This window comes from Simochromis diagramma, unplaced genomic scaffold (genome assembly GCF_900408965.1).
Source record: "Simochromis diagramma unplaced genomic scaffold, fSimDia1.1 OVJJ01000746.1, whole genome shotgun sequence".
Taxonomy (NCBI): domain Eukaryota; kingdom Metazoa; phylum Chordata; class Actinopteri; order Cichliformes; family Cichlidae; genus Simochromis; species Simochromis diagramma.
In genome coordinates, this window is record NW_024386757.1 from 124,451 (window position 1) to 268,082 (window position 143,632).

Below are 143,632 nucleotides of genomic sequence, written 5' to 3' on the forward strand. Positions count from 1 at the left end.
CATATATTTAAATGATCCAAAGTAAAGTGCTTGTGAGTACAATGATGTTTATGACTGGACGTCTTTATTGCTGCAGATGGCAAAACTGCAGCTGATCTGAATCACTGAACGAAAGCCTTCATCTTCACCTATAAACAGCGCATTGACCACCACTAATGCTAGAAAGGAGTCTGATTAAACAGGTGTGAATTCAGGCAAGCAGGCGGACCCGCACCACCTCTTTCTCATAGCCAGCCTATTCACATCCACCTCCCTCTATACCCTCCCCCTCCTCACAGCAGCCCTTTCAGCTCCACACCACATTTCTGTTCATCCTTCACCAGCCACCGAACATCACTTTGTTCCTCCTCCGGGACCAGATAACGAATATCAGGCTTTCTATAAACCTGTAAGTCCATGTTCTTGTTGTTATGGCTGTTTTCTGAAGCGGCGTCGTGTTCGCATCAGAAATGGATGCTCCGAGTTAAAACGGCAGCTAAAGGAAACCATTTTCAGTGAATAGGAAGTTCCACTAGTGTCTGCGCAATCTTTGCAGCATCGTTAAAATTGGGGCGATTTCACGCTTGTTTTGCACAGCTTTAAAACACTGTTTAATATTAGCTTTTTAAAAATGATATAAAAAAATTATTTCAATTGGAGAGGCCCACTCAGGAAGCTAGAGCCGTGATGCAACGCGAATGTCGTCGTCCTTCCCTTTATATGCGTTCCACCACATCCGTGTCGACTTATCGTTATCTACAAGTAATCGTTTTTCCCGCTGTGCGCGTGACTTTGAAATAGTTTTCTCTGCGTGAAAGCGAACGGCAGGACTCGGGCCTGGACTCTTACGTAACTAAATTACAATGCAAGACCCTTGAGGCATAGCACAAACTGGAAAAACGAACTCGGGGCGTGTTGAAGACGTGATGTTTGGTCATGTACGTGGCTGACGGCTGGATTGTGCAATGGTAATTTTTAAGAGGGTAGGAAAAGACGTGCTGTTCAGCAGCTACATCCTGTATAAGTGTGCACAGAAGGTGATCCTTTATGGAGACAAAGCACCCCTCCCCCACGGCCTGTTCACAAATTTCTTTGACCTTGGTATAGCCGAGAGGTTGGAGCTTGTTGGTAGGCTAAATATGACACAAGGTGACCTCGCTGGCTTTGTTCTTACCACTGACTGGCAGCTAAGGTCAGTGGCTTCCAAACACAGGCCCTGTGAACTTCAGAGATCTCTTTTTGGATCCTCTCCTAGCAGTTTTCGTTCAAATCATGTGCTGTATAACTGTATCTACAGTTCACACAGTCATTTTATTATATTAGTCATTTTGTTGCACTGAAATGTTACACTGTTAATACATCAGATTTGGCAGTTTCTGCAGATTGGACATAATATTTTGGTAAGGTCTGGTTTATTTTATTTTTGTCTTTGACTTTTTTGACCTTGATGTGTGAGCCACCATATTTACAGCTGCACAGGTCAGGACTAAGGCCTCAGCCCCAAAATACAACTAACTGTCATTTAACTGTTATTTTGAAAGAATAATTTCCTGTTCTTATTGAGCCTCACTGGCTGTTAAAGTAAGCAGTGTAGTATTTGCAAAAAGGAAATACTTTTATGGCTTTCAGCTGAAGATAACAGATAAGATAAACCTATATTAGTTCCACATGTGGGGATTTTTTTTTTGGTCATGGCACAGAAGGTACAATTTATCCCTGAAAGAATAGAATAACATACTTTGTTATATTGGGAAATTGCACTCGGTACTATTGCACATCAGGCAGACATGGCGAAAGTTATCATTGTGTGTGTGTGTGTGTGTGTGTGTGTCTGCACGTACGTGTGTGGTCATCTGGAGAGACCATGTTGTAGAGTCTGACAGCACTTGGAAGGAAAGACCTGCAAAATTTCTCCGAAACCATTTCTGTCATCAACTACATTTTTATTTCCGAGTCTCCTGATATTTTTTTGTCTTTTCAGGCAGAAACTTGTGCTCTAATGTGAAAATGAAAGAAAAGAGAACGGAAATGTAGCAGATTGAACTCCATCACAGTCATGCTGTTTCCTCAAAGCTGTCTCTGACCTCAACACTCCAAAACCCAAATACTTACTTCTTTTGTGTTTATGGTGTTTTTTTTGTTTGTTTGTTTGTTTTTGATCAAACATATTAGCCAAAGTCAACCTTGAGTGTGGTAGTGTTTAATCATTTTAACTTAATAATGATTAACTAATGAAATGAACAGCTTGTGTCCAAAACTCACTTTGTTTGACTTTTTGATGGTGTTTATAAAACCAACCATTGGACCCAATGTAGGTCATTTCACAGTAGACCCTCTGCAGGTTACTGAGACATTTCAGCCCCAAATCATATTTACATATGTTATTATGGCTTGTAAGTGTTTCATACCGATTTAGATGGGTTTTTTTAAGTTTACAACTCGTACCAAACAAACATAACAAAAAAATCTTCTTTTTGTATATACAATAGAATTTTTGTTCTCACTTGTAGAAAATGGCTAATATTTGCATAGAAATGGTCTTACCCAGTTTAAAAATTACAGTCATTATAATTATTATGATAGAATACACAAAAGACAAGATTATTTTGTTTTAACCTCCAGTGAATCAGTCATTCTGAGACTGGCTCCTTCTTACTGCCTGCAGTCTGAATAGGGCCACACCCCTGTTTATAAGGAAACATTTTACCTGTAGGTGAAGTGGAGAGAGCAGTATCAGTGTTGAAAGAATAAACCCTACACCAGTTGGCAAAAGAACAGGAGAAAGTCTGACTGAAGAAACTGAAACCGTAGTGTCTGAGGAGAAAGCCAGAACCTTCCAAACTGTTTCCACTGGTGTTTGTGGTTTAAAACAGTGTGAGAACAAGGAGCACCTGGGGCCCTGTACCAGGAAGCATGGTCAACAATCACAGTTTAAAATAAAACTCTGAGGTGTTCCCAAACAGCTGATCACAGGTGGTTCAGTCAACTCTGTTTAGCACATGCATAAAAGGGGCTTCAGCACCTCTGTGCCTAAGGACCCACCCTCCGTTCATTGTGTAGCTGGTTCCTTTGGTTGTTGTTATGAATGTGCCAGAGTGTTTATGTGGCTTAACTAGTTTTTCAGGGTTTTTCCTACAAGGACAGTTTGACTGATAAAATATAAGAACCCTCACCCAGTAATAGGCCCAGAATGTTTAAAGAGGACTGGGAGGAAGTAAACTGGAAATGGGACAGTTTTAGCTCAGGTGAACATTTGAGCAAACTCACAAACCTGAGCTTTTGTAGTCTTTCTGGAAGTTTTTGGCTGAGTTTTGGAATTAAGACTGGAGCTAACTGGAATAGGAGCACTTGTTTTTTTTTGTTTTTTTTCCCTCTTCTGGTGCTTAAAACAGTTTAGAACTTTTCACAGATAGTTTTGGTCAGTAATATTTGCAGTTAATATTGTGCTTTTCTAGTCACACTTACCACTTAGAGAACGTTAGGATACGTAAGTCACATTCATGGAGTTTTTTATTCTGTATGCATCAAATTTTTTTTTTTTTCCTGCACATGCCCAATTTAGAGTGAGCATTTAACCCAAAGTTCATGTGGTTTGAGCCAGGAGCCTTCTGTGCCATCTACTCTACCACCGTGCTGGCCCATCTTCAGCATCAGCAGCAGTCAACACAATCTGTTTTAATTTTTTTTCCCTTTGTTTTATTTTGTCATTTGACAAGTTGACTGAATTTCCTGTTTCTCTCTGTCTCCCTGCAGGTGCAATCATGTCCTCAGTGCTCCAAAAGCTTATCAGCCCTCAGGCCGGCAGCGCTGCTGAGCCTCCCAGGAACAAGGTGACGGTGGTCGGGGTGGGCCAAGTGGGCATGGCCTGTGCTGTCAGCATCCTGCTGCGGGTAAGACAAACTCCGACTTCAGCCAGTGTGTGAAGGAAAACGTAAAGCTGTGATGAAATTTAATTATAAAATGACCTCCTGTTTCCACCATTTGATCTAAAGAAGTGAGCACTCCCTGGGAGGCTGCTGTGTCTAGAAAAAGAGATGAGTTGTCACCACCAAAACATTGTTTCTCATTGGTTAAACCTGAGATGTGGTAACACAAAGTACCGTTCAGTGTGTCTCGTCTGTGCAGACCCATGCTCTACTGTCATGTCTTTGAAGTTTGGAGTCAGTTTCTCTGACAGTCTTAACTCATCCTCTGTGATTTATGGAAATTCTGGTCGTTTGACAGTTTTTCACTGATTTTTCAGACGTCATGATTTTTATTTTCACCAAACTGGTGAAGAAACTTCCACAAACTCACTGCTGTCTAATTAAAAAACTTCTAGAACCAGCCATATTTCTATAATAAGCAGAAATCTGTGTCTCATTTATGATCAGTCCCATCTGAGAGTTTCATGTTTAGTGCGAAACTATATATATGTTCTCATAGCAACAATCCAGTCACATTTGCTTCATATTGCATGTTAAAAAGCCCACAGGAAACCTGAACAGATCTCCTATAAGGACACATCCTCATACACCTCTCTGCATTGAATCATTAGTTATTATTAATCTCTGGCTCTGTTCCACAGTATGTCTTTTGTTCTGTCTTCCTCCCCTCACCACAACCGGTCGCGGCAGACGGCCGCCCCTCTCTGAGCCTGGTTCTGCCAGAGGTTTCTTCCTGCTAAAAGGGAGTTTTTCCTTTCCTCTGTTGCCAACGTGCTTCCTCATAGGGGGTCAAATGTTTGTTGAGGTTTCTCTGTATTATTGTAGTGTCTTTACCTTGCAATGCTCTAGCCTGGAGGTAACTGTTGTTGTGAGTTGGCACTATACAAATAAAATGGAATAGAATTAACAAATTGACAACAGTTTTGTTTTGTTTTTTTTTGTTTTTTTTTCCCATCTTTGGAGTCTTGGGGAGCTGCAGAGTCTCCTGGAATATGGCGGAGATGTGGAGAAATGTGTGGAAATAAAGTAGTGAATTTTCTCCTGTGGTCAGGACCTGTGTGATGAGCTGGCTCTGGTCGATGTGATGGAGGACCGTCTTAAAGGAGAGATGATGGACCTCCAGCACGGCAGCCTTTTCCTTAAAACCTCCAAGATAACGGCAGACAAAGGTCAGGAGCTGGAGCTGCACTGACCCCCATGCTACAGAAAGATGTCTGAATACATGCCTGAGCAGATCATGTGTTACTCTTTCCTTCCTCCTTCAGACTACGCAGTGACAGCCAACTCTCGCCTAGTCGTGTTGACTGCTGGTGTTCGCCAGCAGGAGGGAGAGAGCCGCCTCAACCTGGTGCAGAGGAATGTTAATGTCTTCAAGTCCATCGTCCCTCAGATTACCAAGTACAGCCCCAACTGCACAATCATTGTGGTCTCCAACCCTGGTAAGTGCAAGAGTTTCATAAAGACCCTTAGGAATACTATTTATTTATATTCATTTGGTTTTCGGCATTGTGTGTTTGTGTTTAAATGCAGTTGATGTGCTGACATATGTGACCTGGAAGCTGAGCGGTCTGCCGAAGCACCGTGTCATTGGCAGCGGCACCAATCTGGATTCAGCCCGCTTCCGTTACCTGATGGCTGAGCGACTCGGCATCCACGCCAGCTCTTTCAACGGCTGGGTGTTGGGTGAGCACGGAGACACCAGCGGTGAGTCCACACCCGAATTAGCTTCTGTCTAATAACAGCATTATAAAATCATATCTGCATGTAAAATCTCCATGAATTCCTGCTTCAGTGCCCGTGTGGAGCGGAGCAAATGTGGCCGGAGTCAACCTGCAGAAGCTGAACCCTGATATCGGCACTGATGCTGATAAGGAGCAGTGGAAGGCCACACACAAGGCAGTGGTGGACAGGTTGTACTTTGAACTCTATACCTTTTTTTTAATTTTATTTTTCTCAGATATTTGTATTAAGTTTTCTGCATCCATTTTTGCAAAAGACAAATTAAACAATATGCCGTTTTCTTTTTGAAGAACATAAAACAATATGAAACATACACTCCCACCTCATAATTATAGGAGTACCAGTGGGTGTACAAAAAGAAAAAAGAAAGGATCCAATCTAATAATACGAATAGTAAACCCTGGAGTACAAAATAGCAGTTCCTGAGTGTACAAGAGAGATGTGGAGAGTTTCAGAACCCACACACAGACACAGAAAAAACAAAACAAACCAACCAAAAAAAACCAAAAACATAATGAGTGGTCAGCTTAGTTGTAGAGATAAGTCAGATCTGTAAGAGAAAAGAAATATGTATAAAGTAGGTAAATAAATACCATCATAAAGCGCAGGCACAATAGAGTCCGTATAGTTAAACATAAGATAAAATAAAATAGAATAAAGTCTGAGCTGGCTAATTGGAGCGTTGCGGGACCGCAAAGTCTGAACATGGTCAAAAAAGGGTTGACAGATCTTAAGAAATTTGGCCATAGACCCACGCAGGGTGAATTTAATCTTTTCGAGTTTGCTAAAATGCAAAGAATCTCTGATCCAGATTTCCCAGGATGGGGGAGAAGGGGACTTCCAACATAACAATATTCTGCGTCTTGCCAATAAGGTGAGAAATGCTACCAGATCCGCCTGGGGCGTCGGCAAGACAACTGTATCAGGAAGAACCCCAAACAAAGCAGTTAAGGGCACAGGTTGGAGGGTTAGCTGGATGATCTTTGATAAAATATTAATCCAGTATTGTTTGAGGGATGGACATGACCAAAACACATGTATTAGAGAGGCTGGTGTTTGATGACAATGGTCGCAATCAGGGCTAAGGTTGGGGTATATTTGAGCTAGTTTGGCTTTAGTCCAGTGTACGTGGTGCAAAATCTTACATTGAATCAACCCGTGTTTGGCACATAATGAGGAGCCATGGACCCGGTACAGAATTTTATCCCAAAAGTCATCCTGAATCACACACCCAAAATCCTGCTCCCATGCCATTTTAATAGCCGAGGTTGAGGAGTTGCCAAAGGAACATATTCTCCCATACAGACAAGAGATCAGGCCCTGTGATGAAGGGGGAGGCGATAGAAGGTTATCAAAGTCATGACAAGGAGGTCTAGATGGGAACTGGGAAGATTTCTCTTTAACAAAACTCCGGATTTGTAAGTAGCGAAAAAAGCGACTTTTTGGAAGGCCAAATTTCAATGAGAGCTGTTCAAAGGAGGCAAGTGTATTCTGGATATACAGATCAGAAAAAGACCTGATACCCAAGGAGGCCCACAAATAAAAAGCACCAACTAACGAAGGCTGAAAAGAGGGATTTTTTTTTTTTTAAAATGGGTGACTGAAGGGGGAAAAAAAGGTCAACTTAAAATAACGACGAAATTGATACCATATTTTCAAGGTAACTTTGACAATAGAGTTATTATAAAAAACTGCACTCGGAGGCTGCTTTTGGGCATAAATCAGGGCTGGCACAAGAAGAAATCTCCAAGCTCAGCCACGCCGGGCATTATTCATGCCCTCCCCCTGTAGCCAGTACCTGAGAATACGAATATTACATGCCCAATAATAGAACATAAGGTTTGGTAAAGCCATCCCCCCCCATCTTTTTCGGTCTTTGAAGATATGTCTTGCATATTCTAGGGTTTTTGTTTTGTTTTGTTTTTTTTGTTCCAAATGAACCCAGAGAGAAACTTGTCTAATTTAACAAAAAAGGAAATTGGGATAAATACAGGACACACTGAAAAAGAAAAGAAAATCTTGGGAGGATGTTCATTTTAATTGTATTTATGCACCCTGCTACAAATACCTTTTATTTTAAAGTCAAACTTTTTCAAACATAATCCTACTACCTAATGCAAATATGTGTGTGCCATCAGTATATAAGTAAATGAAATCCTCTTCAGCATTCAGTAATCGGTAATTATCTGCATCACAAGCATACCATCAGAAAAATGCTGCTGGGACACTTAAACTGACCGCTAGAAGTTAAAACAGAAAATGGTAAAGGAAGGCGCATGGTGATCTGCACAATCAAACTAACAGATGTTCTGTTTTCGAAGCCAGTATCCTTCTGTAATTAAATATGTGTGTCATTCTGGGAATGTCTGCAGTTATTCAAGGCCACAAGTAATTACAGTTATACAGAAGGTGGCTCCAGTGGGAATAGAACCTCTAACCTCAGTCGTTGTATTTAGTTAGTTTCAGAGCTGAAGCAAATGTAAGTGTGCAAGGACTCGCTTCAAGGTGTGGGTTCTGTTAATAATTGTGCATTTAAGACCAGAGAGATGTTATCAAATCATACATGACGCTGCTACTGTTTATCAGAAGCAGCAACTGTTACTGTGTACTATAATGTGATTTATTACAACAGGCAAAGAATGTCATTCATTCGAAGTACTTTTTTTATATGCATCCAGCATCATATCGCTTCAAAAAATAAACATAAACAATATAAAAAATAAACATATTTTCGACTTGCTATAAGAAGATCGAAGGCTTTATACATGTTGCTCAGAATGATTTACAATCCTGTAACTTTTTTCCCATAATAAAAGCCTTCCTCTCAGTGTGCCTGGGTAAACTAATCGAGCTTCCTGTAACACATTTAATATCTAATTGCAGACAGATGCTAATAATGGTGTTTTGTATCTCAGTGCCTATGAGGTGATCAGGCTGAAGGGATACACCAACTGGGCCATCGGCCTGAGCGTTGCTGACCTCACCGAGAGCATTGTGAAGAATCTGAGCCGTGTCCATCCCGTCTCCACCATGGTCAAGGTCAGACACACACACAGACTCTGTCTCGTACAATTGGGGTATATTGTCTTACTTTGGCATGCAGCGTGCATCAAACCACCAGCCTTCTGACCTGCTCTGCCTCTTGAGCCACCGTCACCCCATGAAAACCATTTTTCACGTGGCGGCTGTTACACAGAACAGCACTTTGGCTCTTTAGGCCAAAGCTACATTTGCTGTAAATCACGAGTTAATTCTGTAGTTAATTCTCAACATTAGTCATATGATTTATGAATCCCCTTTGGGGTTTTGAATTAGAAAGGGCATCTGGTGTGTCTCTTCATTTTGTGTTTGTCTTTTCCAGGACATGTACGGTATCGCTGAGGAGGTCTTCCTGTCCCTGCCCTGCATTCTGAACAGCAACGGTGTGAACAGTGTGGTCAACATGACCCTCACTGATGGCGAGGTTGCCCAGCTGAAGAAGAGCGCTGACACACTGTGGGGGATCCAGAAAGACCTCAAGGACCTGTGAACACACCACGTATCATTCCCATGATGCAGTGAGGCCTGTCCTCGCACATGCAGTCCTTTCATAATCTTTCCCATTCTTCTAGCTTTGTTGCCTTATTTTGAAGAACAGTACCAGTGTTTTTAAGACTGTCAGGGAACTTTTCAGTTTTACATCATGTTTCTGCTCACTCCATGCCAATCACCAGATTATTTGTAGGTCTAAAAAAACACTGGTATGCTTTTTTTAAAAAAGGGCACATTTGCTTTCAGTCGTGCGCTAGGCCTAAGTTACTGTCGCGGTGATTGTGTTAGCACATCTATGCTCACCTTTGTTCCTGTACTGTCTTTGGATCCAGAGTGTCAGCCAACATATGCACTTAGAAGTCCACACAAAACCCCCAAGAAAAACACACAAAGTGTCACTGACTGCTTCAACTGCATTTTCACGTGTTGTTTTAATTTAGAGCAGGGAGTCACTGAGCAAAATAATCAACAAAGCCAAAGGACAGCCTTCCTCTGAAGTTGCTTCTTTGAAGCAGACAAATCATCACATACTTGGGTCTAGATGGGAAATCTTTCTTTCTCTGTGCTGTCAAAGCGGGGTGCAGTAGCAGTGGAAGCATGTGGGTATCCAGCTAGGACTGATTTATGGATACGAGGTGTGATTTTTCTGGCCTTGTGTTGTAAACAGCAGTGTGTGACTTAATAAAACTACACCTCCTGAATGTGTGTCTTTGATGTTTGTTCATGTTAATGTTACAGCCTGTAGCAAAATAATGAATCTGTTCTATCATCTGGTGGAAAAGTACAAATAACTTTTGATTGTGTTTGATGTAAAAGAAAAAATGCAATAATTTAGAAGTCATTTGAAGGCTTTCTTGGCAAAATGTGATGGAGACAACATGTCAAAGTTAAAAGTGAAATAATTTTCATTTTCTGAAATATTCATTCTAAATCTTGTGTCAAAGCACATTTCAAAAAAGTTGGCAGGGAAGCAGTTTTGTATTACCTGTTCATTTAGCTCCAAGGAGAGACAAAAAGTTTACTATGAACAAAGTTCAACACAGCCAGCTTTCTTTGTCTTAGCTGGCTCAGGGGGGAAAAAATCCCTAAATCTCCTTTTGGAGATGACGGACATCATAACCACTTTCTCTGTTAACCATGGCTCTCTGCTTTAGACTGTGTGCGCTGACTTAAAAAGAGGGGTTTCATAGGTCGTGATTTTTCTGCACTGCAGAGATATTATCAGACGATCTGCAAAGAAAATACAGCAAAACAATACTGTGACAAGTATGAGACAAATGCTGCAGAAACGGGTTCATCTGATGATTTGTCAAACGGGGGGAAAAGAAACATCTTAATTCAAGCTAATTTTTTGTAATTACTGTGTAATTCTCAGTGTTGCTGTTTAGTTAATGCGATTGCTTGTGCATCTATTTTTGGTGTGTGTTCTGTTTTATTAGCTGCAGTTCCAGCAGAGTAAGATATTTGATATGTGTTCCTTCTTCAAAATAGTTTATCATTTGGAATGATAACCTAAAAATAATACTGCAATATCTCAAATCGAGCTGATCAACATGTAGATCTATAAAATTTTAGGCATTCCATTTACCAGTTTATCTGTACTGATAAAACTTTACTTTAAAGACTTGGAAAGGTAGCCTAAATTTGTTGAGTTAAATCTGAAATATTTAGTATGACTAAAAGTTTCAGTGTGTTTAAAATTGTACTACCACACATACACAGTACATTTGCACAATAAATGAAACTAGCACCACTGAATGAACAAGAACTACACATGGGTGTGCCATGGGTTCTCCAGTTTCACCCACTGTGGCTGACTTGTACATGGAGGAAATGAAAAAGAGGGCCATGTTATCCTACCCTGGAACACAACCACACCATCTGTGAATTGTTGTACATCCTGAGATTTGATTTTCACCCAGGTGTCATCCACATACCTGAACCAATGACTTTATGGGGATGTGTTTTTATAGTTATTAAGTAGGTTTTAAGCACAGGTAGAGAATCCCTTTAACAATGTGTTTTATTTACATTGTTAAATAGTGTAAGGATAACTCTTGTGAATCAAAAAAAGGAAATAAGCTGTAATAACAATAACCAGTATTCTGCCAAAAAATGGCCTCATGTTCTGTAGTGCTATAGTGGACAATTACAACATTGCAAAATGTTATTATTGTTATTAGTAAGAGGAAATAATTAATAAAAACAAACTACCACTGGAGCCAAGAGAAACTAAACTAAAACTGCTCAAACATAAAAAAAACTAAACTGAAACAATTAAACTCCCTCTGGAAACTAAATGGAACCAAACTGAATGAATTTGTTTTTAAAAAAGGAACTAAAAATAAAAAGTAACTTGAAACTAGAAAACTAGAAGAACTCAAACTGTCAATTATTGACTTGAAATGCAATAAAGAAAAAACAAGTACAACAAGTATATAACCATGGAACAAATGACAAGAGGGTTACCTCAATGTCAACTTTTTTTTTTTTTTTTTTTTTTTAAAGGTATTATTTAATATTGGTACCTTTCCATGTTTGTTATTGTTCTTAGCGTCTTGGAGCGACTGTGATCACCTAATTTGCTCTGGTATAAATAAAATATTCTGATTCTGATTCCCAATAGACGCTAAATGGACATACCTAAAACCGGAGTTATAGAGAATCTCAAGGGTCAAAGATAGATGTTTTCAAAGGTTATTTCTACATATGTCCCGGTAATAAGAATATATTGAATAGAGTCACAGAAGCGCTTTGATCTGGATTGATTCAGCATTTTTATTTTATTTTTTTACAATTCTACTAAACACATTTGACTATTTTCCCTGTTATTTAGTTTGCAGTGCCCTCTTGTGACTGCAGTCAATTAAATCACTTCATTACTACTAAGGATCTCCTCGTATAACTCATCAGATTATTAAGACGAGACACAGGACAAGACATGCTCTCTAAAAGTATTTTATTTACATAGTTCTCCTCTCCATTGTAGCATCTGAAAATAATTTTACATTAAAGATAGGTGCAAAAGTTTTAATCAGGGAAACCTTTTTTTCTGGAAATAAAGAGTTTTAAGAATACTGCTGTCACCGTTTGACTTTCCACCACAAATAACATAATATCACAGTTCATGTCCTCTGTTTCAGGTGGGCACCTCCAGTTCTCGCAAGAACAGAGAAAAGGGTGAAACCTTTTTCGTTCTGGCTCTTTTAACAGCTCTTCTGTAAATGTAGCCGTTGTAGCGTTTTCCAAAGCGAAGGCTGAGAGGGTTGTAGTTGAAATTACTTCTGCGATCATTGCAAAGGAGCTGCCTCTGGTCCTCGTTCTCTCTCAGGGAAAAGCAGAGGCTCGGATCCTCTGCCAGGAAGTCGCCTGCTGTTCTCCTGAATGCAGAGGACACTGCTCCTGAAGGCAAACCCCAGACACATCAGTCCACAACTGGAAATACACAAACACAGCAGAGTACGTGCAGCTGCAACCTGCTACACAATCTATTGAATCAGTCATCACCACTCTGCATTTTAGGAGAAACACACACACACAGTGTTTGATGAGGTAACTCATGTATTTTTTTTTCTTTTTTAGATTATTTTAGTTTGACATGTACTTTTGTTTTTAAAAAGAGGATTTTATGACCATGAAATATCTATGTGTCAATTATCTTTATACCAAATTATGGGTTTATTGTTTGTTTGTTTTTTAGCTTCATATCAAAATTAAGACAGTCAATTACAACATCATAATTTTCACTTAAAACATTAAAGCAGCTACAGGAGTTAAAAAAGCCTTCATGGTTGATGCAAATATTTCATATGGATACCCTGTCTGTTACTGATTATGTCCAAATCCTCTGCTAATCCATGAATCATAAGGAAAATACAGTCCTAATGATAGTAAGACTGTATATTGCTTTCATAATGATGAGAGAACAGAAGGCTCAGCGCTTCATCCTACAGCTACAGTTACTCAAACTTTTCTGCCCCACTTCAAAAGATAGAAACAGTTCAGATCTCACAATTTTTAATATCAGCATTTTGAACAAGCCTCAACATTTTCCTTTAAGTCTATTTTGTCTGCAAAAGTCAGATTCATTTGATTTAGTTTTACTCCACATTGTTCTGGTCATCGGTGCAGTGGGGCCTGCAACACTGTTTGAGAAGAACTGTATTACAACAAGATAGTGTGCCAAAGTATTACGAGAAGGAAACAGGCACAAACTGCAGACATAAACCCCATCAAGCTGCTTTGGCATGAAGTAGACAGAAAACTGAATGCAAGACAACCTAAAAGTGCAGCAGATTAGTAGGAACAAAAAGTATATACATTAGAATCCGTATACCTATAGCAGGCTCAGCTTCTGAATGATTCAAACATTTTGATTCAATTTAGGGCTGAGAATTTCATGATTTTTTGCACCCCTCTAGCCTGTATTCTGAGACGTGAAACTACAATTTTTCAAACCCTTTATTTTTAGTGTAAATTCCAAATTCACAAAGCCTATAAAAACCTAACTGGCTGCAACTCTTGAGGCGACACGTTTCCTGTCTGTACTAATAGTGCTAAATGAATAGCATAATGCTGTAATAAATAACAAATAAAAAAATATTAGACTTCAGTAGCCACCTGTTGCATGTGTTCTCTGTGCAGGGTCGACTCCTGGCAGAGCTGCTCCCACACTCCGTCCATCCTGGATAGCAATGAGAGCGCAAACCACAGCCAAAGCCAGTAGTCTCATCTTTCAGCACCAGATCCAAAAATTGTTTGTCTACTCAGCCTTCCCTCCATTCAAACCTGTTTTATGTCTCCACCAGGTGACCGCCTGCGCCGCTTGGCTGCCAGCCAATCACAGTGCGTGCAACTCTGTCCTGTAAATTGTAGAGCTGATTGATGCTGCTTAAGTCATTTATCAGCGCTTCTACGAAATGCTGAGAACATGATTCAGTACAAAACACTATGCTGCACAAAAAAACCCCAAACACTTAAATGAAAAAAAAGCGATGGAGCTGTGGAGTAATGTTGCAGTGTAGTTTTTAATTCCATCTGCAGTCAATCAAAAAGCTGGAGCGGCAATGTGTTTCATTCTTCGTTTTTCACCCGGAACAACTAGTACAGTGCAAAAGTCTTTAGACACCCATCATTTCTTTATATTTTGCTTCAAGCGACTCTTTTGTAATTTTTTTAAAAGTGATCTTGATCACTAGCAGCTTCGTGAAGGGGTTTCAAAGTGTGTATTTGCTACTTTGCTACTCATGTTTTTGTCCAGCTCTTGTATGTCATCCTTCTTTCTTTCTTTTATTTTTTGTTAAACACTTAACAGGGACCCGAGTCATTTAAACATAAAAAAACACACATAACTGTATGGATGACTGTAGAAAACAGGGACGACCTAACAGCTCCCCCAAAATGAAGCCAAAACATCTCTATCGCCCCCTGGTGTCTGGCTGCAGGATAGGTCACTCACCCCCCCCCCCCCCCAAGTCGGAGGGCCTGGGTTTGAGGTAAAACCTTCCATGCATACTCCTAGAAGTACTGACTTTATCATCACCCACCTACTTTCTTTTAAATAAATAAATAAATATTTTTTTTTCATTATTTATAATACCAGAAAAGAGAGGGGGACCCTCCCCCCAATAAATTAATAATAATAATAATAATAATAATAATAATAATAAAAAATAAACAATAAATAAAATAAAATGGCTGGCCTGGGAACGCCTTGGTGTTCTCCCCGGATAAGCTGGAGGAGGTGGCTAGGGAGAGGGAGGTCTGGGCCTCTTTGCTTAGGCTGCTGCCCCCGCGACCCGGCCTCGGATAAAGCGGATGAAGATGGATGGATGGATGGATGGATAAAATAAAATGTATGAGGGACATTTGCAACATTCGGGTCAGAAAAAGCGCACGTAACATCATCAAGGACCACACACACCCACAGCACACACTGTTCACACTCCTGTCATCTGCCTGCTACAGGTGTGTGAAAGCAAGGACAATCCACAGGCTATCAGGCTACTGAATCACTGACTTACGCTTGAACTGTGATTATCTTTGACCTGTTAAATTGCAATTTTTTACATCTATATCCAACATAACACAACTTCATACAGTCTAAACATTTTAATATAGCACATTCTGTATATATTACCACTGTGACAGTGTTGCAACTACTGGCACTTTAGATTCTGACTACACCCACACATAAGCTACATAAGCACTTGTTTTACTTTATTTATTATTTTCTATGCTCAGACTTAAACTTATTCTTTATTTTAGTTAGTTGTTATTTAGTTGTGTGAAGGGAACCTGCAACGTAAGAATTTCATTGCTCTGCATAACCACTTGTGTTTTGTGGTGTATATGACAATAATCTTCTTGAATCTTGACAGTAAATAACATCTGAACTAGATCATTTTGAACACGAACAAAACATCTGAAAATGAGCTGTGAACTATGAAGTAGAAACGTGAACTATGAGCTGTGAAAACCAAAGGGGCTGTAAATCGTCATAGCAGGAGCTAGAGAGACAACTCAGGGAGAGGATTGTGGCTCAGGTGAGGGTCAGTGGCGCTGGAACACACAGAGATAAATGTAAGGGATGGCAGCGATTGGTCAGGTAAGAAGAGTAAGTAACCTGGAAGTGTCTTACAGATTTTGTAGGTGGAGGCTGGCGTGAGGGGAAGGCAGTCGAAGTGATCCAGGTGTCCAGAATCCGAGTGTCCAGAGGGAGTGTTTATCGTGAATCCTTTGAGAAGGAGCAGGGAGGAAGGCAGGCGGGTAAATGGATATCTAACAGAGCTTGGGCTGTGATCATGATTACTGAGCAGACAAGCGTTCAGAAGTGGTGAGTAATGTTGAGAGTGAAAAGATGTACCAGACGATTCCTGAAAACCACAGAAAAACACCAGGGAAGCATACACCAAATACGATGATGCACAGGAATAACTTGTTGGTCTGGCGAAGACTTATTGAATTGATCCCTGGGGGAAATTATGTTGGTTACAGTGCTCCAGTCCAAACAGTAACAAAAACAGACAATACAAGAAGTAAGAAATAGCACAATATATACAATATATACATACATATAACTCACTTACTAATAAATATCTGAATAAGAACGAAGAACATGTGTTAAAAGGGTGTTGCTATAGCAGGATGTGTTTGAGTGTGTGTTGATAGCGCCGGTCTTATATGCAGGCAGCCCCAAATTGCCAACAGGCGCAGATCATGATTGGAATGAGGAAGCTGCGCCCAGAGGTGGGAACTCCAGCTCTGCGGAAAAACACACAGCCACTCACACGGACCATGACAGTAACATGTTTAATACCTAATTATCACATCAAAAATTGTATATACACTCCACACCAGTTGGTGGCGGTAGTGCACCATGCATCAGATTTATATTTTTACTGAAATGAGACCAGGTAAAAGTTTCCGCAACATTTACTTAGTCAATATAAAGTCATGAGTTGTCACTGAACCTCAGTTCTATGCAATCAACTACAGTGTGTGCAACAGAATTCAATTTTCAATTCAGTTTTGCTTATATAGCCTCAAGGTGCTCTATATTGTAGGGTAAAGACCTATAATAATATTGAGAAAAACAATCAGATGAACCCCTATGAACAAGCACTTTGGCAACAGTGGGAAGGAAAAACTCAATTTTAACAGGAAGAAACCTCCAGCAGAACAAGGCTCGGGGAGGGACAGCCAGAAGAGAGCCAGAGATGAATAATAACTAATGATTAAATGCAGAGGTGAGTGAAAAGGAAACAGTAACTGCATCATGGGAAGCCCCTAGCAGCCTAGGCCTATTACAGCTTAACTAACAGAGTATTCAGGGTTACCTGATCCAGTCCCAACTGTGTGCTTTGTCACAGTTTATTTTTTTTCCATAAAGAGGCGCCTAAAAGCCGAAGGCTCTGCCTGTCTTTGTACATGAAAGAGGAAACAAGTTGCACAGAGGTGTGTAAGACTGCAGCTCTGCTTCATGGTCCCAACTCTGGATAGTTACATATTGGGTGGAAATGAAAGCACTCCATTCAAAGTGGGATGGATGCTGCCTCACCTAACAACACCAGACTTTTCCCAGAAAGTTTCCAAGTTATCTGTAAAGCATTTAGCTTTTTGCAGTGCAGTGATTAGCAGTTTCCCTCATAAGAAGAATATTCCACGCTCTAATCAAACCCTAGGGGTCCTAGCAGTCCTAGCCTGTTTGGTGCTAGGACCGCTTGTTGTAGGGCTGCCAACGTTAACGCGTTAATGCCGTCATCAAGATTAAAAATTTTAACCCAATCAAACCATCTGCAGCACAGAATGGACAAAACTTTGGACAAAGTGCCCGAAATGCATTGACAGAGACATTTCAGGGATTTTGAGTCATTCTGCGCTCCAAATGGATTAATTGCGTTGAAATTTTTAATAGCATTAATCGTGATGACGGCGTTTACATTGAAAGCCCTAGTTTGTTGGTTTGTTTTTATTTTGTTTTATTTTGCAAGCTGGTCATTAGATGCCGCTCCAGCCGGCCCGCCCCTCTCCTCCTGTAAGCAGCAGGCGCACCTTGCAAATAGAGGGGCGAGCAACTTTTTTTTTTTTTTTTTTTGCAGATGCCATGATGCTGCCCTGGGCAACCGCCCATGTTGCCCATATCAAAAACTGCTGCTGCCTAGGGGTATGTTCTCACCAGGAAATCCGCATAGCTGTATGGTTAAATGTGGCTGGTAGACTAAAGCACTTTGACTGGTCACAAAGATGAAAAAAGAGCTACATAAATCAGTCAGCCAGTGTAAGAGCTCATTGAGGCCTGCAAAGAGTCTCAGTTAGATACAAATTATTTTGCAAATTTTGATTTTTGCTTTTATTGGTTTTAGAAATTCAGATTACAAAATTATTCCTTAGTACAAACTATTACAAAAATAGTCTTAATTAGATAAAAGTAGTTGGGGTGAGTTTTTTTTGGTAAGGTTTAAGGAGAGAAGTGTCAGATTGGCACAAGCTGCTGCACCTTTGCTAATCAACTCTGCCTTGTTAAACAGCAGCAGGGTGGTTCCTCATGGAGCACATGTGCATGCTAGCTAATATAGTTGACTCAGGAGTGAACAGCTTCCGCTGATATAATATCTGACTTTTCTGGAGTTTGACACTACTAAGGGGCGAAAACAGGCCTTATTCTGTTTTTTGCGTAAGCAAGGAAATTTCCCTGTAGATGTTCAGTAGTTTGTAGAATCCTTATTTGGTTGTATTGAGTGGAATGTAAAGGTGTTTTTTAGTATCTGCTCTAAAAACAACACTTTTAAGCTAACATGGAGTCAGCCTAAAGCGGATTGATCACTTTAGGCCTTCACTCCTCAGAGAGATAAATAAATAAATAGTAAGACTGAGCACACAGCTGCAGTTTGTTTTTATCACACACAACCCCAAAACCAAACCTTTCACCCTGACATGATTATGGAAGGTAGGCGGGGTGGAAGTGCTTTGCCCTCGTGACGTTTTTTTTTTTTTTTTTTTTTAATAAGTCTCATCTTTGCCTTCGGAGAGGAAAGCTCTTTCTGGCCTCTAGCCACAACAGGTTCGAAGGTCCTACATTCAGATTAAGCGGAGCTTCTTCCCAACAGTGACGTTTGTTGGACCCCCAGAAACTGTAAGATGCCTCTGTCCCGTTCGCTTTCCATGACATCCCTGACCGGGGTGCTGCCGGCCTGGGAGGAGGACGAGCTGCCTGTGGAGGACCTGCTGCTCTTCGAAGTATCCTGGGAGGTCACCAACAAAGGTCAGTTTCATCAGAACTGTATTACTTATGTTTCCATTTTCTACAGTAAAACACTGGATGTATCATTGTAGTATTTATTTCATTTGAATCAGTTAGCTCATATTAATGTGTTTGAGTCAATATATTTCAGTGTGCGTGTGTATATATTTGTTTGTTTTTTGTTTTGTTTTGTTTTTTTAATGACTCTTGTGGCTAGAAAAACAATATACAGAATGTATAAATATCTATGAATCAAAGGAATTAAAAAAATCTTCTGAAACCATAATGAACAGTAACAAATGTGTATCTTTAAAGTATCAGTATTTCAGTTTAAACATCACTTTAATTTGTATCTCTAATACATGCCATGTGACAATTTCCTGTTTAAAAAAAAAACCCCTCTGTCTGTTAATATTAGTAATATTTTATGAAAGAGTCACTCTTTGCCCCTTGAAGAGCAAATATTGCACTGAGTGTGCTCCCTCTGAAGAGTTAAACATTAAGCTGATGCTCATGTAGTGTCCTAAACACAAAAAAGATAAAATGACTGAATAGTGAATTGGTTTGCATGTGGACAGCAGGTGTCGTGTTACAGTACTAATTGTGGCTTTTGCCTCGAATCGCTGAGAACATTTTATGCATAGTGAAGATTTCTGCTGCCTGTTTATTCACTCTTACTGGCAGTTTGGATTGAAGTTGGATATGGAAACTGCAACTTTTTTTTTTTTTTTTTTTTTTTAAAGATGTGACAATAGCACATTGTTTTATGTTGTGTTTAATTACCTTTAATTTCAAATTAATGAATCTAAAAATGTAAATATTAATTTGAACATTAAGGTTCAGAGGTTATCAGGCACTCTGCTGTTTTCTCTGGCTTTACTGTTTATATGATCCCTGCTCTCTGATGCAGCTCAGACGTCATTCTCCACTGAATGTTTTGGTGATAATATCAGTATTTGTCTTTATGCTGCCTAGTGAGACTGAAAAACATTACCACATGTGCTTTGACCCCTGCAAACCAGAAATTTTGTGTCTGCTACAAATGGCACCAGTGCAATATCAGCTCCTGGTCAAAATGGGTTTGTATAAAAGATCTGTTAAAGCAATTGATGGCCCCTGACTATTTTCAGTGATTTAGTGTTTGACTAAATGACTGAACAGCTGATGATAATGTATGTAGGTATGTTTTGTCTCTTTCTTTCCATTTTTGTGGATTTTTAAATGACAATCTGGATTATGTCTCAGCACATAATAAGAGGTTATTTAACAAAAGTAAAGCAAAAACACTGTATAGAAAAACTAGGAACATCTTTCCTACTTCCATAGGAATTAGGAGACTGAAAAGCAGCCAGTTGCTGCTACTAAATGCATTTGATTAACTGATCTGGAAATGTGAACAGCTATAGAAGTAGCAGTAGTTTAATTATCATTCAGGTGTCTGTTCACCTAATGCCAATGAAGATGGAAATCAAAATTATGAGGAAGCAATTTTTGTTGCCCATCAGTCTGTAACCGGTTATAAGGCTGCTTCTTGAGCAATTTGAAATCAGTTATTCTGCAGAGAGGGCATTAGCAAGTCAGAAAGCACTCGAAACAGTTTTCAGTCTTTCAGTTGACATTCCAGCAAATTCACCCCAATGATACTCAGAAACTTAACCCTCTGGGGTTTAATTGGCCATTTTTTCAATACTTTTGATTTTACCTTGTATATTTCACATTTTAAAACTGTTTACCTTGCCTTGTTTAAAATAATTCTTGTCAGCACTCCTTGTTTGATTTGGGTTTTTTTTTAATTTTCATTTTGACGTACTGTATTACTTCTAAAATCAACACACAAATAATATGTTAGGAAAAGTTACACTTCTCTCTTTTTTTTTCTTCTTTTAACTGCAAAAACTACAAACATGTTTAACAAATCATTTTCATAACTTGAAAAGCAAACGAAATTGTAAATGTAAAAGAAATTATGCACAAGTTTTGCAAATAAAGTTATTTGGAACTACTTTCCTAAAAATGTAGCAAGGCCTCAGGCGTTTTTATATAACCATTTAAAACTATTTACAGAATAATCAGGTGTTCTGCATCAAATAGTTAAAGTTCAAAATAAATAACTGGATTAAGAATTAACGTAAAAATGGCGTTGACTCCGACAGCTCGCTTTTTACGTCACGTAGCTGCGCAATGAACGCAGTTTTTGTGGGTGGCAGAAAAAAGCGGCGTTCAAAGACCGGGAAAACTGCCTTTTTTTCCGCCACTCAGAAGGGGCGTTGAAGGCGCCCCCCACCCCACCCCCTTTTTTCTGACTAATTAAACGGCGATCTTTAACGCCATTTCTTAACCAGGCGGGTTAGGAAAAGTGGCAAATTGTAGCACTATTGGCTTGCAACAGTTAAAAGTTTTTACCCTTTTTTCTTTCAAACACTGACAGTCTTTTTTTTCTTTTTTCTTTTTCTTTTTCCCCCTCCACAGATTACTGTAGTAATGTGTTAGGAGTCTGTGAACATACAGACTGGTTCCTATTGGACTTTTTACAAGAATTTTTAAAAGTCAAGTCAAAAGTTTGAAACCTTTTGCAGTGACTTCAGGTCTTTTCACTTGCCCTGTGTGTCACTATAGTTGGGGGAATCTACACAGTCATCCAGACCAAGGCTAAGATCACTGTGGATGAATGGGGAGACAACTACTACATGATGGGGCCGTACTTCGAGCACAACTTCAAGACTCAGGTGGAGAGCTGTGAGCCACCAAATCCTGCCATCAGGAAGGCCATGGATGCCCTCATCCACAACGGCTGCCAGGTGAGGGATGGGAGAGGAAAGATTATCTGTGTACCAGTTGACACACCAAAACCTACTGAGTTGACAGGCATACAATTTGCTTAACCATAAAGGGGACTAGTGGGTCTGGGGGTTCTCACCCATGAAATTAGTTATTCATCATTGTGAAATGATGAATATCGCTGTCATACAGTTTGGGCTTCCCTGGATGTACGCTGTGTATGATGGGAATGATGTGATTGCATTGTGATTGCTGGATGAGGATGGTCACTGAATGGTATTTACGCAGGAGGCTCAGATGCCAAATGCGTGTTTGACCACTAGAGGGTGCACATATGCTGATGAGGCAGTTGCAGATCAGACTGTCAGAATACATTTCTTAAGGAAATAACAATTAGCATGACTTTAGTAAAAAGCTATACTAAAGCTGCAAGGCTCCTTGGAGATGTTTAAAATGATCCCTAAGTTATATTGTCTAACTTTAAGAGCAGATAGAAAATGTGTTTGTAAGAACACAACTTGGCTGTATATTGCTGTCATGCAAAAAAACAACACAATATAGTGATCACTTTATACTTCAAATGCATGCATCCAAAATTTCTCTTAGCAAAGTGGATATAACCAGAATCTTCATACCGCCTACGCCCTAAGTAGGGTTAGGGTTAGGCTAACCTCAGGCTAAAACTGTTGCCATGAAACTGAATGCATATCCTGGGATAGAAGCACAGAGGCACTTAAATCTGAAAGTGTCCCTAATAAAGCTGAACTTGTTTTTAATGCAGGTTCATTTTGGTCGCTGGCTGATTGAGGGCAGCCCCTACGTAATCCTGTTTGACATAGGCTCAGCAGCCTGGAACCTGGACCGCTGGAAAGGGGACCTTTGGGACACCTGCAACATTGGTCTGCCCTTCCATGACCGAGAAGCCAATGACTCGCTCATTTTGGGCTCCCTTATTGCATGGTTCTTCAAAGAGGTGCATTATAAGTGAACCTAATTGTCTTGTTAGCTCCTATGCTGAGTTTTGGATTTATGAAAATAAATAAATCTCAATATGCATCACTGAGATGGTTGGCATAAGTAAACATGGCAGCTTTCTTTTGTGTTTTTAGTTGACAGACCACCTTGGAGACAAACCTAATGTCATCAGTCACTTCCATGAATGGCAGGCAGGTCCTGGACTTATTCTCTCTCGCTCACGCAAAATTCCCATGGCGACAGTATTCACAACACATGCCACCCTGCTGGGAAGATACCTTTGTGCTGGGAACACTGACTTTTACAACAACCTGGACAAGGTGAGAGAACAAGAGAACTGCCTTACAGCAAACAGACACATAGTAACACTGTTTGTAGTTGGCCTATAACTGTCATGGACACCAAGCCATTCCCTTCTTATGACTCTAGTTAATAATACAGGCAGGAAAATTTGTCAATGTTTTATTGTGAATCAGAGCTTGATCTTTACGGCTGATATGTTGCCTACAATGTGCATATTAGATTAATTATAAATCAATTTCAGATAGTTGAATTGGGTAGTACTTAAATCCTTTTGACCCTAATAGAAGGGGAAAAACATCAGTGTTTGTAAACATAGGGGCACTACAGTAGGCATGTTATTTATATTATCAAATCACAATAGTAATCGCTTTTATTTCATATTGCACGGCCTTTACACTACAATATGAAATGCAAAAAGTGAGCGAAGAAGAGAAGCCCACAGCATGCTGAGGCCTATTGCAGTGTACCTATGAAAACAGAACAAAAAGCAAAGTTCTTAAGAGTCTGTCTCCTGACACCCCACGTCCATCACAAAATACGCGTGCAACTCACACTCGCGCCTCTCTGCCTACAATGACCAGCCATAAGATTTATGCTCATATTTAAAGGTTTAGCTCTTTTAGGACTACTTAGAGCATCATTAGTAATGTTGAGCTACATTTGGAGATGTCAATGCAATGTTTGTAATTGGCCACACAAGCTAAAGGTCAATGTGGAGCTAAAGGTTACTCCTTGACCGAATGGATAATTGACAGATGATTCTTAGGACCATCACTTATTCTGTCGATGGAATCTTGTTAACTGAGAGTCAGAAAATGCAGCCAATGTGGTAAAACAAAGCAGGATCATTTCCAGACTTACAAACTGTAAATGAACTTTAAAAGAGATTTTTTTATTCATTTAATTGAATAAATGAAATGCAATATTTTATTATGCTCTTGTTTATGCTCAACTATGCCTGAAATTGATAATTATACATGCTGTTATAACCAAAACGTTTTGTGGTCCCACGAGGGTAGTCGAGATCTTGCTTTGTAGGATTAATGAGGATGCGGTGAACTAAACTGGTGCAGTCTCATCCTCATTTTCCCAGTATGTTTCATGACAAACTCTCATACTCGGACACTCGTGTCCTCTCTTGCTCATTTAAACATGTATGCACGCTCGCATCCACACACAGCATAACTCTATATTTGTTTGTGTACCTCCCTCTGTTTTGTCTTTTAGGTGTTGTATCGTTAGTGTACTTTGTTACAGAGGAAGCACGTCTGTTTGCATCTATCTCTCCCTCTTTCTTTTTTTTTTTTTTTTTTTTTTTTTTTTTTTTTGTCCCTTCTATTCTTCCACTTCTCCTGTCTTTTGCCTAGTCTTCACCCTCTGTCCACCCCAGTATTATATCCACAAACGATAATATGAATAATATTTTCTTTTTTTAAATAATTGCAACAAAAACATTCCCATGAGGAAAGTAGACCCTCTGTAGGCTCCTCTTGTTACAGCAAATATATTTGGTAAAAAAAGGCATTCAGAAAAATATTCTGCTGCTCTGGGCAGGTTTAAAAAAATGCTTGATAATTAAACATGTTTCGTCCCCTAAAGTAAAATGAATGTTTTTGTTTTTTTTCTGTTTTTAAAAATTGTGTGTGGCAGTTTAACATTGACAAGGAGGCTGGTGAGAGGCAGATCTACCACCGATACTGCTTAGAGAGAGCAGCAGTTCACTGTGCTCACGTCTTCACGACAGTCTCTCAGATCACTGCTGTGGAGGCCAACCACATGCTGCACAGGAAACCAGGTGGAAATTTTTCACTATACTATCTCCACAAGAACGTAGTTTTACGTTGTCTATTGGTTTTCTGACGATCCATGCAACACAGTCATGCAAGAAATGTTTTTACAAATCACACTACAGTCCTGTAGATAAATGCATATCATGATTGACTCATTTGTAGCGATAACTAGCAACAGTAACTTGAAGTAATCAGTTTCTGTATGATGTTCACACAGTCACACAATTTGAAAAATTGGATAATTCATCACATCTGGGGGGGGGGGGGCTCTGAACTTGGAACACAACTGTATTCCAGGGATTGATGGCAAAAATACCTTCAAGTTTGAAATAAAATTTTGAAGCTAAACACAAAGTAATTTTGATACCACTGTCAACGGAAAATGAATAAAACCATCTTTTCCTTTGTTGGTACAGATGTGGTCACCCCAAATGGGCTGAATGTGAAGAAGTTCTCAGCCATGCACGAGTTTCAAAACCTGCACTCCACCAACAAGGCCCAAATCCAGGAGTTTATCAGGGGACACTTCTATGGGTTTGTTGCTTTATTAAAAAGTAGTCCTGGCAGCTCTCGAAGTTTGTTGTACTTCATAAAATGAATCGACAATTTCATTTTATTAATCTTTATTATCTTGGTAGTCACCTGGACTTCAACTTGGATAAAACCCTCATCTTCTTCATTGCTGGGCGCTATGAGTTCTCAAACAAGGGAGCAGATATTTTCCTTGAATCACTGTCCAGACTGAACTATCTGCTGCGGGTGAGGCCGTGTTTGTTTTGTGCCTTTTTGGTAGTGTTGTGTTGTACACATCTAATGGAAACCCATCGTCACCGTCTCTGCAGGTCCACCGAAACGATGTGACGGTCGTAGTTTTCTTCATCATGCCAGCGAAAACTAACAACTTCAATGTGGAGTCACTGAAGGGGCAGGCAGTACGTAAACAGCTTTGGTACGTCCTGCTTTGCTGATTACTTGTAGCAATTAAATAATTCTGTACAGTACATCCATTTTTTTTCATTATATACTCTAAATGTGATGAACAATACCCGGGGGGGGGAATCTGGAAATCTGTTGGGATTTTTCTCCCTCACTGATCACTTGGGGAGCTGCAGTTTTTGGCAAAATTGTAAATCCCAGAGGTTGTAGTGCATCTGCCTCCCAATTTAGAAGAAGGCTATAAAGAACGGCACATGAATGAAATCTGAAATGGAGCCTGGGAATTGCAGGGCCTTCTAAGTTGTCTCTGCTGTGTTGTTGTTGCCATGCAAAAGCAGAGGCTGTATGTCAACAGGTAATAAGGAAGAAAGTGCACTAATAAATGAGACAAAGGAGTGTTGTTAGGAGAATTTATTTTTAGGCGCTACTGATGCTCAAGTTCCCTGAACTTCTCGTGTAGCTGTTCGCCACCTGTTTGTGGTGATCACCTGCACAACATTTATTGCTTCAAGCTTGGGCTTATCGACCTTTCTGGGCAGCCACGACACATCAGACAAATCCAATCTTCACTTGTAAATAGCAGACAGTTTGAGACAGCCTGGTATTGATCTGATTTGAAACACAAACCTGATTTAACTGCAGCCTGAACAAAGTGTTTACCTCCATTAGGAAGCTGTACTGAAAGACTCGTCATTATCCAACATTGATTTAAAAAATGTGTACTTCCTCATGAGTGGTTGCCAAGGTGGGCATGGTTCAGCAAAAATGCAACTTAGGAACTTTACTCCTTCCCTGCTTTAACTCTTAAACGGGTCATTCTTACTATTCGGTGCCATTTGAGTCCTAATGACATAATATGGTATATTTAGTGTAAAACTTGTCTAATGCTTATTTCTAAACCATTTTCTTGTATGTTTAACCCCCCTCTACCATAGAACACATTGATATATACACAGGATAAATACATTAAAAGTAAATTACTTTTATTTTAGCACAAGTCACTAAAGTACTATGTCCCCAGTCATGCTTGCTCGACTTCAGTTACAAATATAACTTAAAAAAAAAAAAAAAAAATCTAGATTTTTCATCATTTCTGGATTGGCTTATTTATAATGTTCCTCATCAAATGTTCTTTTTTATTATTAATGCATGTTTAATACTTAAAATCTTTAAAAAATGTTGTGTCCCTGAATCAACTGTCACCCCTGTTACTCTGATAAGAATTCCATAGAACACATCACCTGATTATTCTTTTAGTCACATGACACTCCCGGATGTAACATATTTTGGAGGGAAAACTTTCAAGAAGAAGACGAGTAAGTACCACTCTTTAATCAACCCTTTTTTCAATGTTTTAGCAAGATTTTGTAATGTGGCAAAGCATAACACGTCCAACCTGTTACGCTTATTAATAGTGGAAACAATTTTTTTTTTTTTGTAATTTTTATAATATGGCTAATAAACATGTTAAAAATGGTTCTTAGTGGTCACCATGTACTAGCTTGTTGTTCATCATACTAGTAGTAATGGCTAAGTTTAGCATAAAATCTCCCCCCTGTTACCGTCACCCCTGTTATTGCTATGCACTGTAACATGAAATTTCCTTGCAGATTTTAAAAAGGGACATTGTAGCTTTTAGAAAATGTAAATATTACTATAACTGTGTATTCAAAACAGTTATTAATAGAAAATTGAATGTCCTGTAACAGGGTGGACATTTGGCACGTCATGGGTAAAGACTTTGATTTTAAAAAATATTATAATATAATATCCTTAGCTGGACCAATACATTTTTCTTATAGGTTGAAAATCCCTCTTTTAGATGAAATGTTAAAATAATTCAAAATTTTGTATTTTTTGATGAAGAGTGATCAGACTGAAATGGCACCGAATAGTAGGAATGACTCAAACTCTAAATAATAATGATTTTCTGTTACTGTTGGTGCTTCAAACTAACAACTGCAGTGGTGATAGATTTCCTTTGCTTTTAACAGGGATACAGCTCATGCTGTTAAGGAGAAATTTGGTAAAAAGCTGTATGATGCTCTGTTAAAGTAAGTATTTCTACTTGCTGAGGTATTTGATGTTGATATCAAAGTGTTGTGTAAATTTGCAGATCAATGATGATGTATGTATGTCTTCTTTCATTAGAGGGCAGATCCCTGATCTCAACAACATTTTGGACCGAGATGACTTCACCATTATGAAGAGAGCCATCTACGCCACACAGGTGTGTGTGTGTGTGTGTGTGTGTGTGTGTGTGTGTGTGTGTGTGTATAACCTAATCTTTAATTCTACTCCCCCTCTTTCAAGTAACTGACTACCATTAGTCCTTATTGATGATAATGACCTAGAAAGATTAATATCAGTAAATTGTACCAGTGTATTGTTTCCCAAGACAAACTGTTCAGCTGAAATCTTTACACCTAAGGTGACACTCTTGATAAGAAAATTTTAATATCTGTAAAATAATGTGGAAATTGGGATCTTTTCAACCAGCCAGAAACGACCTTTTTACTACATAAAGGGCCATGTTTATGGTTGCGCCACTATTACATTTAGGCACATAAAAATTTCAGGATAACTTATTTCAACAACATTAAAGATATAACTTTCATTTTGACTCAAATGTTAAAGCTATGCTGGAATATTTTATTTTGAATTTCATATAACTTAATACAATTTTATTTTTTTTTAATTGTCATCTTGCTCTGTTCATTTAATTTGTGGGTCCTTTTGTAGTCTGCTGTTAACAGTGTGGATAACATCGCAGGCTGTCGCAGTATTAGCAGAGAGTGCGGCACATGCAGTTATTCAATCTTCAATTGAAGTTCATACAGCACCAAATCACAACAACAGTTGCTGTAAGGTAGACCCTACAATAATACATGCAGAGTAAAACCCAACAATCATATGACCCCCTATGAGCAAGCACTTTGGCGACAGTGGGAAGGAAAAACTCCCTTTTAACAGGAAGAAACCTCCGGCAGAACCAGGCTCAGAGAGGGGCGGGGCCATCTGCTGTGACAGGTTGGGGAGAGAGAAGGAAGACATGTTATCACGATAACATATGTACACTCCCACAGTAGATAATACGGCCTCATTCTACTAGCTTACCAGCTCAATGTCCTTACTGCAGTGTCTTTTTGATAGTTAGATGGTGTAACTCTGGACACTTATCATTCACAAACACGGCCAGACCCCCCCCCCCCCCCCCCCTTATCTTATTTCTGCTCTCCTTGGTCAGCCTGAATTAGATGCAGATAAACATGGACTGTCTTACTTTTTGGTGTTAGTGTGGTTAATTGGACGGATAAGATGCCCACTGATGCCAGGGCCACCAATTCATCCACGTTACTGTGAAGAAATCTCACATTCCACATGATGAGATGATGGGTCCGTATCTTCTCCTCTGGTTTCGATGCCTGATACCAGATTCCTCCTAACATCTTAGGGCAGCTCTGGACTAGAACAGAGTCCAGCTCCTGCCAAGGATGGTTCCAGATCTTGACTACATCTAGTTGATATCTCTCAACCTCTCACAAGCTCAGGCTTCAATTCCACCAGAGAATTGATGTTCCATTTCCTAATAGCCAGCCCTGGTATCTGGAGACTGGACCACCGCCCTCCTGTAGAGCCTTTGCCTTTGAACATCGCCTGTCACACAATGTACCCAATGCCTATAGCGCCTTCTAACCGTAACCTGCAGGTGGTGGACCTACTGGAGGGAAGCCAGTATAGCTTCTTTGGGCTGCATCTGACTGGACCCCATTGCCTAAGGGCCTGGTCACCAGGCACTTTTTAAAATCACTCAGGGGTCAATTGAATTCCTCACTTTTTATGTTTATCTATCCTAATCGCATACTTTAACCTCTTGGCTTGCAGAGGCACAGCCTCCCTCCAGTAACCACTCACAACATGCTGGACGACTCAGCAGATCCCATCCTGTCCAACATCAGACGTGTTGGCCTCTTCAACTCCAGGAACGACCGTGTCAAGGTAAACAAAACATTATGTCAGCCATGTCAGGTGTGATAAGATCTCTCTATTGATGGAGATAGATATTAATTTTTAAAATATATATCTAAAATGTGGAGAGATCTACTGTGACTACACAGTTGGTCTTTAATCTATTGACTTGTAGTTATTAAAAACAAACAAACTGGCTTAACTTTTATGTTTTAATTTGTGCTATGCTGCCAAATAAGGACATGGGCAACTCTTATCTGTGTGTCACCCTCTCAGGTTGTTTTCCACCCGGAGTTCTTGTCCTCGACTAGTCCTCTGCTGCCAATGGACTACGAGGATTTTGTCCGTGGTTGTAACCTTGGAGTGTTCCCTTCCTACTATGAACCATGGGGCTACACACCTGGTAGACTGACCATCCTCATGTTGTAGCCAGGCATAAATGTTTCTACACAAATGCTTTATACTTCCCCTGTGCATGTTGTTTAGGGCTTCTGTCTTCTGTTCTCCAGGTGAGTGTACTGTAATGGGCATTCCTAGTGTGACCACCAATTTGTCAGGTTTTGGTTGCTTCATGGAGGAGCACGTGTCGGACCCTGCTGCATATGGTGCGTGAGTGCATTCACACTCATGGGTGCACAAACACTGTGAATTATGTGTGTTCATCCTTATGGATTATGTTCTTTCCCCCCTCCTCCTCTCTGTCAGGTATCTATATAGTGGACCGACGCTTCCGTTCTGCTGAGGAGTCCTGCAACCAGCTAACTCAGTTCATGTTCAGTTTCTGCCAGCAGTCTCGGCGGCAGCGTATCATCCAGCGCAACCGAACTGAGAGGCTGTCTGACCTTCTGGACTGGAGATACCTGGGACGGGTCGGTTTCTGATTCTGAAGCCCTGAATAGTTACTTGGTTATAGTCAGAACAGGACACAATCAGAGAAAACAGGAGTCTACTACTGAACTATATTCTGGTTCAGCCAACAAATAATCAATTTTATTACTGCTTTTGCTGTTTACCAGATACAGGTATACAACAGTGAACAGCAAGCTGCCAACTTTGGTTGTGCTAGGCTATTCCACTTACACAAGTCAAATATAGGGCTACCATGCTGTGGTTCCTGTGAACTGTGGTACAATGTGCCATGTATTGATCTGCTATATAGTTCACCCTCTACTTTAACAGGATAACGTGCTGACCTCCAAGATGATTGCAAAACAAGCATACAAGATTTCATAATTGGTCCATATGTAGAACAAAGCATGCACTTTAAGACTACTTTCGTTGTTACTGAAGGATGTATTCTTATGGTCAAGATTTATTAGAGGTGGTAGTTCAGACGCCCACATTGCAAATCTTTCATTGAAATGTTTGTTCAGTTCTTAATGTATTTCTGGCTTGTTTGACAGTTCTACATACATGCACGTCACCTGGCCCTTAGTAGAGCTTTCCCAGAGAAGTTCAAGATGGATCCCATGGCCCCTCTGAAGGTAAGGAATCCTTTACAAGGAATTTTGATCATAGTTGTGCACAAAACTTTATGTAGAGTAAGTGTTGAGGAGAAAGTAGAGCTTTGTGAAGTGATTTAAAGAGTTTACTGTTTGTGGGGATTATGTCTGATCCCCTTTTGATTTAATATTGGCCTTACAACTTAAGTTACCCTAAAAACCTTGGTCAGGACCCTCTCTGTCCTCCTGAGACCCAGCCTAATCATTTGTCCTCTGTAATGGACTTTTTTTCCCCTATATCTTTTGACTTATTTGAGCTACCCTAATAAGTCCTGATGTGCTCAGAGGACATCCTGGCCTTTCTCGTGTGTTTGGCTGGCCTCTTTTTGCCCAAAGAGGCAGGAAATGACAAAAAAATGTTAAACGGAAAGAAACTTCTTTTTTTTTTTTTTTTTTTTTTTTTTTTAAATTCTTCCTTTCCCCTCAGTTCTCATGAGGCTAGGACCTTTGCTAGCTAGCTGTGATCCTGGGTTACATTTACAACCTAATTGAAAGCATGAGAAATGTACTGGCGTTACTAAATTCTGTGTGGTTCTTGTACCAAACAAGTTGATGCCATTGGATCCTAATGATCAGCGGCCCTCACATCACATGTGACAAAGTCTGAGAGACTTGTTATGGTCCATGAAAACATCACTTGACCCTCTTCAGATTGTGGCAGGTAGATTGATTGCATTGTCGACTCTTATATTTGGTCTCTACATAAGCCTTGCTTCCATCTAGATGCTTGCTGAGGGTCATCTTGTTTTATTTATCAAATTTAACACAATTCAGTCAGATTAAGAGAGACATACAGGAAATGTTAGTAAACATCTCAGGATCTCATGTATCACAGTCTAACTGACAAACTGCAGTATGTGAGATAGTTTGTCTAATGTTCAATACAGCAACTCCAAGGGGAACTTGCTGCGTCCATTCTTGTTGTCCTTGTACACATCCCACTTAAAATCAGACGTAAAAATCTGGCTCATGACATCGACAGAAATACTGATTTTTGTAGTGATTGGATATGTTGGGAACAAGAGGAGTACACAGGACTGGTGGATCATTTTGTGGAGCAGAGAAATCCTCTGCTTCTGAATGTGGAAAAGACCAGAAAGGTGATGGATATCTAAACGAAGATGGTGGCTACACGTCCCGTGTCTATCGTAGGACAAGATGCCGCTGTGGTGCAGGAGTTGACATCCAGATACTTCTACATTAAAAGGCTGAATTGGAAGACCAACACAGAGGCTGTATACAAGAAGGGGGTGAGCATCCTCTATTTCCTAAGGGAGCTGAGATACTTCTGGAGAATTTCTGTCAGTTTCTTGTGGAGAGCAGGGTGGAGCTGGTGATGCCAACAGACTGAATAAACAGATTAGGAAGGTTAGTTCTGTGACTGGCTGCAAACTGGGAGTCTGAAATACTACAACTATATACATTTTGTTGTTGTTTGTTTTTCTTTTCTTGATGAAGTCAACTGCTGTAACAAGAATTTTCTAAGTATTTAAGAGTGCTTTTTTAAATCCAATGTTTCTAAGCGATTATCAGATAAAAATGAGCATTTCATGGTTCTAGGCCAGCCTGCCAGCTTCCTTTTTTTACTTTAGGCTCCTCTACTCAACTGGTAAGAGTTCACACACTAATCATAATTAACGATCTACTTCAACTTTAGATTAGTGTAGCAAAATTCACAGATCTGTTTAGGAATCACTGACTTACAGTGACTGGGCTCATTTGTCTCCACAGACGGAGGGTTTCCGGTATCCCCGGCCCTACTCGGTTCCACCCTCTCCTTCTGCCTCTATCCATTCCACGCCCCACCACAGTGATGTTGAGGATGACGATGATGAACCCTATGATGAAGATGAGGAGGCCGAGAGGGACCGGATGAATATCAAATCTCCATTTGTGCTCAATGCTGTGCCAGAGGGGAAGAAGCAGCAACCAGGAGAGTCAAGAAACTGAAATGCTCCAGAGTAGCTATGGCCTTTACAGTTGGATGGACTCGACAGACAAATGTGTGCGGGGGGGGGGAAATCACTGCCTGGTTAGCCCCGCAGTCTACACCACAGTAATGACAACCCCCCCACATCATCACCTTTTGTTAACAATTGTTACACTTATTCTGCTGCCAGGCAATAAAGTCCACCCTGCATAACAAACTTTTTATAAAGTTTGTAGAAAGGTTAAATCTAAGTTTATCATCTGTCTTCAAATGCTAGCTCGCCAAAATAACTTTAGTCAAGCAGAGTCTGAAAATGCTAACTGAACATTACAGTTATTTAAAATAAACTTGAGTAGAACAAAGTGTCTGTCACAGGCTTTCCATTCGTTTGTCTGTTTGCATGAAGCGATAGTAGAGGGTTGCGCTTTAGGAGCAATTTAGAATAAGCAATGAATTTGACACTGTAGCCTTTTAATTTTAGAAGACTATTTTTCAGATTAGAGAAAGCAAAACCAAAAACGATGACATGAGACGAGGGACTGTCAAAGTAAAACAGGAAGTATAACACAGATGTGGACTTTACACTGAACAAAGGGACCACTGAGCTAATCTGAAGGCTGAAAAGTTGAGGTTGGAAGGTCTGCAGCATTTGACTTTGCAAGAATTTGGTTACATCTGTAAACTATGCGTCTCAGTATTCACTGACTTTTTGTGATTGGACTTGTTGCACAAGTGACATTTGGAATCACTAGGATGATGCAACTACCACTTCACGTTTAAAGAAGAAAGTGATGGGCAAAATCTAACGACTACTTATTGCCTTTTTTTTTTTTTTTTTTTTTTTTAAAAGTACACAATTTTTACAGTGCACTTTGGTGTTACCACACACCTCTACACAGTAGTTTAAATATGGCAATATAAGGGAACGAGCTACATGACGTGATTTGATTCAAAAGATGCTTTGCTTCACTCTGGACTGAAATGGTTTGTATATGTTTTGAGTTTTCCAAGGTAATCTTGTGGTCTAATATTGCAAAAATTCTGATGTACTCTATTTTATTATTTATCATCATGTTTTCATCTTTCCTTGAATTTCCAAGTAACCTAATTTCAGTTTTGTTTAAATTCTTGATTCATATTTTTGAAATCTGGAGCTTCTTGATTTTTTTGTTTTACAGGGATTGATTATATACCTGAAAAATAACACTGACCACAAAAGTAGAAAATTTGCCCCAAACAGTTTCAATTAAACTCTTTTTATTAAAACATCACATTTCATATTTAGAGAATTTATATTTACAGCTTCCTTTTCCCCCACACACAGAACAAATCAGAGGTTGTCTGGCAATGATACAAACATTAGAAATATTCCCTCTTCCACACTGGTAGCTCCTGGATATACACCTCATCTGCGTTTTCATCAGCTAGAAGAGAGGAACGGTAAAAGAAAGTATGGAATTGAAATTGAGCAAAAAGAAGAACAAAACACACATTTTGAACTAAATGCCACAAGATTTGAAATCTATTTTTTTTTTTTTTTTTTCTCCTTCTATTATTGCCTTTTCACTACAATCTGAAGTTTATTCGAACTGGAACAAATTTAAAAAAAAAAAAAAAAAAATTCAACCTCTTTTCTTTATTGGGGCATAAAGGCAAATTTGTGTCGCAAAAGCCCTTCATAAAACTTCAATGACACAGCCATGCTGACAACTACCATAGTTCCCACAACTTGAACTCTAACACCTAAATCATCTGTTTTCTCACAGAGATATTAAAGGACTGTTAATCTTTTTTTTTTTTTTGTATATTTGGTCGGAGTTGCACTATGCCAGTTTACAGTATATGAGTTACCCAGTCAGCTCTAGAAATATCTACCTTCTCTCAAAAACAGCTGAAGTGGCCATCATGGCATCTTGTGATGCTCAAAGCATGAAAAACATACATTTGAAAAACGTGTATATAGAACCCATAGGTCCAGATTCTGCTCTCACCTCCCTCTCTAGCTTGCTGTAGGAAATTAAGCAGAACAGTAGCAGCCTGGTCCACAGTCAGCTTCTCTGTGTTGTGACTACGAGTCTCTGACAATCAAGAAAACACAACACAGTCCTGAAGGTGATTGCAGGTCAAGGTCCGCCATGAAAACCACTTACTGTGTATAAACATGGAAAGTTTATTTTTGTCTTTCTTTTAAATAATGAAAGTTAACTCTGTGAGGTCTAAGTCACCATCAGTGTTTACCATAAGCCCTGTGCAATCAAAATGTTTCCCCCCCCCCACACACATATCAAAAACCATTTATTTTTTTCAAGAGGCTATTTTGCTTTCAAATTAGTTATGGTTACCACCAAGGATGACTAAAGGTTCTTTACATTTTTTTTTAGATTATTCATTTGTTATTACATTTTACAGGATACTTTATTGTACCTAGGTGAAGAGTGTCGTAGACATCTCCTTCTTTTCGGTCCTCTGAGATGAACCTTCTTCCCTCTGAAAAAATGTTTTTAAAAACAACTTTATGGTTTATTTACATAACTAACTAAATAAATAGATAAATGGTGACAGTAAATGTTTATCGTCACCCTGTTCCTATTATGTCAGTAGCTAGATACATACGGGTGCCCTTGAGGTACAGCATAGCCTGCGGGGTCCAGTTTCTTCGCTGGAATGAGCCCTTTATAGAAGAAATAGTATTTGAAGCTCAAAGCTGGAGGTATTTTTATGACTTTAGAATACTGTCAGAATATGAATAATTGTTTTGGTAATCTTGTGACAAAGCAGTTCAACAGGGGAAAAAAATTAAATCAAACCAGCCGTACCTTTGGCGTGCTCCGTGACTGGGAGATAAATGTTGCCAGTAATAAAAGTGTGAGTACATACGCTATTGTGACAGTCTTCAAACCCTGTCGGTAAAAAAGAAATGATCAAATCATGATGTCATCAGCATCCTTCATCTTCCTCACAGACCGACTCACTCAGATATGTGCCTTTATATTCACTTGAAGAAATCTTTTAATAATTAACTCCGTAACTGTGAAGCCTCAGTGAAAAACGTGTATATGCAATATATCTGTGAATACAAAGAAAAAAGTGAACTTTTAGTGAGGACATCTCCAAAATTACTTTGATATTGCTGATTGATTCATCTTTTAGAAAGTGAGATATTAAAATGTTTAGTTAAGATAACATTTTCCTAAATGACATTTTCAAAAAAGAATGCATTTCACTTTTTTGAGGATGGAAAAAGTCCAGATATTTAAAAAAATCTTTTCCAATGAAACCTGTTTTAAAAGAAAAATAAATAAATAAATTCCTTCCACCAAAATACTGCAAACGTTTCATGCCTTCCACCTACCTTCATGGTATCACAGGTCCTGTAAGCCTGGCGCCTGCAGAGACAATGAGAGAGTAGAAGGTTCAGGGTAGCTGCTGGTGGTGTTTCCTCTGCCTCTACTTATATCCTCTGTGAACCTTCTATGCTCCGTCAAGATGCTGCCAGCAATAGGTCATGCAAGTTTGATGGAAAGGGGGCGGTTAGGAGAGTGAATGAATTGTGCCACTAATCGATCCAGTTCCTTTCACAGACAGCTGAAGTCTGTTGTAAAATACCTGTGAATTGAATCAAGCTTCTCTAAACACTCCTGCTCCCCAGGGTGGTTTTTCAAAATTAGTCGGAGCTGCAGGCCATTAATATGAAATGTGGAGCACCCTGGACGTTCATAACAACAGCAATATTCTCCTCTGTGGTAATTTTTAATGTTTGCACCTTGCTTACTGGAGCAGTATACGGAGAGATGTGAGTTCATTTAATGAATCAAAAGGCAACATATCCACTAATGAAAGGAACAGTCCACAGCCTACAGGAGTGAATGAGTGATGTTCACTGTCAGTAATAGAAGAATATCACTAACTGCCCTATTTCCCACATTGTAGCTGGTTACTCAAAGATGCCACCAAGCATTTGTGTGCATTTTTTAATACGGTTACACTCATGGGGTGGCTGTAGCTCAGCAGGTCATCTGCTGATCAGAAGGATGGTGGTTAAATCCATAAGAATGGTTGGGCCGAGAACTGCAGGAGGTGAGATTTAGCTGTGGCGGTGATGTGAACGAGGAGGGACTCAAGGAGTTGGGTCACTGCTGCTGCTGCAACGTGGGAAGGCTTGTCCACTGCTACTGTGATGTGGAAAGGATTTCCTGCTGCTACTGCTGCGAGGTGGAGGAATTGGGAATGTGGAGGTGATGAACAGGGCTTGGAGCATCTCCTTAGCCTGGGTCAGAGAATGGGCAAACTCCAAAGCCACAGAGAGTTGGTGCAGGTGATGATTTTCCCAGAAAATGGGCCCTGGATGACTCATCTTTCAGTGGGATATCAGCAGAGTTAAGGATGATACTGCAAAAACTCAATACTAACACACCTCAATCTGTTAGGATCAACACCATCACATGTTTATCCATCCTTTATCTACAACACTGGCTCCCCTCAGGGCTGAGTCCTCAGCTCATTTCTCTAAACCCTGCTCACACATGACTGCAAAGCCAATTTCAGCAATAACCCCATAGTGAAGTTTGCAGATGACACAGCAGTGGTGTGGTCGGCTCCTCAAGTCAGCCAGACTCACAAACAGCTTCTTCCTCTGGTCCATTCAACAACAACACTACCCCACCCACCTCACCAATCTGAGCCATGGTTTGAGTAGCCCCCATCACTCAGGCCAATCACACACAGGCCACTCTATTCAGTCTTCTCTTTGCACCACTTCCAAGCATTTTGCATCTTGTTTTGTAATGTGGGCCTATTCTCTCTCTCATTTTTGGATACATTCTCTTGTTTTGTATACTTTATATCCCACTTGATTGTATTTATTTCTCCTGTTTTATATTTCTTCCTGCTGTCTACTATTTCTATTTTGTTTCAGCACAGTTGGTGTGGACACCCAGAATTTCGTTGTACATGTACAATAACAATAAAGGGCTATTCTTTTCTTTTGTTCCTTGTTTGTCCTTGTTGTTTTTGGTTTTACTGGTGTTCATTTGACACTGCATTTACCTTGTGATGTACAGGAGTGTTGCTTTTATCTTGACATTAGTACTCATCATTTTGAATTCTTTCTTTTCTAAACTGCTCATATTTTAATGTTACTATTAGTAGACATTTTAAAAATAAAATAAGCCATTTAATTAATTTGCCTATTTGTAGTTTTTTTTTGTGTGCGTGTGTTCATCTTCATCTACTTATGAGCAGTGTGCATGATTTGGTGTTTGTGTTTAGGAGATATATATAAAATTTTTAGTCTATCCAAGCTGTCTCAGGGCGAGAGGCAGGGTGCACCCATAGACAGGCTGCCAGTCTGCTGCAGGGCTAATACAGAGAGACAGACCACCATTCAAATTCACATTCAAACCTATGGGCAATTTGAAATCACCATTTAACCTAACCCCAGTCTTCTAAGTATTTATTTACTGCAATCTGATTCAAGAAATACAAGAACTTGTCTGACGCAGAGTGGGAATAGACAAACCTTGTTTAGCAAAGCTGCATTACAACAAGGACTTTTTAACCAAACTTTACACATGCAGGGATGGAACAATCAAGACCAGCTTTTTCATTTAGTTAAGAACACTTTTATTTATATAATTCTTTCCAAGATAAATATCACAAAGAGCTTCAGAACAAAAACAGTAAAAAACAAAAAGGGACAAAAGGTTTCCCCCAAAAGTTTTTGTTTTTTAGCTGCTTTGTAAAAAAAACAGCACAGATGAGTTCACAGGTCACAGGCTCAGTGGGAAAGAGTTCCAGAGTCACTGTGGTAAAAGCTTTAGTTCTCACTCTGATCACAGGGATCTGCTCGGGCTGCATCGGTGTCGAAGTTAAATTGTTGTTGTTTTTTTTTTTTAAATATAGCACTTTTTTTTCTAGACTGGAGAAACATCATCATATCAGTGATAAAAAAAAAAGTTCTTAAAGGTGCTCAAAATGTGCTGAAAAGGGAGAAGATTTAACAAATACAATAAAAGCCCCCAGGTGGAACGTTATGGCACATTATAGGCAAGAGAGGTGGAAGAGGACCTGTACTGGGAAACAACACAGGAAAGGACTGTTCAGACAGATATAAGGAGAACCAATCCAAAGCAGACCCAGATACAAGCACCACGCATGTAGTAGTCAGCAGTTCAAAGGGCAGAGGTCAGGTCAAACGAAACAGAACATTCTTCTTCATCATTGGATCAAAGGAGGAAGACCTGTTCCAGTTAAATGAGCTTGATTAAAGACGGACTGAAAATGATCCAGAAAGCTGTATTTGTCCAAAACAGCTGTAAGCTTTTAGCCACACCCTTCTCTAACATCTTTGCATAAAAAATAATTTTAGATTGGCCTGTAAATGAGAGAAACTTGTTAAGCTTGTTTTTCTGTTTGCTTTTTAAAGTAAATGTATGAATGAGTTGAGCTCAACAAATACTCCACTTTTTGACAAGAACACTTTAAACTGCAAATCCTGTCATTTGTCTAAAGTAAAGATTTTGAAACAGGAGCTGACCTCACTGTAACACGATATATGTTATCTGAAATGGAAAGAAGATCGTAAAACCACTGTTGGTCATTGTGAAGGAATAAGACTGTTCAAAAGCAGGGAATTTCACAGCCGCACAGGAATGTAAGACGCGAGCGCTAACCACACAGTAACATGATGATCACAAATAAAGATGTCCCCAGAACAAATACAGTCCTTATTAAATGTAAATAATAAAAGTAAAAACCAGGTCCAGTGTGTTTCCTTTGGTATATGTGAGGCCAGACAAATGTTGGGTGAAATAAAAATTGCAGGTTCCTACAAAACTGCAAAAAATATATATCTGATGTGGAATTTATCAGAGTACTTGATGGGCAACACAAATATACCCTGAGAAAAAAGAAGCATATTAGCAGGTGCCCTTTCCAAGAGTTGAGGTGTTGTAACTAAAATAGTTACCATCATCAGGCGAGAACGCTGAATCAAAATATTTTGATTTTTGATTTATTAGTAGCAGAACAATCTTCCATTTAGTCTGAGTGCTGGATTTCCATTTTCCTCTCAGAGGCAAGAACTTTCCACATGTAGGGAACCTTGCTCAGAAGATGCTGGCTCTCTTTTGATCAACCTTTTTATGTAAACAAACATTTTTCAGAGATAAAGTTTAACAAATCCATACACTGAGATACTGAAGACATTCAATCTGACTTTAATACACATTTTCAAGCCCAAAATAGCCTAGATTTTTCTCACTCATTTTGTTCACAATTGTTTTGGAAATATTGATCAAATAATGATTAAATGTTGGCATTTTTACTCGTGAAATCTAAATTAAACAATTAAAAATTTATAATGAAATAAATATTGAGCAGGTTTGAGTTTAGTTATTGGTGTGGCCCTCTTATGTCTTGTGTGTTCTTATACCTTTATAAAATGAATTACTTACCCCCATCTATGGTGTATAATGGTGACAAAGTCATTGAACATACGCTACATTTTAGTCTAGGTTAAGCTTTAGAGCTGTTAGTTATCTAAAGTGTTACCTTAGATAAATCAGTATACTGACTGCGGGCATGGGCTGTTGAATGATTCTTATGTGCACATCTCATAAACATGAGAATAACTTTTTGTGCACACCTATTTCAGCTAAGAATATTTGTTCACACATATTAGTGAATTAGGCCCAAAAACCTTAGAATAGATTCAAGTGTTGCTTTTTTTGATCAATGTGATGTCAACACTGAAAACACTGAAAAAGCCTCACAGGCGAAAGAATTTTACAAACCTACTCGCTTATCCAACTCAGTGTTTTGGGGGCTTGAGCCTATTCCACATGCTGTCCCCTTTGGTGGAAGCAAACAGGAAAAGATTATAAAAAGTAAGACTGATGGCAAAAATATTCAATATTTACTGCAAAATATTTGAGTACTCTTTGAAGACCCTCCACAACACTGTCCAAAAAAAAAAAAAAAAAAAAAAAAAAATGCACATAGTTGTGCCACACTTGTGGTGCCTTAGCTTTATCTGGCCCAGCTGGGGAAAGTTGTTTCCTTTTTTATTTTGTAATAGTATTTTTTCAGTTCCACACAGAAGTTTTTCTTGATAATAATCCTGTTTGGCTTTGTAGCTTTCTCTTATTTATTTAGCAACATCTAATATCACAGGTCTGATGCCTATATTTAGTAGCATGTTATCTTCTGTTTAAATGTCTAATAGCAGTCACCCAACAACATTTCCTACTACCGGTTATTAAAAACAAAAACAAACAAAAAAAACAAGTAAATCATAAATGTAAAGCTCAAAAAAAGGCAGAAAATAATTTAAACTTTTGTTGTAATTTTAAATCCTAGCTCTCAAAGAGTATATGATTTTGGTATAAAACTATTTTGTGCGTCAGTAAGGATTTTCAATTTGAATATTAATTCATCAAGATCCAATGTGTCCTTAACTTTTGTGTTGCAAGAACATTGTCTTTGAACACTTAACTCGAGAACTGTGTCTATCCCACCGAACGAGTAGACAGACTGCCACTCATAACAGATAAAGTCAAGCGATCATATTTAAAAAATAATTTATACAGAAACACTTCTAGCCAACACTGAACACAATCACAAAGAAATGGACAAAGTAAATATTCCAACAGCTGAAACGGGGGTGTAACTGTAAACAAAATCCTGGATTTAAAAGCTTTTGTGCAAATTAGGTTAAAGCACAGGCACAAACGTGGCAAACATGGCAGGATGCACTTCCACTTCTTGTCCTTGCACTGGGTAGTTTTATCTGACAGTTCCACAGATTAAGAACATCATGTAGATAAAGTCGGGCCTTGAGGGAGTCTTCTATCCTCCTTTTAAACGCAAGATGCAGTCAATGGCGAAGGGATCGATGGCATTTGAAACATTTATTGTAGAGACTTTAGTGTTGACAGTAAGAAACTGATGGTGCGATACAGTGATGAATCTGTGATTGGTAGTGCTGACCACTGAAGTTACAGACAAAAACAGTCCTTGTCTGCTTGAATGTGGAAATCTGAATCTGATCTGTATATTTAGGTGCTTTTACTCAGCACCATGGGAGATTGTGATGCTTTATAAAACCTATAATCAAACAACTTTCTCTGGTTACAAAAAGTCACTGTTATACCATAGTGTTGCTCTCGCCCACTTTGTCCGCATACTGAAAGAAAAGAAAGAAACCGTGTTAAGTGACAGCTTGTTGACATTCAGGACTCATGTGGAGAATGTTTGGCACAGATAAATGTAGGAGCGGCTGAACTGCAGTGTTTGCGATTATCCTGCAACACTTTAAAGTGAAGCATGCATGACCTAAAGGGACACACCACAGCTGACAAGGCACAGTCTCAAAATTTCAGGTCATTTTTATAACCTGTTTGCAACGAGGTTGTGTGCACTACTTTCTCTTTAAACAAACAAAAAAGACGAGTCTAACAAGTCTGAATACTATTCTTTCAGTACATAATTGCACACAACAGCACACAACCTGATGGTGCAGGGAAACCCTTTCGTCCACCAGGGTAAAACAGGCAGCCTAGTATATACCAAACCCACCTCCCACTAGGGGAAACTCCAAAGTGGAACAGAGTCTAGCCCCTCTCCAGGAAACACTTTTCAGAACCTGAGCTATATGTGCTGATGTGAGCCTGATGAGTATATCTAACCTGTATCTCTAACCAAAAGCACTTAGTCAGACGCCTTCCCCACAAAAGAGGTGACACTCCATGTCCCTAGAGTACAGGTCTCAAACTCCAGTCCTTGAGGGCCGGTGTCCTCAAACGTTTCCATGTGTCCCTGTTGCGACACACCTGAATAAAATTAGTAGGTCATTAGCAAGAGTATAGAACTTGACTGCATGCTGAAATGGCAACCCCTAACCCACAGGTGTCAAACTCCAGGCCTCGAGGGCCGGTGTCCTTGATCCAACACAGCTGATTTAAATGGCTAAATTACCTTCTCAACATGTCTTGAAGTTCTCCAGAGGCCTGGTAATGAACTAATCACTTGATTAGTTCATTACCAGGCCTCTGGAGAACTTATGTTGAGGAAAAGATATGTTGAGGAGGTAATTGAGCCATTTGAATCAGCTGTGCTGGATCAAGGACACATCTAAAATGAGGACACCGGCCCTCGAGGTCTGGAACTGCCCGCCCCTGTTCTATACAGTCTTGCTAGTGACCTACTAATTGTATACAGGCGTGTTGCAACAGGGACACATGGAAAAGATTTAGGACACCAGCCCTCAAGGACTGGACTTCGAGACCCCTTCCCTAGAGCCAACTGCGTATGAGACCAACGGGACCTCTGCCTTTGACTGCTGCCCAGTCCTTATTGCACTGAACCCCCTACAGCACCTGCTGCAGGTGGACTATAAAATACCAATGGAGAGAAAGCAGGTTAATGTCATTTAAGGAACTGACTTCCTTTTTAGATCTGAAGGCTATATCCACTTCTTTTATGCATGATACTGTTAAAAAAGAAGAAAATGTATGCACATATGCCCATAACTAGATTTTGTCAGGTTAGCCAACATGATTGTGGGAAATTGTGACAGCTAATCTTCCATAGAAGCTGGCTGTTTAGCTTGTTAAAATATTCAAAGTGGCTCATTGCAGACCAACCTTTTTAAATCCTTTTGTCTGCAGTTTGTACAATTCATATTTCACTGCATTTTGCATGGTGCAGCCTTACTGTTAAAATCCACTGGGGCCATTCTGCGTGGGATTTGCAGGTTCTCTCCAGGTACTCAAGCTTCCTATCACAGTCCAAAGACAAGCAGGTAAACTTCACTGGTGATTCTCAATTGGCTACAAGTGTGACTGTCAATATCTCTCAGTGCTATCCCTGCAATAGGCTGGTAGTCTGTCCAGGGTCACCAGCCTGGACAGGTCACCGACTCTTGCCCTATGACTAAAAGAGGCTACTGCAACCCTGAACTGGAGAAGTAAAAGACGATGGACGGATGGCTTGGCTGACTAGATGTACAACATGTCATCTTAAGATATATCAGTCTTCAGATGACATGCCTGTGGTGTGTGCCTTAAAGGTTAAAAAACAAAAGACAATTACCTGCTCCAAAAAGATGAGACTCAAAGCGCGTTAGATAAGTTAACATGCAAAGGAAAATCGGCAGTGACTGACCACGACTGCTGATTGTCCTCAGAGCCTTACGAAGGCTTAAGAAAAAAAAATAAAGACAGATGCTCACCTCAAAACAAAGCTTCCAACACAACAGCATGGTAGGGGTATGTTTATTAGCCACAAAGCAATGTGTGAGACAAGCTAAACACACAAAACTACATTTAATTTTCCAAAACTGCTTCCATCCTAGCTGTGTATGCTGAGCTCGTGTGTCTATTAAACTGATTTTCAGTTAAATAACCATGGCATTTATTTGGGCAGTCTGGTTAATCTGTTGTGCTTGAGGTGTTTGAATAGGATGATTAATGAAGAAACCATGCTGTGTTTAAACAAAAGCTGCACAGCAGGTGTAGAGCTGGGTAATACTCACTGCACTGATAAAGGGCAGGTTTAGGATGGAGCCAAGGACTGGTATTCTCCTGATAAAGCCTACAACCACTGGAAAGAAGCCCCTGGATGTGATTAAAGAGAGGAGAGTAAGACAGAGGGGAGAAGCCAAAGACAATTCATGAAAAAACCCCCACAAAGTGTTTTTTGATTATTACATTATTTGAACACGTGCATGTCTTTTTTTCTTTTTTCTTCTTTTCCAGAATTCTGAGAAAAAAGTCAGAATTCTGACTTTTTTCTCAGAATTCTGGAAAAGAAGAAAAAAGAAAAAAAAAAAGACATGCTCACTTTTCCCCCCCCAGTAGTTTAATCCTCTTCCATATGAACCAGACTAGATGACCAACTTTTATGCATAAATGTTTTTATAATGAAGATGGAAAGAATCATCCCACAGGTTGATTATTAACACCAAGTTGTTGCTAGCTTTCAAGGCTCAGAACTGGGCTTGGTCTTCGTCTTTAAGCATTATCTGCATCTCTTGGTTCCATCTTAATTATCCGGTGATAATTTTGGAATTGACAGACTTTCCCTTGTCAAGTCTATTTTGAAAACATTTTCTAAACAACACTGGCTAAAATGATATCTACCACATATTAGCACTATCCTAAAAACTCCTGAACTGAAAAGCTTCAGTTGAACCAAAATGCTACAGTGAAAATACTGACAGGGACTAGAAAGAGAGAGCAAATTTCTCCTGTATTGGCTTCTTATCACTGGTTCCCTGATAAATCCAGAATCGAATTTAAAATCCTTCTCACCACATACAAGCTCTTGAATATTCAGGCCCCATCTTATCTTAATGATCTCAAAGTACCACATCAACCCAACAGAGCTCTTCACTCTCAGACTGCTCGCCTATGTGTGGCTCCTAGGATATTTAATTCAATTTCATGTATATAGTGCCAAATTGCAACAATAGTTGGCTGCGTCTGTTAATGCTCCCTCGCGTCTCCTCGTTCTCTCAATATTTCCAAAGTGTCTCCAGGTTTTCAGTTTGTTAGGAATTTAGCTTTTACAGTGTATTTTTTTTTTAATGTTCATGCTTTGTTCTCAACCATAATAAATGGCTCGCCTGATCGTGACAGTAAGTCTATAGACCACAATTAATCAACCCAACCCGGTGATGTCATGTTCTGTGCAGACTCAGGATGGTGCTAAGCTTGTTTTAAAGACTTTGAGCAGTTATTTCTTAAATCCAGAAATAAGACAGTGCGAAATCCATGGCAGTTTTTTTAAAGCATAGTAGTCCATGTAGTGTTTCATGTCCACTTTAAGTCTTTATACACACTGCAACTTTGATGAAAACAGTGCTTTCCAAAGTGCAATTTAATATATAAAATGTAGGGCTTTTCAGGACTGAGCCCAAGTTTCAATCAGATCTCTCAAGCCATCCTGCTTCTTTCATGTAAAGAATAAGTTTACTGTATCTCAGGTTTCAGTGTTTCGTGGGCTTTTTAAACAAGATAACTGTCAGTCTACTGAATCTGTTGTGTGCCTTTTGTATTCATCTTACCTGAACAAGAGAAAAAAACCATAGATCTCGAGCAAAACTCCAATAATGGGCCAGCCAATCAACACCACAAACACTCCTCCCAGGAAGAAACTGGTGGCCTTCATCTTGTGCTTCTGGAAAAAGAAGCGGAAGGTCCTCTCAAGGCCGATGACAAAGGAGAGTCCAGCAACGAAGAGAATCTGCAGAGACAAAAAAAAAGAGTGGAAACATATTAGAGAAGGGTTCAAAACTGCAAACACACGCAATCAAGTATCCAGTGTTGTCATCGGCATCATATAAATACCATCCAAACAGACTGAAAGAAAGCAATTATTTGCACTAGTATGAATGAAAGAAAAAACACTGGAGTTTAATTTTATTGGTTTTAAATGATAATTGTGTAGCCAGTAGAGTTGCCACAAACCAAATGCATGCAAGCGGTTAAGAAACTTGTCCTCTGATTCAGTTTTGGACCTCTTCCTGTTAGAGTTTGTTTCTGAGTGTCTTTTGATGTCTTTTTGAAACTATACTCACTGACACCTTGACTTTCTTTGCAATTTCTCTGTAGGAAAGACCAAAATTTTATGATGGTCTGTCTCTCTTCCATTGTTAATTGCCTTTTTCTCACCATTTTTGTAGCAACACACTCCAACACTGCTTTTATGCAGACAGAGGGTGCTGTGAGTGATCTAGAAAAGTTGGAACACCTGTAGGAATTAGTAGCACCAGCTTTCAAGGCTTGATCTGAACAGCTTTAAATTGTTAACCCATTTATGTTTCCTGAAAAATGCCATCTGCAATTCTGAAATGTGCATTACTTTTTCAGTTTTGGGTAACCTTAGCTTTTTTTTTTTTTTAACCTGGTAAGTTCATCACTTACCTTTGTACCTCGAACGACTTGAATTCCAATAAATAACTGGAATATTGTTGTTCTAAAAGTTTTGACTGGTAGGGTATATTTTATGTGCTTACAGAGAATATTAGAAGGAACATTTTTAACACTGTGCAGCATTACAGAAAAATCCAAAATGCAATCCTTTTTACAAGCAGCCATATTGCTAACGACAAAAATGATGAATGTCATGATTTTGAACGTGTCAAGTCCATCTATCCAGTGTTAGAGTAAAAGGCTTCAAGCAATACTCCCGGCATGATGTATAAAAAATTCCAAGCAGGTCCTGTTTATTCTGAATTTGTTTCACGTTAGCAGGAAGAAAAGGTTTAAGAGACCTGCAGCAATAAACCATCTTATAAGATGGTTTATTGCTGCAGCCCATGTGGCAGGACCCTCTGTCACAAAGACTGCTCAACTGGACAGTGTATCAGTACACTGCCTAACTGCCATTTACATTCAGATCTATGGGAAATATGTCATTAAATAGATTAGAAAGTATGAATTGCAGTCTGGCACATAACTGATTTAGTTTGGTAGCAAAGGCAAAGAGCAGCTCTTCCAATAATAGTCCATCATTAGTTCTATGAAGACAGATATTGATATTAGGGTTACAGTGGATATTCAGAGCACTATAAAGATGTAAGCAAATAGAGGCTGTCAGCATCGCAAAAAGTGAGACATGCAGAAGTGAATACATTTTCAACAGCTAAAAAAAAACCAAGAGATCATGCTTGAACCTTTGACCTCTATGGTGAGGTGATTGGGTGTTTCTCTTATGTTTAGCAGTAATGGTCATTGCAAATCAAAAACAATCCTGTGACATGAAACATTATTGTCCAAATGGGAATGGTCTTTTTCATGATAACAGTACCCCCTTTCATGGGACGATTGGGCTCACTGGAAGGTTTATATGTGTTAAAATCACGTGAATCATAATTGCAGTCAGCTGAATATCTATGAGGGATTTTGGATTCAATTCAATTTAATTTTATGTATGTATAGTGCCATATCACACAAGAGTTACTTCAGGGTGCTCTATACCATAAGGTTAAGACCCTACAATGATACAGACAAGCCCCAACAATCAGATGATCCCCTATGAGCAAGCACTTTGGTGACAGTGGGAAGGAAAATTTGCCTGGGAACAGGAAGAAACCCCCAGCAGGGAGGGGCGGCCATCTGCTGTGACTGTTTGGGGATGAGAGGAGGAAGACATGCTGTGGAAGAAAGTCAGATTTTAATAACTAATAACTAAATGGACCTAAAAAAAAGGCGAGTGAAGAAGAAGCACTCAGTGCATCATGGGGAGCCTCAAAGATTTATGGTCACCTGATCCAGCCCTAACTATGCTGTTTATCAGAGACTAAAGTTTTCAGCCTAATATACATAGAGAGCTTGTCTGTCTCCCAAATCCAAACTAGGAGCTGGTTCCACAGAAGAGTGGCCTGCAAGTTCATAACTGAGACATTTTATTTTAGTTATATTTCCTGTGTAACTGAAATAATGCAAATGTGACACTGCTGAGAAAGTGAGGCACTTTGATGCTATTAATGATGCTGTTGCTATGGTTATATGAAACTAAACACAGCTGGATCACACTAACAGATTATAATTAATAATAATTGTCACGTGTCACACAGTAATGCATCTGCGTAATCAGAAGTTGCACTTTTAGACATCCTTTGGAACAACAACAGGTTACTCACATTTCCAATAGCCAGAAGTGCTTTGTCAAAGAACAGGATCATCCCGAAGAAGAGGAAAAACACGCCGAAGCCTGTTAATCCCATTCCAATCTCTGAAGGACACACACAAACCATCAGAGTCTGACATTTAAATCTTAAGATAACATGAAGAGATAATATTTTGTTACACGTTTTTCTACCTCGAAAGCAAACCAATTTGTTCATATCTCGTTACGGACACATTGACAGAAGCTATGCTCTGCATGTCAGAATGTAATCCTGCACATAGTCATAACTCTAACAGACTTATTTCAAATTAAAGCACACGGAAGTACTCCAATAACACATATGCAAACAAGGATGGCAGAAATATCCACAATAAGAATCACAACAGGGCTTCCAAAGGAGCTCCGCTGCTCACGCTGAATGCTAAAGTTGTCAGAGCGCTTAAAATGTACTAGCACGTAACTTTGGTCGTTCTAGTGGCTACAGCGGATATTATCGGGGGGAAAGCTGCTGGCTATTTGTGCCACTGAATGTCATGAGAGAAAAATGAAAGGTAACTTTCTTGTACTGACAGTGCTAGTTAGCACTTTGAGCACTGCAGCTCAAACTAGGGTTAGCTCAGACAGCAGGAACCTACGGATACACTCAAAAACACAGCTCTTACTTTGGGAGTCCGTTAGAGAAATCATCTTGATAATGTAGCTGGATGAGACAGAAGCAGAACAAAAAAGCTCTTCTCAGAATAATTTTGGATGACAGCTGCCACTGCAGCAACAGCCACGTCTTCCGGAAACACACCTTCTCTCGCTGACATCTTCCGGAACAGCGTGCATGACGCATTCATCTTGGCAACTTTCGTTCATTAAGATTATAGTTAATAACATAACCTTCACTAGGACACATATACCACGTAGCTACCCTGCTCTATTATAACTCAACATCTGGATTGCACATAGCAGAATATGTAGCAAAATAGTGGAACACAGCAGCACATTAGCTCATCTTGAATGTACCACATTGTGCGAGCTTGTTTTAACGCCTGCGTTTGGTCTGTCAGGCAAACAATGTAGAAATGTGTAACTGCCTGATTGCTTTGATTTAACCCAGACTTTCCAGTTTACCTATTAAACGCCGACTTTGTGTATTTAAAATGTGTAATACATTAAATTTGGTTATAGTTGATAAAGGATGTAAATCGTCCAGCAGGAGAAGGTATTTGCAGACAGCCTAGTGGATTAAGATCGGGGCGAAAATGTCCCGAGTCTTCTCTGATGCATATGCTTCCGAGTTTCTTTTTGTCCGTCTGTCTGTTGTAGCAACTGAGTAGCTGCTCCAACGGGAAGACGTGGTCGTGGATACAGTGTTTTTTCAATGGTTAGTCGATTGAAATTTGTGCGTTTCGAAGTTTTGTCGCAGAGGCTCAATTCACCAAGAAAGTGAAAGTGAATGAATGACGGTGGTTCCTTTGAGCTAGAGGAGACTGAGTTACTGAACAGCACTCTCCAGGCTCCTGATGCTCATTACCGTAACAAACTAGCAGCTAGCTACTATGCGATCAAACAGGTGCACCGCTTTAGAGTCTAGTTACCTTTATTAATATTCATTATATGTACTTTATGTGCATATTAAAAAAAAATCTGTGACATAATGTCTTTTACTGCATGTAGTAACCATGAGTCTTTTGGCGTTTTCACTATTTTTCTCATTTATTATTTTTTACCTATTTAATGTAATGTAATGTAATTTAATTTAATTTTACGTCCAGACCTTTGTGCTGCTGTAACAGGTTTGTGGGATTAATATTAGTCTATGCCTATTAAGCCTGGACAGCGTAATGAATTTCACGTGGCTGGCTAAGTCTCAGTAATATGGAGTAACTTTTGCTGTAGTTCTGATTCTGAATTTTTAATTAAATTTAGAAGTAAATCGTCTGCTTAAGAAATTACAACATGAACGTTTCCCCGAATTTTAACACGAGTAATAAATTTTAAAAAAGAAAATAGAAATTACTCCAAGTATTCATTCACAGAAATAAATAGAAACAAAATGGTCTGAACACCACTGATAAAAATGCAGTCCGCTTTACATTCAGATATCTCACTGGCAAATAAAAATGAAACTTATAGATGTAGAAAGATGACCTTTTCTGTCGACTTTGTACCGTTATTTCCGGTCATACATATTATCATACAAAATCATGAACTTGACTGTTTTTTAAAGTTTATTTTTTATATGGTTTATGTCTGTGACAGCCTGAAAGCTGATTTCCTCCTGAGCACATCAGACTGAGAAATATGAATACAGGTAAGTATTTCTGTTTATACTTTTTAATATTTTTCCAATTAATTGTTTGCTGAGTTTTTTGTGGAGCAGTGAACAATGAACAGTACTGATATGCATACATGTGATAAAATAGCTGTGATAGCTTTTATATTGGAGACAATGTTGTTAGCATGGCGACTGGAGACGATAACACTGCCACAGCTCCAGAGGGAGGTGAAGGAATAAGATCATTAACTGCAGGGGTGTGATTTTCAGGGCACTTGTTACTGTGTAGGTGTGAGACCTGGCTGTCTACTCTGCCCACTCTAACAACACCAGTCCACTGAGAGAACATGCTGCACATTTCTGTCTCTATGAAAGGAGCTGACGGTACATAACGTATCGCAGATATAGCCAACACACTAATGAAAGTGCTCCTTTGGTTTTCAAGACGTCACTGTCAGTCACACTGTCATAAAGATGTTTCTTTATTTAGATTCTATTTTGGTTGAATCCTTTATGCCTTTTATTTTTAATTTAGATGACTGTGTTTTAACAAAGACTCTCTTCCGATCTCCTTGGGTCAGCTAAAGGGTGAATGAATTAAAGCAGGTAGGACCAAAAAGTGCACCGCGAAAGATAAAATCAGACCCTGGCAGAACCAGGGTTGGGGGGAGGCGGCCATCTGCCGCGACCAGTTGGGGTGAGAGAAGGAAGACAGGATAAAAGACATGCTGTGGAAGAGAGCCAGAGATTAATAACAAGTATGATTCAGTGCAGAGAGGTCTTTTAACACATAGTGAGTGAGAAAGGTGACTGAAGAAGACTGAAAGTAAATGCAAAAAAGTAAAAATAAATCATTGTTACTGGTACTGACCTGTAACGCTGACTGAAAACAATTATATGGTGACAAAATGAGAACGTTATCCTTTTTTTTTTTTTTTTTTTTTTTTTTTTTCTAAAAAAAAGTTACTGGTAATAGACAACCTAACTAGCATTTAGAGGGTAATTTTTTTTTTTTGGTTTTAATGACAAGGACTGATGACAATTTGAGAAATCCAGTGGAAACTGTTTTAATATGTATTAATTTTATAACATTTTGTGAACGTAAACAGGTGGTGGCTAGTCCACATTTGTCCACTAACAAGCTGAGTGGGAGTTTTTTTTTTTTCTTTTTAAAAAAGTAATGATTCATATATAATCGTAAAAGGTTAATTATTGATATACATTTAACTGCAATCATGGTTAGAAAATAAATCAGATTGCTTGTATTATTTAGTAAAAAATAATTATTTTATCCTTTTATCTCTTTGTAAATCATCAGAATGATGTGATGTAACTGGTTTTGAAAGGGTCAAAATTCTGAATTTTATGACTAGGACTGGTGCTAATTTAAAAAGTCAAGTCAGACAAAGTTTCATCCATCCATCTATCTTCATCCGCTTTATCCGAGGCCAGGTCGCGGGGGCAGCAGCCTAAGCAGAGAGGCCCAGACCTCCCTCTCCCCAGCCACCTCCTCCAGCTTATCCGGGGGAACACCAAGGCGTTCCCAGGCCAGCCGAGAGATATAATCTCTCCAGCGTCTCCTGGGTCTGCCCCGGGGCCTCCTTCTGGTGGGACATGCCCGGAACACCTCACCCAGGAGGCGCCCAGGAGGCATCCTTGTCAGATGCCCGAACCACCTCAGCTGGCTCCTTTCGATGTGGAGCAGCAGCGGCTCTACTCTGAGCCCCTCCCGGATGGCCGAACCTCTCACCCTATCTCTAAGGGAGAGGCCAGCCACCCTTCGGAGGAAGCTCATTTCTGCCGCTTGTATCCGCGATCTCGTTCTTTCGGTCACTACCCACAGCTCGTGGCCATAGGTGAGGGTAGGGACGTAGATCGACCGGTAAATTGAGAGCTTCGCTTTTACACTCAGCTCCCTCTTCACCACGACGGACCGGTGCAGCGTCTGCATTACTGCAGCTGCAGCCCCAATCCGTCTGTCGATCTCCGGCTCCCTTCTCCCATCACTCGCGAACAAGACCCCGAGATACTTGAACTCCTCCACTTGGGGCAGGAACTCATCCCCGACCCAGAGTGGGCACTCCACCCTTTTCCGGCTGAGAACCATGGCCTCAGATTTGGAGGTGCTGATCCTCATTCCCGCTGCTTCACACTTGGCTGCGAACCGTTCCAGTGTGAGCTGGAGGCCCCCACCCGATGAAGCCAACAGAACCACATCATCCGCAAAAAGCAGAGATGAGATTCTGAGGCCACCAAAGTGAAAGCCCTCCGCCACTTGGCTGCTCCTAGAAATCCTGTCCATAAAAATTATGAACAGAACCGGTGACAAAGGGCAGCCCTGGCGGAGCCCATCACCCACCGGGAATGAGTCCGACTTATTGCCGGCAATGCGAACCAAGCTCTTGCAACAGTTGTATAGGGATCGAATGGCCCGTAGCAATGGGCCAGACACCCCATACTCCCGCAACACCTCCCACAGGACACTCCGAGGGACACGGTCGAATGCCTTCTCCAAGTCCACAAAACACATGTAGACTGGTTGGGCAAACTCCCATGCACCCTCAAGTATCCCTGAGAGGATAAAGAGCTGGTCCAGTGTTCCGCGACCAGGACGAAAACCGCATTGTTCCTCCTGTATCCGAGGTTCGGCTAACGGACGAACTCTCCTTTCCAGCACCCTGGCATAGACTTTCCCAGGGAGGCTGAGGAGTGTGATCCCCCTGTAGTTGGAACACACCCTCCGGTCTCCCTTCTTAAAGATGGGGACCACCACCCCGGTCTGCCAGTCCAGGGGTACTGCCCCTGATCTCCACGCAACATTGTAGAGGCGTGTCAACCAGGACAGCCCTACAACGTCCAGAGCCTTCAGGAACTAGGGGCGGACCTCATCAACACCAGGGGTTCTGCCACCAAGGAGTTGTTTAACTGCCTCAGTGACCTCGCCCCCAGAAATTGGTGGGTCATTCCCCTTATCCCCAGACTCTGCTTCCTCCTCGGAAGACGTGTCAGTGGGATTAAGGAGGTCCTCGAAGTATTCCTTCCACCGCCTGACAATTTTCTCAGTCGACGTCAGCAGCGCTCTGCCAGCACTATACACAGTGCAGGTAGAGCACCGCTTTCCCCTCCTGAGACGCCTGACGTTTGCCAGAATCTCTTCGAGGCAGTCCGAAAGTCTTTTTCCATGGCCTCTCCGAACTCCTCCCACACCCGAGTTTTTGCTTCAGCCACTGCCCTGAGCCGCATTCCGCTTGGCCTGTCGATACCTGTCGGCTGCCTCCGGAGTCCCACAGGCTAACCAAGCCCGATAGGACTCCTTCTTCAGCCTGGTGGCTCCCTTCACCTCTGGTGTCCACCATTTGGTTCGGGGATTACCACCACAGCAGGCACCAACCACCTTGCGGCCGCAGCTCAATGCAGCAGCTTCGGCAATGGAGACGCTGAACATGGTCCATTCTGACTCAATGTCCGCAGTCTCCCTCGGAATGCTGTTGAAGCTCTGCCGGAGGTGAGCGTTGAAGATCTCGCGGACTGGGGCCTCTGCTAGACGTTCCCAGCACACCCTCACTACGCGTTTAGGTGCACCGGGTCTGTCCAGCGTCCTCCCCCGCCACCTGATCCAACTCGCCACCAGGTGGTGATCAGTTGACAGCTCAGCCCCTCTCTTTACCCGAGTGTCCAGAACATATGGTCGCAGGTCTGGTGATACGATTACAAAATCGATCATCGACCTACGGCCTAGAGCGTCCTGGTGCCACGTGCACGTATGGACACTCTTATGTTCGAACAAGGTGTTCGTTATGGCCAAACTGTGATTTGCACAGAAGTCCAATAACAAAACACAGCTTGGGTTCAGATCAGGGAGGCCGTTCCACCCAATCACGCCCCTCCAGGTCTCGCTGTCGTTACCCACGTGAGCATTGAAGTCTCCCAGGAGGACAACAGAGTCTCCAGGTGGAGCACCTTCCAGCACCCCCCCCCCCCCCAGGGACTCTAAGAAGGCTGGGTACTCTGAACTGCCACTCGGCGCATAAGCGCAGATGACAGTCAGGACCCGTTCCCCGACCCTAAGGCGCAGGGAACAAACCCTCTCATCCACCGGGAAAAACCCCAACGTACCGGCAGCAAGCCAAGGGGATATTAGATTACCCTACCCCAGCCCGCCGCCTCTCACCAGGGGCAACTCCAGACTGAGACAGAGTCCAGCCCCTCTCCTGGAGACTGGTTCCAGAGCCCAAGCCATGCGTAGAGGTGAGCCTGACTATATCTAGCCGGTACCTCTCAACCTCACGCACTAACTCAGGCTCCTTCCCCACCAGAGAGGTGACATTCCATGTCCCTATTGCCAGTCTTGGCAGCCGGGGATCAGTCCGCCAGGGCCTACGCTCCTGGCCGCCACCCGGCACACAATGCACCCGACCCCTATGGTGCCTCCTGCGGGTGGTGGGCCTGCGGGAGGATGGGCCCATGTCTCCTCTACGGGCTGTGCCCGGCCGGGCCCCATGGACTAAGGCCCGGCCACCAGACGCTCGCCCTCGGGCACCCTCCCCGGGCCTGGCTCCAGGGCGGGGCCCCGGTAAACTGTTCCCTCGATGTTCTCTTCATAAGGGTCTTCTGAATCGCTCTTTGTCTGGTCCCTCACCCAGTACCAATTTGCCATGGGAGACCCAGACAACATAGCCCCTGGGATCCCTGGGACACACAAACCCCTCCACCACGATAAGGTAGCGATTCACGGAGATATCACCTTTCTCACTCATATATATATATATATATATATATTTATATATTTATATATATTATTGTATTTATTTTATTGTATTTCATGAATGTAAACAGGAGGTGGCCACTTTTGGCCATGAATAAGCTGAGTGGGAGTTTTATCAACTTTTGCTTTACGTGCACAAAAATAATAATATATGTTGTTGTTAATCGAGGACATGTCTTAACCGCCCCCAACCGCCCCCAACATGTCCAGCTGGATAACCACTGTTCCTCTACAATCACGATGAACACCGGTGTACCACAAGGCTGTGTGATGAGCCCTTTCCTCTACTCCCTCTTCACCCACGACTGCAGACCTGCTGATGGTTCCAACACCATCATTAAGTTTGCAGATGACACCACGGTGATTGGCCTCATCAGTGACAACGATGAGGCCGCCTACAGGGAGGAGGTGGATCGTCTGGCTGAGTGGTGCGACACAAACAACCTGCTGCTTAACACCGAGAAGACCAAGGAGCTCATCGTGGACTACAGGAGGAATGCTGACCCACATCCACCCATCCACATTAAGGGGACGGCTGTGGAGCGTGTGAGCAGCTTCAAGTTCCTGGGAGTCCACATCTCCGAGGATCTCACCTGGACGACCAACTGCTCCAAGCTGGTCAAGAAGGCTCACCAGCGCCTCTTCTTCTTGAGGACTCTGAGGAAGAACCACCTGTCCTCAGACATCCTGGTGAACTTCTATCGTTGCACCATCGAGAGCATCTTGACCAACTGTATAACAGTTTGGTACGGGAACTGCTCTGCCTCGGACCGGAAGGCGTTGCAGAGGGTCGTGAAAACTGCCCAGCGCATCGCCGGAGCACCACTTCCTGCCATAAAAGACATCTACAGGAAGCGGTGTCTGAAAAGGGCTGGGAAAATCATCAAAGACCCCAGTCACCCATCACATGGACTCTTCACCCTCCTGCCCTCTGGGAGGCGCCACAGGAGCCTCCGGACTAAGACCACCAGGTACCGGAACAGCTTCTTCCCCACAGCTGTCAGACTCCTGAACTCTGCCTCCTGACATCTGACCCACGTTAAACTCATGGACTGGACATACACACACCCACAATGGACAACTGTACCCTCAAACACACAATAATAACATGGACTGAACCACCACTCACAACCACTAGCACTTTATATAGCCTCTGTAGAAACTATCTACACCCTCACTTATCTTAACTGCACTACTGTATAGCTCTGTGTAAATAATCATTCTGTACATTCGATAATTTTTAATCCTACAACTGTTTACAACTTGCATAGTTCCCATTTCTGTATAGCTGTATCTCAGATTCTGTAAAGTTATTTATTTCATATTCTGTATAGTTTTTCATATTTATATCCTGTTCATAGCCTGTACATAGCTTGTACTCACTACAGCCTGTACATACTTATAGTTATAGAACATTCACAACATACTTCATACCGTGTACATTATAACATACCATAATAGACCCATTTCTGTAGTATACTTGCATATCTATACTATTGCTAATATATATTGTAATATATCTATATCACTAAAGCACTTCTGGATGGATGCAAACTGCATTTCGTTGCCCTGTGCCTGTGCATGTGCAATGACAATAAAGTTGAATTCTATTCTAATTCTATTCTATTCTAACTCTACTATTAACAATATAAGAAATCCAGTAGCACTGCAAATATAGGAAATGGTCATTTTTGAGGTTGTCTTCCAAAAAGGGCATTGTACAAACAAACTGGTGTTTTATGGGTTTATATTTATGAAAAGAGCTGATGTTAGTTAAAAACTTTATGCAGTAAGAATAGCAAAAGAAAACCATGCAAATAAAAAGAAATTACAGACTTAATTAGTTGGTGGCCACTTCTGGACATGAGCAAGCTGAATGGATGAGTGATTTTGAACAAACCAGAACTGATTGCCCAAGAGTAGTTATTATCCGGGCATTGCTGAACTGTTTGGGTTGGACACAACAAATAAGTGCTTGGAGCCTGCTACCAATGTTCCTGGTGTTGCTGTTTAGATATGCAGGTCGAGCTGGACTTGGTCGAGGCCGAGCTGGACACGGTGGAACTGCAGCTCGCAGAGATCCTGCAGAAAAAGGCTGAGCTCACTTCTCGGAAGAATGCCCTGCTGCAGCAGCTGGAGGAGGCCTGTGACACTGCACAGCCTTTGTCTTCTTCTGCCTCAAAGGCATCTGAAGCCAAGCCAGCAATGAGCAAGCAGGAAATGCAACGATATGATGGCACAGGTACTCGACAGACAGACTAGACAACTAGTTGTAGAAATATGCCACGTCTGTGCACTGTGTTGACATGCAGTAACATCATGCGTTATAGATTTTCCATGGTCCAGCAACGTGGAGCAGCACCTGAAGGCCACATTCCATCTCTCTAACTTCAGACCTTTGCAGCTGAAAGCCATCAACCTGACCATGTCAGGCAAGGACCTGTTCCTGGTCATGCCCACAGGAAGAGGGAAGAGTCTCTGCTATCAGCTTCCTGCAATCTGTTCTAATGGTACAGTGAGACACACATGCAGAGTTTTGGAACAAAACATCTGTCCTTCCAGTTTTATGCTCTTCTTCTTACGACTTATTTCTTTTACTTTTATCATTTATCAGGTTTTACACTGGTCATCACTCCACTTGTATCCCTGATGGAGGACCAGTTGATGTACCTGAAGACTATTGACGTGTCAGCAGTCATGCTCAATGCATCTAGTAGCAGAGTAAGAACTGCCTGCCATGTAGAAAAAGGTTATTTGAGGATTATGCGTGTGTGTGGAAAGAAAATAATTGCCTTTTGTAATCCACATTTTGGATACAAGTTGTAACTATGTGTTTGTTTTACTGAAAGGGTGCAGATTTTTGGAAAGGAAAAAAATCTGCTAGCCAACTGTGTTATGTGTTGTGATTCCAAAGATATAGAGTGGAAAAAAACTAGAGGTCATACCCACTCTCCCTCCAGGTAGCCTTCTTTTGTGACAGCCTGAGCCATAGCTTTTGACAGATGTACACATCTGTCAAAAATTCACACATACACATGTGTTGATAGTTTAATAGTATGTCTCATGAAAGTGAACTTGCAAATGTGTGTGTGAATGCACAGACTAGCAAAACAGAGTTTTAGGGAGAAAATAAAACTACACGTACAGGTACTACCTTCTATTCAATTCAGTAACATTTGATTTGTACAGCCACAATCACAACAATAGTTGCCTCAAGGTGCTGTAATCTTGTTTTCACTGGTTTACAAAACTAATGTGAGAGATCATCCAAAATCATTCATTCTGCATATTCCATGACTGCTGTTCATATCTGATGAGTAAACTGACTTTCTTGACAACCGCTTTTAATTTTGTAACCATGTCTTCATTTTGCTTTAGGCAACAATGAAATAACCATGGGAACTGCACTCACTGTTCACCAGTGTGTCCAAGAATCGTTTAGTGACATTACACACACTTCTGCTGTGGACAAGAAATGAAAACTGAGATGGCTTTAGGGAATCTAAACAACATGGATGGATCATCTGTAATGATCCACAACAACTGCAGAGCTTTATGTTTCTGGCACTAAACAGCAGCTTGTTTTTTGTTTCCATCATTCGCAGGAGCATGCTAAGACGGTCATGGCTGGAATGACAGATCCAAAGGCCCCCTTCAAGCTGGTGTACGTGACTCCAGAGAAAATTGCTAAGAGCAAGCTCCTAATGTCTCGTCTGGAGAAAGCCTACAAAGCAAACCTCCTGAATCGTATTGCTGTTGATGAGGTGCACTGTTGCAGCCAATGGGGTCATGACTTCAGACCAGGTGAGTATTCTGACCTCAGATCATATTTAGTAACCCCCCCCCCCCCCCCCCCCCACCCGCCGTCGCTATGATGTGCTACATACTGGTTCACCTGTGTGCTTGTCGTTCAGATTATAAGCTGCTAGGCATCCTGAAGAGGCAGTTCCCCAAAGTGCCCCTCCTTGGCCTCACAGCCACAGCAACCAGTAGTGTCCTGAAAGACTGCGAGAAGATCCTGTGTGTGCCACAGGCAATCACGCTCACTGCTTCCTTCAATCGAACTAATCTCTACTATGAAGTAAGCACTGTCACTGCACTCAAAAATCCACTTAGCCAGTCAAATGTTTTAATATAAAAATATGTGTTTAGAAATGTACATTTTTACCCTAGCAACAGGCAATACTGTTGTCTGATTGGCTGGTAGTTTGGTAAGCCGCAACAGCTACGAACTCTGTGAAGAAATTGTTCATTTCTGTATATTAGATTGAAATTAGAATCCCCCACCTTTATACCTTAATACGTCTTTAACTTTCAGTATAGTCCATTGAAGGAGTGGTGGCCATCTTCAACAAATATGCTCATATTTAACTTGTAGCAAACGTGACACACCAGCTGTCAATCAATAGTATACATCCCGCCCATCCCTTCGTGATCAGTGCCCATAACACAGTTTAAAAAAATGACCTGGGGAAAAAAAAAAAGAAAACCAAAAACAACAGATTTGTTTTTATTTTTAAATTAAAATAATTATTAGAAATTACATTGACTTTATTTAAATGGGTGACAAAGGAAACTGAAGACATTTCTGTCTATTATGCTGTCAAAGACATGTCAAGACAAACCAATGGGTGACAGCCAATATAGTATTTCCGAGTTATTCACTTTATGCTATAATGAAACATTTCTACCCTGAAATGTTTATTTATGGTTTTTTCCTAAAAATCTACATAAAAAATATTCTGGAAATAAAATCCAGTTTTGTTGTCACCTTACAGAACAGGATTTATGAGATGTCCAAAAAACAATTTGATCTCATACAGACTGACATGCCAAGAGGTTTATGATATATCAAATGAATAGTTATTGCAAACATGAAAATGCATCAGTTTAAAATAAACAATTGATTAATAACAGTCAATACAATGTCATTGTCACACGCTTGGCAGGACAGACACCAGCATCACCGGGCGGGGATGTCACAGTAGACTTACATGAATCTCGATATCCAGTTTGAAACCAACACAAAATGATTATCCCTCATACTCAAACATAAACTGATTTATGGTGGTAGCAGGACATATGCTAAACTGTTGGGAAAATATGCTGAATAGACCACTATTGTTATTCCAAGGTATAACGTCAGTATGTACATTACATTTGCCACTGAAAAACACTTTAGTCCAAAGGTGTCGAACTCCAGACCTCGAGGGCCGGTGTCCTGCAGGTTTTAGATCCAACACAGCTGATTTAAATGGCTAAATTACCTCCTCAACGTGTCTTGAAGTTCTGGCACTGGAGTTCAACACCCCTGCTTTAGTCTGTGGACCATTGCTGATTTTAAAAGGCCAGTAAAATAAATTTAAAAAATGCAGGATAATATAAGAAAAACAATATTTTAGATGTGGTTGGATGTTGAAAGTCTCTGAACCAATCTGTCAGTCTCTTTCTTCCCTGTGAATTTGGGACAAAATAGTGTGCTGCTTATTCACAGTCGGATCACACAGTTACTGTGTGGTGTGCTTGACATCATCTGTCTTTGAATCTACCTAATATATCAGGTGGAAGGCAAACTCTCTGAATAATGATAGAAAGATAAAAATAAATGTGCTTATGAAGTCAGCTCTTTATCTTTTCTCAGAGTTAATAACTGTCACCTCCACTGTATAATCATTAAATAGAGCAGAGGTTCTTAACCTTTTTTACTGCGGGTCCCATTTCAGATATTAACACTGTATTGAATAAATTGATGTTACTTTTGGTTTGATTTAATAACTAAATCAAATCGACTTCATTTTAACGGTTAAAACCTTGTCAAATAAACATGATGATGACATGATACGATGTAATAATCACAAAGACATTTATTTATTATGTGTATTTGAACCTGCACATAAAAGAAAATGCCAAACAGCAAGGAAGGATTTCTGCTCCGAGCATTCAAAGAGCTTTATACAACTTGCTTTCTCACACATCAAATGTGTGAGCTGAACTCCAGGCCTCGAGGGCCGGTGTCCTGCAGGTTTTAGATATCGCCCTATTTCAACACACCTCAATCAAATAATTAGTTCATTACCAGGCCTCTGGAGAACTTCAAGACATGTTGAGGAGGTAATTTAGCCATTTAATTCAGATCAGCTGTGTTGGATCAAGGACACATCTAAAACCTGCAGGAAACCGACCCTCGAGGCCTGGATTTCGACACCTGTGCTCTAGAAGTTAAGAGTTAGGGTTCATAAACTTCTTTTTACTATGCTCCCCATCTTCATACACACTTAACACGTGTTTCATTTCCTTCTCAGGTTCGTATAAAGGATTCTGTCAGTGAAGCATCAGTAAATGACATAGCTGCTCTGATCAAGAGTAAATACAAGGACCAATCAGGTAATATGACAAACAAGACTGCTGCATATATAAAACATTACTAATGCCATTTTTCCACTAGTGCCGACTCAATTTGATTCTCTTCTGTTTTGGTGATTTTCCATTAAAATTGAGTACATGCATGGGTTGTTATAGCAACGTGGTTGTCATTTGTATACTACACAAACAAAACAGTGAAGGACGCTGAGGCGATGGTATACCTTCTGCTCAGCCTACGGCTTACTGTTAAACTTGCGGACCATGGTATTGGTTTTTGTGTAGCCATTTCCCTGAATGCTGGGTTTCAAAAATAGTGGTTTTGATTTTTGAGAAGGAGTCACTCTCATGACCCCAGTGACACCACTGACTGGCCAATTGGCGTCATCCAGTTTGTTCCATTTTCTGATTGTCTCAGATTGCTTGGAAGCCTGACCGAATAGGTACTAAAAAAGTACCTGGTTACCACTTATTACCACCTAATGGAAAACCCTTAAAATTGAGTTGATTTGAGCCAATCCGAGCTGAGTGGGCACTAGTGGAAAATGGCTAAAAAAGGTTAATATCCTCAATTCTGCAAAGTATTTTTAGTCATGCTAGAATAGACAATTATAATGTGAATATTTCTATACGTAATAATCATGTATGAATATTTTCTGCTTTGTTCATACATGCCACAGGAATTGTGTATGTATTCTCTCAGAAGGATGCAGAGTTGGTGTCAGCAGAACTCCAGAAAAGAGACATCTTGGCATATCCTTACCATGCAAACATGGACTCTGAGGACAAGTCCCGGGTTCACCGCAAATGGACCTCCAACAAAATTCAGGTCAGTAAAGAAACATATGCACAGCTGCATTTCTGCTGAGATTTTCTATAAGAATTGGGTCAAGATTTTCTGCTCATGGTTAATATTGCCTGGAGTGATTCCACAAAAAATTATTTTTTAATATATTTCTTTATTTAATTGCAATAAATGGTTCAGCACATAGTTTTAATAATATCTAAAAGCTAATTTTTGGATTTAAAATATTCTTCTAAAAAGGGTTTTAGTGGATTTCTGGACTTCTGTAGTGTTGTAGATGGCAGCAGCTTAAACTACAGTCAGTGCTCCCCAAAATAAATAATTAAGTCATAGCTTAAAATGTAGATTTAAATAGCATAAAAGGGGATAATAGGAAGGTAAAGGGAGAAATCAACATGGCAAAGTCAGAAAATGAACTATAAATTACAAAGGAGCTCAAGGGGGATGTGAGCATAGCTTATTTCCTGGAATATGGAACTAAGGAGATGGTTTGCATGGAAAAAATGGAGATCAAGTAGAGTGGAAGGAGTGTTCTTTAAACAGCACTTTGGGATTTAGATTGCACTTAAAAGAAAAGCATATAATTCAATCAGAATGACACTCAAGGAAAAATGAGTTCATCATCAGACACTATCCAGGAAAACTCAGGGTGTTTTATGACTCCAGCTCCGTGATCTACAGCAGCGCATCCAAAGCCACAAACAACCTGGAAAAATGGGATTACAAAGTCCAGAGCCAGTTCCCTCTTAGCAGTCACTTTTAAATGGAGATCCTATCATTGTAGGTGGTAAACAGCTGGAAGTAATCCATGCGATGAGCTGCTTGAAACACGTTGAAACTGAGAGGAGTTCATCATAATAACCAATGTACGGAAGAGGATTAGGGCCACTGGGGGGGGGGGGGAAGTGGGCACGTCTTTTTTTTCTTTTCTTATATATATATATATATATATATATATATATATAATTGACACCAATTTCCTAAACAATTGAGTTTAATAGCCTGATATCAGCCTTTATCCAGGTCAAGATAACATGTAGGCTTAGGTCACAAACTCTGGAGCTAATGAAAGAGGAGGGAGGCATAACTCTGGTTTGCTTAGAAAATTATTAAAAGATAGCTCATTACTCTTCTGAATACAGTAGGACTAAAATCTTTATAAGAAATATTTATTTACACTCTATAAGTGGATGTCAGTACCTCTAAAGGTCTGGGACATGCCAGAGAACGAGCAGTAATAAATCTGCAGGTCTCTTCCAAATCTTCTGGGATTGTCCAAAGCTGTCCTACTGTACAGAGGTGGTAGCAAACGTAATTTAACAATTTGTCCACAATTGGCCTTTGATTTCACTTTAATTTATCTACTTAACCTTCCATCTGGACTTGATTAAAAAAGATTGTAAATATTATATAAATAATGTGATCCGAACTAAAAATCATATCAATTTTGTTCAAAATCAGCACTGAAGTTCCCCCATACATAGAGAGGGGCAATGCCTCTGATTGGGGGAAAAAAATATTCCATTCCATGCTTGTAAACAGCTCACTGAATAATGCATCTGTAAAACACATGAGTTGTTTTTTTTCGTTTCTGTGTGTTTAGATTGTGGTAGCCACTGTGGCATTTGGCATGGGCATTGACAAGCCTGACGTCAGGTTTGTCATCCACCACACCATCAGCAAGTCCATTGAGAACTACTACCAAGAGAGTGGACGGGCAGGTAGACGGCCTATAATTTCTATTGGTAGCATAAGCAATACCGTTCTAGCATTACTCATGGTTATTATTCCGATGTTAAGTGTTTCCGTTGTGTCTCCAGGTCGAGATGACTCTCCGGCTGACTGCATTGTCTATTTCGGCTTCGCTGATATCTTCAGGATCAGCACCATGGTGGTGATGGAGAATGTTGGTCAGCAGAAATTGCTACAGATGGTAGATTACTGCCAGAATGTTAACAGGTAGCACAGGATGTCAGTGCGGGCTGCTCAATTTGCACAGTCTTAAATGTAATATATATTCTTAAATGTAATATCTGCTTTGTGAAGGTGTCGGCGCTCTCTCATGGCAGTTCACTTTGATGAAGTGTGGGATGATGAAGGATGCAACCAGATGTGTGACACTTGCAGTCAAGCAAAAGGTGTGGGTGGTGATGAAATTTATTGCTTTATGTGTCAGCCATATCGATCATATGCCCTAAATCCATCACCTCACTTTTAACACCCCCCTCCAGATTACCCCACTGTGGATATTACCCAACATGCCAGGCAAGTGGTGCAGATTGTGGAGCTTGCAGCCTCCATGGATGAGAAACTGACCCCACTGAAACTGGTGGATGCATGGATGGGGAAAGGCCCTGCAAAGCACAGGAAGATGATTCAGACCACCACGCTGTCTCGGCGACAGGCTGAAGTTGTGATTGTTCACCTGCTCCTGCAGGGATACCTCAGGTGATTCATGCTTCGTTTCTTTCTGTGGATTTAGCTTAATTCGATTTTATTTATTAAGTATCAATTCACTACAGTTTTTCAAGATGACTTTGTTTATTGTTCTGTTTTTGTTCATTAATTGACCAGTGTGTGCATGTCTGTGTGTTAGCCTGTCTGTAGAGACGATAGCTGGAAAAGTTTTGAATGAATTCTGATAAAACCTTGGATGGGGTTTAGAGAAGGCTTGGCTTAACGGTCCATTAAAATTTGGCTTCCTCTGATTGTATTGGCACAGGAAATGATACTGGTATATAAGGATTCTAAATATCGCATTACAGTTAGATCCAAATATGTCACATTTGATCTCTGACATCACTTTTACATTTCACATGTGCACTTCTTTAAAGTTAACCCCCAAATGCATTATTGTTACTGCACTGCAAACTTCTTAAAATACATTTAAAAAGAACAAAGACAACAAAATGCAAATATAATGTACCCCTAAAAGTAAATACTGAGGAGAAGAGAGTGAGCTGCCTGGGCAGAGGTTGGTGCTCTTGGAGTGCTTCTTGGTCTAAAAGAGATCATCTTTGTGTGACACATCTCTCTTTTCTGACACGTCAGAAAAAGATGTTGATTTCATGCAAAGAAATGCAAAAAAACCCCACTGGTGTCAATGAAGTGCCTCCAAACTGCTAACCAAGTTTGGATACCATTTTCTTCCTCTACACTAGGTTAACCTTCAAGCTAGCAACCGGTGCACTGTTGCCGATGTGGGGCCTAGGAAATGCAGAATAAATTAAATTGAACTCAAAACATCAGGCCCTTTTCAGAATATCCATTCTAGCTTTTCTAATTAGGATCAAACCTGTCACAATGTAAAGAACAAAAATGCATTGAGAAGTTCCCCTCAAATCACACAGCCTCTGCAAATACATTGTGTTGGAAATCAGACCATATTTAGTCCATAGAGAGGAGTAGCTGAAGTTAAAGGCCAGACATGCTTTTCACTTTTACTTTCTTTGAATAAAGCTTTAAACTCACCTTAGCTTGACCTGACTGACTGTGGCAAACCATCAGGCTGTGTAAGTCTCTAGTTCATGGGATTAAAGATAAAGCTCTGATCCTGTGACCATTAAGTCTGTCTGACACAGAGTTCTTCCCAATGTGTTGACCTCAGAGAGGATTTCAGCTTCACACCTTACACCACCTACTTCTACATGAAGCTGGGCCGCAAAGCTTCTCTGCTGAAGAACCCGACACACACACTGAGCGTGAAGATGAGAGATGCAGGGGCCGGAGCTGCTTTGGTAAGTTTGAAGAAAAAAAACATATTCTTCTGTTACCATCATTTAGGAGAGTTTTTTAGTATAACACCTAACCCTAACTACAAAGTAAGTTACAAATCACATCTGTTTTCATGTCACAGTTGGGTGTAGTTAGGCCTGAATTTTAAAACACTCACTTTAGTTAGTACATCACACTGTCTTTGTTTGCAACAGGTTTGAACAAACATTTCCAATTTGTAAGATATTACAGCTACAATCAGACTGAGTGCCAGCACAAACAGATCAGAGTGAGCAGACTGCACTGTACTGTTTGGAATATTTTTTTATTAGTAACTAATCCAAAAGAGCCTAATAAACCATTTATGTTCTATTTAAAAGCTCTAAGTGAATAAAAATGTCATAAGGACACTCTAGTCAAAATAAACAGTTTTAGATCCCTGTCTTACTTCTCTCACCCTAACCTATCGCAGCAGATGGCCCCGCCCCTCCCTGTGCCTGGTTCTGCCGGAGGTTTTCCTGTTTCCTGCTTCCTGTTAAAAGGGAGTTTTTCCTTCCCACTGTCGCCAAAGTGCTCGCTCATAGGGGGTCATATGATTGTTGGGTTTTTCTCTGTATGTATTATTGGCACGATTTGATATCCTCGTGTTGGTGTTGTTCCTACATCATCATAATAAATGTTGTTCCGGGTTCAACATTGCAAGTGACCAATCACATAGTTGTGACGTCATACTTTTGCGACTTCAGGAAAAAAAACGCCGTTAATAAAAATGTACTTGCGAAAAAACGCCTCTGTCTGCCGATCCAGCAATTTGAATTCTTTGCATTTCAGGATACTGCTCTTTAATAATCGATAAGCATTATACATATTGTCCTTGCAACATTGGAATAAATGATTGAATCGCTTGGCTGCAAAAGTATGATGTCACAACAATGTGATTGGTCACTTGCAATGTTGAACCCGGAACAACATTTATTGTGATGATGTGGGAACAACACCGACACGACGATACCAGATCATCCGTATTATTGTAGGGTCTACCTTACAATATAAAGTGTGCTGTTGTTGTGATTTGGCGCTGTATAAATAAAACTGAATTGAATTGGAAATAAAGCTATTTAATATAAATGGGTTATAAAAGGGTTAAACAGGTCAATGGTATGGGTACAGGGTACACAGAAAAATGCATGACTTTCATTACTTCTGTTCGGGACATAAACCTCTGCATGTCTTATTTATGCCACATGTAAATAGTCCTAAAAATTGGTTGCAGTAAAAATGTTCAGCTGCTTCTCTTCCTGGAGTTTCCAAGCACTATCAAAAAAATAAATAAATTAGCAAAAAAAATATAATTGCTTCAGAAAAGATAATTTAATTTTTTTATGAATAAACTAAGTAAAACTACTTGTCAATGTACTCTTCGATTCAACAGCTACACTCACAGAACTAGCCGACTAAAACATGCTCTCCTCTGCACAGTCCTCTTTGCTTTACAGTGCTCTACACACCCGAACATTAAAGCTAACAAGTGGATTTTCCCGTTTAACGGGAGGAGTTTATGTGTTTATATAAACAATGACTGGTGGACAAATCACACTGATATAGCAAGCTACAACTCCTCAGACTTGAAATACTTAATACTTGAATGCAGAGGATCTTTTCTAACCTTTTTGGAAATGGGGTTGTAAATTAGATCTTTACAGCAGTACCGTTCTGAGATCTCACGGTTTCCTGTTTTGGCACTGAATCAGATTCTGTCCTGGATTGTTGCATGTCCTCCCCTTCTAGTGTCGACTCATACATTCCACATCGGTGTGAACCTATTCGGATAAAGCACTTTTGTTAATGACCTGCAGGTAAAAGTCTCCAGTGGCAAGGGCAAATCCAAAGAGGGAAAGAGATCAGTTCAGAGCTGTGGAGATGCCACTGTGTCCAAGAAAATCAAGACACATCTCCCATAGCCCTCTCTCACCTGCCCAGAAGACAAGTTTACAAAGTACAGTTCATCATTCCCTACTCTGTTCACAGTTGCTTGTGTATGCATGGTGCTATGAACACTGTTACTTGTTACCGCATTTTTTTAAATCCTGATTTTCAGCCTGTTGCTTTGACTTCCATGGTGATGAAAACTTTTGAGAAGCTTGTAAAACATGAGCTTTTGCATGCTACTCAGGATAAATTACACCCCCCCAAGTTTGCCTATAGAACAGGTAATAGGTAGGGTAGAGGATGCTGTGTGCACCTTGCTCTATATGGTTTTGAAGCACATGGATGGTGTAGCAAACTTTTATTGCCTGCTTTTTGTCTTCAGCCCCATATTTTAGCAAGACATCTCATCCGTACATTTAATGTTGATTCTGGACTGATTTCTTGGCTTATTGACTTTTTAACAGATAGACCTCAGAAAGTGAGAGTCAACAATATTCTATCAGATGTGCTTTTATCTTCCACTGTTTCCCCCAAGCGTGTGTCCTTTCTCCACTTTGGTTCTTTATACAAATGAGTGTCAGAGCCTCTACCAGGACGGACATATAATCAAGTTTGCAGATGACTCCGTTATTGTCTCTCTGCTCCACGATACAGATTGTGACTGTGGCCCAGTTGTAGATGACTTTGTAAGCATGGTGTGGACAGTCTTTTCTTGACATTAATGTGTTTAAAATAAAGGAAATGGTTGTTGATTTTTCTAAATAAAAAATGTCATCTAACCCTGTTTGTATTCATGGGCAAGAAATTGAGGGGATAGAGAAATATAAATATCTGGGCACCATACTTAATTAAAAGTTTAAATTTGATACAGACACCATATGTGCAAAGACTCACCAGCGTATGTATTTGTATCGGAAACAAAGTGGTTTTAATGTGGATAATATTTTTTATGAAAGTGTTCTTGTTTTATTGAGTCTGTTTTCATTTTCTTTAATCTGCTGGTTTGGGTCTCTTAGCCTGAAAAATAAGAAAAGGCTGGAGCTCATTTTTAAATTGTGTAGCAAAGTGGCAGCTAAATGATCTTGCCCTCATGCATAAAGGGAGGGCGACCCTGAAGTCACAAAGGATTCAGGGTGCTATGACACCCTCTGGTTTTTTTTAGAGTATCAGCTGTTGCCTTCAAGGAGGAGGTATTCCTTGCCTCGTTGCAGAACAAACAGATTTAAATTTTCATTTGTCCCTACCACTATTCATTTTTGAAATTCTGTTATGTAATTTTGGGTGGATGTGTTATTTATGCAGCTGGCTACAAAGCAAATTGCCCCTTGGGCATAATAAAGGTTATCTTGATTATATTTTCTCGCCCACGCCTGTTGGGCTTAGTGTAAAATCTTAAATATTCAGATTTTACACTAAGAAGCATGTTTCACCAAGCTCTCGCTAACATTTCATCAAGCTAACACATTCCTGGTTACTTGTAGGTTAAATATTCTGTTGCTGTATACACTTTATGAACATGATACTTTAAAGGTTTCTCTATTTTGACACATTCACCTCTTTGTGTACATCCAGTGGCTTATTCCACAATGAAGACTTCACTAACATTGAATTTCATGTTTACAGGACACCTCAGCTGTTAAAGTGAATGAAGAGGATGTCAATATGACCTTAGACTCCACTGTTGTGGAGGACAGCTGTCCCCCACAACCTAAACAGATAATATTTAAAGAAAAGAGGAACGTATCGAGAAGACAAGACCTGAAGCCAGTCAGCCAGACAAACAAGCAGATGGCGAGACCTGACAGATATGGAAAGGCAGAGGAAAAGAAGAATAAACCTATCGTATTTCAACATATAATTGAGGCGGATGTTGAAATGAACAGAGTACATCATGTAGGAATCAGTGATTGTCAGAAAACACCGTCACATTCAGATAAACCTTGTTCCAGTTGCAAATCCAGCACCCCTCAGAGAATGCGAAGGAAAGCTTGTGCTCACACAGCAGCAGCCACAGGGCATGTTCCCTGTCCATCCACCCATATCACTGTGCCTAGCTCTCCTTCCCAGACCTCCATCATCTCTGACACAGCAGCTGAGGAGCTCTGCGACCTCAGGAATTATTATGGCGAACAGCTGAGGAGAATAAACTACATTTCCCACGAGTACTTGGGGCAGCCCACACATCCAGGAGTGCTGGCCTGTATCAGGGAGCCTTTGAAGAGCCTCCGCCTGCCCCGTGGACTGATCATTGCCCAGACAGCTCGAACCCTGTGGACACGCATCAGTGGCAGGAGAAAGCTGGTCCGCTGCTGACTTTTGTTACTGTTTAAATATAAAAATAAAATGAACTTTGTTTGGATGTCTTGTATATTTTTATATTTATTTTTATATAGATAGAAGAGAGAGAAATTACCTACCTCGTGTCAAACCAATGTTTTATGGCCCCCGTGTCAAATGATTTATGCCTCAGGAAATTGTAACGGAAGTAATAAAAGTTAATGGCAGTCACTATTTTCATGAATACCATGAAATTATGATATTACATAACTTGGTAATAATCAATCATATGCCCAAAAATTATGATCATGAAAATGTAGACGAGGATGATGAGTAGGATGTTTGAGATCGTTGGAGTTTGCCACTTTAAAAGGATGCATTTTTAAGGGCCAGCCAGGGGTTAAGCCAAAAAGTTTAAGACAAAGACAAAATTAAGACAAAAAATGCCACCTTTTTAGACAACTGATTTGTGTGTGTTACTCTATGGACAGATGAGAGCAAGATTATTCTTATTGGGTTTAAAGGTTGCAGAGAGTTTGTGAGGCGACCCCCCCCCAAACACTGAACACAAGCCACAGTACACTGTGACGACTGTAAAACATGGAGGTGCAAGCATAATAGTTTGGGGATGTTTCTCATACTTTGGAGTGGGGCCCATTTATTGCATAACAGGCACCATGGACCAATTTCAGTACCTAAAAATACTGGAAGAGGTCATGTTGCCTTATGTTTAGAGATGGCACGATACCACTTTTTTATGTCCGATACCGATATCATAAATTTGGATATCTGCCGATACCGATATAAATCCGATATAGCATATTTTATAATTAATAAAATGGTTTTTTTTAAATATCTTGCTGCATTTTGTATAAGTTCATACTCAAGTTTAAAAAACAAAACAAAACTAAAGCTATTCTGTTATACCTGTATGCAAAAAATACACTGCACCCAAAATATTTCATAGATCAGCAATACTGATCAATCTAATAAACTTAAACCTACTCCATCCTCCCTATTCGGGTATTTTAAAGAGTACTTAGTGGAAATAATAAGCAACCTAACACTTAGGGTTGCCAACTCAAACATTCTGAGATGATCGTACACACTTGCTTTACTTCTCTGGGATAACGTTCTCGTAGATTAAATGCCGGTTTGGAAGCACGTAGCGAGGCTCCAAATGCTGAACCAGACCAGGTCTCACACGCCACAGACACTCTATTACGAGATGCAACTCCGACGTTCTAAGGTTATGAGCTGGGTTGCTATGTTGCAAGTTTTGTGAGGTGCTTTTGTGATATTGAATTGATCGGATTACATTTTTTATTTCTCTCCGATATCCAATCCAGTAATTTAGGTCAGTATCGGACTGATACGTAATATCGGATCGGTCCATCTCTACTTATGCTGAGGAAGAAATGCCCTTAAAATGGGTGTTTCAGCAGGACAACGACCCCAAACGCACCAGCAAGCAGGCAACATCCTGGTTGCAGACCGAAAAGACTGATGTCGCGAAGTGGCCAGCCCCTTCTCCTGACCTCAATCCGACTGAGAATTTGTGGAATGACCTCTAAAATTCTGTTTTTGATGCAAAACCCAAAAATGCAGAAGATCTGTGGATTGTAGTCCAGTCAGTCTGGGCTGCAATTTCTGTTTCCAGGTGTTAAATGTTAGTTGACTACATGCCACACAGATGCAAAGCAGTGACCAGAAATAATGGTTATACACCTAAATAATCAGTGCTTAAAGGAAAATCAAAATCCTCATTTCAGTTTCAGTTTCTACTGTAAATATTCCAGTTTGTAAATGAAAATTTTTTTTAAACAACCCATTGTTTTTCTTCATTTTCAGTTAAAAAAAGAAGAAGAGAAGAACAGACAAAATTGTTCATGTTTTCATTTGGGGTTGAATGTGCACGGCTCCCAGTTCCTTTGTATACATGGAAATAAATGCTGTTGGAATGCTAAATGCTATGGAAATGACGTGGAACTTTTCCTCTGTTGTTTTAAATACATTGCTATTATTTTGCACATAACTGTACATGCTATATGGTCCAGTGGTTCTGGACATACAACATGCCACTCACACAAGTAGGGTCTTGAAGGGGAGGTCATGGACTGCGTAGGTTACAGTGTGTAAGGCTATTCATGTGGCTTTGCTTGTTCCTCATGACCCTCCTCCCTCCTTAATAACTGGTAATAGTGACAGAGGGAATAGTGACAGATGTGCCAAGTATAGTATGAAGGAGGGGGTTGATGAATGTGTTGCAGGTTGATATGGAACTTGAAAGGCTTGGGGTTGAAGTGGGATTGCAGAGGGAGGAAGTAAAAGTGGAAGAGTTAAAGCTGGGATTGGGAAAGGAGGGAAAGGCAGATGAGTCATTAATTACTGGGAAGAGAACTCAGTGTAATTGTTATTACACAGGGGTGCCACCTGGGATTTGGGGTCCTGTCTGGGAAAAAAATCACTTTGGGCCCCACCACCTTGACACCATGCACACCCTAAAAAGATAACACTGTGCAGAGATGGATCAATATTTTGCTTAGATAAATTTATCTATTTTTTGTACAAGATTGATGAAATATGTATAATATGTATATTATGTATACTATATTTAGTAATAGTTTTAATGATAACCTTATTTAATTTTCCACTCTTGGTACCTGACACCAAATAAATATATGTTAACTTTTTTTGAATGGAACTGAATTTCATATTCTCATCTATAAAATATTTACCGCTTAAACACGTATAATTGCTAATACTTTATATTCTAAATAAAACTTAAACCCTTTTAATCCTTTTGAATATACATTTTCAGTGTATAGCCAACTAAAATACGTCTCTGTCCTGAGGTTTTAATCTAGTTTAGCCCACTGAAAGCTCTCACCACCTGAAAGCCCCCCTGAAAGCTTGTGTTGATCTTGAGCTTGCGGTGGTATCAGGTCACGCAGATACTTTTAGTGACATGACACATCACTAGAGTCCGAGACAGCAATCATGTAATTCATAACCATTTTGTTTCCCAGTTTGCACATAAGGGTATCAAATAAAGATTGTTAGTCATTTCTACTGTGCAATGTTTTTATTTAAAAACAAAACAAAGCAAACAAAAACATCTACGTTATGCTTAGTTAAAATCACATCATTTCATACTCAAATCTGAACAAACCACCCAAACCCAGTGCCTATGTGCATACAGGAATTTGTAAAACTTTATCATGTTTGTTTTTTTTCTTTTCCTTTTTTTCTAAATATTTGCAAATGTACCCTACGTACAGCACAGATGTCCTCTTAGGACAATAAGTCCTTAAGGCTGGTGGGTATAAATTATGGCCAGACATTGTGGAGCGTGAGTCAGTATTAACCCCAAGCAGCAGCTACATTAATAAACAACACAGACGAGAGTGTGCAATCAATTGTCACCTTGAGGCAACTGCATTTGTGCTTTGGTTCTGTATGAATAAAACTGAACTGAACAGAAGTTGCCCTACTACAGGAATGTGATTTAAGTAGTGGTAGCAAGGGTAAATCTGATGTGATTTGTGTATTGGAGGATTAGGTGAGCACACAGTACTCTCTGAAACATGGATTAAAGTTCAAAGTGGGTCACACAGGAAGATTGCATCTTATACAGCATTCTTGGGAGCTATGCTTTTGTTTTCTTTTGTTTTTTTAAATAAGCCTGCTTTTTAGGCCTCTCAGGTAATGATGAATTAACAAATCCTGAGACTGAATGTTATGGTTAGACTGATTATCCATAGCTATAAATTAGGCATCAGTATAATGTGTGAAAGAAAGACTTTAAAGTTTATCTTTCACACAATTTAAAAAAAAAAATTGCTGCAAAAGCATTACATTCTAAATAATCTTCCAAAGATCGAGGAATAAGTGGCATCCGTTTGAAAACTGACTGTAAGGGTGCTTGCCTTTTTCATTAAAAACATTTTTGTGTGTTATTGCGGAAAAAAAAGGAAAAGAAAAAGAAAAAGAAAAAAAAGAAAGAAAAGAAAAGTTGATAAGATCAAATACAGAAATGATAATTAAAAAATAAATCCGTTTTGACCGCCCCCCCCCCCCCCCCCCCAAAAAAAAAAACAACAAAACAAAACAAATAAAACAAAAACAAAAAACAGTCATGCAATTGAGCTCAAACAAAGCAGTGTTAGAGTCTGGAAAGAATATAAATGTTAGTGTCTATGTTTTGATATGATCAGCTTTGCAATGGGATCAGTGATGCATTGTGTATCAGTAATTTATTCAAGCTCTGTATTCAAGTACAGTTCTCAGATACTTATACTTTTTTCTCCCTGCTACTTCATTCTTTCATGTCACATTTTATTAAAAATATTGATTCCAAAATTGTTTTCATTACAATCACCTGAAAATTGATATCACCTCTGTACTGCTACTTCACAGAACTTCTTCCAAGACAAGGTGAAAACACTGAGAAGTTAACAGTGTATTAGAAAGAATTGCCACTCTCTACAGACTGGTAAAGCAAAACTAAGTAAATCCATTCACAAACAGACAACGCTCATTATCATAATGTTAAGTTGAACAAAAGAAGACAAAATGAACAGACTACAGCAAATGTAGTTTTAACAGTCCGAGTACTAATCAAAGGGGACCTAGATGTATCTCCCTGTCCTAGATAGGTTCAAATTAAGTGTGATCAATGTTTCAAGTTCTGAGGTAACAATATAAGTATATAAGATAAGATAACCTTTATTAGTCCCATGCGTGGGAAATTTGTTTAAAAAAAAAGTGAGGGGAGAGCGCGAACGCAGTCCTCCACTACCACAAATTATGCAGTTGAGATTCCCGCATTTGGGGAATTCACAGGGGTCAGCACAACCGCAGTGCTGGGTGAACCACCTTCGTGATCATGGTATCTCCCCTGCCAGGTAAGTATAAATATATATAAATAAATATATATAAAAGCATATGTTTACCTTACTATTTCTGGCTCACATTTTCAGGTTTCAAGGAACAGAAACTGAAATGTGTTATAAACAGTGTACATACAATTCTCCGACAGTGGGGGAAATAATGATTTCATTACCTGCTGTATTTATAGGTTCACTCACTTACAAACAAATAAACAGTCTCTAATTTTATGGAAGTTTTATTTTAATGGAGAGAGAATATCAACCAAAATTCCACAAATTACAACCAATCAATCAATTAAAGATATTCCTGATGTCAACTATGTATGAAGTACACCTGTCTACAAAATCAGGTTCCTTCAATTTCCATTCTAACCGCTTCACCAAAGAGCTGTCAAAGGGCACCATGAACAGGACTATAGACTTGCAAAATGCTAGAACAGGCTACAAGACCATCAACAAGAAGTTTGGTGAGAAGGTGACAACTGTTGATGCCATTATTGAGGAATAGAAAAATATAAAATGACCGTCAGCTGCACTCAGTCTTGCTCTCTATGCAAAGTCTTGGCTCGTGGGTTGAGGGTGATCATGAGAAAGTGGAGCCATTTTTTGTGTTGGTACATTATGTATGCCATTAGGGGTTACCTTTTTTGTTTTATGATATGGTGTGTTGATGGGAATGTATTTAGGGTGGACACACGTAATTAGTGGCAGGTGTGTTGTTGTTCAGAAGGAGCAAACGTTTTATGATAAATGGTGTTGGATAAAGAGAAATGTTGACAACAAACGCAACTGATGGAAGTGGAATACAGATTCTAAACGAACAAGATAAGTACGGCTGGAGTTATTGGACTGTGATAAGTTTCATTCATAACAGTGGCATCGCGTCACCCCAGCCAACGAACACCTCAGTGGCTTCAAGCGTGGGCTCAGCCTCTACAGTGGTGGATCAGCCCCAAACTACACAGGAGAAGCTTGTTGATTATCTGAAGGCAGTTGGAACCACAGTTACCAAGAACACAACTGGTAACACACTATGCTATAATGGTTTGAAATTTTGCTGTGCTCACAAGGTGCCCCTGCTCAAAAATGCAGACGTGTAGGTCCATCTTAAGTTTGTAAGACACCATTTAAAGGATTTAGAGAAGGCTTGGGAGAATGTGCTGTGGTCAGAATAAAACCAAAATCAATTTTTTTTGGCTTCAACTCAACCCACCATCTTTGAAGAAAGAAAATTGTATGACGCAACTACCATGATCCCTCCCACTCTTAACCGCATTGGATGACTCTGGGTTCAGTATCTTACCCAAGGGTACTTTGGCATATAGACTGGAGTAACAAGGGATCGAACCACATTGCTTGCAACTAGTACGTCTTGTGCCACATCCACCCTTGTTTAGAGAGTTTCTGTAAAGGGGAGTGGCCAAAATCCTGAGATATATACAAACCTAGTCACCAACTACAAGCAACATCTTAACACTGTACTTGCCAACAAGGGTTTTTCCACCAATTAATGAGTCATGTTTTGCTTGAGAATCAAATACTTATTTTACTTAATGACGTGCACATCAGCTGATAAAATTAAACTACCATACATCTTAGAGCCTGTTGTAAATGAGCAAACTTACAATTTTTTCTATAAATGAAGATTTTCCTTAATGTGTGAATCATGCAAAAGTACCCTGGAGTGGAGTACCAGAATAAAAATGTACAAACACCAACTTGAACTAGGTTTGCTATTTTACGTACCTTTGCTTTATGCTAAGCTAAACCAATTATGTAAATAAATAAAAGTTTAATCTGTCAAACTGTATATCTGTCAGAAATGTATACAGCACGTAAAATAACTATTGAACAAGTCATGAGTTTACTAAGTAAATATATTTCTGAAAGTGCTATTGACATACAATTTTCACCAGATGCTGGTAATAACACATTTCAGTCCACACAAGGTAGACAATAATAAGGTAGACCCTATTATTGTAGGGTCTACCTTACAATATAAAGCGCCTTGAGGCAACTGTTGTTGTGATTTGGCGCTATATAAATAAAATTGAATTGAATTGAGCTAAAGAAATCAAACCACAGATGTCATAAATTATGTGTAAAATGAAAAATGACACAGGGAAAAAGTATTGAACATGGTTACTGAAATGTATTTATAAAAGCTGTTGGTGGTGATGACAGCTTCAAGGCGCCTCCTGTATGGAGAAACAGGAGGTGAAAAGTTGCATGTATTGCTCAGGTGAGTTTCTTTCATACAAACAGTCTTCAAATCCTGAAGGTTCTGCGGGCCCTTTCTGTGAACTCTGAGCTTTAGTTCTCGCCATAGGTTTTCAGTTGGATTCAGGTCAGGTTATTGACTGGATCATTCTAGCAGCTTTATTTTCTTTTTCTGAAACCAGCTGAGTTTCCTTGACTGTGTGTTTGGGATCATTGTCTTCTGATCTCAAAACATGATGTGTACTATGGCATCCAAAAAGTTCAATTTTGGTCTCATTTGTCCAGACTATATTTCCCCAGTATTTCACAGACTTGTTTAAATCTTGTTCAGCAAATTTTAAACACAATTCAACATGCTTTTTTATCAGCAAAAGAGTGCGTGGATAAAGACTGTGGCTGTGAAGTCCGTTGCTTATCGTTTCTTTGAAACAATTCTACATCTTTCTGCTGCTCTCCACAAATGGTCCTTGAATCTTGGACAACCCGTCTGATAATTTCTTTTACTCCTCTGTCTGAAATCTTGAAGGGAACACCTGGTAGTGGCTGCTTTATGGTGAAATTATATTCTTTCGGGATTATGGTCCCAAGAGTGCTCCTGGGAACCTTCAGTAGTTTAGAAATTCTTTTGTAACCAATGCAACAATAAGGCTGCAAAGATCTCAAGATCGTTTTAGCCGTCATGAGATGTTTATTGCGCGACTCCTTGGTAATAAGACACCTTTTTATAAGGCCTTCAGTTGGGACTGAACCCGCTGATATTAATTTGCAATAGGTGGCAGGATTGCTTTCTAATAACTGATAGATTTCAGCTGGTGTCATCACTTTACGTGGCTTTCTTGCACCTCCCATTGTTCATGTGTTCAATACTTTTCCCACGTGTCATTTCTCATGATTATACATCATTTATGGACACATATTATTGGATTTCTTTGCATGTAAGGATTGGATGGGTTGTTACAGGCATCTGGTGAGAATTTCATGTCAGTAGCACCTTAGAGACATATTTACTTAAAACATTGGTGAAGTGTTCAATAATTTACTCACTGTATCTTTGTAGGAACTATCTGCTTAAAATACAGTAGTGTTGTGATGGATGAATTCACACACATCATAGCACAATCAGTCTAATGTTAACTTCTAGTTACCTACATGATTAATGTCAATCATTACTCTGAAATTAATTAAAAACAAAAAAATCTATCTTGTCAAAATATGTATATGGAAACAATGTTCACTTAAGGCGGTTCAAGTTGATTACATCACTGGTAAAGCTTTCTATGTTTTAAAGTTCTTTCTAAGAAAAATACATATAAGAAGATATTATATTCCATGTCTTGCAGCATTCACCAACCAGTTTCTGTGTAAGCCCTGTTTCCTGCAACTTGCCTGCAATGACACATGGATCCAATACTGGTGCAAATAAATAATAAAACATTAAACAAATAAAATGTGGTGAATTTAAAAATCCTATAAATAGATAATCAAAATACTTTGTTCAGCAACAGTAATGAATTGTACTTTAAATAGTACTTTAAAAGTTGACTTTTAAAGTACTTTTAAAGTTCCAACTGCTTTGGACAAATTCAGATACATGACTCAGTCAAATCCAATGACTACAGAGGCAATAGCAGCCAAATTATATTCTCTTAATCTTTTTAGTCATGACAGTTGAGAGGTTCAGGTTGAAGTGTGTTATTCCAGGAAGCCTGGACAGGGGCTGGTTGCAGAGAGACAGGCTAGATTTAACTGTCCAAAAGTACTTTTGTTGTGCAAAATCTGCAGGTTAAACTTCCATCTAAATGAAGAGCAACTCCAACAAATCACAAGAAAATGAATAAATGTTTCTTTCCACAAATGATATTTAAATATTGGGACCTAGCTGCTCACTGATTCACTGGTCAGTAATACTAAACCATTGCAGAAAATGTGCTTATATGTTTTACAGATCAAACTGTGAAAAATAATGTGAAAAACCTTGACAAATTGAAAAAAATAGAAAACAGATTTCTTTGCAGGGTCTATACCCAACAACATAACATGCCTTGGGGCAACTGTTTTTGTAATTTGGGATTATATAAATACAGTAGAATTGAATTTAATAGAAACAGAAAACAACCATATTATTACCCACAGAGTATATTGCAAGAGTTCTTAGCAAGAGTTACCCCAGTTATCATGTTGACTTGGTAACAAAGGGATAGACCGTTGCTACTAATAGTAAACAACAAAGTTACACATGTTAGACTGAGTGAACAAAATAAAATTGAATAGAATATCAGTCCATCAAACTTCACTCATGTCAGACAATCTGACATATCTGATAATCACAAGTGAAAGTACCTTAACTGCAGATAGTGCAGTTCCATCAGGTAGTTGAGTTAAGGTTTATATGTGAGCCAGCATGAATGGCAGAGGTCTGAAATTTGCTCACCTAAATGGAATAAAAATTGTTTTTCATGGTATGTGTTACACCTGTACTTGATCTTTGACAAGCCAAAATACCTGCTGTGAAAACAGTCTGTTTTAAAAAGTCCAAATGAACATTTGAGGTGGAATAAACCACTTAGATTATTTGTAAACTTGTAAACTGAGCTAAATTCTATTTATTAAGCTGAAACTGTATATTACTGAAAGACCAACAAGGACAAAATTCAGTGGTGAGAGATTGTAGATGAAACTTTCTGCTGAAGTTACCATAAAACAGAACAAGATGCAAACAAGAATGTATCCAGGAAACTGACATCTTTGTGAAAGAGCCAAAAGTATCACCACTGTTACCCTTAGGGTGCTGTAGCAAGCTTTTTAGGCTCATGATTAACCTGTTTATTAGAGCAGCGGTCCCCGACCTTTTTTGCGCCACGGACCGGTTTATGTCTGACAATATTTTCACGGACTGGCCTTTAAGGTGTTGCAGATAAATACAACAAAATAAAACCGGTACCGGTACCAAAAAAAAAAAGATTTATTCATAACACACGGGAAAAGACCCAGGGAAACCGAGTTAACTATAAAAAATAACAATAAAAACCGATAAAAGCCCTGAAGACCATAAATTTCACACCCGAGCCTCAACTCTTGCGGCCCGGTACCAAACGGCTCACGGCACCGGACCGTGGCTCGGGGGCTGGGGACCGCTGTATTAGAGTGAATGTGCAACCAGCCCCATGAGTTTTCTCTCAGCGTGACTTGGACATAGACATATAGACATAGACATATTAGCTTGTGAGGCAGGAACAGGTCTTTTGCTGCCATGATGCCAGGTCTTTCTTGGAAATGAGTTTTGAATCTCAGTGAGATTTTTACCTGGATAAATAAAGGATTCATTAATAAAAATTAAAAAATAAGCTATATCGAATGTCCAACAATGAAATGGGTAGATGTAGTATTCACTCCCAGATGTCTTTGATAGGCCATCCTGGCAAACTTGAACAGGTAAACCTCAGGCTTACGTCCAACAGAACGGTTTCACAGTAATTTTCTTTCACTACTACAATTTGAGCTAAAATTCTCAACAGTACACACACCAGTAGATCAGGTTGAAGAGGATATATGAGCCTGGGAAAATCATACGAGAATATGTGTCAATGGCGTGGGTGTTCTGAATGATCCGGAAGCCACGGATGCCCTTCTTCTTGGTGCCAGTGGACTCGTTGTCCAAAGACAGATGCACTACCATCTGTTCCTGTTTATCTGATATGTCCTCGGCAACCATCGAGGCTCTTGTGTATCCCGCCAGACTGTTGGCATCTTCCTCACTGTATGTCCCATCAAGCATCATGGTCTTGGTATGGGGCATGCCACATGTGCAAGGGAGTGTCTGGGACTAGGTGAAATAGACAAAAGGAATCATAATTAAAAAGGTTTGATCACTAGTTTGAGATGTGTGAGTTTTGAAAAAGGTGCCTGTACCTGTTCCTTAACCTTTTCTCTGAGTTTGCGGTCTTTCCCATCCCTCAAAGTTGTCAGGTAGTTTACGGCAGCGTATTCTAGCACAGACAGGAAGACGAAGACAAAACTGACCCAGAGGTAAATGTCCACAGCTTTGATGTAGGAGACCCTGGGCATGGAAGCATTCACTCCAGTAATGATGGTGGACATGGTGAGCACCGTAGTTATACCTGAAGAGCATACAAGGTCTTGTTAGCGCAGCAGTCAATGAACTACAACAGAAGGTCATTTTAATGGCCAAAAAGAGCTAACTGATTTCCATTTTCACATTTTCACATCTGATGTCCTTAGGAAACATATTCAGTTTTAGCAGGCAACAGTTACAATGATGCAGATCCTCTTACCTAATGAGACTCTGGCAGGGACAGCCCTGCGGTCAATCCAGAAGGACACCCAGGACAGCATCACCATTAGAGTAGCAGGGAAGTAGGTCTGCAGTAGAAAAAAGAAGATGTGACGCCGCAGCGTGAAGTTGATGTACAGACGGTTGTACCAACCTGGAGATAGAATAAGTGAGGAATAAGTAAAACACAATATACTTTTCGCTTTATGTGTTAGAGGTAAAACAGAAAAAAACAAGGTAAAAATGACAGAACATGAGGAAATTAACAATCAATTAACAATTAAAAGCTCTTGAAAGCTATTTGCTCTTTCCTTAGGTTGGAATGGAAGAAATTGCTTCTTCTCATGTGCTTTATAAACATAACAAGTTGAAAAGAGGAGTTTCTGTAATTAATTGATTGATTGCAGTGTTGTGTGGTGGCGTTTACATAAAGGCAAGCAGAGATGATTATTAGCAACTTTATCACAGTCCATCTTCTCTGCATCATACATGTTAGGCAAGGTGGTTATTTAGAAGTAGAATGGGACTCAGAGCCTTCAGTTTTCAGGCTCCTCTTCTATGGAACCAGCTTCCAGTTTGGATTCAGGAGACAGACACTATCTCTACTTTTAAGATTAGGCTTCAAACTTTCCTTTTTGCGAAAGCATATAGTTAGGGCTGGACCAGGTGACCCTGAATCCTCCCTTAGTTATGCTGCAATAGGTGTAGGCTGCTGGGGGATTCCCATGATGCACTGAGTATGCAAGAATATGCAAGATGGCGCGGCCACGTCCAGACGCCTTCCTGACCGCTCCGCTCCGACTATCCACTTTTCTTGTTTTTTACTTATTTTTTGCTCTGGTTTACATCCCAAAATCCTCTAGTCTTATAGTATACGACAGCGGATCACTTGTAAACATCGGTGCCAAGGTTGCACATCTAATCTTGGACACTTTTAAACCTGACCCTTCCTGGCCGCCAGAGATTCTACGCGGCGCGGAGAACAACAAAGGACGGGCCGCTCATCCGAGGCGCAGAACAAAGAAGCGCCGGGGAAAACGCGCTGGTATTAGGAACAGACTGAGACAGCAGGCGCATCGCGCACCACTGCCCAGTATCCTACTGTACAATCCATGGAGAACAAGCTCGACGACCTAAGAGCAAGGGTCACCTTCCAACGTGACATGAGGGACTGCAACATTCAGTGCTTCACGGAGACATGGCTGTCCCCCACCGTGCCGGACCAGGCCGTAACTCTGTCGGATTCATTCTTTGTGCTCCGCGCGGACAGAACGGCAGAGTCAAACAAAACCAAAGGTGGAGGAGTGTGTTTCATGGTAAACAGAAAGTGGTGTGATGCCAGGAGCATTTCTACTCTCTCCAGCGGCTGCTCGCCACATCTGGAGTTCCTGAGCATTAAGTGCCGCCCTTTCTATCTGCCCCGTGAGTTCACCTCAGTCATCGCCACGGCGGTCGACATCCCACCCCAAGCGGACACAGGTATGGCTTTGTCCGAATTACATGATGTGCTGAGCTCGCTTCAAAACAAGGACCCGGGCGCAGCCCTCATTGTAGCAGGAGACTTTAACAAAGCGAACCTCAGACAAGTCATGCCAAACTTTTACCAGCATGTCTCGTGTCCAACGAGAGGGGATCGGATTTTGGATCACTGCTACACGCCATACAAGCAGGGCTACAAAGCTGTCTCACACCCGGCTTTTGGGAAGTCTGACCACAACGCCATCTTCCTCATTCCCCAGTATAAACAAAGCATACGGAGGGAAGACGTGACCACGAAGGAAGTAAAACGGTGGACTGCCCAATCAGAAGCTACGCTACAGGACGCACTCAACGACGTAGACTGGGACATGTTCAGAGCATGCGCAGTCGACATCAACGAGTTTACGGAAGTAGCAGTATGCTTCGTCAATATGCTAGCGGAGGAGATTATCCCCACTGCGAGAGTCACCACATTCCCAAACCAGAAACCGTGGATGGACAGATCGATCCGCACTGCAGTAAACGCCAGGACCGCCTCCTACAACGCAGGTCTCGCCACTGGCGATATGAGCGCCTACAAAGCGGCCTCATACGGCGTGCGGCGCGCGGTGAGAGATGCCAAACGCAGGTACCGGGAACGTGTGGAGTCCCGCTTCCACCAGGGCAACACACGGAGTATGTGGCACGGACTACGCACCATTACAGACTACAAAGCCAGGGACACTGTGCCGATCAACGCCGACTCTGCATTCACCAACGAGCTGAATCGGTTCTACGCCCGTTTCGAGGTTAGCCAGGCGGCTAATGCTATCTACCGCCTGACTACCGAGGACAGTGACGTCATCAGCGAGAGACCGGTGACCAGCATCGCGGAGCATGACGTCCGAGCGGCACTGAGGAGAGTGAACACAAGGAAAGCGGCGGGGCCAGACGGCATCACCGGCCGTCTGCTGCGCTGCTGTGCTGACCAGCTAGCAGGTGTGTTCACTTACATCTTCAACGAGTCCCTGGCGAAGTCTGTGGTCCCCACATGCTTCAAAAGATCCACCATCATCCCTGTGCCCAAGAACAGCAAACCCTCATCCCTGAACGATTACCGGCCAGTTGCACTGACCTCGGTAGTAATGAAGGTGTTTGAGAGGCTGCTGAAGAACATCATCTCCTCCTCCATCCCAGACACCACAGATCCACTGCAGTTCGCCTACAGATCCAACAGATCCACAGAGGATGCCATCGCCCACGTCCTACACACCACTCTCAGCCACGTGGACAAGAAACAGGGTAACTATGTGCGAATGCTGTTTGTTGATTACAGTTCAGCATTTAACACAATAGTGCCCTGCAGACTGTTCACAAAGCTGAGGGATCTGGGACTTAACAGCCGTCTGTGTGCATGGGTGTTGGACTTCCTCACTGGCAGAACTCAGGTGGTGAGGGTGGGCAGGTGCTTCTCCAACAGCATCACCATCAACACAGGAGCACCTCAGGGATGTGTCCTCTCGCCACTGCTCTACTCCCTCTACACTTCAGACTGTGTGGCCACCCATGGCTCCAACACCATTGTGAAGTTTGCTGACGACACAGTGGTGTTGGGTGCCATCTCCAACAACGATGAGGCGGCCTACATGGATGAAGTGAAGAATCTGGCATCGTGGTGCCAGGACAACCACCTCCAGCTGAACGTCAGCAAGACCAAGGAGCTGGTGGTGGACTTCAGAAGGGGTCAGCAAAGAGACTACAAGCCCATCATCATCAATGGAGCTCCAGTGGAGAGGGTGCAGTCCTTCAAGTATCTTGGTGTCCACATCTTCTCAGACCTGACATGGTCTGCCCACATTCAGGTCCAGACCAAAAAGGCTAGGCAGCGCCTGTATCACCTACGACAACTGAGGAAGTTCAGGGTCTCTCCAAAGATCCTCAGGATTTTCTATACAGGCGCTGTGGAGAGCATCTCACACAGAACATGACATCGTGGTTCGGGAACAGCTGTGTGAAGGACCAAAAAGCTCTCCAGAGAGTGATCCGTACAGCAGAACGCTGCTGCAGGATTGCTCTCCCCCCGCTTCAGGACACCTACACCAGGAGATGCCGGACTAGAGCAGCGCAGATACTGAAGGACCCGTCCCATCCTGGCAACAAACTGTTCCAACTTCTGCAATCTGGTAGAAGGTTCCGCATCTTCCGGGCAAGGACAGAGAGACTCAAGAGGAGCTTCTATCCCCAAGCCATCCGGGCCCTAAACACACACACCCGCCCTCTCACATCATCTATAATTGACTGAGTCAGGACTCTTCCAGACACTAAACCAAGGCACAATGTACATTTCAATTCCTTTAATTTTAAATATGTTTATATTGTCTATCCTGTAAAATAGTCAGATATCTATTCATATTAATGTACAGAATTCACCTGCTTGCTGCTACTACTGCACATTCACCCAGTGTATATACTATATGTGTATATATATATATATATATATATATATGTTCTTCCTCTACGCCCCCCCCCAATTTGTGCACATGTCGAGGAGCGTGTCAGGTTACATTTCACTGTGTGTTATACTTGTATAACTATGCATGTGACAAATAATAAAGAACCTAGAACCTAGAACCTAGTATTTCTTCTTCAGTCACCTTTCACTATGTGTTAATAGGCCTCTAGGCATTGAATCATGCTTGTTATTAGTCTCTGGCTCTCTTCCACAGCATGTCTTTTTTCCTGTCTTCCTTCCCTCTCCAGAACTAGTGCAGCAGATGGCCCCGCCCCTCCCTGAGCCTGGTTCTGCTGGAGGTTTCTTCCTGTTAAAAGGGAGTTTTTCCTTCCCACTGTCACCAAAGTGCTTGCTCATAGGGAGTCATATGATTGTTGGGTTTTTCTCTATATGTATTATTGAAGGGTCTACCTTACAATGCAAAGCGCCTTGAGGCGACTGTTATTGTGATTTGGTGCTGTATAAATGAAATTGAATTGAATTGATTTGAATGAAGGTGGTTAGCAACTGCAAACTTATCTGTTCTGCTGCTAAATCACTGAATCTTATTTACTTGCTAATGCTAGCTGAGTTTCCATAACACATTGAAATTGATCTAAGAGCAGCAAAAGTCTTAAGTTCCTTGAGGCAACTGTTGTTGGGATTTTGGACTATAGAAATAAAACTTAATTGAACTAAAAGCTGAGCTAATGGCAGCTTGCCTCGCGTGCTCCTCTCTCATCAGTTTACACTCAAAGACCAGAGATTTATCCACAATGCACATGTGCAAACCACCAGAATAAAGCTGCTGGCCTCTCAGCCTAGCCAGCTCCAGTCATTGTTACTGGGAGATGGACATGCCCTAAGAGACAGAGACACACTTTGCTACGAGATGAAATATGCACAGCTTCCAGCTGCAATATCTGACTGTGGCCACAAGATGGCAGTAATGTAAGGGCCAGATGTACATATCAATTGATAGACTAGGACTTTTTGACAGAACTGTCTGAGATGAAAATTGCTCTACTTTGGTAAGTTTTAACATATAAATTTGTATTTTTAGGTTTGACAAGGCAAATGCACTTGTACTAATGTACTGATGGATAGCCACTCTAATCTGTTTGCCACATGGGCACACAGCCTACCTGTGGGAACCAGAAATCTGGCTGGGTTTTAAGGGATCTACTTATTACTTACCTATGTATTTTACTCAGAGACATCCAAATTAATTTATAACTTTGTTATGTTTGCATTGTGTTGCACTGTTTATTTATCTTTCTGTTGATATTCTGGCTCTTCATTAAATGAAACTACCATAAAAATAAGATATTTTTTTTATTTCTTTGTAAGTCTTCAAACTGACAAATTTAGCAAGGAATCAAAGAGTTTTTTTCCCTCCACTCTATGAACATGTTTTGGGATTTTTTTTTTTTAACTTGCCCCACTGAGGTTCAGCTCAGTCAGCAGGATGACTTCTGACTGTAATAACTGGATCTGGCTGAGCCATCAGCAGACATCAGAGGAAATATGTAAACCTCTCCCAACTTAGTTTGGCTTAGTTTACTGATTAAACATGAAATTAACTCTAGAATCTCTCCCAGATAATCATAATGTTGATGCTAAAACAGGACTTTCATATATGGTAGTTTACAACAACTTCAGATTATTTCCCCTAAATCTTTGGTTTTTGTGGAGCAGTTGTAATAGTGACCAATCTAGTATTACACAAAATATGTATGTGTAAGTGAAATCTGGGTTTGTTTTCCTTCTCAACCTGTGCTGCTGTAGAAAGCCAGCCTGGAGGTAGTGTGAAACTTCTGAATCAGGAACTGAGACAGAGAAATCCTGTCATCTGTGCTCAGGGACTCATCGCCACTTTTCCAATAAAGCATCAGGTCCTCATCTGTGTAAGCATCTGCAGGACAGAAAGTAGGAATGGAAACAGCAGTCATCTGAATGAACATAGCTGGACCTGGATAAGCAAACAGAGCAAATTCATAAATTCAATAAAAGCTTGTATTCTGCTGATGGCTGAGTTTCAAATAAGAACTAAACTAATACTAATACTAATAATCAATTCATAATTTAGTAACCAAAGCCCCTTTTTGTTGTAGGTTTGCTCATTTACACAAAAATAAACAGTCTCTAATTTTTATGGTTGTCTTTTTAATGAAGAAAGACAGAATATCAACCAAAAAGCTGGCAAGACCAAAGAGCTGTCAAAGGATATGAAGAACAAGGCTGTAGATCTGCATGATGTTATAGAGGGCTACAAGACCATCAGCAAGAAACTTGGTGCGAAGGTGACACTTGTTGATGCAATTATTCGAAAATGGAAGAGTGGAGCTCAATGCAAGATTTTACTTTATGGGGTGAAGACGATTATGACAAAGGTGGTGGATCGGCCTAAAACTACACGGGAGGAGTCTGTTAACGATCTGAAGGCAGTTGGGATCACAGTCAGCAAGAATACCATTAGTATAATACACTACACTGTAATGGACTGAAATTTTACAGCACCTAAAAGGTCTCCCCGCTCAAGAAGGCATCTGTGTAGACCCGCCTTAATTTGGCCATGAACATCTAAACGATTCAGAGAAGGCGGGGGAGAAAGCGCTGTGGTCAGATAAAACCAAAATCGAGTTCTTTGGTATCAGCCGTGTTTGCAAAGAGAAATGCTGGGAATGACCCAAAGTCTCCTCCCCACAGTTAAACACAGATGTGGAAACATCATGTTGCGTGACTTTTTTCTGCTAAGGTAGATGACGACTTCACTGCATTGACACCGCAAATCTTGGATGACACCGTCCTTCTAGCATGACAGTCACCTAAACCACACCACAAGGCAACAAAGGAGTGGCTAAAGAAGAAGCAAATTAACATCATGGAGGTGCCTAGCCAGTCTCCACTTTTGGTTTGGATTTTTGGTTGACATTCTCAAACTGTTAATTTCTTTGTGAGTGAACTTAGAGATTTAGCAGGGGATAAAATTATTATTTCCCCCACTGCATAGCAGCACAAGAAGGAGTCTCATGGTCTAAGAATACTTACAACTCTCCAGCTCCAGTGTACATGTCTGTGAGTCCAGAGGGAAACGACTAAAATCCATGTTGCAAGCTGCAGTAACTGTTACTCTGTGGAATTAAAGCAGAATATAAACCTTAGTAACTCTAGACAGGTGGCCCTTTCTTGCAAGGCATTTGTTTCCTGTCTTCACCTCAGACTGTACAGAACATGACCATCTGGGAAGACCCTTAACATGATGTTGTCAGTAGTGGTGTCGTGGATGAAGGACCTCTTGGAATGGACAAAGAACACATCAGGTACCCATATTTTCTTCACCAGGCGACCATCAAAGGTCATGCTTTTGTTTGTAGCGCTTGGGAATGCCAGCCTTTCATCTTTCCAGTAGTGCCTCAGGTACAGAGTCATGGTGAAGTCCTGAGATAATGGGAGAAAGAAGACAGCATCGGGATGAAAGGGTCTTGCTATCCCTAATTTATTTAATTTTTCCTGGGATTACATCACTGCAGCCAGTGGCTGCTGGATTATTGAAGTTGTTTACAGATAAATGTACAGTAAGCCAAAATGCTGAACATATGTTAACCAAGTACAGTCCACAGGCTTCATTTGGTCCTAGAATACCCTCGTTTTTTTCCTCCTTCATCCTCTACGTTGCTCTGCAGGCAGGAATGGTTATGCCCGTGCATGCCCCCCTCCACACCACAGATAATCTTTTGTCCTGTTCTCATAGTATTACAATTATATAACAACGGATTTATAATGACTAATGACTGTAGCAACATGTACTCTTGGCACCAAGTGAACAAGTACCTTTGATGTTGCATAAGACCAGTTTAAGGGCATGTCTGAGACTTTCACATGATTAATAACTTATGTCTACTAATCAGAGATGATTCCACCTTTAAAGATCTAAAGTATGTATTCTTGCATATTTCAAGTTAATGGTTTTAATAACCCATATACTGGTATACTGGGTCATGTAAAATTTTGCTTCATGGTTTTTTTTTTATATATCTCTGTCAAAAGCAAAACTGCTTTGTAAGAATAAATTGAATTTTCTGTCTTTTATTTATTAAAAATTGGATTTAACAGAAACAAAATAGCACATTTTCTCATGTCACTGAATACTGTGCTGAGGGTTTTTGTTGCTACAGTCTGGTATAATTTAGTGTCTAATGCTACCTAATAACAGTGAGTGTTAGACAGCAACTGCTGGAGTATTACAGAGCATGTTTTCTGTCTTTATGGCTGTCATTAAAGCACACTGAATGGCTTGCATTAAGCAATGAAAAGTAAACTCTGGCCAGAAATATACAGTATATTATGTTGTCTAACAGTGGGTTCAGTGATATACATGAAACACGACAGACAGTGACTACATCCATCCATTCATGTTCTTCCACTCATCCAGGCTGGGTTGCAAGGACACCCAGACCTCCCTCTCCCCAGTCACCTCCTCCCGCTCATCTCCCGCTCACAGAGGCATTCCCAGGCTAGCTGAGAAATTGAATTCCTTCAGCATGTCCTGGGTCTGTCCCGTGCCCTTATTCTAGTAGGACATGCCCAAAACACCTCACCCAGGTAGTACCCAGGTATGATCACAGCTGAGGGATCAGAGTGCAGACTGACTGGTAAATCTTTGTTATTATGCTCTTTATCACAGCGGACCAATGCAGCATCTGCATCACAGTAGCCATAGTCCCAATCCATCTGTTATTCTCCCACTTCCTTCTTCCCTGACTCATGAATAAGACTCTGAGATACTTAAACTCCACTTGGGGCAGTAACTTGTCCCTGGCCCAGAGACTAAAATGACTCCGTTTGTTAAAATTGTGAAGTGACACACAAGCGCGGTCAGTTTTAGTTCAAAATGACATGCCAAGAGCCGCATTATTTAGCATAAGGTCACAAACAATGAAATTTACCACCAGGACAAGTTTTACTGCTGCTGGTATTGTTTTGGTTGGAGGTCATCTCTAAGTTAAATGAGAAATTTTTAAATCAGGAAGTTTGGTAATCCATTTTCTTTTATAACATCTTCATCTGACATTCCAAATAAATTGGAGAAATGTCTAACTCTTCAAAGCATGCACTCTTAAACCTTTGCAATGCCTCTTCCACACAGCAGTAACTGCTGCAATATCAAGCTCAAAAATTAAGACGTGCCTTTTTAGCATTGAAAACTGGCACAATTAGCAGTGAGTAACTAATTTGCAGAAATGCTTGTGCAATATGGTCAGTTTAAAAAAATCCAGTTTCCATTTCTTACACACAGTTGTCCATGTTCTCTTTGCAAATACCAACAATACTTTCTGCACAGCAGTTTAAACTCACACACCTCCAAAGATACAGCTGAAATTAATCCTGACAAACAGTTTTTGCCTTGTGTACTTCAGACTGTTTTCAGTGTGTAGGACAGATTTGGGCTGGTTGGCACGTTGTTTATTACCGCCACACTAGAAGGCACTGTGAAACTTTGTTGATATCACATATTTAACCATTACGAGCTGTCCATTTTACAGCGATCATTTTGTAAAACAAAAATAGACCGAGTTGAGGAGGTATTCAGAGTAATTTCATGTGTTGTTGTGTGTGTTTTCAGTTTTTGTTATTAAGAGCTTTGGCAGTATTAGACACTTAATAATAAGGTAAAGCCATGGTTAGGATCAGTTTGGTCCTATATATATAATATTGAATTGAACTACAGAACACTGACCTGTTACTACCAAAAAACATCTACCGAGAAGAAGTGAATTAAACCATTTCATATGTGCAAGTTGGCACATAAACAATTGTCAGTTTGTCGGCACTAATCAAGAAAAACTACTGGAAAGCTCCACCATTAAGGCCTCTGATATTTAATATGACTTTGCACCAACAAAAAGTCCATAAGTGTGTATACAACATTGCAGTGGCACAGAAAGTCACAATCTCAAAGCCCTGGAATAAAACCAGTCAAGCCGAGGCAGACTGGTTTAGTTGCTTCCTCAAACACTGCCCTACTCTTGCCATTTGATCACCACAGACCACAAGCTTGGCACGCACTACAAGTTTCAACAGGGAGAATGCTGGCATGTTCTTTGACAACCAGGAGCAGATCATGTTGAAATACAGATTTGAATTGAATAACTTGTGGAACGAAGCAGAAGGTGGGGAGGGGGGGCATCATATCCTTTATTCCCTCCAAATTGCTCACGTAAACTCAATCCCATGGACGGGTCAAAATATGGATCTTTTAAAAAGTATGTCAACTCTGCCCGTGATGCCTGGATGCTGCCAAATGTTATTCTAAGGATTGTGGCCATTTCCTTCCCAATAGCTGCACCCCCTACCAACATCCAGTATCGTTCAGGGTAAGTGGCATCTACCCAATAAATAGAGATATCTTCAGGAATTTGAGTTTGCCCAACGTTTGTCTTCCAACCTTATCTGCGTTACAGGAGTACCTGGCTCCTCCCACCTCCACTGAACAGAACAGCTTGGTTTGTGTTGAGCCTTATATCAGTAGCTGGCCCAAGGAAGAATGGCTTTGATGTGTCAATGTGTGTGCCAAAGCTGGGCTCTCAGATGATATCAGAAAAAAAATCACAATTTTTACTGATATCTCATTGATAACTCTGGGGACAACCAACCCCAAAGCAAGGTTGGTTGTCACAAAGTGTTAGTGTCACCTAATTAATTTTTATTACAATTAATTACAAAAATTTAAAACATACCCATTTTGAGCCAGTACCTTAAGCCTAATGAAGGAGTAGTTATTGAAGGATGTTTTACTGATCAGCAGTTTATGTAAGAGTAAAAATGCCAGCCCTGTTCTACCTACACTTAGCATATTTTAGCCATGGTCTCTCATAAATTAGACTTGGACAATGCTATATTTATTAAGCACTGGCAGATAAAATCTACCCCAATTCCAAGGCTTGACACACAAGTCATGTTAAGCTTGGGTGCTCACAGATAATGACCCTCTGTTTAAAGTCCACATTGTAACACGGGACGTTGATGAGACGGGACAGTTTGGTTTGTGTCCTGGGAAATTTGTGTTATGTTGTGTGATTAGTTTCATTTTTAGGCACTAAGAACTGCTTAGCAAGATTATGGCATGGTTGAAAATTTGCCCCTGGCTGCACATGATACTTATGCTGTGTGTCTAATTGAGGTACCAAGTGGACTGTTGGGATTATTGCCATAACCTGTTGTGTTTCACACTTCCTTCATTGCAGTAATGAAACCACTTATTTATATAGCTCCAGACATCTGGACATTACTACAGCAGTCTCCTACCAGCTCTGGAAATTTTGATGTCCAAGTCACTGGCAGTGTTTTGTGTTTGTGCCACAAATTTAGGTGACGAGATGCTGGGTGCACTACAAGAACCAGCAGTTTCCATAATCACTATTCCAGTATTCTAAATGAATGGGGTCACATGTCTGATAACACAGTCAATTTTGCATATCTCTTAAACTTCAGTGTCAATTAAACATTCAGCCTTACAGGTACTTTATCCAAATAGTTGTTAAGCTACATTTTGTGTAATGCAAATTTACATTTAATGCATTTAAAATACTTACCATGTCTACCTCTGATATGCTGTCCAAACTCTCCACCTGAACGTCCACCCCAACAGGGACAGCTGGACCTTCAGATATAAACAAACAAATCTGAAGTGGTGCCAAAAGTACATACATTCTGTACTTAAGTAGAAGTGCAGATACTAGTGTTAAAAATACTCCAGTAAAAAGTTGAAGTACTATTTCAACTTCTTTACTCAAGTATGAAAAACTATCGGCTCTGAAATGTACTCAGAGTAAGAAAGTAAAGTAGCTCCTTGAAGAACATTTTTACCACCTATTTTTATGCACAACTAACTGAATCCTGTGCTATATTAATGCCATGATAAAATAACATTAGTATATAAGAATACCAACTTTATTTCAGTCTAAATTTTAATTCTAATACAGGTCCTCAGCTTGAATCAGTTAAGTGGAACAAAATAAAAACATAGCTCTGTTTTCTGTTGCCTGCATTGTAGTGGCTGATTTTGCCTATAAACAGGAAAATGAGCAGGGAAGAGGTTAAAGCAGATTTGTTAAAATCAGTTCAATAAGAACATGTAATTAAAAGAATGAATTGATTTATTGATGAACAGAAGTTAGACAGATGTATTTAGTGGTTAGACTCCGATGGCTCGTCTTGGCAGAACGGAACCCCAGCTGTGAAAGGGACAGGGATGTTCAGTGCTCTTTGAGGATTTACACAACTGAACTGAACAAGATATGAGCAGATGTTTCATGAGGTGTCCTGGCTGATTTCCATCCTCTACACGGACAGTACACTGTTTATGCTTTATATTATACACTCTACAGCTGGTAAGGTTGAATAATAGAACAGCAGAACAGCATGAGAGAGGTGTGGAGTGGCATGAAGACTGTGGTGGGGCATAGCCTGCGGTGTCATGCAGGGAAGGTGGACGTACCTGCACGGCATCCGCAATCACTTAAATATGGTACTGGGCCCTGCAGTACTGTTGTTGTTGTCAGTGTGTGTGGCTGGCAGCGAAAGAGAGCTGCAGCCAACTGTGTGTATACAGCAACCAGCAAATAAATGATGCTGCAAAGCATGAAGGTGCACCCGGGTCTGCTGTGGGTTTGTTACAAAGACAATCACTGGATTCAAGCCATCCAACAGCAGGGGAGCTGGGGGTGGTGAGGACAGAGCCAACGAGTTGAATGTGCTTTTCAACAGATTCAACACTGCAGTGAATGCTCAGCCCCCTACTGACTTACCTGTAGCCACACCACTCTCTCTCCCTCCCTCTCAACACTGCACCGTTGCCTCCTGTAAGAGTCCTGACACCCCTCCCCCACCTATCACACTAACGACCAGGTTCAGAGGCAAATGAGGAGACTCCACTCAGGCAAGTTTGCTGGACCAGACGGGGTGAGTCCTCATGTCCTCAAGGCTTTGTCGAGTCTTTCATAAACTGTTCATGTTGAGTCTGAGTCTGCAGAGGGTCCCAGTGCTGTGGAAGATGTCATGCCTCGTCCCTGTACCAAAGACGCCACGTTCCAGTGGCCCCAGGATTACAGGCCTGTGGCACTGACTTCCCACATCATGAAGACCTTGGAAAGACTCATCCTTGACCAGCGACCTATAGTCAGACCACATCAGGATCCCCTTCACTTCAGAGGAGCTGAGGACACCATCATCTACCTACTCAGTCGTGTCTACACCCATCTGGACCAGCCAGCGAGCACTGTGAGGGTCATGTTTTTCAACTTTTCCAGTGCATTCAATGCCATCAGACTAACCCTTCTGGGTGATAAGCTGACAGCGATGTAGGTGGATGTGTCTCTTGTGTCCTGGATTGTTGATTATCTAACAGGAAAACCACAATGTGTGCATCTTCAACATTGTGTTTCTGACAAACTTTTCAGCAACACAAGGGCACCACAAGGGACCATCCTCTCCCCCTTCCTCTTCACCCACTACACCACAGACTTCAGCCACTGCACAGAGACCTGCCACCTTCAGAAGTTTTCTGAAGATAGCACGAGCAGATTCATCTGCAGCTCAATGTGACAATGACCAAAGACTTGACTGCGGACTTTAGGAGGACCAGGAAACCCGTGACCCCTGTTTTAATCCAGGGGATCGATGTAGACATTGTGGAGGACTATAAATACTTCAGAGTACACATAGATAATGAACTGGACTGGGTTAAAAACACCACTGCACTCTACAGGAAGGGCCAGAGTCGTCTCTGAGGACTTTGAACATCTTTTGGACAGTGCTCAGGATTTTCTATCAGTCTGTTGTGGCCGCTGCCATCCTCTATGCTGTTGCATGCTGGAGCAGCAGGTTGAGGGTTGCAGATGCCAACAGACTCAATAAACTGACGACAAGGCCAGTAATGTTGTGGGGACGGAGCTGGACTCGGAGACGCAGATGTTGTCCAAGACAAGGACAATGTTGGACAATACCTCCGACTCGCTCCATGATGTGCTGGCCAGTCACAGGAGCATGTTCAGTGGGAGACTTAGATTACCCATAATGCACCACTCAACATCACAGGAAATCATTCCTGCATGTGAATATCTCTGTACAACTCCTCCATCTAATGCACAGTACACAGTGCAATAGTTACACACTCTTTTGCATATGTTCTACAGTAAAATAACAAATAACAACGTTTTACAGTTTAGAGTAAATGTCTGTTATATATTTAATCTCTGTAATATTCTGGATATTTATAATTGAGCTATTTGTATATATATTAGAGCTATTTCTTATATTTCTTACTGTAATATATTGTATTATTTCATTAGTTCAGTCTGTTACTGTTGTTATCTTGGAGAATCAGTAACCCACATAATTTCCTTAGGAATTATCAAAGTATTCTGATTCTGAATTTACTGAATGAATCTCAACATCATCAGTTTAACTTCAACTTAATCCCTGCTAGCCTTTATGTACCTAACTGACCATGAGCACCACAACTGCTGTGCACCAGTCCGACACACTATTCTTTACTTTGAATCTGTCACAGTACAGCAAACTAACCTGTTTATTGTGCAGTAACCTGCAAAGTATTTTCATGCAACCTTTCAATAGCACAGTCTACCTTCTCAACATGAAAAAATGCAATGACCCATTTGAAATTACCTGCCACTTTATGTTCACTCTTCTTCTATAGGACTAGCTGGTACTGCAACTGCAGTTTATGGAAACATGCAGTTGTTCTGGTATTGTGCCAAAAAATAAAATAAAATAATAACAATGATAATAAATGAATAAATAAACACTGGCCCACTTTAACCTCTGACTATGGCACATCCCTTTCACCCTTGGTGATTAATACATGAATGGGACTGTCTCCTGTGTTACTGTTTAGGCTCAAATCACTGTGATGTTTAAAGTTAAAATAACACATTAAACCAAAGGTAACAAGTCTGTTTTGAAAATGTAAGGAGTAGAAATTACAGATACTTCTTAAAAAATTAAGGGAGTAAAAGTAAAAATTACAGTACAGTTCAAATACATTACCTCCCACCTCTGTAAATAGTATATTACAACACTGGAAATAAGACAATGAGAATAAGTAGAACCTAAAGTACTTTTATTATTGTCTTTAGTCTTTATTGCCCAAGGATAGAAAATGTGCAGGCGCATGTCTGTGCACAGAGGAATAAGCACACCTAAAAAGCTATTTACAAATTAATAATAGTGAAGACATCTATTAAAAACACATTGCTTTTGAAACTTTATCCAAAAAGCTAGAACCCTGTGCATACTGTAAATAAAAAGAGGTACAAATGATTTTCTAATATTCTCTATATTCAACTGAAATAATAAAATGGAAAAAGTAACCAGATTGTCACTGACATTTGAAATCCTGCAAACAAATTTTAAATTTGTTGTTAACATATTTCAAAGATGCTAAGACAATGATTACAAGCCAGGAAACATGCTAACTTAAAAAAAAAAACTTATTAAGTTCACCTTGACCTTAATAAGTAAGTAATTAATAGTAATAGTTCATCATAATTCAAAAGACTGAACAAGGCCTATACAAAAAATTTAACCAGTAAATAATAGTATTTCTCATTGCCAAACTGCAAAAAAACTAGATTTCATCATCTATAGTACAAATATTTAGAGAATCAAGAAAAATCTGTGCATAAAGGGCAAGTTGAAATAACTGGCTAGCAGGTAGCACTGCTGTCATGGTCCAGGGTCGCTGATCCAGTGTTTTAAGTTTTTATTGTAGACTCATTCTTCTTTCTTTTGGATTTAAAAGATGACTTATGGTCAAATTTTGTAATATTTAGTTTTGAGCAATGTTCCCTCTAAGCTGCGCACATGCGCAATTGCGCACTGCTGGCACGGTCTCTGCGCACAGAAAATCTGCGTTGCGTACAAAAAAAAATCTAACCTCAATTGAAATTGAAATTAATACTTTAACAATTCAGTTTTGCAGTGTTAGTCAGTAAGTGACTGGCTGCTCCCGTATGGGATTAGAACGATGCCACCTTATCCCATAGTCCAGCCAATAATGCGATTCACATTCGTATATATGCAGTCAATCAACGTCGTTGACAGGCTATGACAGCGTCCTTATGTGCCGACACCGGTGTTTTAGCTAGCAAAGCGGCATGGCTGATGTGGAGTGAAGCAAAGTTAATGACAACGTGTACAGCCATTGGAGATGTGAGCAGGACAGATGGAGCAATTGACGGAAAAAGTGTGGACTTTATACCAGTTTTGATTTTGTGTTGATAGGCCACGTAAAACCAGAGTTATGATTAAAAAAAAATATATGCAATATTTGGTTTTCTTCCTGAATACTATCGTTGTTTATATTTACTGCGGGACGAAACGGTAAAAACGGCGTTTTATAAGGAAAACGCTCGAAAGCCTGTGAGCAAAAACAACACCTTTTTTTTTTTACATTTTCATTGTAAGTGGGCTAAAGCAGTTATTTAAAAGTAGTCTAACATAAATGTAAATGCTGTAATTTGATTATTTTAATAAACCATGTAACTTGGATGGATTAGATGGTGGCGTGACCACAGTGCACACGTCTGATGTCGCTCACAGTGGTCCAAGGGACCGCTCAGGGAGCAGTTTGTGTGTTCGCTCAGACACATGAAAAATTAGAGGGAACATTGGTTTTGAGTATATTTTGTAGTGCATCTGAGTTCTGTTTTAAGATTTTGGTTTCTTATTTTATTATGTTATATGTGTGGTATGAAGGGAGAAAGGACCCAAAACGCAGGCAGTAGATGATAATGCTGGTGATGTTTTATTTACACAGTGGTGAGATGGCAAAACAGGCAAGAGGGAAGACAAAACTAAAGACCTAAACTGGGAAAGCTAAATGACAAACCTGAGAGGTTACCAGAATGTGGGGAGAGGGGGAGAGAGGCAGAGAGGCAGAGAGGCAGAGAGGCAGAGAGGCAGAGAGGCAGAGAGGCAGAGAGGCAGAGAGGCAGAGAGGCAGAGAGGCAGAGAGGAGGGACAGGACACCGTGGACCACAGACTGACATGAAGTAACACAGACGAACCGGCAACAGGCAGGAGAACACACAGGGCTTAAATACACACACCAGTAATCAGGGGATGAGAGACAGGAGGGCAACACAGCTGGGAGAAATCAGAGCTGACGGGACAGGGGAAATGTAAACAGAACACACTCACATCAGACAGAGACCTTCACAATAAAACAGGAAACTCAGACACGGGGAACCAAACAAGACACAGATCTAAACAGACAGCTCCACAAACAGATGGGGTGACACCATAGACAGACAGAGACACAGACGCAGACTCAAAGGCAGACCGAATATAACACCAAACTCAAACAATAATCATCATCATAATAAACTAGAAAATGATAATAAACTAAAAGCGCTGGGTCACCGACCCAGGACCATGACATTATATATCTGTCGTGTCCAGTCTGTCCCAGCTTCGTCTTTTTGTTTTGTCGTCACTGTCTCCTGTGACATGTCAGTCTTGTCTCCTTTTTTATTTACCTTTCTTGTTCCCCCATAATGTCCCTGTATCTTTCTGTCTTGTCTCCATGGTCCCTGTTAAACTGTGTCCAGTTTCTATGTCATAGTCTTGGTTGCAGTGTTAGTTTTATTTTGACAGTCCCTCATCTTGTGTGCATTATATTTGGTTTTGCTTCCCCTTGTTTAATTAGTCAGATTCAATTCAGCTGTGTTTGCAGGTGTTGGCACTCTGACATAATCACCTCTTGTTTATTTAAAGCCTCGGTTTGCTTCTGTTATTTGTCACGTCCACCCTCAAGCTGTGTCTCTCGCTGTGTGCCTCCAGTTAGGTGCCTCTCGTCAGATTATTTGTTCCTGCCTTATGTTATGTTTACTTTGAAGTTCTCAGCAGTAAAGCTCCTTTTGAATTTTAAATCTTGCTTTGTGAATCCTGCATTTGGGCCCTACTCTCAACACCACACAGTGGAGCCTTGACAACAGCTTTAAGAAGAGACATAGATCTATATTGACTCAGAAACTCTTCTATAAACTATTGCTTATGAACACAGTTTGTCACTGCATCCACAAATGCAAGTTTAAACTCCAGCAGGAAAACACAAGATCTCAAAGTTGAACACTGTCCTGAAAATGTCTTCCTTTTGGCCAGACTCTGGTCTGACCTAAAGGAAGACATGTTGAAAACGATGGACACCGAATCCTGAGGGGTAAGGTCTATGGTGCACTAATGCACATTTGGTAACTTGCACATCTGTAAAGGCAACAATAAAACTGAACTATGCACAGGCAATTTTTCCATGCTTATATCAGTAAGATGATGACAAACTGGACATCCAACAACATGGCCCCATGGCAAAACAGCATGCCTGCCTACAGTTCCCACTGAAATTATTGGGTGCATTTTGAAATTAAAAAAAAGAAGAAGCCAGTGAGGGCCCCAAAGTGTTGAGCAGCTGAAATTCCATAACAGACAAGAACTTTTGGCTTTCATAACTATAGCATATTGTCTCATGAATGGGTAAGTGTCTAACTGTTTGTTTCTGATGACACAAACTAAGTGTGCTAAGATCTTCTTTGATTTCAATAGAAATGTGACATCAGATGTGATGCAGTCACTCTTATGATCTGCAAACTTGCTTTCAGTGCATTCCTTACACAATCCTAAAATAACAGGCTGGAGTATCCCGTTAAAGCCAGTAGTAATAACTGGTAATTTCACATGAAAGGTTGAGTTAGGCAGAACACAGCATTCTCATGTTTGTTCCTCTGTGTTGTTTAGCTGATGAGATGATTATATTTAAGGCCAGTCTGGGATTTAGAGGGATATGGAAGAGTATCCTAGCAGGCTCATAACAGATAGAAACAAATTCACACAGCAGTCTGTCGTTTCTGTATGAAAGTCACATTGGCTGCTGTGGTGTTGTTAATCTCTGCAGCAGTGAGAGAGTCAGCCTTACATAACTGGTTGCACAGCAAAGCTGCTACCTGGAAGAAGGGATAGTAACTCGTGCCCAGCTCCAGCTGTCAGTGTTCTCCCCTCTCTTACTCACATCATATGTCACATGTCACGTTCTGGACTCACTATAACTCCTCCTGAAGACACGCCCTTTCAGCTGACATAACACTAGATGCCTGCAGAGAAAAAGCCTCAGCTAGCAGTGCTTTTGGAGCAGGATTGCCTAATTTCTGGCTACAGTCAAAGTCCATTTTGAGCCAAACAGAGTGACAAGGAAATAGCGGTGGTCTATCCAGAGGACGAATACGAGTTTTCATGTTCAATAAATTACTGAGAATGTAAAGCAGGTATCCGTTCTTCTTCCAAACATTTATAGACTGATGAGATAGTTGCATGAAGTGTCCTATGTGTGGATTTGCCAACAAATCAAAAGTGCATCATCACTATGCATTCATCATGCTACATTCGTGCTGTGGAAATGTGTTTGATTTCTTATTTTTTGGTATATTTGCCACAAATACATGTTTGAGATCACAAAACAGAGTATGTACAAAATGTGCCACAGTGTTGGCGTGATAGGTTTTCACCCAGGGAACCAGGGTTTGCATTTCCTGTTAGTTTAACTTTTGTTTAAAATTTTAAAAATACATAAACATATATACGTTTTCAGTTACTGTTGCTGTTAGATTGGAGTCATACAACTGTGTAATCTTTTTTGTAAAGATAAGGAAAGTTTAGTCAACTAGTAGACTAACATTTGCTCATTCTAGTGTAAAATTATTAAACAGATTTTATTAGTAGTAGTAACGCATATGCTTTTACAAGTTTGTTTCTTGGGATAAGCCTTTCGTTTTCATTTCTCCATTATCATCAGTAAATTTCAGCTCATGTCATAGGGAAAAATACTTTTGCCGTATGGCCTATGGAGCTCTAAGGACCTTGGAAAGAAAAGCGACTGGACTTCTTTAAGTTTCTTGAAGACATTTCACCTCGTATCCAAAAAGCTTCTTCAGATTTAAGGGCAATTGTTGGAGAGTCCCAGGTATTTAAGCCCTAGTGGGGGTGTCCCACTATTATTGACCCACTGCTAATCCTGTGCCTCAGCACATGTGGGGCTGCTATTTATCTAGTTCTTTTGTGTGCTAAATTGACCAAACCCAAACCAAAAAACCAAACCCCTTCATCAATCTTTCCTTTGTTTCTATCTATTCAAATGGTGCAGTGCGGATTTTAAGGAGTGTCTCCCTACATACATAATGTGATTGATTCTGAAGCATGAGTTCATTTTTAAATACTAATCAACTGCTTTTTATTTTTTCACATATCTAAGATTACAGCTGTAATTTTTCCTAGTCAGCCTTAGTTTTGAGAGCTTGAATTATTATCTTGTCCGTTCACCAGAATAGAGAGAGAAAACACTTTGTCCATTCCATGCTGAACTCTGTGTGGATTAACAACTGTAAATCCACTGTTGGTTGACTGTGCTTAGATTAGACAACTAGGCCTGTGCATTAAGCAGTGATTTTACTCTGCTGCGAACATAGACACAGACAGCTGGAGGAATAATCATTCCTGTTATACTTCTTTGAAGTCTTTGCAACACATGCATATTAAGTGCATTGCATTGCCTGTGGAACATAAAGTCCCCGCTGATGGGGCCGCACATTCCTAAAGAAATTGTCATGCACGTAGATGTCCACTCCAAACCTCATGCTCCATGTCTAATGATGACATTTATGCAAACCTTTGCAGTTCACAGACAATGAAAATGTAACACACAGTAAAACCAGAAAGAAATCCCACTGCAGAGTTCCTCAGAGTGACATTGGTGACATAAAAACCATACCGTCTCAATACTACAAATAGAACCAATCCATACAAGTGTATCTTCCCTGTTTTTTAGACAGTCATGAAGGTGGAGCTACATAAATACATTGCAGATTGATGTCATATGAAATATTCCAAATATTTCACCAAAATGTCTGCTACTGTTCATCTACTAAATGTGTCTCACCACAGTCCAATGGGAGCAGTGCAGGTGCTTTAATTATAAGCACAGAAACCTTATTAGCTCTCCTTATACACTGCTGACAATAAACCTTGTGTACTGTCACACTCTGATATACATTTTAGAAGCAGTTCAAACACTAAACACTTCTTTCATTAGTTACACTGCAGTCGCTACTTTTAAAGCCAGAAGGGACTGCAACAGCTGGTGCACACTTTGACTTCTTCCTCATTTAAATGACTGCACGAGAGTCTCACAGGCGTCACGTGTTAAAGAGCACAAGTGATCATGGAATGTTCTTTCTTTTTTCTTTTTTAAACTAAAGGTTATAAGGGTCAGTCAAGAAGGAAAGAGTCAGAGTGGTATCAACATTGACTTTAGGTTGAACAAAATTTGGAGAAATAGACAGGGAGACTATGTTAGTGAAGCACTGAGCTGACGTATCCAGTTCCCTCTGTAGGTTTTCTATATTTCTCAGAAAACACATGTCTTTAAAGAAATCAAGAACACATTACTCTTATCATGATGGAAATTAGCAGCTATTGGAGCTTACCTGCAAATGCGGGCCTCATGGTGAAATCGTGTTCATCAATGCGCAGGAGGTGGCTGGTCTTTACCTTCCGGCTTTTAGTTCCATCCACAACTTTCTTTGATAGAGGACTGATGACAAAAACCAGACAGAGAAAAAAAAGGGGAACTAAAAGATAGGATTAAGAAGTAGTGAACGTTTGCTAAAAGCAAAAACTGTCAGGTGCCCATGACTCAAATCATTCTTACTCCTCATATTCGTCAGTAAATGATTCCTTCATATTGATCTTTCAATTTAGCAGTGGTGAACAACATCCACAATCCTCACTCATTGCAAAACACATACCACATTTTCTATGAACCCAACAGGCTGATGATTCACAGCTGAACATTTGGGCTAAATTAGAAGGAGACTGCTGTGTGACAAAATAAGTCAATAGTTCAGTTGTGTAACCAGCTTATTATTACTTATTACCTTTATGATTTAAAACTAAATGACCTCTGCCTACATGTGTGAGCTGAACCTGTCACCCTGGTTGCCTAGAAACCTCAACTTCCTAATGTGATAATTTGTCTATACTAGGCCAAACCATCAGCTTTCCTAACTCTGACTAAAGAAAGGACAAAGAAAGTAAAGATGAAATCAAGAAGTAGTACCACATGAGACTCTAAAAGTCGTGTGCTGTTTACTAATGCGGACGTTGTCACCCTTAAACTAGAAAGACTGCTGTTGTTTTATTAATGGTCACAATGATAATTCTGTTAGGAACAAACAACCATTACACTATCCAAACCTCAATAAATAAAATAAAATAATATCTAATATCTTTTCAAACTTTGCTTTTATGACCCGTAATTAATTTGCAAATATTTTTTCTTGAAATTTACAAATGTAATTGTGATTGAGTGTGATGAATACATTTATAATTATAATTATTATTATGGAAAGATTGTGGTCGCAGTTAAAATCAAATGTGAACAATTAATTGCAACATTGGAATGTCGGGCATAAAAGACAAATGTGTTACACACCTGTCCTCCATCCTGGTCTCGGAGCCTGGCCTTACAATAACAACAGTGTCAGGTGTTCCAGCAAGTTCCCTATAAGACATATATTTATATTCAAATGAAAAATATTTAGGAACTTTTGTGCATTAATAAAAAATCAACTAAATTAAATCACACAATATATTGCAAAGTTACAAAATATAACACAATAAATCTAATACATATAAATAGCTCAATTAATAAAGACATTTTACTCTTAAATCTTGTTGGAGGTGAGTTGTTGCAAGTTAAAGTCACACAGTTAAATGCAATGCAAAGGTTGATGGATGCACATTTCTGAATTTTGGTGACAAAATAACACACTATACTAAGTTGCTGTCACTTGTGGTATGAATGGATCAAAACACTTCTAGAGTACCCATAGCCTCACATTCTTAATAAAGTAGTTGAGTTTGCTTTCTGTCTCTCTAGATAAAAGGTACACTGCTTCGTTTTGCTGCAAAATACTCCATTTCAGTGAGTATTTTAGGGCACTCACCCAGAACATCAGGGTGCGTCATTGATAGGTTTTATTAATTTATGAACAACAATGCAGCTCTGTCGCACAGAGGAACTAAACGGATTTTGGTATATACACTGCATGTTTGTCAAGACTGACACTGAATTGCTTTAGACATATGGAGAGGAGCGATGATATGTGTATAGGAAAAGATTGAATGGATGAGCTATTGTGGTGACCCTTATGAGTTGCAACCAACTCTATTTACATATAAAATGAAGGAAGAAAAGCAGTTAGCAAGTGTCCAAATAATTATGACCCACAAACACTGTAAGAGCCCAGTTTGAGGTACAGCAAAAATAAAATTAAAAAACGAGTATTAAAATACCCTGAGAAACTACTGGATGGGCAAAAGGGACACAGGGGAGACACAGGGGAGACACATAGCATGACGGTTTATGACACGACCAGGAACTGAGGGAAACTGGGGGATTAAGTACACATGTGACATAATTAACTGGAGCTGGAACACACAAGAAAACACGAGCTAAATCTGAGAAACAAGACTGAAACTAAGCTGAGCACAAGGCACACAAGACCAGGGACTGGTGGTAAATTAAGACAGGAAGTGCAGAACGTAGACTTGACATGTAAACAGCCAGAGAGAATGCTGATATACAAGAGGGATGCTTGGAAGGAAAAAACACAAAGATGTGATTAAGACAAACTGGACATGAGGGGGAACTAGCTGAGACTAGAAACTAGACTAAAAAATGAGAAGCTGGAAGGAAATCATAACATCATAACTCAGAACTGAATCAAGAACACACAAAAACTGGGGGAAACAGGAACCATGACACATGTGAAATCAGGAATAATCAGCAACAGATCAACAATGAAAAGGAAAACTGAATTATTACGGAAGAAACTAAAGGAAACGTGAGTCTGTAATCAGACGTTACAGGATCAGCATCAGTAACTTGCACAGCTTGTTAGCCAAAGAGATTAAATCCAGGATATAGAGTCATGGAGTGCTCCTGGTAGAGAGCTGACAATCAGCGAACGATAGCAGCCAAATAACAGGCAGAATGATAATTCCTAAAATTCTTGCCCCCCACGGACCCGTTCCTGCTCCCTTCACAGAAGTCCTGATAACTAAAATAACATCTGTATAACACGCTGTATCTCCAAGCATGGTTTTCTTTGCTGTAGATGATTTCACGAAGCTCGAGGACAGCGGATTGCTGTTCTGTGGCTGCTTTTTACGCACGGTTTGGTTGCATAAACACACAATTAGTTACCATGCAAAAATGAACCGGACTGCAAATTGGTAAAATGTATTTAGCCACGGGGAATTTACACTTGAATGCTGTGATTCTATGTGTTCGTAGAAAGAAAGACTAAAGACTTAAATATGCTGTTCAGTGCCACACTAATGTTTTAATATGATGGCTGAACCACGAGTGAATTATCTTGACGTGCAAAAAGATTTACGTCACATTGCTGTTTCATTTCATTTGAGGTTTTTGTTGTTGTTGTTGTTGTTTTTATTTTTATTTTTTTTTACTTTAAAATAAAACGAAACAGAGAACTTACTTTGCTGGCTTATGAGTCCCGGCCGGTGCCGACCACCGTTTTTTCCTACTTCTGTGTTTCCGGCATTCCCCGATCAGACTCACACACAAAACTAGAAGCAGGACCCTGGTGTAACGCGGCATGATGAGTTAGAAGTCCAGCTGAGAGTCGATTAGCGACGTTTTCCTTCCACGCGCAGCACCCTCCGTGAGCCGTACCATGTTTCTGTCTAAAGCAGGAAGACAATCGAGCTTGAGAGTCAAGAGACTGTGGTGAAGGAGTGCGCCAGTTGCTTCGCAGAGAGAGACTGATGGTGAAGACTGAAAAGCGCTGTGATTGGTCATCAAACTCCAGAGGTGCTTTTCGTGGATAGGAGCGCGCAGCTTCAGGACCACATGTAGCGTCACATGAAATAATCAAATATATAAACAAGCACATAAACATAATGAACGCCTGACGAGCTGGGAGTGATCGTTGTATTAATATTAAAAAAAATAACAATGAAAAACAATATTTGCGAGCTACACTCCTTAGATTAATTCCAGTCAGCTGTATGTATGACTGTCCGGCATTTGCGATATCATTTTCAGTTTAGAATAGGAGATATATACATTATAAAATCAGAGGTTTCGCCAAAATCCTCTACTGTCAGTCAGGACATGATTCTCTACAGTAAATTTCTTCCCAGATAATCTGACGTCAACTCAGCACCAAATTTTCGAGCAGTCTTTGTGGGTGTTGAGGACGATGTGCTCTTAAATGATTAGAATGCATTATCCTATCAAGTGTTTGGAGAAACAAACAGATGATGATTTTCTTTAAGCCCGCCCGGGTTCACTACTGCTGCTGCTGCTGCTACTGGCAAGAGTAGATTTTACAATTAGGCAATAAAAACAAGCACAGTAAAAATGGAGGCTGTCCTCCTTAAACAACTTTTCATGTTGTTCAAATGTGAAAAAGAAAAGCCTACAAAAGTCCATGATAGCAGGAGTTGGATCCAAAAACACATTGAATAAAATCAGGATACAGCTGTTTATTCTAACATTGGTATCTGTATTTTTAATTTTCATATGTTGACAGAAATTTGAACACAGTCTCTGTAATTACTTTTACATCTTTATATGACAAGGTTTGATAAGGTTGTATGAAGGCTCGAGGAAGGGGATGCAACACTGTGAAAGAAATACTGTATGTAATACTGATAGAAATGATTCAACACTGGACATCTCTCGGGCAAAGAGAGCCGAGTTTGCAGTATACCATTGTGGAAGAAGCTTCTCCGATGAGAGGTGAAACGTCTTCACGAAACCTAAAGAAGTGCGGTCGCTTTTCTTTCCAAGCTCCTTAGACTACGATGACCTTGATGACCGAGAACCGTCACAGACACAGTGTTGAACATAGAGGAGTTCAATTAACCTTTTTGTAATTCCTTACCTTAACACCAAGTGTTTCATATTTTATACATGACTTTGGCATCCTCGGTGTGATTTTTTTCCGCCCTTATAAATAAAAATAAAAATTGCACTCTAGCTCAGGGGGCGACCACGTGCCATACCGATGAGAGCGGCCGGTCCCGATTCAAGTCCGACCCTTTGCCGCATGTCTTCCCCTTCTCTCTCTGTCGTTTCTTCCCTGTGTCTATCAAATAAAGCTGAAAAAAAAAGTAAATTTTCTGAAAGTAATCATGGCCTGTCATTTCTCTTTACTTAGCTGATTGGTTCTTTCTGATTTTAATCTATAACATACTTTGACCATCATCATGGCATGCATCATAGCTTCACTACAAAAACAGCATCAATTCAATGTCTTTAGAAGACTAAAAACTAGATATCTGATATGTCCTTTGATCATTCACTGTGGAAAACTTCAAAAAGTGGATATTGGGTGAGCTTTTAAAAGGTCGTATCGCTTTACTGTACACTTTGATAGTCATCTGGCTTTAATTTTTTCTGTGTAAAAATAATGTTCATAAAATAATGCCATTTTAATTCTTAAATGTAGGGTATGGCTATCGAATGAAAAAACAAACTTGGTGTTGACGTGTTTTGAATGAAGCATTTAGACATGTTGCATTGATCAAACAACTTTTTTGTCCTGAAGGCCCTGATTCGTTTTTATCAAAATCTTGCAATTTGAGCATGAAGAGCCTGAAAAGCAAGATAATATGCCCAAAGGAAACTGTAACAAGTTTAACAGGCAGTGAAACAATGAGAGAGCATCTATTGATTGTCAGACATTCTGGGATCCAGGGCCTGCACACAACTGCAAGAGGTCAACATGATCATCAGAGTTTGACTTGATGCATGCTCGATCATTCAGGTAAGAAAATCCCAAAAGGTTGATTCTGTTGAATCTGTTGATTCTTCAGTCTCAGCTACTGCAGGTTTCCCCAACCTTATGAACAGTACATTTGCACAATAACTGAAACTAGCCCCCTGATGAACAATGGGCTGTGAGGGGCTAAATAAGGTAATAAATAAGGATAAGACAGAATAAAACTTGGCACATGGCAAACACATTCCTTCATCTGAAATTGATTTATTTTCTGTTTATATCCAAGTACACGAGCTATGGGAATAAAGACAGAAGAGACTGTCATAAAGAAATTCTGACAAAATGCACACTGATAAAAAAAAAACAAAAAACTTGAATGTCTACATGTAATACCTGGACATATGCAGGTATCCGATGCTGCTTGAAGAAGAAAAAGACTACAGAGGCAAATTTGTTCCTGTAGACTGTTGCAACTTCCTTTGACCTATCTGTATGCAGCCAAGACGTTCTACGTATCAGAAAGCTGTCACCTTTGATGTGCAAAGAATACATTTAAATTGCTTCCATGTTCCTCTGAGTCTCACGAGACTGATAAAATTCTAAATCTAAATTGAATCAAAAAGGTTAAATACTAAATGATTGAGACAGTTTCTGAGTCTAAAAACTGGGAAAAATAACTTCAGAGAATGCAAGGCAAACAAAAAATGAATGCAAAGACATGTGCTATGAACACCATGAAACAGCTGGGGTGACAGAAGTACCGAAAGAGGAAAGATACTGAAACAAATGGAATTACAAATCCACAGAAAAGCGAGTTTGTGTTGGAAACAAAGTGTGATGTTGGTGTGATAGGTGAAGAGTCCAGGCAGTTATACTTGTGTTGGAAGTAAGCACTTGGTTGCACGTTTGGCAGACGTTTATGAAGACACTGTCTTGTTTGAGCAAGTAATCCTTAAAATGACATCACCAATAAACATTGCTATGGTAATAAGATTTCAAAGCTGTCTACCCTGATCATGTTCTTCAGTAAACATGCATTTAGCTGATACTGGATCAGTCACACAGGATTACTAGGAAGCTTTACACTCCAGGCTCTATTTTGGTGGCAGCACAACATATAACAAATGCTTCAGCACAAAGCAGGTAGTGTTCTGATGGAAATGTGTCTTAAATGTTTCTGTGTACAAGACATTAGACACTTCAGCCACTAAAAGACCTTTGACCCCTTAACATCTAGTATATCATATTTCCCAGATTGTTCAACAAATTTTCGGACAATTCTTTTAGGCTTTAAAGGGTTAAAGTTTAGAGGAAAAGAAAGCATAATCCTAAACCTCACTTTGAAAGAATTCATCAATTTTTAACCCCATTTCCAAAAAAGTAACAATTAATTTAAACTCTATATTTAAATGAAAATAGTACAAAGACAACATCCAATAATGACAGTGAAGAAACATAACACTCGAGGCTTTTACTATGGAGCTATAGTGCTATGACAACTTGTGAAGAATGTGGTTTACCATTGTTGTGCTGAATAATTAATATTGTGATTGACTTAAAATACTTACTGAAAGCAAGTGTTGCTAATTTCTACACATGCCTTCACCAATTCTGGTGCACGTTACCAAAATCCTGTGCACTAGTGTGCAATACAAGCACAAGTTCGCAATACAAGCACAAGTTCCTCTGCCTTTAGCCTTTAGTTATATACCTGAACTTTTACTGCAGATATCCTTTCTAATATTTACTATTTGGTTGTTTTGTTTAGTATTTTCTTGCTGGAATACGCAATGCCTTAGCTAAGGGTTATCATCTTATCAGTAGCACAAGTTGCTAACAAAATCTTTAGATGCACTGATAATTCAGTATTAATTGGATCTTCACAGACAACTTTGTATAAGATGAGTATAAATTTATTGTATTTGGGGGAAATCAAGAAAAAAATCTCAGTTTAAACAATTTAAATACTCTTTTTGTATTCTTTTCAAATAAATACACAGACAAAAATGACAGTGATTATAGCACAGGATATCGGTACAGGTATCAGTAAAAGACACTATACCTTTAAAGGAATAGACTGCGTTATAGTCCACTTTTTTTAACATGTCCACTCTGTTGTACTGTATTTAGATTAATTTATGAAATTTAGTTTTTTAATATTTGTCTTGGTCCTTGTTTGAACTACTGATGTTTTACAGTGTACGGAAAGCTTCTACATCAGTCTATTAAATCCCCACAGTCACCTAAAAGTAGCAGGACACATGGTGATGCAGCTGCAGCTTCTGCTATTCAGATTGGTCTGAATGCCCCCGTGCAATTAAAACAATTGTCCACATTAACTTTGTGCTTGTTGTTAGCCTTAAACCATTAAAACAGAGCCCTGTGCACTGTGACCAAGCTGACCTTGCAGGACGATAAAACACATGATAATAGCACATGTAATTTGTGCAGATGCTTTCTTGATCAAATAATTAGTATGAGACAACAACTGCGCCTGATCCTATGTTGTTGTCATTTTACGTTACTCTGTTATTTCAATATTGGAAACAGTCAGCAGCTGTAAGATAGACAATTTCTATGGAAGGGGACATGTTGTGTGTGTGTGGTTTAACAGGTCACAAACAATGAAGTTTCCCATTCACAAAAATTCAAGATGCTCTGGAAAGTAAAATTCACATTAAATTAAAGACACCCTGGAGGTGTTCTAGCGATTAGAGGAATGAAAGTTCCCCCTAAGTGGAGGCTGAACCCTCTGTGGACAGGCAGGGAGGACAGCTGTAGTCACTGTTAGCCACTGCCTCACCTCTGGTTCTGCTTTAGCTAATTAAAGTTCTGTGGAGTTGGTAGTACGAGCGGTTGACTCAGGAGGAAGGTCACAAATCATAGTCAAACTTGTACTCATGTGCAAGGTAGATCCTGCGGAAGATGAGTGCAGCCAAAGCCAGAGTGAGCACCACAATGAGAACTGCAGAGCCTGTGTGGCTTTCATCCTGAGGCTGATGAATTGGTGTGAAAACTGCTCTGCTGGCTGCTGACTCTCTTTGGGTCTGTTGGGCGCGACGTTGCCTGGGGCTGAGAGGACGATCGGAACTTGTGGAGGTTGTAGGGGTCTGAAGTGCTTCCGCTCTTGTGGACTGAGAAGCCTCTACCTGTGGAAGAGGATCTCAGTGTAAGCATCACTAAGACAACGACATTAGTCATCTCATTAGTTACATTTCTGGCTGTTTGGCTGTTTCCTCAGTAAATGTCTGAAACTCACTTATTTTATAGACCTTTTCTACTAAGCTTTTAAGCTTTTGTTCTTCTGTCTTTAAAATGCTTTGAACCACTTTTAGGAGCTAAATTTTGCCTGTCCTTTAGGTCAAGCAGCTTTGGTCGGTCGCAGCAGCAGACTACAATGTTAAAAATGAGTGTTTGAAATAACACACTAAGGACAGTACAGTGACACAGCAGTTAGCACTATCGCCTCACAGCAAGAAGGGTTTGAATGGGTTGAAATACACTGGCCACGGGCTTTTTCTCGGAGACATGGGTGAATGTAAATTGCCAATAGGTGTGAATGTGAGTGCGAATGGTTGTCTGTCTTTCTGCGTTGGCCTTGACAAAGACTGGTGACCTGGTTGATCTGTTCCGTCCTTCATCCTGTCTTCTTTCTCTCACCCCAACCGTCGCGGCAGATGGCCCCGCCCCTCCCTGAGCCTGGTTCTGTCGGAGGTTTATTCCTGTTAAAAGGGAGTTTTTCCTTCCCACTGTCGCCAAAGTGCTTGCTCATAGGGGGTCATCTGATTGTTGGGTTTCTCTCTGTATGTATTATTATAGGGTCTACCTTACAATATAAAGCACATCGAGGTGACTGTAGTTGTGATTTGGCGCTGTATAAATTTACAAGGAGCATTTAAAATGCTTTCCAGTTAGGGACATGGGAGAGTGCACAGTAGACATCTACACATGTATGCACCTAAACACAAACAAATATGACAAAGACCAAAGCAGAAATGTTATTAGTTTACACAGAACTAAAGCAGCTTTAGGTGTGCTGTAATTTCCTGTTAATAACCTAGTGACTCTCATATCTGTTGCTGAAGTTCCCATAAATTGCGGCACTTGTAGGTTACTTTGCTTTCACTGTTCTGTCCAGTTCATCCCAAACCAGGGTTTAAGTCTGGAGACTGTGCTGGCTACTTCATGTTTTTAAGCTTACCATCTTGTTCTTGTTTACTGAGGTAGGTCTGACATAGCTTGGACTTATATTTTGGGTCATTATCTTGCTGTGGGATCAAATCACTCCACATTCTCTATTGTTCCCTGATTGCACCGTATTTGAATTACTGTGCAGAGGTTTGGGGCAATACTTACAAATGTTCGCTATCATCAATCTTTATATTACAAAAAAGGGCTATAAGGATAATCCATAAAACTGGTTACAGAGATCATACAAATCCACTATTCTTAAAATCAAAAATTCTAAAATTCACAGATCTGGTTCATTTTCTCACTGCACAAATTATATATAAAGCAATAAATAACCTGCTTCCTGACAATATTCTAAAAATGTTTTCTAAAAGGGAACGGGGATACAATTTGAGGGGGGAATTAAATTTAAAACATCCTCGTATCCGTACAACATTAAAAAGTTTTTGCATCTCTGTGTGTGGAGTGAAGCTGTGGAACAGACTAAGTAAAGATATGAAGCAATGTCCAAGCATGGCACAGTTTAAAAAGCGGTTTAAGGATATGGTTTATTTATTTATATATATAAAAATGTGTATATGTGCGTATATGTATTACTAGGATGATTTATAATATATATAAAATGTATATATAATATATAGTATATGCTCCGGAACGAGCAGTTGTCGCTGTAGGATGACTCAAGCTGTAGCAAGTGACGGACATCGATTCCGATACACTACCGGCTATAGCAATACATTGGAAGTCTTCGGATGGAGATTGTCGGATGTAACAAGAGGGGAGGTATCATGAGGGGATTGAACACCAAGCACATAGGACATAGTTACATACCTGGGATCCCACAGGCAAATGGGACCATGAAGAGCGCGAAGCTGCACCACCAATACCTGAAGGGTCAGGCAGTCCTGAGAGTCAGCTGAATGGTAAGACAGATCCGGGCCTCAACACGTACGCCCTGCCCGTGATCAGGTACCCTGCTGGGGTAATAGGCTGGCCAAAGGAGGAGATAGAAGCCACTGACATAAAGACAAGAAAGCTCCTTACCATGCATGGAGGGTTTCACCCCAAGTCCAGCACCCTGAGGCTGTACGCTAAGCGGAAGGAAGGGGGCCGGGGACTGGTGAGTGTCAGCACCACAGTCCAGGATGAGACAAGGAACATCCAAGAATACATTGGGAAGATGGCCCCAACTGACCTAGTGCTCAGTGAATACCTCAGGCAGCAGAAACCCAAGAAAGAGGAGGGAGACGAGGAACCATCATGGAAGGACAGGCCCCTGCACGGTATGTACCACCGGCAGATAGAGGAGGTGGCTGATATCCAGAAATCCTACCAGTGGCTGGACAAAGCTGGACTGAAAGACAGCACAGAGGCACTAATCATGGCAGCACAAGAACAAGCTCTGAGTACAAGATCCATAGAGGCTGGGGTCTATCACACCAGGCAAGACCCCAGGTGCAGGCTGTGTAAAGATGCCCCAGAGACAATCCAGCACATAACAGCAGGGTGCAAGATGCTAGCAGGCAAGGCATACATGGAACGCCACAACCAAGTGGCCGGCATAGTGTACAGGAACATCTGTGCCGAGTATAACCTGGAAGTCCCGAGGTCAAAATGGGAGATGCCCCCAAGGGTGGTGGAGAATGACCGAGCTAAGATCCTGTGGGACTTCCAGATACAGACGGACAAAATGGTGGTGGCTAACCAACCGGACATAGTGGTGGTAGACAAACAGAAGAAGACGGCCGTAGTGATCGATGTAGCGGTTCCGAATGACAGCAATATCAGGAAGAAGGAACACGAGAAGCTGGAGAAATACCAAGGGCTCAGAGAAGAGCTCGAGAGGATGTGGAGGGTGAAGGTAACGGTGGTCCCCATGGTAATCGGAGCACTAGGTGCGGTGACTCCCAAGCTAGGCGAGTGGCTCCAGCAGATCCCGGGAATCATGGAGATCTCGTCCAGAGAGCGCAGTTGGGACAGCTAGATACTGCGAGGACCCTAAGCTCCCAGCTTGTAGAGAACCGAGTTGGGATAAATAAGCGGGGCGGAGGTGTTTTTTATATATGTATTTATTAAATTACCATACATATCTGCACGGGTTTCTGGTCTATGAACTAGAATGTGGAAAGGGGTGGGATTAAATAAGTTATGGTTGCTGCGCCTTTTGAACATGACGTTATTTGGAGTTGTGTTTGCTCGTTTTTTCCCCTTTTGTTTTGCCTCGCTTCGTTCATTTGTCTCTTTTAATTCTATTTTGTTGTACTTTTTCAACATGTTCAAAATAAAGATTCAATCAATCAATCCTGATCAACTAGGCACATACCAGAGGGTATTACATGGCGCTGCAGAATGCAGTGGTAGCCGTTTTGGTTCAGGGTGCCTCTCACTCTGAATAAATCACCAACCCTGGATCAAGCAAAACAGCCCCAGACATCACACTTCCTCCTCCATGCTGAAACTACATGGTTTAGCAAAATGGAAATTTGAAGCGTAATCCTAAATTAGAGATAGTGTCTGTCTCCCGAATCCAAACTGGAAGCTGGTTTCATAGAAGACAGGCCTGAAAACTGAAGGCTCTCCCTCCCATTCTACTTTCAAATACTGTAGGCACAACAAGTAAGCCTGCAGTGTGAGAGCGAAGTGCTCTAGTGGGGTGATATAGTGCTATAAAGGTCATTTAGATAAGATGAGGCCTGATTATTTAAGACCTTGTATGTGAGGAGCAGGATTTTGAATTCAATTCTGGATTTAACAGGGAGCCAATGAAGGGAAGCCAAAACAGGAGAAATCTTCTCTGTGTTTCTAGTCCCTGTCAGGACTCTAGCTGCAGCATTTTGGATTAACTGAAGGCGTTCCAGGGAGTTTTTGGACATCCTGATAATAATGAATTACAGTAGTCCAGCCTGGAAGTAATAAATGCATCAGCTAGTTTTTCAGCGTCACTCTGAGAGAGGATATTTCTAATTTTAGAGATCTTGCTCAAATGGAAGAAAGCAGTCTTACATATTTGTTTAATATGTGCGTTGAAGGACATATTGTAGTCAAAATCACTCCAAGATTGCTCACAGTGGGCTACTTTCAGTCATTGTTCAAAGGTACTGTAAGGTTGGGGAAACCTGCAGTCAGCTGAGACTGAAGAAGTCACCTGGATGAGTGGCAAAACGTTTCTCCCACTGAATACGCTACATCCAGATGAACAGAATCAAGTTTTAGGGATTTCCTTGCCTGGATGATTGAGCATGCATCAAGATGCTATAGTTAACAGTTTAACTATTGCCAGCTTGAAGACCTGTAGTACATAGCCAATTAATAGGTTGATTACATTGAAGACTGAAGCACTAATTAATGTTAGAACATTTTTTGAGCAGGAATGGGATCTAAAAGAAATGATGATGGCTGGGAGGGAGTAATTCCCTGAGTTAACTCAGAAAGATCAATTGGAGAAAAAGACTAAATGAATATCAATGGTACTGAAAGTAGTTGTACATAATGTTATCTTTGTGAGATTATTATGAGTCCTTTTTTCTCTAATGGTTAAAATTTTATTTGTGAAGAAGTTCATGAAGTCATTACTAGTTAATGTTAAAGGAATGGTTGATTCAACAGAGCTCTGACTTTTTGACAGCCTGACTACAGTGCTGAAGAGAAACCTAGGGTTGTTCTTATTTTCTTCAATCAGTGATGAATAGTAAGATGTTCTAGCTTTATGGAGGGCTTTCTTATAAAGCAACAAACTATTTCTCCAGGCTAAATGACGATCTGCCAGATTTGTGACACGCCATTTCCTCTCCAGCCTACAAGTCATCACCTTTAAGGTGCGCATTAGAGAGTTATACCAGAGAGTTGAAAGTAGTTTTAATTTGAGGCTCTCTTTTTCACAGGAGCTACAGTATCCAGAGTCGTATGCAGTGAAGAAATAAAATTATTAACAAGATAATCGACCTCTGTTGGACTAACGTTCAAGTAACCGCGCTGCACATGGCATTGTAGAAGATAACAGTGGATGAATTTATCCCCACTGCTGTGTAATACATTATTATAAATTAAAATGTTATTAGGAAAAAAAAAATCAGAGAAAAGGTTTTCAGGAAATGTTATTAAATACTCAGTTTCTCTGCTATATATCATAAAAAGATCTAGAAGTGTGATTAAAGTGGAGAGTGGGTTCTTCTACATTTTGATAAAAGCCAATTGAGTCTAATAATAGAATAAATGTTTTTAGCATCTACAGTACATGAATGTTAAAATCACCAACAGTAATTATTTTATCTGAGACGAGCACTAAATCAGATAACAAGTCTGAGAAATCAGACAGAAACTGTGTAAGGCCCAGGTGGACGATAGATGATCACAAATAAAACTGGTTTTCAACAGGCCTTCAAATATATTAAAACTCTGAGTCTGATTAATAAGCTGGAGTGTCACCACACCGCCTCCTCAGCCTGTGCTTTGAAGATTCGGAAAATTAGTATAACTCGGGGTTCATTTAAACTAACATAATCCTCCTCGTCTAACCAGGTTTCTGTAAAGCAGAAAAAAATCAATTTGTTATTAAATTTTTAATTAATGTACTAATTAATGTGCCTGTTTAATAATCCACATTTTTGCTTCAGTCTTTGGTTGAGTCGTGGATACCATGTTGTTCTTTTTTTGTGATTTTTTTATGTTTAAATAGTTTTTTTTGCATATTTTTGTCTGGATGCATTGATGATGATCATTTATCATCATCAGCAGCATAGAGGCAGTGTGGAATGCCAGCCTGTCTGATTCTGCAGTTTTAACCCCCCCCCCAATTCTAGCAGCAGATGGTGAGTACTATTTTTGATATGTCCCTCCTTAGTTTATCCTAACGCAGCAGCACTGATCTAAGTTGACCCTCCACAGTGCTCCTTCACACTCAGTCTCTGTGCTTCTGTGGGTAGCAGCTGGCACCAAAATCAATCCTCTTAGGCAACAAAGCTCACCCATATCACAACTTATGAAGAGAAGCCATGGTATCACAGGCTTTAAGCTACGATGACACATCTTCTACAATGTTAAACACGAGTGTTTAAAATGACACACTGGATGGACAGTACAGTGACATAGTGATTAGCACTATAACCTCACAGCAAGAAGTGTTTGAATGGGTTGAAGCTCACTATCTGGCCACGGGCCTTTTCTCAGAGACATGCAGTTAATGGGGAGAATCTAAATTGCCTATAGGTGTGAATGTGAGTGCGCTGTCTTTCTGTGTTGGTCTTCACAAAGACTGGTGATCTATTCAGGGTAGTACCCTGCCTCTCACCTTATAACAGCTGGGACAGCCCCTCCACAATGGATAAGTGGAATATGGATGAATTGCATGGCTAGATTACGTGAAAAACATGAATTATAACCTGACAGCTTTATGTACTGTTTTACGTAAATGTTAAAAATGGACTGGACTAAATACAAAAGTTGTTCTTGCAAACATTTGACAATACTTTTAACTATGAAACATGAGAATACATTTTAGCCGAAACTGAATTTTAAACTGACATTTTTTTTTTTCAGCTATACTATACTACTACTCTATATCAAATGTTTATATATATTATATTATTCTATATGTGATATGACATACTGGGAGAGATGGCACTGTTTTGTGCTGATGCCACAACCTGTGCTAATAGTGCAAATTATAGACAAAATGTATTTATTAAAACTATGATTTAAAATTTTGTACTTCCTTGGATAAACAACTGCTCCAGAACACACATGAAAGTTAGCAAATGAATGTAATGTAAAAAATAAAATAAATGTGGTGCTTGCAGCCAGTTTTATGCCGAAAATCTACTTTGTTATGTGTTCAATATAAGTTACAATGGAGTTTTACTCAGGTTAAAAGAATGATACCCTCTGTACAATCCCTATGGTAAATTGTTGTTTCACCTTCAAAGACTCCCAGTCATGGCAGTTTTTGGAATCACCTGCCAACAGTTATGGAAGATTATGGGATCATAATGTAAAGCAATGTAAAGGGTGAAAAAGTCTTCAAAGGGAGTAAGACACTGGACACTGGTTAAACAAATCTCTTCATTTGGGCAGAGTGGGGCTGAATCTCATGTGAAGAAAACAAATCATCATTGTTTTATTTTTAGCAAGCACATGTCTGTGCTTGTCTGGTGGGAGGAATTAACAACAGGGAGAAGAGACAATTCAGAGGACTCAACTCTGTAAACATCTGGTTTCCTAGCCGACTTTATGCATGTATCATGCATGTAGAATAAAATAAAACAAAACCACTGGGATGGATAACTCTGTAGGTGGTGAGCTGGCTGCAGGTTATGTACTGTCTTGTGTAAAACAAGAGTGGTAAAAAAAAAAAAAATACCTACCTGTTCGGCCTGGTCTTTTTCAGCTTCTTGGCTTGCAGAGGAGGGTCCCTGGGTGTGGGTTGAAGGTTCACTTTCTCCTCCTTCATTCTCACTAGATTCTCTGGATAAACTGGACTCTGCCTGCATAAACACAGTCAATTTATGTAATCTACACCATGCCTTGCGTTTTGTAATGGGGCCAGACCTCAAATCTATATATTCATCCTACATTCTTCCAGTAGCGGATTTTTAAAGGTCAAGCTCATAATTTAATTTTAATTCTCATCCTGCATAGTTCTCAAACAAAAGATATGTAAAAATAAGGGGCATGCCTATTGCGCTACTGCAAAACATTGGTGAGAACTATCTTAATAGGTATTTGCTAAATTATGCACTGACTTTATAATCTTTGTAGTGGGATTATGTTAGCTTCCATTCCAATGTTCAATAATGAATGGTTAACACAATGAACAGTGCTTTTGGCCCATCTGCTCTGTGGTTCTAATAAATAAAGGCTCTGGATATAATCTGTGGAGTTCCAGTATTCTCAATATAATTATGGAAAGTTGTGATACGAGTTAAACAATTATTATCAAAATCAGCTTTGTTATGAATTGTCATGCACAGAGAAAATATAAAACAAAAGAACTATGAATTTAACCCGCCTCATGTAACAGCCAGAGTTTGTACCTTAAAGTTGATTTGCTGAGCCAGTTCTTTAGCCGTATGGTCTTCAGCACCAGGGTTGCTATTGGGGGTTAGATCCAGGAGGGCAGAGCGCATGGTACAGCCACAGGTCTCACAGCAGAAGTCCTGGGACCTGTCAGAGAACAGGTGGCATGTGGTGATGTCATCTTGCCACAAGGACTTGTTTGAGTTTCACACTTGGAACCTTCTAGATAATGATCGTGAATAAAATTGAATTCACTCCATGACTGATCAACCTACTACAGCAGGAACTCAAAACGGTACTCTCTATGGGCCCTACATGCCGATACACATGCCCTATGAAATCAAGGTATGCTCCTAATGAGATCACGGGTGGTGTCCTGGGGGATCTCCTCCCAGATCTGGACCAGGGCATAACTGAGCTCCTGGATGGTCTCAGGTACAACGCGGCAACTTCAGATGGACAACAAAATAATGTCCCAGAGGTGTTCTGTTTGATTTAGGTCACACAAGCATGGGGAAGAGTGAATAGTATCAATTCCTGGAATAACCATTTTTGCCAAGTGAGGCTGGGGATTGAATCCTCTGGATAAACCCAGGACCCATCCAAGGATTTCATCCCGATACCAGCAGCAGTCAGGGCGCTGTTGTCTAGCCTGTGGAAGTCTGTGACCACTGACTCACCACTGTATGGGTCATGGTAGTTAGGGGCAGCTCAGCACGCCTCAAATCAGACAGTTACTAGAACATTGTCTGCTCAACCATTTCCAATTTGCATAAAAATGTTTGGCTCAAAGTTTGGACATATATAATGCATGTTGGGAAAGTTTAGCTTCATAGATAATTCAAGATATAAATTGTTTTTGGAAAAATGGCCCATCGACACACTTTTAAACAATTTTTTTACCTATTGAAATCACATTGCAATGTTAAACATGAATATATAAAAAATAAAGGCCTGAAATTTTCACTGGTGTTTCTTACCACCAAAATGAATCAGGTGTGTAATTTTCGATAGATGCATTAAAAATTGTCTCAATATTGGCTCGTAAACATATGAAAAGAAGCCCAATGCTCCTGCTGGACTATCTGAGGACACACTAATATAAGAAAAGGCAAAAACCCCCAAAACAACTGGCGGCAATTTCTAAATAAACACAGTTCACAATATTGCAAGATAAAACATGTAGAATCCTTTTTACCATGAAATTCCTAGTCACACAAATTAAGAAAATGCCATTTAACTTTCAAGCTGGCTGTAGCAAATATGACAAGTTGTACCACAAAAACAAAAATAGTTTAAAACCTGAGTCACTACATCTGAAATCACTAAAGTTTTAGAACATTTTCTGTTAAACCATCTTCAATTTGCCTAAAATTGTTGACATCCAAGGTTTGGATATACAGGGTGGGCCATTTATATGGATACACCGTAATAAAATGGGAATGGTTGGTGATATTAAAGTCCTGTTTGTGGCACATTAGTATATGTGAGGGGGCAAGCTCCTCAAGATGGGTGGTGACCATAGTGGCTAGTTAGAAGTCGGCCATCTTGGATACAACTTTTGTTTTTCCAGTAGGAAGAGGGCCATGTGACACATCAAACTTATTGGTAATGTCACAAGAAAAACAATGGTGTGCTTGGTTTCAACGTAACTTTATTCTTTCATGAGTTATTTACAAGTTTCTGACCACTTGCAAAATGTGTTCAATGTGCTGCCCATTGTGTTGGATTGTCAGTGCAACCCTCTTCTCTCACTCTTCACACACTGATAGCAACACTGCAGGAGAAATGCCAGCACAGGCATCCAGTATCCGTAGTTTCAGGTGCTGCACATCTCGTATCTTCACACCATAGACAATTGCCTTCAGATGACCCCAAAGATAAAAGTCTAAGGGGGTGAGATCGGGAGGCCTTGGGGGCCATTCAACTGGCCCACGACGACCAATCCACTTTCCAGGAAACTGTTCATCTAGGAATGCTCGGACCTGGCACCCATAATGTGCTGGTGCACCATCTTGCTGGAAAAACTCAGGGAACGTGCCAGCTTCAGTGCATAAAGAGGGAAACACATCATCATGTAGCAATTTCAAATATCCAGTGGCATTGAGGTTTCCATTGATGAAGAATGGACCCACTATCGTTGTACCCCATATACCACACCAAACCATCACTTTTGTTGTTCCAACAGTCTTGGAGGGATCCATCCAATGTGGGTTAGTGTCAGACCAATAGCGGTGGTTTTGTTTGTTAACTTCACCATTCACATAAAAGTTTGCCTCATCACTGAACAAAAGTATTCTGCGTGAACTGAGGGTCCTGTTCCAATTTTTGTTTTGCCCATTCTGCAAATTCTGTGCGCCGATCTGGGTCAACCTTGTTGAGATGCTGCAGTAGCTGGAGTTTGTAAGGGTGCCATTTGTGAGTAGCTAATATCCGCCGAAGGGATGTTCGACTAATGCCACTCTCCAGTGACATGCGGCGAGTGCTACGCTGTGGGCTCTTGCTGAATGAAGCTAGGACAGCCACTGATGTTTCTTCATTAGTGACAGTTTTCTTGCGTCCACATTTTGGCAAATCCAACACTGAACCAGTTTCACGAAACTTAGCAAGCAGTTTGCTAACTCTAGCATGGGAGATGGGTGGTCTCGTAGGGTGTCTTGCATTGAAATCTGCTGCAATGACCCCGTTACTGTGTTCACCAGATATCAACACAATTTCGATCCGCTCCTCACGTGTTAACCTCTTCAACATGTCAATGGCTGTGAACAAAGAGAAACTTGTAAATAACTCATGAAAGAATAAAGTTACGTTGAAACCAAGCACACCATTGTTTTTCTTGTGACATTACCAATAAGTTTGATGTGTCACATGGCCCTCTTCCTATTGAAAAAACAAAAGTTTGTATCCAAGATGGCCGACCTCTAAATGGCCACCATGGTCACCACCCATCTTGAGGAGCTTGCCCCCTCACATATACTAATGTGCCACAAACAGGACTTTAATTTCACCAACCATTCCCATTTTATTACGGTGTATCCATATAAATGGCCCACCCTGTATAATGGCTGCTATAAAATGTTCAAGCTTCAAATATCAAATACTTACTCATATTTTTTTCTTAGATAGTTTACCAATACACAGCTATTTTTGATGTTTCTCTCCCATATTATAGATTCGTCCATTTTGACTAAAACTTTAGGCTGAGATATTCATGTTCAAATCTAGTGCTAGAAATTCAAACAGGCTTGAACCAAAGAACCAAAGAGTCCAGAACAGGATTAAAAATGTTATTCCATTTTTTCTTTTTTTCTTTTTTTTTTTTTAAATCCCTGTCAAAACTTTATTGGAAGAATAAAACTTACATTCAACTTTCAACTTTACAAAAAACAAAATCCCATGGCAGCCACAAATCTCTGAACACAGAACACTCAACTCAAAAAACTAAATAGCTCAATTACTCCCAACTCATGTTGGTTATACACAGAACAAGCATTAAGCTGAGACATACTTTTATTAGACAGCCAACCTATTAAGAAACACCAATGTTTTTGTAATTCTTCAGCGCTTCAAATTTCTGACCGTGAAGCTTCCCCAACTTTACGGTCACATTAAATTTAAGAACTTCAAATTTCTCCAGAATTTCAGCCCTGACCGTTGAGTTTCTTAAGAACTTTCAAATAAAAGTGACTACATTATCAGAACTACATTATCAGCTTTTTACAGCTAAGGGGGGACAAACACAACAACAACAAAATCTGCCACTGACATCCCAAAAAGAAAAGTAAAGAACTGCCCCACAAAAAATACAACAAAAGGCAGAATTATGTTGGTGAATCTTGAGATGAATATGAGCAAAAAGATGTGTATAGTTATACAGCCAGTGAGCAGCGTTTGGTACAAAGACATAGATTCAGATTTGTTGGATGATGGTCAGAGAACTTGCTGTTCTCAACACGAACAAAGCAAGAGAAACCAGAACCCTCACAGCAGCATATGCAGTGTGGCTCTTTGATGTATGTGCCAGAGAAAAATGTAACACCATGTGGTGCTTCGCCCATTCGGTACCAATTATACAGTTCTAAAGACTTTTACATTGAGCTGCCCATACTTTTTAGGGCTGTGTATCAATTCCCATCATCCCATACAAACAGACAAAACTCTGCTTCAAACATCAGTACCGGGATTACACTGTGACTGCAAGTGTGTTTGTAACAGTGACTTTCTATATCGTGTTGACTGCCACAGTGTGTATCGTCAGCTGTAATTTTTTTTAACATTGACATGCCCCTGTTAAGAGCTTAGAATACTGTGTGCACCTTTAGGCCAACATCTCAGCCCTGACAGCAAGGTTTGGTGTGATATTACTAGGAACACGATCAACAGAGACTCTTAATGCAGTGGAAAAAACATGAGCAGTACAGAAAAAGATGTTTCAGTGGATTTCATTGGATTGTCTTAGAATAGCTAATCATCCCTAGAAGCAACTAATGGCCTCATATTACAGCTGTGAAGTTGTGGAATGACTCATGCTCTCAGGAACAGCACATTATCACTGTAAAGCTCCTCAAGCAAAAGGTGGCATAGATAAATTTGGATACATTATGGTATTAAATGATCCAAATCAGAGTCTTCCTCTGGAAAAAAGTGGTAATTAGATTCTATTCAAGTCAAGTTTAGAAGTACAAAGAAAAAGCTTGGCTTATTTGGCATGAGGAATTTTGCACAGCATGTCGAATGTTCTTTTTTGGCCTCCAGTCTTCGCATAACTGGACTATGACATGGTAAATGGGAAGCCTGTGTCTCCAAAAGCAGGGACCACATAGGCACAGTGGTTGGTTGATAGTTTTTCACAAAAACTACAGTTGGAACCCTTTCAGACATAAATCAAGAACACATATGTCGGCTCACAGAGCTGGAAGAGCTTATTTGTATATTCCAAGACATATACTGAAAGAATAGCAGCAGTTACGTCCGCTACTGGCTTACAAGCATTGTTTGTCTGTTTGTCAGCAAACAAGTGTTCACAGTTTTCAAGATATAATTTTCTTATTTTTCATTCAATTCAGTTTTATTTATTTAGCACCAGACTGCACCAGTTGCCTCAAGGTGCTTTATATTGCAAGGCGAAGACCCTGCAATAATAAAGAGAAAACAGAAAAAACAACAACAATCAAATGATCCCGTTTGAGCAAGCGCTTTGGCCACAGGGGGAAGGAAAAAATTCCTTTTAACAGGAAGAAACCTCCAGCAGAACCAGGCTCAGGGAGTGGCGGCCATCTGCAATGACCGGTTGGAGTTAAGGGGCGGAAGACAGGATAAAGACATTCTCTGGTAGTGAGCCACATATTAATAATAAGTAATAATTAAATGCAGAGAGGTGTATAAAAACACAGTGAGTGAAAAAAGGTTACTGAAGAAGAAACACTCCGTGCAGAGACAGTCCGGTCATCTGATAGGTGAGTCACAGCCCTGTTTAGCCTCCCAGCTCGATCAGTTCTTAAAAATGGTTCCCATCCTCTATGGGGTGAATTTTAGCGTCTTTCCTTGGACAGAGGTTTCTAGTTCCAAGATGCAGGACAAAGCGTTATAAAAACACCTTTGTCCCTGTTGTTGTCACCGAACTCAATAAGAATGGTTTTGATTTGATTCATTTGATTTAATTACAAAAAATGTGCATTTGTCAGGTTTTATTAGGTGTGTGTGTTTTGTGAAGGGATGCCAAATGCTATTATTTTTCTGTAAAGCAAATTTCCCTATGGGTATAAATAAAGTAACCTTAACCTTGGGTCACCTGATCCAGCCCTAACTATATGCTGTAGCAAAAAGGAAAGTCTGAAGCCTAATCTTAAAAGTAGAGATAGTGTCTGGGGTGATATGGTACTATAAGGTCTTTATAAGATGGGGCCTGATTATTTAAGACCTTGTATGTGAGGAGCAGGATTTTTAGTTTTAACAAGAGGATTTAACAGGGAGCCAATATAGAATAAATATGCTCTCTCTTTCTAGTCCCTGTCAGTACTCGCTGCAGTATTTTGATTTAACTGAAAGCTTTTCAGGGAGTTTTTATGGCGTTATTTTTGTGCCACTATTCTGAGCGCACGTCAGAAAATTTTGAGCGCACGTAAAAAAAGTTTGCAGGTGCAAGTGTTGCATTTTGAGGAGAAATTTATTTTGAGCGAAGAAAAGCTAAATTTGAGTGAACAAAATTCATTGCTGTGTGCAAAAAATGTATTTCAGTGTTTGCTATTATCCACACACACACACACACACACACACAACAGCAGCCCCTCTCGCTCAGTTTTTGCATTTGCGCTCGCTCGCAATGTGTTGCTCGCAATATTTCTGCCCGTGCGCGTTCAACTCTTTCTGTACACCGTTATAGTTGTGCCACAAAACCAGCCAATCACAGACTTGGATGCAAATCTGATTGGCTGTTTTGGTCTCCAATCAAATCGAAATGACGAAATGCAATATCCCAGAATCCCTTTCGTCCAAAATTCAAACGAGGCAGTAGCGGAGGAACAGCATGTTTTAACAAAAACATCATAAAACAAAGTTTTAGTATAGCTCTTGCCCTTCAGGAGGAATTACGCTCTCTGAGTGCTCTTGTTTATTCTTTGATACTTCTTTCACAGCAGTACTGTCCAGCACTACTTTCAAGAAAATACTGGCAGAGGAGTTAGTACTGTGAACTCAAGTTGATAGAACAAGAAAATGAAAGGATCCATCTTGATTCTTTAAACTATAAATAAGATGTTTAATGATGCCATTCCTCTACTGTTCTTGTACTTTACTTTAACCAATGGTTTGTAACTTGTTCTAAACCCTCTGCATTTACATTTATAAAGGCATCTCTTGACTTAAGACTTTAACAATGGCATCCCTACGTAGAAGTGTTCATTATTTCATTAGATGTCAAAGGGTTTTTCTATCTTATGTTATCAGTGACTAAAGTGCAAATCTGAGCTGCTGCTGACTTGTACCCAGATGCCATCTTTATTAGGTATTTGCAATAGATTGGTTTTTGCTCATTCTGTTTGCAGAGATGCCAGTATCTGAACAAGGACTAAATCCAGCAAACATCATGTTAATAACTAGCTGGTTGAAGTTTAAGGTTTAAGTTTCCTTACTATTTTTCAAACTGTCCTTACATGCAGACTGTCTTTTCACAAAGTGTCTAAAGATCAGATGTTGTTATTTCTGAATATGTAATCAAAATGAGTGTAAATGTGAAGTACTTAAATAGTAATATTTTACATTTTCATTTAATAAATGAACATTTTAGTGCTGCCTCAGCCACTGTGTGTGTGTGTGTGTGTGTGTGTGTGTGTGTGTGTGTGTGTGTGTGTGTGTGTGTGTGTGTGTGTGTGTGTGTGTGTGTGTTGGGAAGGGGTGGAGGTGCCATTATGGAGACAAGCAGCCTTGTATTCATCACACAGTGTGTTTTCCTATCCATTTCATCTCCATGAACTAATGAAATAACCGGATGATCAAGAACTCATCTCATCTGCTAATAGAAGAGCAATTTTAGCTTGAACTTCACCATCGCTGGCTTTGTACCATTTTCTCTGAGGAAAACACAGTGTGATATGAAAATTGAGTGTCTGCTCACGCGTCCTCTGGAGACTGGCAGCACACAGCAACGATGAACTTGTCATCTTTCAATACCAGGACTGGCCTGGAAATGTTCTTTTCAGATTGTGATAGACCAGTAATTAGCAATGAGGCATGTCGACTCAGGCTCAGGTGCTTCTATTACATGTTTGAACGGACTTGGCTGTTTGAATATTTTATGAGGATCATATCCACTTCCTGCTTGCCTGCTACTTGAGGTTGTAACATTATTTCATACAAGAAGATGCAATATGCCATACTCACCTTATTACCATTCTCAACTGGAAAGACTGAAAAGATTTTTGTATCTACTAAATCTTACTTTTTGGCAAGGGCTCTCCTCTCTTCAGGAGTATAATCGAGAGATCCAATGGCACCCTCTCCTTTTGTTGGCATGAATCCAATTATAGCTATGAGGGCAGTGCGAACTGGAAGAAAAAAAAGAGAGAGAGAGTGTGTAAACAATGAGGAGAAAATAGCAAGTGAATGAAAAACACAACGTAAGGTCGGGGGGCGGGTCCATTCCACTGCAGGACAACCTGCATGTGGCGAATAAAGCTGATTGAGTATTGACTATTGATATTCATTGTTAGCCTCACTTGGCCATGACAACCTGTTAATTGTCCACTTTATGTTTATTCTCTGAACTGTCTGTTCTTTAAATACATCTTGCTTGTAAATGTAGATTTGGTAAAAAAATATCATTCATATCAGCAGCAATAACATCAGGTTGTGTCAGTCAGAGTTCACTATAATTATATTGAAACAATGTGTGACTTTGGCAAAAACTATGTTGTTTTCTCTGGTCCTCTGCCCAGTCGGACCTGGAGTGATGCATTTCATCCTCAAATTGCTGGCTGTCTGAGTGGTGTCCAAAAAAAATCACGTGGGCTTTTTAGATAATTGGGAAACTTTCTGGGGAAAACCTGATCTTATTAGGAGAGACGACATCCATCCCACTTTGGATGGAGCAGCTCCCATTTCTAGACATCTGGTGAAATTTATTAAACCCCCCAAAATGTGACTGAGACTTGGGACCAGTCTTACACACCTCTCTGCAACTTCTCTCCTCCTGTAATCCCCCCAAAACCCCTTCTTCTTAGTGGCTATCTGCTCGCAGACCACCAAAAAAAACAAAAGAAAAATCATCAAAAACACCATTTAAAATTAAAAAAATAAATAAATAAAAAAATTTAAAAAAAAAAAAATCACAAAGAAAGAACAATATAGTATCCACAACTGCACCAGAGTAAAGCTGTTAAATATGGATTGTTAAACATTAGGTCTCTCTTTTCTATGTTCCTATTCGTAAACGGCGATGATCTATTGCTCTATCGATCAATAGAGAAATAGATAGAAATAGAGAGAAATTTCAATTAAGTGACTGAAAAAGACACTAGGACGAAGACAAGAAGAAGCAGCAAATTTTAACAGCAGCCAGTCTATTGAAATAAGTCACTTTGGTGCAAACTGTCATACTTCAGTTCTGATGACCTGCTATCTCTAACTGTGTGTATAACCTATGACCAAAGTTTGTGAAAATAGCTGGGCTATAAACAATACACACAATACACTTCAGCTTACATTTTAAAAAATAAACAGTATTAAGTACAGACGGAACAGAAAACAGCTTGAGGAAAAACATTTGTCAAGATATTCATGAGTAACGATACCATATCTAAATAAATCAGCCTATGTAAAAAATACAAATTTAAATATTTCCCAAAGAGACATCAGAGGGAATGTTTAATTATCTGAAGCATGCTTTATTAAATATGCAGGCATAGCATATGAACTAAAGCAGCCACCAAGAGTAGTGAGCATAAACCTGAAACCCTACAGTTGGCCTGTCTGTGACAATCGGAAGCACTGTGCAATTATCAAGTCAGGCCTCCTGTGGTCATTGCAAACAGGATCAGACACAACTTAGAGCCAACACTTTAAAAACCCAGCAGGGGAAGTCAAATCTCTGAGGCATAGCTAGCCATGTGACCTACAGTTTGTTGGTAAAAAGAAGTTAGGAGCAACCTTTGTCTTTGATTTAATTCTGTTATTGATTTGAAACTCTTCTTACTTAGAGAGGGAGGCAGTAGAGAGAAATGCTTTGAGGAAGATGCAGCATCTCCCACTGAGTTTCCACTGATTAAAGTTCCATGCTGAGAAGTAACATGAAAGCAGAACTCAGCAAACGGACCAAACGCCAGTTACAAACTAATGAGGAGTTCTTGGTAGTAATAAATTATTCGTTTTTACTCTCGAGGTGTATAAAAATACTCTTATATCAAGACCCTCAGCACAAGTTCATCTATCAACACCAGCACCCAAAGTGCAATACTGTTTAGGCCAGAAGCAGATTACTGGAGTGAGCTTTGTCATTTATATTAGAAAACAAATGTTTCACATACAAAGTTCATGCAGTACTGAAAAAGATCTCTTTGCATTTAACATACTGACTTTGGCAAGCAAGCAATCTAAGGACACTAAATGCAAGTCTAAAAAGTTTTAATTTTAGTTTTCTTAGAGGAAAGCACCGAGTGTACAGATCTCAAACTCAGGGGGAGAGAGTTCCAGAGTCTGGGGGCCAAAAGTCTACTTTAGTTTTCAACTCTAAAATAACAGGCCGAGCTAGAGCAGGAACAGACAATGTAAATGTTGATGGAGAAATAGTAATTCTTCTATTATCAATTTTTCTATCAAGACAGAAAATTTTCACCTTTATTTGAAGAGATTGGGGCGGCAGGTGGAGCAGGAGTAACAATATTACTAATGGCATCAAATAACACCTGAGGATTACCTCTGCTCTTTGTAACCAGATGTGAGAAATAGGCACCCTCGCATCTCTAACTGAACGGTTGAAAGAAAGATCCTTTATTAGAACATGTGCTCAGCTTATCGACAAGAACGCTTTAAGCAGCGAATGGTTTCATTTATGCGAAGGGAGAATTTGGAAACGAGCTAATTTCAGTAAGACAGTAATTATTAAAAAGATTTGTTGTAAGATCATAAGGGGATAAGAACAACTTAAAAGAATCAGAGAATTTCTCAGCAGTAGAGGAATTTAAGGTGTGAGTGCTGACCACACGGCAAGCAGGAGAAAGACAAGTTAAAAATAATACAGTGATGATCAGAAGTAAAAGTGTCCTCAGAACAAATAGAATCAATATTTAAACCCAAAGTAAAAACAAGGTCCAGTTGGTGTCCTTTGGTATGTGTGGGACTAGACACAAACTGAGTGAAATGAAAATAATCCATGATGCCAGTAAAGCTTCTGGCAAAGAGGTCAGAGTTGTCGTCTACGTTAATGTTAAAATCTCCAACTATAAGGAGTCTGGGCAGCTTTATAGTGGAGGATAAGAAGTCACTGAATGCCTTTAAAAATGGACGATACACCACAGGACTATAAAAAAATAAAAATAAAAAAAAATAAAGGTCTTATACCTGACTCTAATCAGCTGTAGTTCAAACGAAGAAAAATGTCTGACTTTTGCTGAATGACAGGGGAACTGGTGGTAAACGCTGAAACAGGAGAATGAGGTATCTTGACCCGTCAGTGAAGATCGGATAGATAAGAGCAGCAGTCAATATGCCACCGACACACACAAAAACTACACCGCACTACACCACATCAGGACAAACTGCAGCCGCCAGCAGCAAAACCAAACACATGTATCATCATAAGGGCCTCTGACAGTGGACTCATCTCTGTGCTTGTCCTGCTAGACCTCAGTGCAGCATTAGATACTGTAGACCAGGGGTGTCAAACTCCAGGCCTCGAGGGCCGGTGTCCTGCAGGTTCCAGATCTCACCCTGGGTCAACACAATCAAATGATTAGTTCAATACCAGGTCTCTGGAGAACTTCAGGACATGTTGAGGAGGAAATTTAGCCATTTGAATCAGCTGTGTTAGATCAAGGACACATCTAAAACCTGCAGGACACCGGCACCTAGAGGCCTGGAGTCCGAGACCTGTGCTGTAGACCATAATATTCTCTTAGAATGATTAGAGCATGCTGTAGGTTTTACAGGTACTGCACTGTGGTGGTTTCTATCATATCTATCTAATAGACTCCAATTTGTTCATGTAACTCGGCCTTGATGACTTTGAGAAAATGCTGAAGTGCAACTGAGTTCTGCAGCAAGGCAATGATCCAAAACAGACCAGCTAGTCCATCTCTGAATGACTTAATGACATAGTGAAGACCTTGGAGTGGCCCATTCAAAGTTTTGACCTGAATCTGACTGAGGAGCAGTTGCATGACCTTAAAAAGAAGGTGTATTTTCGAAAACCCTCCAATGTGGCTGAACTATGACAATTCAGCAAAGATGAGTGGGCAGAGCTGTAAAAGAATCATTGCCAGTTACTGAAAACGCTTGATTGCAGATGTTGCTGCTAAAAGTGGCACAAACAGTTATTAGGTTTAGCGGGTAATCACTTTCTCACACAGGGCCATGTAGGTTTGGATTGTTTCCTCCTTAATAATGAACACCTTCATTTAGAAACTGCATGGTGTGTTTACTCGTGTCATCTTTGTCTAACATTTAAAATTGGTTGATGATCTGAAACTTTGAAGTGTGACAAACATACAACAAAAATAGGAAATCAGGAATACTTCTGTACCAATTAACAGCATTAGTGCATCAGTGCTTACCTGGATGGTTTTGCATGCAAGACATCAGTGCTATTAATTAGTGATGATCATTTCAGTACTTTTCCTACACATCTCATTTCACAGCTCTACAAATTCTTTTGTGGAGCTTATTTCCAAATGCAACCTCTAAATACTTAGATTACCTCAGGGAATAAGATACGTATGGAGAACTGGGATCTTGTCTCCTATACTTACTACTCCAAGAGGGCTGCCAGGTCTCAGGATGGTGGCCAGAGATGCTCAGACAAATCTTCTTCCCAACTTCAAATCTCCCATTTGGCTAATGGAAGGGAATAAAAAGAAAGTGGTATTGGTACGTATGGGAAAACAGAGGCACAGCACATATTTCTCAAAACCTATGAACACAAACTGACATAAAAGTTTTGAGCAGTATTAACAAATAAAAAATGAGGCTACAACTGTGCAAATGTCAGAGCTTTCAAACAAAAATCTAATTAAAAATTTGGTTCAATAAAATAGTAGCTGGTGTCAGTGAAAACATGTGAACACAGTTTTCTCACAACAAATTCTAACTTTTATCAGTCATTAAAACATGTACCGCACAGCTGCCTGAATATAGTGGGAAAAGGATGATTTGATCTTATGAATTTTTAAATTTGGACAGTCTCATTTTTGTGGTTGTTTCATATAAACAAAAATCCACACATTACATAAAGATCTATAACTGACTGAAATAAATATTTGATCTGTTTTCAATAAGCGCCTTCCTTATGGTCATGCAGCCTAGTCCAGCCTTGATTTGGGTTTCCTGACCACAGGACTTCCTCCCAACGTGAGGATTCTGGTTGGTGGTCAAATACTTATTTCACTCAATGACATTCAAATCCATTTTCAACTTTTTTATAATTTTTTTAAATTTTTTTTACTGACATTCCATCTCTCAACATTAAAATGAAATTACCATTAAAATATGAAACTATTCTTTTTTGTATGAGAGGAATTCAGCATGGGATAAAATTAAATTTCCCCCACTGTGTGTGCGAGTTAATCGATTCCCCCTGTTTTATAAGTAAAATTAGAGCTGGATTTCAAAATAAGAGAAAAAAATGAAATGTTAAAAGTTATGCATTCAATGTTTTAATTAAAGTGAAAAACACAATAAAGGGAGAAGCTTGAATGTCCCTCGTTCTCTTTTACATTTTGACTCTACTAATGTTTCAGCTACACAACATGTCTAGAGATGTGCGTGACTAGTTGACAAGCTGATTAATGGTCGCTGTTGTCACTAGTCTGGTTGTCACCAGACTTCCTGCTAAGGTTGGGCGATATGTAAAAATTTTCCAACTGACATTCGCCGGTCCAATAACCGACAAAAGGCAATATACTCACGCAGGCGCAGACTTTTTGATGGGCGCTATTATTTTTTCTGTTGACTGCTTCTCCCTAGCTTCAGTCAACATTATCAGCAAACTTACTCACGGGCAAATAAATAAATTGGTCTTGTAAAAACGATCGGTGAAAGGCTCAGTCTATCATCGATGGGCAATATATTCGTCCAGTCACCCAACCTTACTTACTAGCAATTGAATCTGATTGTTAAAAATTTCTAGATCTTACGACATCTATCGGCCGGCCCGGGAAAGGCTTGAAGTTTCCTCGGATAAGCTGGAGGTGGCAGCAAGAGGGAGGTTTGGGCTTCCCTGTTGCAGCAGGTTTGTTTTAACTGTTTAAAGTATAATGTTGTATAATGCTGAATATAATGTACGTGTAATGTTGATAACGCACAAAACGAAAAGTTAAGCGGCATGATTCGTTATTGAGGAATGGGGTAAATTGTTTACAATGCCTTTGTTATTAGTTTTTGAAATTTCCATGAAACGATTTTAAAATTTAACTTCATAGTTTTAGACTAGTCAGTCAGTCTCATTTTTTCCTGGCCAGGAACATCCTTAATCTTAACACCTGAACTGTTCTGGAAGCTCACTTTCTTCCCCTATTACGTTCAACTCCCTGACTGTTTCAAAAGAAAATTGAGCTCTAGCTTGTTCCTCAGGTGTGTAAGCCTGGGCTTGAATGGAATCAGGCTCACTGGTAAGCCTAGAACGATATTTATTTTTGATAATGTTCATTTTAGAAAATGTGCCTTGCAGTTATGTGTGAAGCCAAACATGGTCAGTGTATAAGGTTGGGAAAGTTGTCTGTTCTTAAAAATTGCTTTTTCAGCTTTTTGATTATCTGCTGCATCAGGAGAATAATTAAATGCAGCTAAGATGTGATCTTCATCTGCATCTTACTGTGAGTAGGATGATGCTGGGAGGTTTCATGGGGTATTCTGGGGGAAGTATGATCCTGCCATGGTAAACCCCACCATCAAAATCAGAGTCTGGAGGACCACGAACAGAAAAGTGCCACTCAAAGAGATTGTCCTGCAGAAAGAAGGAAATATCATTTTAAGTAGAGCAGGGCAATATGACCAAAAATATTTATCACGATATATATTTGAAAATTTGCGATAACGACATAGCTGACGATATAATTGACACTAGACAAAACACTTTACAAATCCACAACTTTATGGGTGCAGAAAAAAAAACATCAATGTATTTTCACTTAAACGAGCAGCTGTTTTTTTATGTGCATTAAAGTTATATAAAAAATTAACAGTGCAAATGCAAATTCCTTGCTGACAGTTTAACCAAAAGGCCGACATATCCTCAGCATAACCATGTATAATATCCACAAAACTTAAAAAGAGGTTATACACACACAATACGGTAACATTATGTTGAAGCGCAGTACGTATCACTCCGCCAGGCTCCTGCCTACGACAGCCGTAATGCTCCGACAATCCATCAAGCGGTGCGGGTTCGTAGCTTAGCAAAGTCGTACTAAAACGTTTGACAGATTTTCGAGCGCCGTGTACATAAAATCGTTTCGAGGTCAGTAAACACAACCAGAATTCATACATAAGGCACACGGGATTATAAAGGACACTGTCGATTTTCAGAAAAATCAAAGGATTGATTTAAAGTGTGCTGTATTTTCCAAAAAACACGGTAATAACGACGGCCCGCTAGCATGCTCTACCAAAAATAGTGCTTTGTTGTGTATCTGACGGACGAAAGCTAAACCAGTTCCACACCACTGAAGTTGCAGCATTTTTACAAACCAATTCTGGTTCATCCGTTTCATTCAACGATCTGCTTTCGCCCTTCTCATTCTCCGTCGCCGCCATGCTTTTTCCGCCATGTGCGTATGAAAACAAAGGCACTGCGCATGCACGTTTTACCCATATTCTATCACGATATTTCATTTTCTTATCGTTGCCCAACATTATACCGGTATTACCATGAACGGTGTGATATGGCCCAGCCCTAATTTTAAGAACATATTTCTGTCTGAGAAGACAACAGAAGGTAGGACTGGGTGAAATATCAAGTTTTATAAAAAAAAAAACCCATATACTTTGATACGACATATATGATGTGACACTATCGTTTATATCGATATAGTCTACGTTCGCTATAATTATACTTGTGGAGCCAGTCTCTCTCGTCCAGGCTTGTCTCTACACGTCACTCTGCCCCGCCTCTATTTCTCACTGAACACAACTCGCCCATCGCTTCACCTGCAGGCAGCGACCAGATGGACACAGTAGCTATCGCAGAGTAGCTGGTTGGTAAAAAGAAAAACAACGGCTCAAATATTTGGAGATGGTTTGGATTCAAAGTGTCAGATGAGCAGCAGAATAATGTATTCTGTAGAGAATGACGAAAAAGCGTCCCGACAAAAGGTTCGAGCTCTACCAATCATTTTCACCATTTACAACAGTGCCACAGTGCTCGAACCTGCGTGCTGTATCCCAGACCGCGACGTCTTCCCAGCCTCATGCCCCGAAACAAACCATCTTAAAGCCACAGTAGCCTATTATATCACTAAAGACATGGTCCCTATCGCAACTGTGGAACACGAGGGCTTTATACAGCTGATTATCTGATATTATCAGCTGATTTGAAATAAGAAAAAAATATGCTAAGAAATAAAAAGTGACTTGCAGAGCTAAACATCTCTATTGACCACTAGACAAATATTTTCAGAAGTCATAGCCAGCGTATATCTATCACTTATGAAAGTGAAACTAAGTATTAAATCCAATGAACTTACTGGAGTGTGTTTGTGTTTGTATTAGCTTGAGGATTGTGACACTAAATGAGGACCCCAGCTGAGACAAGACAGGGATATATAGTGAGATTTAAAAGGCCTAAAAGTATGGGTTATCTTATATAAAAGATTTTCAGAAAACTTGACTTCTGACCTTGAGGTCACAAAATTCAAAGAGAATTCGGAGAACTTTAATAACCATATTCTATCAGTTTGAAAATCCCAGGTCACGTCTTTGATTTCACACCAATTTTGACCTGCAGTCAAGCTCACTACAAACTGCAACTGATATCTATAGGTGAAAATTTTACACACTGTAACTTGAAGGCTATCAAAACTAGTAGTACCTAGTAGTGTAAAAGTAGCGTAAAAGTAGCTGCATTGCCTGCTTATATTTTCATTGTCATGCATTGTTAGACTATAGAGTAAAGTAATAGCATAAAAATGCCAAACTTACTTCTAGTGGTTGGGCATGATAGTGCTCTGTGGGATCCCTCAGTTCAGCAGCCTCCTTCATCAGCCTCTTCACCGCTTTCCATCAAAAGAAACAAAGAAAAAGGAAAAAAAGGTTACCAACTGCACGGAAAGCTACAGTACATCTGAAAAGCATTTACACCACTTCACTTGTACCATGTTTTGTCATGTTACACCCTTATTCCTAAACCGATTCAATTCATTTTTCACCTCAAAACTCTACACACAATGACCTAATCTTTCTTTCTTGCAAATTTATCAGCCGTCTGGAGTCAAATGTATAAATGACTACATCTGATTTTACTTTTATATTTCACCTTTAAAAACTGTTTACTTTGACTTGCGGAGAATATGAAAAATAACAAGCTAGTTTTCTTAGACTTAGAAAGTCCATCATTAATGGGGGACAATGTCTATGAATCAGTATTTAAGGTTTGAGTCTCATGAAATTGTGTGTCATCAGGACACCACAACACAGAGCAAACGCCTTTTTCACAGACACACAGCCGTGGCAGCAGAAGAATATCACATCAATAAGGCCCTGAGTAAATGTGCTTAAGCCAGCTAAACATTTGCCAAAGAAGAGTTGAAGCAGTTAGAGCCACAAAGGGTGAACCGACATTGTATTAAATCCTGGATTACTACTGGGATGCAGCTCAAGTTCATGTTTGAAGGCAGAGGAGTAAATAATTTTGGCAATGTAATGTATATCTAAAGGTTGACAGCCTGAAAGCCAACTTTGGTATGTCAGTTGCTAAGAACTGTAACCCGTGGATGATGATGATGAAAGTGAGGTATTAACAGCTTCATCAACATCTTCCAGTAAGCTTTGTTTACTGTGTTGTTTGATGTTTTAGCTTAGCATTTTTATTCTGGCTGTAATGAAATTACTTATTAACATGGTAGTTACGGTAAACAAATAAGAAACTTTCATTTATAACCAGTAAAAGTATAACATTATTATTTAACACTGTAGCATGCAAATACTGTAATGGTAATGACACTATCACATTACCAGATAGCAAGCAAGGCAGTTGGTGTGGTGTATAAAATGGTGTTTAACCCCAGAAGCATAGACTTGCATGATTTTATGCTAAGTATCATTGGATATCGTTACTCAGTTTAACATATCAATAACATATATATATATATATATTGCCATATGTGGCCACCTGGCTAAGCAAATAGGTACGAGCCTCCTATTGGAGAATTACTGCATGGGCGATTATTTTTCAGCTGACAACAAGTTATTTGACCCCAACTGGTGCAAGGAGTTGATTCTCATTTCATAAACAACCATGTCGAAAGACAAATCTCAGGGTCGTGGAAAAGATATTAGTGTGTTTGAGAAGGGTCAAATCATTGTCATGCTTCAGGCACAGTAAATATCTAAGGGGATTGTAGAAACTACTAAAATTGGGTTAACAACTGTCCAACGCATTATTAAAAAGTGGAAGGATAGCGGTGACCCATCGTCTTCGAGGAAGAAATGTGGCCTGAAAAAAAATTCTGAATGATCATGATTGGCTTTCACTTAAACATTTGGTGAAATCAAATCAAAAGAAAAACAATAGTAGAACTCAGGACTATGTTTAATAGTGAAAGTAAGAGCATTTCCACACACACAATTCAAAGGGAACTCAAGGGATTGGGACTGAACCGCTGTGTAGCCGTAAGAAAACCACTAATCAGTGAGGCAACCTGGAAAAAACAGGCTTCAATTTGCTAGGGAGCATAAAGATTGGACTCTGGAGCAATGGAAGAAGGTCATGTGGTCTGGTGAGTCCAGATTTACCTTGTTCCAGAGTGATGGGCACTAGATAGAAATAAATCTTGTGACATTGCAGAAGCTTATTGAAACAATGTCACAGAGAATGCGTGTCGCAATCAAAGCTAAAGGCGGTCTAATGAAATATTAGAGTGTGTGACCTTTTTTTGGTGGCGACTTTTTTTTTTTTTGGCCAATACTATAATATAAATTCCACATTTGCTCGGGTCTTAAATAACTGACCAACAACAAAATCCTCTTGCACTACCATTGCATTGGCACTCAAAGAAATTGTGATCAATGATGATTTCATTTTTGCCAATATCGTTGAGTCCAAAACACTACAAAGCATAAAACATAGTGCTATATTTATAGTTACTACTGCATTCATTCAGATATGTCGCCACACAATTTCTGGAAAATTATCTTTTTTCAAATTTATCTTCCCAAAAATAAAAAATTAAAAAAAAAAAAAAAGCTCTGTTACATGCAAGCTAAAGATGGGAAGATAAGATAGAATTCAAAGGTGGTGATACAGGGAGTGCAGAATTATTAGGCAAGTTGTATTTTTGAGGAATAATTTTATTATTGAACAACAACCATGTTCTCAATGAACCCAAAAAAACTCATTAATATCAAAGCTGAATGTCTTTGGAAGTAGTTTTTAGTTTGTTTTTACTTTTAGCTATTTTAGGGGGATATCTGTGTGTGCAGGTGACTATTACTGTGCATAATTATTAGGCAACTTTAACAAAAAACAAATATATACCCATTTCAATTACTTATTTTTACCAGTGAAACCAATATAACATCTCCACATTCACAAATATACATTTCTGACATTCAAAAACAACACAAAAACAAATCAGCGACCAATATAGCCACCTTTCTTTGCAAGGACACTCAAAAGCCTGCCATCCATGGATTCTGTCAGTGTTTTGATCTGTTCACCATCAACATTGCGTGCAGCAGCAACCACAGCCTCCCAGACACTGTTCAGAGAGGTGTACTGTTTTCCCTCCTTGTAAATCTCACATTTGATGATGGACCACAGGTTCTCAATGGGGTTCAGATCAGGTGAACAAGGAGGCCATGTCATTAGTTTTTCTTCTTTTATACCCTTTCTTGCCAGCCACGCTGTGGAGTACTTGGACGCGTGTGATGGAGCATTGTCCTGCATGAAAATCATGTTTTTCTTGAAGGATGCAGACTTCTTCCTGTACCACTGCTTGAAGAAGGTGTCTTCCAGAAACTGGCAGTAGGACTGGGAGTTGAGCTTGACTCCATCCTCAACCCGAAAAGGCCCCACAAGCTCATCTTTGATGATACCAGCCCAAACCAGTACTCCACCTCCACCTTGCTGGCGTCTGAGTCAGACTGGAGCTCTCTGCCCTTTACCAATCCAGCCACGGGCCCATCCATCTGGCCCATCAAGACTCACTCTCATTTCATCAGTCCATAAAACCTTAGAAAAACCAGTCTTGAGATATTTCTTGGCCCAGTCTTGACGTTTCAGCTTGTGTGTCTTGTTCAGTGGTGGTCGTCTTTCAGCCTTTCTTACCTTGGCCATGTCTCTGAGTATTGCACACCTTGTGCTTTTGGGCACTCCAGTGATGTTGCAGCTCTGAAATATGGCCAAACTGGTGGCAAGTGGCATCTTGGCAGCTGCACGCTTGACTTTTCTCAGTTCATGGGCAGTTATTTCGCGCCTTGGTTTTTCCACACGCTTCTTGCGACCCTGTTGACTATTTTGAATGAAACGCTAGTGATGTGTCCTGTGTGTCGAAGCTTCGAATCGTGCGTCGGGTAATCGCGGGGGCGTTTTTCTGAAGCGCGTATCGAGGCTTGCTTTGATTACGTATGCAGTGACGTTCGAGGCCTCGCGGGCAGTCCGTACCACGTGACTGATTCAGGGACTGGTTCACCGGTTCGTGCCAGATTCGAAATAACATGGGCAGGAAAACAGCTGATTCCCCATCACACCGTGTTGTGGAATTGGATTACGTACGTGCTACATAGTTACTTGTGCATTTCTTCTTCGATGGAACCAGCAAGGAAGAGATGTTTTTTTTTTTTTAATTTTGTCTCTCCTAATAAAGTATGCACACAGTAATAAATATCACAAATGATAAACACCAAAATATAAATAAACAACACTTCACATCCTATAATCTGATTTCTGTCTTTTAGTTTATTAAAAAGTGAAGCACCAAACACTAGTTTGTGTCATTATCCAGATGTACATAAGGTTTACACATCATTATAATCAAAGAGCCCGCTTCACTTGAATTGTCCACTTGATGGCGCAGTAGAGCAAATGAATCATCACAATGCTTCGAACCATGAGTCGACCAATTGGATGGAAAGCTTCAGTTCATCATGAGGCTTCATCTCACCATCACTATGAAACGCTTGATTGTTCGATGATCACGCTTCAGAAGCTTTGCAATTTTGAGACTGCTGCATCCCTCTGCAAGATATCTCACTATTTTTGACTTTTCTGAGCCTGTCAAGTCCTTCTTTTGACCCATTTTGCCAAAGGAAAGGACGTTGCCTAATAATTATGCACACCTGATATAGGGTGTTGATGTCATTAGACCAAACCCCTTCTCATTACAGAGATGCACATCACCTAATATGCTTAATTGGTAGTAGGCTTTCGAGCCTATACAGCTTGGAGTAAGACAACATGCATGGAGAGGATGATGTGGACAAAATACTCATTTGCCTAATAATTCTGCACTCCCTGTAGTTAGAGTTGACAATGCAATGACAACGAAAATGATAGTGAAATTAACATGGTTTTGCTTAGATTTCATTATGACATTCTCTCATTTAACATTGTATCTGTGCCTGGAGACACTGACAGGAACTACACTGCTCCTTATTGCCTGCTGAGTTTCATATTCATTTTCCATTTTTGGCTCTGTCTTAAATGGTAAATAAACTGGTTCTTGTAAGATGCTTTTCTCCTCAAACTGAACACTCAAAGCGCTTTCTATCCAACATTCAGACACATACTCCAATAGATGCATCAGAGAGCAACATGGGGTTAGTATCTTGCCCCAAGCAGATTTGGCATGCACAATGGAGCAGCCAGGGATTGAACCACCAACCTTCCGTTTAGTAAATAACCTGCTCTACCTCCAGAACTGCAACTACCCCCATAGTAGGAAGAGATGACAAGAAAAGCCTTTCCCACACAACTGTCTCTGCAGAAGTCCAGTAACAGGCCCAAGGTAATAATCCTTATATGCCAAATCATCTTATGCAACACAAATGTTGACTATTTGCCACTAGGAATGACTCACACCAGGTCCAAAGGGATAAAAAGAGACACTGTTACATAATAACAAGCTAACACCAAAGACGTGAAAGGCATAGACAAGAGAATGAAAAGAAAAAGCATCTCCAGACTGTGCGCACTTTTTATTGCTCGTCTACCACTGTCACTACTATTATAGCATTTAGCTAAAAAAGGAGACCTAAAGCGCTACAGGTATAAAGACCTGCTCTCAAAAAACGTCAAAGGTTTAACGCTCTAATTGTTTAAAAGATTTAGAGCATGTTTAGCACCATCTTATGACGGTACAGAAATGTAAGCAAACAAGACTGATGTGGAGATTTTTGTTTCTATGTACACGCTGATGGCTGTACAGGATTCCTGATCATTCTATAGTGAGAAACCCGGTTATGTTTGCGGTGTGATGGAGCAACCACATGTTTTAAACTGTTTGGGTGTGCTTGGGACAAAGACGACACCATTTTATTGCATAAAATACAGCTGATTGCATCTCCTGGACTGCTTTGCAAGTTGACTGCATCGCTCTGTATACCCGGCCGATGAGGAGACGAGGGAGGAAAAGGTAAATATATAAACAGTGCGTTTGACTCAAGCTTGTCAGTCCAGTGAGTCACCAGTTCACCAGCTAAAAATAACACTTCATTAGAGCGTATACTATCAAAACTTTGTGGTTGTATTTACCTTAATTTAACAAGTCGTTAGTCGCAGTAAACCCATCAGCAGATAACCTGGAGAAGATGGGCTACGTAAAAAGTGAAGGGGGGCGTGTTCACGGTCACGTCCAGCAGGTGACACAGCTATTCCACCCCGAGTCACTACTGCACAGACTGACTCCAAATGTGCAATATGGCAGCTCCCACAAGTGGGAAATTTTGACTTCATTTTTGTACTATGGAAGGAAGTGCAGCCAGGTCATGCATCTTTTCTACAGTCATCTGTTGTGAAGGGAGACGAAACAATGCTCCCCATAATTCATTGCAATGGATCATCCTACCATTCATGAAAACCCATCAACATAATAACCAAAGTTTCACAGAAATGGTCATTTACAAGTGCATTTAGCACTTCATGCCACAACCTGCTGATGTATTAAAACATTACAAATACACTTACTCAGCATTGTGGAGATGTTTGATATTGTTCATTTAAAGAGGGTTTCCTTTTCAAAATAACCATCAATTGCCTGTGTCTATTAATACCTATGTGTCTGTTAGAAAACCTGGGTGAGTTTCCTGAACATACATCTTGAGAGGATGCTATCTAGTCCATTTGATCAAATCGGTGGCAGAACAAATTCTCATTAAAGCAACAAGTTCGCTTATGAAGTCCCCTGTAGTTATCTCAGTGTTCATCGCTCCTCGTTTTAAATCTCATTTGTCATTTTTAACCCAGATCAGTCACTCTGAGGGGA

General features: G+C 40.1%; 8 protein-coding genes and 1 pseudogene across 16 annotated transcripts in view; 3 read left to right on the forward strand and 6 right to left on the reverse strand.

Annotated features, from left to right (window-relative positions):
• Positions 1 to 254: 254 nt before the first annotated feature.
• Positions 255 to 9,877, forward strand: ldhba (lactate dehydrogenase Ba). Its single transcript, XM_040026563.1, has 8 exons — positions 255 to 388; positions 3,733 to 3,869; positions 4,957 to 5,074; positions 5,171 to 5,344; positions 5,436 to 5,609; positions 5,698 to 5,815; positions 8,561 to 8,684; positions 9,007 to 9,877. Exons 2-8 carry the CDS (start codon positions 3,741 to 3,743, stop codon positions 9,172 to 9,174), a joined length of 1,005 nt encoding a protein of 334 aa, XP_039882497.1. The 5' UTR covers positions 255 to 388; positions 3,733 to 3,740; the 3' UTR covers positions 9,175 to 9,877.
• A 2,069-nt stretch (positions 9,878 to 11,946) lies between these two features.
• Positions 11,947 to 14,037, reverse strand: kiss2 (kisspeptin 2). The gene is made up of 2 exons (XM_040026615.1): positions 13,797 to 14,037; positions 11,947 to 12,578 (listed from the first exon to the last, which is right to left on the reverse strand). Exons 1-2 carry the CDS (start codon positions 13,906 to 13,908, stop codon positions 12,316 to 12,318), a joined length of 375 nt encoding a protein of 124 aa, XP_039882549.1. The 5' UTR covers positions 13,909 to 14,037; the 3' UTR covers positions 11,947 to 12,315.
• A 4,140-nt stretch (positions 14,038 to 18,177) lies between these two features.
• On the forward strand, positions 18,178 to 33,463 carry gys2 (glycogen synthase 2). 3 transcript variants are annotated; one of them, XR_005695074.1, is made up of 18 exons: positions 18,178 to 18,939; positions 21,535 to 21,716; positions 22,478 to 22,669; positions 22,806 to 22,991; positions 24,625 to 24,769; positions 25,181 to 25,298; positions 25,403 to 25,523; positions 25,607 to 25,713; positions 27,695 to 27,754; positions 27,852 to 27,930; positions 29,586 to 29,699; positions 29,946 to 30,072; positions 30,179 to 30,274; positions 30,375 to 30,538; positions 31,073 to 31,153; positions 32,324 to 32,421; positions 32,732 to 32,780; positions 32,903 to 33,014. XR_005695074.1 is itself a non-coding variant. In XM_040026455.1 (16 exons), exons 1-16 carry the CDS (start codon positions 18,816 to 18,818, stop codon positions 33,119 to 33,121), a joined length of 2,115 nt encoding a protein of 704 aa, XP_039882389.1. In that variant the 5' UTR covers positions 18,178 to 18,815; the 3' UTR covers positions 33,122 to 33,463. The 3 variants fall into 3 exon arrangements, 1 of the variants encoding a protein (XP_039882389.1); XR_005695073.1 differs by lacking the exon at positions 32,732 to 32,780 and having other exon boundaries at positions 18,179 to 18,939; positions 32,903 to 33,018; XM_040026455.1 differs by lacking the exons at positions 32,324 to 32,421; positions 32,732 to 32,780 and having other exon boundaries at positions 32,903 to 33,463.
• A 947-nt stretch (positions 33,464 to 34,410) lies between these two features.
• spx (spexin hormone) lies at positions 34,411 to 36,831 on the reverse strand. Its single transcript, XM_040026628.1, has 6 exons — positions 36,454 to 36,831; positions 35,918 to 36,001; positions 35,715 to 35,772; positions 35,526 to 35,588; positions 35,093 to 35,179; positions 34,411 to 34,525 (listed from the first exon to the last, which is right to left on the reverse strand). Exons 1-6 carry the CDS (start codon positions 36,457 to 36,459, stop codon positions 34,461 to 34,463), a joined length of 363 nt encoding a protein of 120 aa, XP_039882562.1. The 5' UTR covers positions 36,460 to 36,831; the 3' UTR covers positions 34,411 to 34,460.
• Positions 36,832 to 40,091: 3,260 nt separating this feature from the next.
• golt1ba (golgi transport 1Ba) lies at positions 40,092 to 49,588 on the reverse strand. The gene is made up of 5 exons (XM_040026601.1): positions 49,397 to 49,588; positions 48,748 to 48,839; positions 46,168 to 46,346; positions 44,635 to 44,716; positions 40,092 to 42,285 (listed from the first exon to the last, which is right to left on the reverse strand). Exons 1-5 carry the CDS (start codon positions 49,419 to 49,421, stop codon positions 42,247 to 42,249), a joined length of 417 nt encoding a protein of 138 aa, XP_039882535.1. The 5' UTR covers positions 49,422 to 49,588; the 3' UTR covers positions 40,092 to 42,246.
• A 378-nt stretch (positions 49,589 to 49,966) lies between these two features.
• On the forward strand, positions 49,967 to 70,932 carry recql (RecQ helicase-like). 5 transcript variants are annotated; one of them, XM_040026442.1, is made up of 16 exons: positions 49,977 to 50,106; positions 50,985 to 51,036; positions 57,780 to 58,007; positions 58,096 to 58,275; positions 58,380 to 58,486; positions 59,371 to 59,569; positions 59,680 to 59,846; positions 62,068 to 62,149; positions 62,806 to 62,954; positions 64,534 to 64,651; positions 64,751 to 64,889; positions 64,977 to 65,068; positions 65,162 to 65,378; positions 66,538 to 66,667; positions 68,501 to 68,640; positions 70,197 to 70,311. In XM_040026442.1, the coding sequence occupies exons 2-15, from the start codon at positions 51,027 to 51,029 to the stop codon at positions 68,603 to 68,605; spliced, it is 1,923 nt and encodes a 640-aa protein (XP_039882376.1). In that variant the 5' UTR covers positions 49,977 to 50,106; positions 50,985 to 51,026; the 3' UTR covers positions 68,606 to 68,640; positions 70,197 to 70,311. The 5 variants fall into 5 exon arrangements, with proteins under 5 accessions (XP_039882342.1, XP_039882376.1, XP_039882369.1 ...); XM_040026408.1 differs by lacking the exon at positions 68,501 to 68,640 and having other exon boundaries at positions 49,967 to 50,106; positions 70,197 to 70,932; XM_040026435.1 differs by lacking the exon at positions 70,197 to 70,311 and having other exon boundaries at positions 68,501 to 68,723.
• A 4,687-nt stretch (positions 70,933 to 75,619) lies between these two features.
• Positions 75,620 to 75,765, reverse strand: LOC120731654 (annotated as a pseudogene).
• A 5,193-nt stretch (positions 75,766 to 80,958) lies between these two features.
• LOC120730229 (gamma-aminobutyric acid receptor subunit rho-2-like) lies at positions 80,959 to 109,099 on the reverse strand. Of its 2 annotated transcripts, XM_040026475.1 has the most exons (10): positions 106,836 to 109,099; positions 104,765 to 104,833; positions 103,758 to 103,864; positions 93,798 to 93,865; positions 89,420 to 89,643; positions 89,254 to 89,336; positions 87,977 to 88,117; positions 82,255 to 82,407; positions 81,872 to 82,080; positions 80,959 to 81,785 (listed from the first exon to the last, which is right to left on the reverse strand). In XM_040026475.1, exons 1-10 carry the CDS (start codon positions 106,955 to 106,957, stop codon positions 81,471 to 81,473), a joined length of 1,491 nt encoding a protein of 496 aa, XP_039882409.1. In that variant the 5' UTR covers positions 106,958 to 109,099; the 3' UTR covers positions 80,959 to 81,470. The 2 variants fall into 2 exon arrangements, with proteins under 2 accessions (XP_039882409.1, XP_039882419.1); XM_040026485.1 differs by lacking the exons at positions 103,758 to 103,864; positions 104,765 to 104,833; positions 106,836 to 109,099 and adding an exon at positions 95,460 to 95,698 and having other exon boundaries at positions 93,798 to 95,403.
• A 233-nt stretch (positions 109,100 to 109,332) lies between these two features.
• Positions 109,333 to 143,632, reverse strand: part of ube2j1 (ubiquitin-conjugating enzyme E2, J1) — a 36,041-nt gene continuing 1,741 nt past the window's right edge. For both annotated transcript variants that reach the window (XM_040026591.1, XM_040026585.1), the window contains 7 exons: positions 137,133 to 137,206; positions 134,809 to 134,940; positions 132,749 to 132,833; positions 128,227 to 128,332; positions 120,308 to 120,437; positions 119,639 to 119,758; positions 109,333 to 112,237 (listed from right to left, as the gene is read on the reverse strand). In XM_040026591.1, the coding sequence (XP_039882525.1) occupies positions 111,962 to 112,237; positions 119,639 to 119,758; positions 120,308 to 120,437; positions 128,227 to 128,332; positions 132,749 to 132,833; positions 134,809 to 134,940; positions 137,133 to 137,206 (923 nt within the window). In that variant the 3' untranslated portion in view covers positions 109,333 to 111,961. The remainder of the gene's footprint in view (positions 112,238 to 119,638; positions 119,759 to 120,307; positions 120,438 to 128,226; positions 128,333 to 132,748; positions 132,834 to 134,808; positions 134,941 to 137,132; positions 137,207 to 143,632) is intronic.

Coding starts and splice junctions, on each gene's coding strand:
- ldhba (XM_040026563.1), top strand. CDS start 3,741: ATGTCCTCAGTGCTCCAAAAGCTTATCAGCCCTCAGGCCGGCAGCGCT. Junction 5,610..5,697: donor TGAGCACGGAGACACCAGCG/GTGAGTCCACAC, acceptor TTCCTGCTTCAG/TGCCCGTGTGGAGCGGAGCA. Junction 5,816..8,560: donor CACAAGGCAGTGGTGGACAG/GTTGTACTTTGA, acceptor TTTGTATCTCAG/TGCCTATGAGGTGATCAGGC.
- kiss2 (XM_040026615.1), bottom strand. CDS start 13,908: ATGAGACTACTGGCTTTGGCTGTGGTTTGCGCTCTCATTGCTATCCAG. Junction 12,579..13,796: donor ACAGAGAACACATGCAACAG/GTGGCTACTGAA, acceptor GTTTGCCTTCAG/GAGCAGTGTCCTCTGCATTC.
- gys2 (XM_040026455.1), top strand. CDS start 18,816: ATGCCTCTGTCCCGTTCGCTTTCCATGACATCCCTGACCGGGGTGCTG. Junction 25,714..27,694: donor GCAGTACGTAAACAGCTTTG/GTACGTCCTGCT, acceptor TGCTTTTAACAG/GGATACAGCTCATGCTGTTA. Junction 27,931..29,585: donor GAGCCATCTACGCCACACAG/GTGTGTGTGTGT, acceptor CTTGGCTTGCAG/AGGCACAGCCTCCCTCCAGT.
- spx (XM_040026628.1), bottom strand. Junction 35,589..35,714: donor GCTGTACCTCAAGGGCACCC/GTATGTATCTAG, acceptor ACATTTTTTCAG/AGGGAAGAAGGTTCATCTCA. Junction 35,180..35,525: donor CTACGACACTCTTCACCTAG/GTACAATAAAGT, acceptor CTTGATTGTCAG/AGACTCGTAGTCACAACACA.
- golt1ba (XM_040026601.1), bottom strand. CDS start 49,421: ATGATTTCTCTAACGGACTCCCAAA. Junction 48,840..49,396: donor TTCTCTAACGGACTCCCAAA/GTAAGAGCTGTG, acceptor TGTGTCCTTCAG/AGATTGGAATGGGATTAACA. Junction 46,347..48,747: donor CACTTCTGGCTATTGGAAAT/GTGAGTAACCTG, acceptor TTGTCTCTGCAG/ATTCTCTTCGTTGCTGGACT.
- recql (XM_040026408.1), top strand. Junction 58,276..58,379: donor TCCTGCAATCTGTTCTAATG/GTACAGTGAGAC, acceptor ATCATTTATCAG/GTTTTACACTGGTCATCACT. Junction 64,890..64,976: donor TACTGCCAGAATGTTAACAG/GTAGCACAGGAT, acceptor TGCTTTGTGAAG/GTGTCGGCGCTCTCTCATGG.
- LOC120730229 (XM_040026475.1), bottom strand. CDS start 106,957: ATGCCGCGTTACACCAGGGTCCTGCTTCTAGTTTTGTGTGTGAGTCTG. Junction 104,834..106,835: donor GGGACTCATAAGCCAGCAAA/GTAAGTTCTCTG, acceptor TATGTCTTATAG/GGAACTTGCTGGAACACCTG. Junction 103,865..104,764: donor GAGACCAGGATGGAGGACAG/GTGTGTAACACA, acceptor TTTTGTCATCAG/TCCTCTATCAAAGAAAGTTG.